The 144,179-nt window shown below is 38.3% G+C and overlaps 7 protein-coding genes and 1 long non-coding RNA gene across 14 annotated transcripts in view; 5 read left to right on the top strand and 3 right to left on the bottom strand.

Moving 5' to 3' along the window:
- The first annotated feature begins 1,538 nt into the window (after nt 1-1,538).
- LOC125780579 (uncharacterized) lies at nt 1,539-2,511 on the top strand. Its single transcript, XR_007423851.1, has 2 exons — nt 1,539-1,705; nt 2,165-2,511. It is a non-coding gene; the product is annotated as an uncharacterized LOC125780579 (long non-coding RNA).
- Nucleotides 2,512-10,929: 8,418 nt separating this feature from the next.
- On the bottom strand, nt 10,930-47,850 carry lmbr1l (limb development membrane protein 1-like). The gene is made up of 17 exons (XM_007246751.4): nt 47,386-47,850; nt 31,767-31,851; nt 27,402-27,435; nt 26,989-27,128; nt 25,522-25,625; nt 25,292-25,415; nt 23,882-23,950; nt 23,611-23,675; nt 23,270-23,342; nt 21,731-21,814; nt 21,522-21,598; nt 21,353-21,430; nt 20,061-20,134; nt 17,371-17,461; nt 17,218-17,284; nt 16,524-16,685; nt 10,930-13,024 (listed from the first exon to the last, which is right to left on the bottom strand). Exons 1-17 carry the CDS (start codon nt 47,446-47,448, stop codon nt 12,939-12,941), a joined length of 1,476 nt encoding a protein of 491 aa, XP_007246813.1. The 5' UTR covers nt 47,449-47,850; the 3' UTR covers nt 10,930-12,938.
- Nucleotides 47,851-49,627: 1,777 nt separating this feature from the next.
- On the top strand, nt 49,628-58,874 carry dnajc22 (DnaJ (Hsp40) homolog, subfamily C, member 22). 4 transcript variants are annotated; one of them, XM_022676893.2, is made up of 5 exons: nt 49,628-49,651; nt 49,739-49,840; nt 51,239-51,817; nt 53,610-53,902; nt 58,298-58,874. In XM_022676893.2, exons 3-5 carry the CDS (start codon nt 51,274-51,276, stop codon nt 58,478-58,480), a joined length of 1,020 nt encoding a protein of 339 aa, XP_022532614.2. In that variant the 5' UTR covers nt 49,628-49,651; nt 49,739-49,840; nt 51,239-51,273; the 3' UTR covers nt 58,481-58,874. The 4 variants fall into 4 exon arrangements, with proteins under 4 accessions (XP_022532614.2, XP_049342357.1, XP_007246812.3 ...); XM_007246750.3 differs by having other exon boundaries at nt 49,633-49,651; nt 49,783-49,840; XM_049486400.1 differs by lacking the exon at nt 49,739-49,840.
- Nucleotides 58,875-60,652: 1,778 nt separating this feature from the next.
- ikzf4 (IKAROS family zinc finger 4) lies at nt 60,653-74,350 on the top strand. 4 transcript variants are annotated; one of them, XM_022676887.2, is made up of 8 exons: nt 60,653-60,899; nt 63,932-63,986; nt 64,086-64,190; nt 64,395-64,700; nt 64,773-64,967; nt 68,064-68,216; nt 68,489-68,620; nt 70,226-74,350. In XM_022676887.2, exons 2-8 carry the CDS (start codon nt 63,947-63,949, stop codon nt 71,035-71,037), a joined length of 1,743 nt encoding a protein of 580 aa, XP_022532608.2. In that variant the 5' UTR covers nt 60,653-60,899; nt 63,932-63,946; the 3' UTR covers nt 71,038-74,350. The 4 variants fall into 4 exon arrangements, with proteins under 4 accessions (XP_022532608.2, XP_022532612.2, XP_007246810.3 ...); XM_022676891.2 differs by having other exon boundaries at nt 60,735-60,818; XM_007246748.4 differs by having other exon boundaries at nt 60,753-60,899; nt 64,800-64,967.
- Nucleotides 74,351-75,709: 1,359 nt separating this feature from the next.
- On the bottom strand, nt 75,710-78,089 carry rps26 (ribosomal protein S26). The gene is made up of 4 exons (XM_007246746.4): nt 78,010-78,089; nt 76,306-76,483; nt 75,976-76,106; nt 75,710-75,792 (listed from the first exon to the last, which is right to left on the bottom strand). Exons 1-4 carry the CDS (start codon nt 78,010-78,012, stop codon nt 75,757-75,759), a joined length of 348 nt encoding a protein of 115 aa, XP_007246808.1. The 5' UTR covers nt 78,013-78,089; the 3' UTR covers nt 75,710-75,756.
- A 20,674-nt stretch (nt 78,090-98,763) lies between these two features.
- Nucleotides 98,764-117,326, bottom strand: wnt1 (wingless-type MMTV integration site family, member 1). The gene is made up of 5 exons (XM_022676739.2): nt 116,621-117,326; nt 114,494-114,599; nt 109,871-110,124; nt 102,533-102,798; nt 98,764-100,327 (listed from the first exon to the last, which is right to left on the bottom strand). Exons 1-5 carry the CDS (start codon nt 116,628-116,630, stop codon nt 99,836-99,838), a joined length of 1,128 nt encoding a protein of 375 aa, XP_022532460.2. The 5' UTR covers nt 116,631-117,326; the 3' UTR covers nt 98,764-99,835.
- A 6,348-nt stretch (nt 117,327-123,674) lies between these two features.
- Nucleotides 123,675-135,911, top strand: wnt10b (wingless-type MMTV integration site family, member 10b). The gene is made up of 4 exons (XM_007246745.4): nt 123,675-123,865; nt 129,213-129,475; nt 131,515-131,966; nt 132,797-135,911. The coding sequence occupies exons 1-4, from the start codon at nt 123,792-123,794 to the stop codon at nt 133,289-133,291; spliced, it is 1,284 nt and encodes a 427-aa protein (XP_007246807.3). The 5' UTR covers nt 123,675-123,791; the 3' UTR covers nt 133,292-135,911.
- A 2,959-nt stretch (nt 135,912-138,870) lies between these two features.
- Nucleotides 138,871-144,179, top strand: part of arf3a (ADP-ribosylation factor 3a) — an 11,027-nt gene continuing 5,718 nt past the window's right edge. The window contains exons 1-3 of the mRNA XM_022676886.2: nt 138,871-138,930; nt 142,677-142,842; nt 142,998-143,108. Of these exons, the coding sequence (XP_022532607.1) occupies nt 142,695-142,842; nt 142,998-143,108 (259 nt within the window). The 5' untranslated portion in view covers nt 138,871-138,930; nt 142,677-142,694. The remainder of the gene's footprint in view (nt 138,931-142,676; nt 142,843-142,997; nt 143,109-144,179) is intronic.

Raw genomic sequence — 144,179 nt, forward strand, 5'->3', positions numbered from 1 at the left:
CCTAAAAGAAAACTCCGGTGTAAAATGGACTTTTGGTGTAGTAAAAAATGATAAAACAATACTTACCTTTGATAAATAGTGCACCTCCGTTCTCCCAGCATTCCGAGATCCAGAAATGGGGACAGTTTGGCCAAACACTCTTCAGACTGGGTGACACGGGGCATAATTTGCCCCGATAAATCGCTTTTTCCACCGTTATCCAGGCTCAACATTTAAAACGAGGCATTAATAACTTAAAAACTGCACAAGAAGCTTAATAAAAAACACTGTTTACATCCCATAACGCTAGCTTCAGCTCCGAGCGCCGCCATTACTGTACTGATAATAACATAGACATGCCTCCTGGCGCCGGCTGCTACGCTATGCGTAATGTCATAACGGTGAAAAAAAGCGATTTATCTTGACAAATTATGCCCCGTGTCACCCAGTCTAATCTCGGATCTGGATCTCGGAATGCGTGGGAGAAGAGAGGTGTGTTATTCCTCAAAGATAAGTACTTTTTATCATGGTTTACTACACCAAAAGTCCATTTTACACCCGAGTTCTCCTTTGAAAATGTTAAATAAACCAAAATACTCTGTGAATCATTTAGGTGTTCTTATCTGAGGTGCTGTTAACTTGCGTTTTCTGAGACTGGTAACACTGATGAACTCTTGCTCTTCCTCTCCTGATGAGAGCCAGTTTCATCATAATGTTTTTGATGGTCTTTCCAATTGCACTTAAGGATACATTCAGTTCTTTCAAGTTCTTGAAATGTTTTGGATTGATTGACCTTCTTAAATTGTTGTCTTTACATAGTTTATGACATGTCTTGACTCTCAAACACAGTAAGAGGTACTTATGAGGTAGAGTCACTTGGAATGGCTTTCAGTTATAACAGCTGTTAATAACTTAAAATTCTTGCCTCTTAATGTGTTTGAGAGCTTCAGTTGTAAAGTTGTGAAGAGGTAAAGTTGGTATACAGTGAATAGCTCTATTTGAGTAATGGTCTAATCCATATTATGGCAAGAACTACTCAAATAAATAAATACTTTAAGAAGTGAAGATCAGTCAATTCAAAACATTTCAAAAACTTTAAAAGTATCCTCAAGTGCAGTCTCAAAGACCATCAAAAACGTTATGGTGAAACTGTCTCTCTTTAGGAACACCCCAGAATAGAAAGAGCAAGAGTTCTCTCTGTTGCATAGGATAAGTTTATCAGAGTTACCAGCCTCAGAAACTGCAAGTTAACAAACAGCATCCCAGATAAGAGCACCTAAATGCTTCACAGAGTATTTAGGTGTTTTTAACACTTTTAAGTTACTACATGATTCATTATATATTTCTTCATAGTCTGGATAACTTTAATATTAATTTACAATGTAGGGAAAAAAGGAAAACTTTGAATGAGAAGGTGTTTTAAGTAGCACTGTATTTTCATCATGCGACTGCATGTGTTAAAAAGATACAGCATGTGTCACACCTTTACAAACTCCAGCTCCCAGAATGCACCTCTCAGTCATGTGTCTCAGCCAGCCAATCAGCACCTGATTGTTAGATCAGCCTCACCTGTGTTCTGAGTAATTACTGGTGTTTTCCGGTGTATAAATTCTAGTCTGTTTGTCCAGTTTTTTCAGCTGCATACCGAGCGTTATTTCTTTGTTTATATATTTTCGTGTATGACGTCTTTTTTGGCTTTTGTCTCTGATTTTGTCTTGCCCTTTTGGTGAGTTCTCTTGGCTGTGTTTGATCTGGTTTTGACCCTTATTTCTCATTTGTTGTTTATCCCTTTTGGCTCTATTGTTTTGGTCAATCTTTTTTCATGAGTGTACTGTTGTTACTACTTAGGTCAAGTTTGTAGGTTTAGCTCTTATTATTAAAGCTACCCCTAATTTTTACTGCAGGCGTCTCACTTCTGTTTGTGGCGTCACAGCATGAAGCTTTGGTTGCATTTAATTCTGAGAGTTTCTTGATTATAATTATTTATTTATCTGATTGTAACTTAATTCATGTAAACTCTGAGTTTTTACATTACCTGATTACCCACATGCATTTATCGGATTACTGACACACTCTGATCTGATGTTCTTCAGTAATGTGATTATAAATGCATGTAAACGCACTTACTCTCAGTCTATCTCTAACGTACTGATTTCTCCCCTTTTGTTTCATTCTGACCCAAAAGACGCTGACGGACCCGTGGACCCATGGCCCCTGTGCACTTAAGACCTCCATGTGGGGGAACACCCACTCACTCTGAAAACATCTTGTATATTTTTATCCACCTCAGAACAATGGCTGAGATTTAGAGGACAGTAAAAAATCACAGCTGGTGTCACAGAATGAAGAAGAGAGGGAAGAAAAATACAGAGCAGCGAAATATCGCTGTGATTTCCGCTGACCTACAGAGTGCATCCTTGACCACTTGACCATCCTTGAGATAATTCATTTAGGCACAAAATGACAGGCAGAGCAAAGGTCACAACAGGCCTCGAATGTAATTAGGAAACTCAGTAAATATCTTCTACTGTACATCCAGTGTCTGTCTGCACTATTCTGAAGCAATGTAACCTGAGACTTTAAAAACATACATATATTAAAACACAATGAGAAGACTATATAAACAGAAAATAGCATAGTAGTGCTTAGTTTATATATTTTTTAAAGCAGGTTTTTCTATGGTTCTTAGTAAAGGCAACTATTAAACAAATTAAACAAATATAAATTTTTGTGTTATTTTGTTTAATTTTTCTTGCAATTTTTTTTTTAAGATTTAAGGTGTATAGGGTCCTCTTTCTCACATTTTGGGTTAAAAATTCCCCACACATTCAAGACAGGATTGCAGGCGGGCAAGTCCAATATCCATTAACCTCTTCTTCCACAGCCATTCCTTTGTAATGTGTGTTTTTATTTTTTCCCACATTGTAAATGAATGCTGAAGTCATCCAGATTATGAAAAAACACATAAGAAATAATGTTGTAACTTAAAATTGTTAAACAAACCAAAATACTCTGTGAAGCATTTAGGTGATTTTATCTGGGTTGCTGTTTGTTAACTTGCGGTTTCTGAGGCTGGTAACGCTTGCTCTTCCTATCCTGGGGTGGTCCTGATGAGAGCCAGTTTCATCATTACGTTTTTTATGGTCTTTGCGACTGCACTTGAGGGTACTTTCAAAGTTCTCGATTTTTTTTTAATTGACTGACAAAATTGAACTCCAACAACAGATATACATCTCCTTTTAATCTCTTTTCTAGCTTTTTGGACAACAAATTTACAAACATCATGTAGTATATTAGTTTAGTCAGGGCTCTTACGGTCAGGAAAAACCTGGAAAAGTCGTGGAATCTGAATATTGCAATTTCCAGGCCTGTATAAGTTTAAAAATAATTAAAAATACCCAAAAGGTTTTGGAAAAGTCATGGAAAATTGCTCTACAAAACTTTGTGTTTCTCTTTATTGACTGAGAAAATCTATTTTGAGCTAACAAATACATCATCTCAGAGTTAATTCAGTAATTTAGCCCTACACAATGAAGCTCTCAGGATCGGAAAAGTTTTTGTGTCAGATTCATTTTAGGCCTACTATAACCAATTTCGATTATAGTTTTAGGTCATTTTTGGTTGTATCGTCTGTCCATGTCTGCACTGATGTTTTAAAAATCGTATGGTCATGAAAATTTCCCTTGAGGCATGGAAAACTATTGAAAAAAAAATCATGGATTTTTTTTGGGTTAAAAGGCTGTGAACTCTGTTTAGTAGTTCTTGCCATAATATTGATTAGAACATTATTTAAATAGGGTAATGTTCTAATAGTCAGTAAACCTTGTTTTAGAACCATTCAGACCATTCTGTACTGTTCCTTTCTCAAATTCAAAAGAGAAAGGCATTACGTGGAGAGAGGAAAGAGAGAAATAGCTGCTATTGAATATCAAAGGGAGGGGGGTTACAATAAAAACAAACATCTGCGTGGTCTGAAATGGAGATACCGTAATTTGTTATTAGTTTGTATTTCTGTGTCTCCCGGCCCCCGCCTTCTTGGCTCTAAACTGGCCTTGCTCCGCTCTGTCAGGATGGGAGTATATAGTGGCTGTGAATGGCTGAGTTTCCTGAGCAGCCACAGCACAGAAAACGAGATTTTTCCTGTCCGATTACTCTGGCCCCCCGTCGCAGTGGGCCCAGCGCTGCACCTGGGCTCAGAATAGTACAGTGGTGTTAAGCTCATGCCTCTGTAGTCAGCGTCAGTAAAATTAGATGCTGAGTCACTTTTAAAGCTCCTGGTTCCAGCGGTCTGTCATGAGATGTCCAGCAGATAACCCTGGACGAGTAAATCACAGTCATAACATAGGCCTGTGTTTAGGTAACTAATACAAATAAATGCTCTGAAACAAGCTAGGTTTAGAGGATGTATGTTAGACTGAAAAAAAAAGCTGAATAGACACTCTGCTTCCTGAAAAATAGGCCTGTTAGCAAGGGCGGTCAAGGAGCTGACACCCTGCAGGCCGTCCCGGGGTCTCTCACCCCGTTATCAGTGCAGGAAAGGGTGGGAGAGGGGTGTCCTAGTTCCCTTTACTGAACCAGAGTTTGAACCAAGGTTTGTGTCTTTGTTATTTTTTTTCTACAGTATTTGGTTTAGTTTAGTGAGCAGACTAACAAACTTTACTACATTCTGTCGTCATCAGCTTTGTGGGCGGAGTCTCTCTATACTTCATATTAATTGATTTGTAAAATGTTAGTTATCTTAGAGTTCGTCGAATTTCTTTGTTGTAATAAATTCTAGCTCTCTGTCAGAATCCGACTTCCCTTTCGCCTCCCAGCAGAATGAATGTAAAAGATTCTCATCAAATTCCTTTTATTTCTGTTTATAATAAATGTTAATCTACTGTTACAGTAAATAAGAGTGTTTTTGTGTTTATACTGCTGTGTGATGCATCTGCACACCAAAGGGAATCAGAGTTCAGCACAACACCAGTTCTTTTATTCTCTGGTTTGTTTAAAGACTCCCTCAACAATCCTGTATAAAAATTAAAGATTAACCAGACCATGGTTCAATAAATCCAGACTGAGAACACCTCTTTTGTTCGAAGCAAACTCTCGTCCTTTGGTCCAGATGAAGGTTCACAGCCCGTTTCACACATGCTACTTTGGTTCGGACCCAAACTGAAATATCGGAAAGTCCTGACCAAACAATGTAGGAGTGAAAAAACTTTAGGTGCCTACCAAAGTGGACGCTGTAAAGGGTAAAGGGCTAAAAGCTAATGCTGGATACATTGGCTCCAATTCTTTTTAGATAACCACATTCCCTTGTTACACTGCTATGCTATGCTAGGACATTCTATGTTGTGCTTTGCTATGAGGACTATATACAGTAAGCCCTTGAGTCAAGTATTCTGTGCTTATCTTTGTAGCAGACTGTTTAATAAAGAAAAGAACGAAAAACACATAAATGAAGATCAAATTACTGTTTAAAAACACATTTCTGCTAAATCTTAATAGTTTAAACGTTTGGATCAATGAACAAAGAAAACATGATTTTTTAGCCATCTCTGGCTATTGCACCACATTGATAAACTAAAGGGGGGGGGGTTGTTTGCTCACACTGCCAGCAAGCTAATTGGCTCTTTTTGTTGAAGGGTGGGACTGCACCTGTAAACAGATCCGTTCATATATGAACCAATGGTTGGTCTCCTTGGTTTGTGCAGCTCATGTAAGCACCATGCTGGAACAAAAAGCAACAAAAGCCAAAGCATTCAATGAAAATCATCAGATTTAATGATGAGGCTAGATAACAGGGTGGTAAATATACTTGTAACACACGGTCTACATCAAAGAAGAATTACTGCTGAAATACTCTGCAAATTAATTATGTGACACCTTAAAGGTTTCTATTTATGATACCACAGATTAATCTATAAAAGCCCAGTTACATCCTCCCATCCCCTTTTTAACAATTTGCCCACTGCTAACAGCACACCAGTTCTGGCTCTGAGATCAGACCTCATTGGCACCCAACCACTGATGCTACCCTTGACCTTAAATAACGAGCTGCCACTCACCCAGCCTGAAGCAGCGCAGTGAGGGATCACCCGACAGGACAATCTGTCATAGGTGTACTTAGACCTGCTATGAGAAATGTTGTTCTGCAATCACCGCCGGTTTTAGCCCTCACGTCATGCGTCTACTATATAGAGCCGCTTTTCAACACGAGATTTAGATTTACCAGAGTGTGACAGCCGGGATGCTACACGGCACCGGACAATAGCTAACCAGGGTGGAACTTCCTGGCCGCAAAGCAAGCAGGTCAGAGGTCACGAGAAGAAAATATACCTCATACCTGCTATCACATTCACCACATATCTAACAGTGATTGTTTTCTTTCCAAACAATACACTGTTTTTTTTCTAGCGGTGATGCAATGTGATCCCAAGATTATGACTTCTTCAATAGCCCTGGATGAGACTTTCCAAACTAAATTTTACCATGATCAGTAGTTTACAGGTTCTATAGAATGGAAACTTTTGTGTATCTTTGTCTAGCTAAACAAAGTCTAATGTTTGATCTTGGCCTTGTCTCAGACTTGACTAATTAAATTATTGGTCTTGTCTCAGACTCAAATATTTAAATTATTGGTCCTGAATACTGATTTGAATTCCTGATCGTGACTTGGACTTTACTACCTAAGCTTCTGGCCTTGTTTCAGACTTGACTACTTAAAGCTTTGGTCTTGACTCAGACTCGACTACTTATACTCTTGGTCTTAATTCAGACTCTACTACTTAAAGTCTTGGTCTTGACTTTGACTCACCTACTTAAATTCTTGGTCTTATCTCAGACTCGACTTCTTAAAGTCTTGGTTTTGACTCGGACTCAACTACCTAAATTCTTGGTCTTGATTCAGACTTGACTACCTAAGCTTCTGGCCTTGTTTCAGACTCTAATGCTTAATCTCTTGGCCTTGATTCACACTTGACTACATAATATCTTGGTCTTAATTCAGACTCACCTACTTAAATTCTTGGACTTGTCTCAGACTCGACTTCTTAAAGTCTTGGTCTTGACTCGGACTCAACTACCTAAATTCTTGGTCTTGTCTGGGACTTGAATACTTAAATTGTAGCTCTTGATTCAGACTTGACTACCTAAGCTTCTGGCCTTGTTTCAGACTCTAATGCTTAAACTCTTGGCATTGATTCAGACTTGACTACTTAAAGTTTTGTTCTTGATTCAGACTCGGCTACTTAAACTCTTGGCCTTGACTCAGACTCGACTACTTGAACTCTTGGTCTTAATTCAGACTCTACTACTTAATCTCTTGGTCTTAATTCAGACTCTACTACTTAATCTCTTGGTCTTAATTCAGACTCTACTACTTAATCTCTTGGTCTTAATTCAGACTCTACTACTTAATCTCTTGATCTTGACTCAGACTTGAATATGTAAATTATTAGTCTTGACTCAGATTCGACTACTTAAAGTTTTGGTCTTGACTCTTGACTACAGCTCTGTAAGAGAGACTGGGCACTGGTGGAGTGTGTGAAGCTGAGTGTGAGGTGAGTGTGCCGTGAGTGTGTAAGCAGGGCGTGGGTACGCAGTGGCAGGCGGGCAGTATGTCCCATTATCAGCTGATTAGCGAGAAGTCTCGCCTTTTCCTGCCACCAGTTTTCTATTTGCCCGCAGGAATAATAGCTCCTAATGGACTTTGGCTCACACTTCAAACAGCCAAGTGTCAGGAAAGCTAATCTGAGCCTTTTCCCCTCCTTCAATCTTCTGTTTTGACAATAAAGATAGCCTATCGCATCCCATGAAAGCTGGCTGTCTCCCGCATTGTGTCTGATATGCTAAAATAATTTGGACTGGTCAAACGGTCTCGGCTGCTCAAAAAGGGGAGAGATGGTTGTGTCCACCCTCTACACCACGTACAGGAAGAGAAATACAATGACTTTGGGACATCCATTTCTGTCGCCTGTGTGAGACAAACTTGTGATGAAGGGAAAAGCATTAAAGGCCAATTTTACAGATTTAGCCAAATTACTGCATAATTATCAATATACAAACAAATAATATATAGCAGTTTGGTGAAATGCAGTTTGCAACAAATCAACTATTCAAGAACAATTTAAATAGTTTAACCCATTTAAATCTTAACAAGTGCTTTCTCCAAATTCAACACAAATTCAACTCAAAATACCACAATAACAACAGCTGCAGTTTCACAATATTCAGAGCCTCATGACAAGTATTTTTAATAACTAGTATCCCACACTTTTGGTGTTTTGACCTGCTGCAATCATGATGCACAGCCAGACACCAGCTTCTCTCAGAGTTCCTGAGAAATCTCAGCCTAGAATATCATTAAAAAGTTACTTTTTTTAGTTCAAAATATGAAACTTATATACTATATAGATGTATTGTTACACACAGAGTGATCTATTTTATTTATTTTTGTTGATGTTAATGGCTTACAGCCAATGAAAACCCAAAATGTCAGTATCTCAGAAACTATTAATATTATATAAGCCCAATTGGTACTTTTGGCAGTGTGGGCAGTGTGCCAGAGTCCTGCTGGAAAATGAAATCTGCATCTCTATAAAAGTTGTGAGCAGAAGGAAGCATGAAGTGCTGTAAGATTTTGCGGGAAAACAGAACTGCACTGACTTTGGACTTGATAATAAAACACAGTGGATCAACACCAGCAGATGACATGTCTCTCCAAACCATCACTTATTGGTGGAAACTTCACACTAGACCTCAAGCAGCTTGGACTGTGTGTCTCTCCACTCTTCCTCCAGAATCTGCTCCCTTGATTTACAAATGAAATGTAAAATTTACTGATGATCAGAGATGGTTTGGAGAGACATGTCATCTGCTGGTGTTGATCCACTGTGTTTTATTATCAAGTCTAAAGTCAGTGCAGTTTTGTTTTCCCAGAAAATCTTACAGCACTTCATGCTTTCCTCTGCTGCTGACAACTTTTATAGAAATGCAGATTTCATTTTCCAGCAGGACTTGGTACACTGCCCACATTGCCAAAAGTACCAATTGGTCTTATATAATATAAACATTTTCTGAGACACTGATTTTTGGATTTTAATTGGTTATAAGCCATAATCATCAACAATAAAAGAAATAAACACTTCAAATAGATCACTCTGTGTGTTAAGTACATCTATATAATATGTGAATTTCAAAATTTAAACCGAATTACTGAAATGAAGTAACTTTTAAATGATTTAGCTCATCAAAGCTGTAGGTACAAACTTCCAAGATGGACTTAAAGACACCATTAAAATGTTATATTTTAGGTAACCAGCATAATGCTAAAAGGAACAAGTACGTCTACGGCCGAGACACAATGACAAGATGATGTTGTTGATGACTTGTTTTTCTGGGGCGTTACACTGCAACCTTAATCTGTACAGAGGAAATGTAGCAGGAAAACAACCACACAATCAAAACTAACCTCAATTAACAGATCCAACAAAGGAAAACAAGAAACACCAATCAAGCCTTCCAGAACGTCTCCCTGTGTTCAGAGACACTGGAGAGAAAGAAGAGGAAATGAACACTAGACAAGGAAAGCAGATGGAGGCTGGGGAGGTGGGGGTGAAGGAGAGAGTGGCTGGAGCTGCTGCTGCTGATGATGATGTAGGGGTGTTATCTGGCTGCGGCATCCGTGTGGAGGACAGGGAGGCTGGGTGAGCGGTGGCGGCGGCATCCCTCCTGCAGGCCTGCTGACAGACCAGGGGCAAAATAAAGGCCCTGATTAAAGCAGCTCTGTGATGGGTGGAGGGGCAGCTGTACGGAAACACACAAGCCCACCACAAACGGCAAACAAGACAAAGACACAATTAGAACACTTTATGATATTTCTGGGAAGATGGGCTGAGGAGAAGTCTGCTTTTATTAATGGCTTTAAAAATCAGGTCCAGTTACTGTAACTATGTCTCCAGAAAGTCCGGAGTTGATCCAGTAACTTGGGATCAGGGTTAATTTAGGGTTATCTTATGCTAACCATGGAGTATATGAATTCGAAAAGACTCTAAAAAAAAGACTTTTAGCAGACTAAAATCTGACCCCCTCTCACATCTAAAAGCCAAGTCACAGATTTTTTACTCACAGACTAAGATTTTGCAAAGAATGGGGATCTTGCAGGGTCACTATTTGCAAGATTGCAACTAGATTCATTCAGAGATTCTTTTATATATTTTTTTTATTATTATAAATGGGAAGACACGTGAAAGAGACACTTTTATTCACACAATCATAATTTTATTCTATTTTTTTTTTCCACATTTTCACTCCCATTTTACAAGGCCAATTACCCAACCCACTCATTAGGACTCCCCCTATCACTAGTCATGCCCCATCACCAGGAGGGTAAAGACTAGATCATGCCTTCTCCGATACATGTGAAGTCACCAGACACCACCTCTTTTTGAACTGTTGCTGATGCAGCATTGCCAAGTAGCATCACAGTGCACTCGGAGGAAAGCTGTTCTGATACATCAGCTTGCAGATGCCTTGTGCTGCAGACATCACCCTTTGGAGTTATGTGGGGAAAGAGAAATGCCAGTTGTGCTCTCTCAGGGCTCCAGCAGCTGATGGCAAGCTACATGAACAGGATTTAAACCAGCAATCTCCAGATTATAGTGGCAGCGCTTAGCCTGCTGGACCACTCGGATCCCCTGCCTTTATATGTTTTAACCAACTACCTTTTGAACTTGACTGTGTTTACATTACTAAATATTAATTACATGTGTTAACATCACTAATATTTTTGTTTTAAGTCTCTATATAAACTGTTACTAAAAATAAAGAGATTTTTATATTAAATCAGTGTTAGTATCAGTGTTCAGCATTAAGAGGCTCAGATCAGAATCAAGGGGGAAAAGCAGCCTGATCTGGACATGCCTAACTGTAATAAGCTTACACAGAGGAAAAAAAAAGACAGCATTTAGAAAAACAGGTGGAAATACATTTATTTGTTCTTTTCTGCTCAAAGTACATTAAACAGGAAGTGTAAACAGTGTTTAAAAAAAAAAAAAAACATTTCACTGTTGAGATTTACCAGTCTGTTACCATATTTTCACATTCCTCCTTGTTTGTCTTTAAAAAGAACAAAAAAAATGAAAATTAAACACTTTTCACATCATCAGATAGAGATTTCAGATCTCAGAGCATCTCTTAACTCACATTACAAAAGACCTGCTCACACTCTCTTTCTCTCTTTCAACAACTCCAACTACTACAATCACACCTAAAACATGTGGTCCAACTGCCTAGTGTGGACACATGTGATCCTCATAATCCTCTTAAAGTTCCTCATAAGCCAATGGGTTTTTTAAGAGAGGTGAGAGAGAGAATGCATTATAAAAAAAAAAAGAATGCATATATTAAAAAAAAAGAACAAATGAATATGAATATTATAACGGAAGATCAGGCATGAGGCACGGGCCTCACCGTGAGACTGGGATACGCTGTCCCCTTCTGGCCACTGCACAAAGGACATCATCAGTTTAAAACATGCTGATACAGCAAATGAAGTAAAACAAGTGAATGGATATAAATATTAATAAAAAAGAAAGAAAAGAAAGTATTAAATAGTCGTCATTTGATAAAATCAAAAGCAGAGAAAGTGGCGCAACTGCCCTTATATAAAACAAACTGACCGTCACTATGATCACTCTGTGTGTGTGTGTGTGTGTGTATTGTGCGTATGTTATAAAGATGCACAGAATACTATTATTGGTATTATTGGTGATATTGCAATTGTTGTGCACTTTCTGTAAATCCAACTAGACTCCACTTAAAATGATTTAAAATTCTATTTAAAAAAAGCACTCAAAATGAATTGGATGTATTTAAGATAGGCATCATATATGTGTGTGTGTGTGTGTGTGTGTTATACTGTTCATTTATACCCAACACTCCACTATACAGTATAATATTGCACTTGGTTGAATTGCATATGAAAAAAAAAAAGAAGAAAATATTAATAATAAAAAAAAAAGCAAACAGGAAATTTATATATCTCTATATATTAAAAACACAAAAGACTACATTCACAGTTACCTTGGTCCAGGACAGTTTCTTTTTACAAAAAAAAAATGTATTTGTGTCATAAAGGCATCGAGTTTTATTTTCGCTGAACACAAAACTCCAAAAAGCCGTAAGAGGCAAACAAGCCGCTTGTGTGATCAGAGAATCCTGATTGTCTCTTAGTGTATGTAGACAGTGCATCCTGTCCTGCTGTACCCTGTAGCTCTCCTCCCTCATCAGACTGGAAATCCTGTGACTGCTTTCCTCCAGAAGTGAAGTTTAGGACCCACTGTAAAGACAGCAGTGGGACTTTTTTGGTGGACGAAGGCTAAAAATAGTGGTGCAGGAGGGGAAAGCGCCTCAGGCTTACCGGTCGGTGCAGAATTGAACCCCCTCAGTCTGCTGACAGGGAAAGGAAACACACAGTCATCCTCTGAAATAGCTTTAGTGGATGGACGTGTGTGTGGAGAGCCCCACTCCTTCAGCCACTGTGCTCTGTGCTTCATTTTTCACTAAGGTGTTCCTGTTCAGTGAGAGACTGAACCTGAAGACTGAAGCCTCAATCCCTTTTTTTAGTAGAAGAACGTCTCTCACACACACACATATCTGTGTGGAACTCAACACAACCACATGCAGTCTTCACAATAAAACTGTATATTAAAAAAAAAACAAAAAAACAATCTGTAATGGCCCTTTCGGAAGCACTCCCATGGACCTCCTCCTCCAGACAGCAAGCCAAGCAGCTTGGATCCTCAATCCTCAACGTTCTGGCGATCCAGCTCGCCCATATTAGCAGGTGAACCGACCAAAACCAGGCCTCTGCTCCAAAAGGAGACACTCTGAGACTCTAAGAGGTTCCGCCTGAGGGAAAGACGGCTTTAACAGCCAAAAACAACTGAGAAAGGTCAACCAGCATCACTGGATCACTGGATTTTTGATAGTCCGCTTGCCATCAGAAGCCTGAAGGGGATTGCAGATCGGGTCACAGTGAAAGGCAGCCGATGGAGACCTGTGGAGGAAGACAGACAGAAAGAGTATAGGAGATGTTAACATGGTACTTTAGACATAGAAAGGATATAGTATAGAACTTTTATCCTTTTATCAAGGCTGTTATCCTTATCCTTTTATCAAGGCTGTTACTAGTGTTTCTAGTGTTAAATAAGGCATTAGAAGGAAGTAGAAATGTTGGTTATCTATACTTTACTTGTGTAATTAATTTTCAGACGACTTTTACTTCTACTCCTTACATTTTCCCACAATTATCTGAACTTTCTAATCCTTACATTCATAAAAAAAATCACTCCATCCAGAGTGAATCTGATTGATAATTGGATGTAGAAAAGTATAAACATTTACATTTAAACATTTATTTAAACGTTCCGACTCCCTATTGGTTTATACTGTGATCCATCACACCTGCACACGTCACGCCCCCCACACACACACTCCAGCATGAACATAGCAGATGTATGTAGCCTAGTATGAAGATGATCCATGCAGAGACTCAAGAGAACTGCAGACAAACTTCAGTCCATCTAAGCTTTAACTTTAATATATTTACATTCTACTAAAATACACTCATTTACAATGAGCAAATATGCAGCTGAAACAAGGAGCAGCCTAGTGCATCCCAAATTATATTATCAACATTTACATTTACATTTTAATAGAAGATTATAGTCATTATGGTTTTTAGAAAAATATGTTTTGGGATGATGGGGGGTAGTGCACTATAGACTTTTGTTTCTAATGCCATTTTCCCCCCTATTTAATATTACTTTTACTTTTATACTTAGAAGTAGTTTTGAACCCAGTACCAGGCTGCAATGCTGCTACTGCACTACGGAACTTTGGTGGAGCCCCCACAAGCTGCTCCTGTATCTCTCAGCTTGTCAACAAACGCACCTTTTGTAAAATTCACAAATCCACAAAGAGGAAGATCAGATTAAGTTTAATTCATGGCTCCAGGAGAATCCAACAACATATTTTTTTAAAACACTCTGGGGTCTAATAACTTTAATGTTGGCTAATGTTTTTATTAATATCGATTGATACAGCTCAGAGCTATTTGCAGAGTCTAACTGATGGATTTGTGTGTCCATTATCTGAAGCCATGAAAACATGCATTTTAGTCTTATAACTTCAGATGTGAGTCATGTACAATGTTGATAAGGTCCAATTAAAATGGCTTAATCGAAATTATTGAATCTTGATTTTGTGGTTTATTGTCACAAACATATTAATAGACATATCTAATTTGATGCACTGTCACATTAAATGATTAAATCGTCAAAGGGCAGATTAATTCATTACAAATATACAATTAGGCCAGTGTACTGGGAATCTTGTTAAAGTTAAGAGTCACATGGATTTCAGTCAATATAAGTTGCGCCGGGGCTGGATACTTTTACAAGACAACGACCCTGAACACTGCTTAAAATCTATTTAAGCATTCATGCAGAGGAGCAAGTACAACGTTCTGGAATGATCATCTCAGTCTCCAGACCTGAATATTATTAAAAATCTGTGGTGTGATTTAAAGCAGGCTGTTCATGCTCAAAACCATCACACATGACTGAACTGGAGATGATTGTAAAGAAGAATGATCCAAAATACCTTCAACCAGAAGCCAGACTCTCCAAATATTAAAGCACCTGCTTAATTTTGTTTAAAGAATTATTGCACACTTTCTATAAATCCTATAAACTTAATTTTACCGCTCACATTTTACTGTTTTCATCTGCTGTATGATATAGTTAACTGAAACTGCTGATCTGAACAATCAGTGATTTATAAAGGAAAATCATTAGAAAACAATCAGGGGTGCCTAAACTTTTTCATACTACTGTAACTGAATTGAATTGACAGCTCCAGTGATTTTGGCAGGCAGTATTTCGGTGGGGAAACACACACACAAACAAATCAATCAAGCAAAAGCCAGAATTACGTCAGGGAAGTAAACTGAAGGAGATACTATCGGCCCTGCGAGCGGGGCTGGTGCGTGTGTGCACAGTGTTTGTACAGGGTGGAGGGCCGGGGGTGTGTGTGCTGCAGTAGGGGCCTGACGGCTCAGTCTTCAGGCCCCAGGGGGGACCCTACTCCCCTTCGGTCCCCTTTCGCTTTCCTGAGAGAATTGTGCTCTTTCTATCTGAGGAAAGAGACCAGCCCATAGGGAAACATGGCCTGCTCTGGGAACACCTAACCCCAGGCCTGTCCGAAAACACTGGCAAGCTCCAGCACAACACGCCCCTTTTCACAGAGCTGTCAGACCAGCACAATGCCCAGTCCCCCTGCGGCTACTGATAGCAGGCCTTCTTTCACAGGGCTTTCACACTTCTGTTAAACTGCTACAAAATGAACGGTTAACTAAGGATGACTACTGACATAAAGCCATTTCTATATAGTGTGGCTGTTCACAGATCATGACCCCTAAGAGCTTTTTTTGTATGTGTTTTTCTAAATAAAGTCTAGAAAATTGCAGTCCTGCAAAATAAAAAAATGAAAAAATGGTGTCATCTTGTCTGGTTATCCCCAATCACACCATGTTATACATCTGTAATGCTGGGACTATTTTTCCAGTAAACTTTAATATATTTTAAATTCTAAGCTTTGACTCAATGATTATCTTTTCATGTTCTGGGATTTCTCAAATCCAAATTTTATCTAAGTCATGCTGTGGTAAATGTTTTTTTTTTTTTTTTAACACAATGCGAGTCTAACAGCCATTCTTTACATTGTGTTAAAATTATGCCCTAATGAATGGACCAATGAAAAATGCACCAAAACTAGTTTTTACATTTATTTTCACTGGAAAAATGATTCCATTGTTCTTTTTCCTTCTGGGAGTGTCTGACAGTAACAATAATGCTGGTAGATTAAGGCCAATACCAATTCGAAAAAAAAAAATGTTTACACAATTGTAAAATTAAAGCAGCTTTGTGAAAAAAATTGGTATTTTCTTGCTCAAGGGCTCCAAAGTGACTTAAAAGGTTTTTCCTATTACAGATGTCAGGGCCAATATAGTGTTTGGAGTCTTGCCAAAGGAAAATTTCTCACCCAGACTGAGAAATAAAACCCCAGTGTCCCACATGATGTGGTAGCTTACTGGCAGATGGTGGTGTTATCCACTGCTCCACACTAACCACAAACCAGCACAAGCCTTACACATGCTTTTCTGGACAAGCTGAGAAATACAGAACAGTCTCTTAAAGTAAAAGAATCATATGGACTGAGGTGGTAGAGCAATCTTACAGGATTTTACACAACTATGACTCAAGTTATGCAGCATTACACAGTTGTTGTGAACAGTCTTGCTTTTTGCTTAACCAAAATTGTATAGTGCAGTAGCCATGATAGAAACACTTTTCTTACTACATCTTACTATTACAAGTTTACAAGTCAGTGGTTTTAAAGCTGCTATTCTGAGGTAAAAATGCTACATAATGTAGAATATCTGCATCCAGATGATGACAGGCATGTGCTTAAAAGTGAATGAAAATGGTACAAACCAAAGGCACGGATGAGTTCCCGCTGCACAGCCCAGGTGACTGTGTTGATGAGGCAGGCTGAGGTGAGCCCAACAAAGAGCATGTTGTACAGGAAAACGATGTGGAAGTTCCCCAGCCAGTTATACCGTCCAAAGTCCCCCAACAGATCAAACCTTGTGATACCTTAAAAAAAAAAAAAAAAATCATAAATATTCAATTTTATCATAACAATGGAACATAAAAGAGGATAACACTTTATTAGTATACAGTACAAGTCAACAGTTTGGAAACACCTCATTAAATGTTTCATGCTTTATTCCTTGAATTTAATTTATTTTCTACATAGATTAACATTAAAGACATTAAAATAACTAAGGGACACATATGGAGTTACATAATAAACAGTAAAACAAATGTAAAATGCGATGATGCTTTGAGTTGATTTAGGATGAGATGAAACTTCACAGCATGAAGAAAAAGCAGCAACTACTGTTCAGCACCTCCAGGAACTCCTTCAAGACACTGAGAAAACTCTCTTAGGAACTACTTCTCTAAGAATCTAAAGTTTAAAACATATTCTGGTTGTTTAACTACTCCTGTATATTCTAATGTCTTTAATATTAAATTTACTATGTAAAAAATCTTAAAAAGAAAGAAAACACATTGACTGAGAAGAGTTGAACAGACAAGGCAAAACTGTTCTACAGAAGCTCACCCAGAGTGCGGGAGAAGACGGGCAGAGCTGAGCTTAGCACCAGCAGACACACACAGTTCCCTATGATCTGTGGAAAGAAACAGGGTGAGAATGTGCTTTTAAAAATAAATGTGAGAGCTTTTGAGGAAGTGTGAGTGTGTGAAGTCTCTGTACCTGTGTGAGGGTGGTGTCCTGTGTGCGAGGCAGCATGCTGCTGAAGAGCGGAGAGCTGTAGAAGCCCACCACGGATGATACCATCAGATACCTAACATTCTGCATTAAGGACACAAATACTTTCAATACTTAAAAACTCTACCATGTAGATAGTACACGACCAAGACTTTAAAATGTCTTTGTTCTGATCACATTCTGGGTCCAGCTTCCTGACAGCATGTTAGGCCATGTTCAGACTGCAGGTAAATCTGATTTGTTTCTCTAATTATGGTATATTTGCTGAGATGACTGTCCACACTATTATCCACTAGTGATGATGTAGGATTTGAGTCTGATATCTGCATGGGTTGCTGTGATATTCACATCTGGCATCTGTAATTCATAGCCATGCTGGTGATGTGGATTTAACACACAATAGATTTTTGCTGTTTTGCTGTTTCCGATGAATCATCAGAGTCTCTCTCCCCTCCATCTCAGAGATCGACAACCCCACCCACCCCTCACACGGACTCTTCGCTCTGATGCCGTCCAGCAGAAGATACAGGAGCATCCGAGCCTCCACTACTAGACTCTGCAACAGCTTCATCCACCAGGCAGTCAGACTCCTCAACACAGCTCAGAGACAGAGCTTAACCCCACCCCACCATCTCACACCCTACACACTCACACAAAACTAAACTGACCCCCCCGCCACCACCTCACACCCAACTGAACCCCCCCTCCACCACCCTTTACACACACAAAGACTGAACTTCACCCACACACACAGACACCCACTCAGCACACAGAGACTGACATGTCTTTATTCCTATCAGCAATATTTGCTGCTACTCCCAAAAACTCTAAACTCTCTACCTCAGTAACTGCTGTGATTATATGTATGTTCTATATGTTACAGTATGTTACACACCTCTGCACCTTATCCTCACTATGCACATTAATATACCGTATCGGTACTGCACTGTCCTGTCCTGTCTTTTAAATTGTCTCATCTCTTGTATGTATTGTAATTTAGTGTTATAGTTTTATCGTCACTCTTGCACTTTATGTTAGTCTATTGCTTGTTGTCCCATGTTGCACCATGGTTCCGGAAGAACGTAGTTTCACTACACTGTGTACCTGTACTCAGATGTAATGACAATAAAAGCCTCTTTACTTGACTTGATCAAAACTATCCACCCCATGCAGCGTTCAAAACATTTTCCAACGTATATAAAGTCCTTCAAAAATATTCCTAGACAGTCAGATGGACAGAGAGAGGAAAATAAGGCAACTGAACACTGTTGACCAACTAAGCTATGATTTTCTGTCTGCACATGAATAACGTCGCAATCTGAACATCCAGCCTCCTAACTCCTGAATCTGACACCTGATTAGAGTATAGATCCTCTGCCCAAACCAAACTAAGAGGCCGAGACCTCGAGCCACATTGTAAAGAATGGTATTGTTCTTGGTGTATTTCGGTTTAATGATTGTGCAGTGCATAGCCATATGGCCATTTTTTTGCTTTTGCACTTACAGTATAAATACAGTTGCATGAAAAAGTATGTGAAACCTTTGGATTTACTTGGATTTATGCACAAATTGGTCATTAAATTTGTTCAGATCTTCATCTACGTCACAACAATAGACAAACACAGTGTGCTTAAACTAAAACCACACAAAAATTATATATTTGCATGGTTTTATTGAACACAACATGTTAACATTCACAGTGAGGGGGGAAAGAGAATGTGAACTCCTAGGCCAATGACTTTTCTAAGAGCTAATTGGAGCCAGGAGTCAGCAAACCAATCAATCAATGTGATATTGAGATTGGATGTGTTAGTTAAAGCTGTTTTTAGTTTGCTGTTCTCAAGAAGCTTCTCAGAAGACCTACGTTTGAGAATTGTTGACTTGCATGAAACTGAAAAGGGTTAGAAAAGTATCTCTTTAATTTATGCTTATTAAATGTATTCTACAGGCCCAATTTGGCTCAAGGAAAAGTCCTCATTTTAAAATGTGGCCACATGATGGCAGTGTATAGCTGTCAAATATGTAAAAAAAAAAAAAGCGGTCCCACTTTATAATAAGTGGGATGAAGTAGTTCTGTTACAGAACTACTGTAACACATTGTTACAGATTAACTACAGAGGTACAGGTTATGTAATTACACATGTACTAAGGTACTAATGTACGTGTATTAAGGTTAATTTGACTTGTGTAAGTACACATGTGAACCAGGGTGAGTGTACTTACACATGTAATAGAGCAAGTGTACTTACACATGTGTAACAACGTGTGTGTACTCAATCAGCCCTAATTACATGCTAAACAATAGCTGTTAGATAAGTTCATACTGAACTTATCACACACACTATTACACCCTGGTACACGTGTACTTACACAAGTCAAAATTAACCTTAATACACATGTGTAATTACATAACCTGCACCTTTTACTTAATCCGTAACAATGTGTACTTAATCAGTAGTTACACTATAGTTACATGCATTGTTACCATGTAACTACATAGTACTTAGGGACACTTATTATAAAGTGGGACCAAAAAAGCTTTTTTATCTATCACTCTATCTATTCATGTTCTTGATTTTTGCTGTATCCATCACACTAAGCAGGCTGGAACAGGACTTTTGCTTTGCTGATTTGCTACTGTACATAAGACCCACAAACAGAAATAAGAAGGATACAGGATGAGGACCACCTGCACTGCAGCACCCAAAGAGCCAAACACAGAGAACGAAGCCAGTCCCAGATGAGGGTCCTGTGAATAAAAGAAAATAAATAAAGAAAGAAAGTAATAATTAATACAGGTAGAAGGCCCTGTGTTCTAGAATGTTTTAGTATCATAGTGTGTACAGTATTTCTGTACTGTTGAGCATTAAGCAGCGGCAGAGATGGCATTTGTTTATAGCTGTAGTAATTATTTGGATCATATACCAGTTTAAACTGGCATGTTTTAGCACAAATCAGACGTCATAAGTGTTTAATATCCCAATAAGCATTTGGCATCAGCTTAATAAATGAATGTCTATACTTCCCTATACTTATCTTGGTGCAACATTGAATATTTTTTTTCTGTATTAATATTAATTAACTATTTAATTGTATGTATTAATAATACTAATATTTGTCAGTAGTAGTCATTAATGTATTTTCATGCTAAAAATAAATGTAAACTATACTATATAAAAAAAACATTTCACAAAAACTTATTACTTAAAATAATATTACTTAAAAGTATACACACAGACACCTAAAACTACTTCTAATTTTTTTTTCTTTTTTAACTGGTTGTTTAAGATAAAGTATCTGGAAAAGAATTAAGAGACCACTTCAGTTTCTGAATCAGTTTTTCAGATTTTGCTATTTATAGGTATATATTTGAGTAAAAACATTATTATTTTATTCTATAATCTACAGACAACATTTCTCCCAAATTTCAAGTAAAAATATTGTCATTTTGAGCATTTATTTGCAGAAAATGAGAAATGGCTGAAATAACAAAAAAAGATGCAGAGCTTTCAGACCTCAAATAATGCAAAGAAAACAAGTTCATATTCATAAAAAAATTAAAAGTTCAGAAATCAATATTTGGTGGAATAACCCTGGTTTTTAATCACAGTTTTCATGCATTTTTTTACACACTGCTTTTGAATAACTTTATGTCACTCCTGGTGCAACAAATCAAGCAGTTCAGCTTGTTTTGGTGTGGTGGCTTGTGATCATCCATCTTCCTCTTGATTATATTCCAGAGTTTTTTTTTTAAGTGGTCTCTTATTTTTTTTCCAGAGCTGTAAATAAATTGCACACATTGCAACCTCAATCACCAGTACCCTTTTTTTTTACCGTAAACAGTTTCTCATTAGGCCACTCTGAATGACTTTGCTTACTTTGCCCTTTTTAAATTAGAGAAGTTTTTAAATTTAAACTTAAATGTAAAGTAAAAAGTCTGCACTGCACTGTTTTCTCTAAATCTCACCTCCATTCCTCTGGGCATGGCCGACTCATCAAAGAGCAGCTCCAGCACATGGAAACACACCATCAGCACACACACCACCTGAGCAGCAACAGCAAGAGCAGTCACTACAACCGAACAGGGACACAACACTGGCATCATCTGTTCACAAACAATAAAGACTCATCCTTACAGTTAATGCCAACAGCAGCAGCATGACCAGCGGGTAGCCCAGGTTACGCTGCCAGGCCGACGCCTTCCTCCTCGTCTCTGTGAGAGAGAGAGAGAGAGAGAGAGAGAGAGAGAGAGAGAGAGGGAGAGAGAGAGAGAGAGACTGAGTGTGAGGGACAGCTGGTATCTGATGTGAAAGGACAGTTGTACTTGTGAGGACAGTGTTCTCACCCAGAGCCATGCGCTTAGCCTGTATGCTCACAAACTGCCTCTTCATCGCCTCCATGTTCAGGTTCAGCCAGCAGGAGGTGTTACCTGAGAAACAGTCAAAGAACAGTCACGTTATTGAAGTGAATCAGATTTTAAAATATCATAAACTGTTAAATCATTTATTACAAACAACATTTACAGCTCTGGAAAAAAATAAGAGACCACTTAAAAGATGGTGAATTTCTTTGATTTTACCAAATTGAAAACCTCTGGAATATAATCTAGAGGAAGATGGATGATCACAAGCCGTCAATCCAAGTTTAACTGCTTGAATTTGTGCATTAGGAGTGGCATAAAGTTATCCAAAAGCAGTGTGAAAGACTGGTGGAGCAAAACATGCCAAGAAGCCTGATTTAAACTGTGATTAAAAACCAGGGTTATTCCACCAAATATTGATTTCTGAACACTTAAAACTTTATGAATATGAACTTGTTTTCTTTGCATTATTTGAGGTCTAAAAGCTCTGCATCTTTTTTTTATTTTAGCCATTTCTCATTTTCTGCACATAAATTCTCTAAATGACAATTTATCTTATTTGGAATTTGGGAGAAATGTGGTCTGTAGTTTATAGAATAAAATAACAATGTTCATTTTACTCAAAAATATACCTTTTTTTTACAGGGCTGTATTTATTGAAACCAGGCAGCATATGATGATTTAATTAAATTATATGTCAAGTCAGAGTAATGTAAAAATATAGACTCTTTAAATTATTATTATTATTATTATTATTATTATAAAAAAAATCTCTATATTAAGTCAAAATTTCATAATGAATAGATATGCTCTAAAATGACCTGAAATAACCTTTTTACTAACTTAACTAGCTTTTTTCCTTTGACAGCAACAATATATACATTTTTAAATTACCTGCTGACCCATTGAAAAGCAGGTCAGAATTAAACTGTAAAATATGGACATTTTTGTTTGAAATACACTGTAATAGTTATATGGTAATATCTTTGGTTTAAAACCATTACTGCATGAATTAAGCATATTTAGCCTGTATAAAGCATTAAATATACTATTTTCTAGATAGGTTATGAAATAGCTAAATGTACTGACATATAATGTTATATATTTGTGATTTTGTGAATTAAAGATACTTAAATTTACCTATTATTATATAAAAAAAACTATTTTACACATATTATATATACTTTTAAATGTATATTTTTATTTGCTCAGCTACCACCTACAACTCACATCATCATCTGCTTGTGTCTAGACATTCTCTGCAGTTCTACATCACAATTATAAAGTATAAGAAATGAAGAGGCTGGGAAATAGTGATGATTAAAAAAAAATAAGAACACTAATTTAAACATTCTGGATTAAGAAAAAAGAAAAATAAGATATTGGCTTTTTATCATCATAAGAAAATGCACAATTTCCTTCAGCTTGTTTGGAAATGTATTATTTGAATATTTGAAAGGTAATATAAACAAATATACATTCTAACAGGTTTATTGTTATAAAGGTTGTGTTATGAACACTCACTGTTGAGCTTCCTGGAGAGCGAGGCCTCCTCAAACACAGCACAGTTCATCGTCTCCTCCACATTCTCCAACAGCTGAACACGCACCACAACACAGTCATATACTGAGTCAGTGAACACCAAGCTTCCTATTTTCAGTTTCAGCACAGTAAGCAAGATAACTACACCCAAATCAGTCATAACGAGGTCAAAAGGTGACTCTTAGTTATATTTTCCATAAATCCTACTACTGTCAGCACTTAAATAACAGTCTCAGAAAAGGCTGGATTCATTATTACGTAGGTAAGCAGGTCAGAACATTTCTCAATACATATCAAAACCCACTTAAACGTCACATGCTTACCCGCGGTTTAACCAATAAGCTCCCAGTGACGCTGAACATACGTGACATTCCAAATGGGGTGCACACTGTTAAGACAGAAAAAGAAAATAATTAATGCTTAAACAAACAATACACACACACATTTAGCACAATTACATGAACTACTGAATTACTGAACTACGCCTAGCCTACAATTAACCACATTAACCACAACTTATAACCTGCTCCACATGTCAAAAAAAAAAAAACCATTAAAAGGTTTTCAGGTATAATCAGACAGACATGCACTTACGCAACAGCAGCAGCACTCCAAACAGAGAGATACAGGAGTAGAGGTAGGGCAGGTAGTACTCCCACAGGTCTGAAACACAGCAAAATAGACAGGAGAGTGAGCTCACGCCCTCTATACACACACTGGATACATGCTTTATTTAGCATCTGACACAACAACTCTGACAAAACTGTGACGTTAAGCCCAGTATCACCAAATTAGCAGCTTTACATGAGATAGAAAAACCTACTTAACTTTCAATGGAAGTCAATGAAAATATATTTTTGGGGCATTCCTATTGATCATCATGGAATTGTTATATAATGAGATTCAAGGTCTTTCATAATTTATTCAAATTAAACCAAAATGTAATGTTTCTTGATGTTTCTATTAATATTTTTGTAATAATACCACACAGAAATATGGTTCTTTAGAGTTTGCTTCGCAGCACTTTGACTTAAGGCCGCTGACTGTTGATTTAAGGCTGTTGAAGTAAGGCCGCTGACCGCTGACTTAATGCCGCTGTCCTTTGACTTAAGGCAGCTGACCTTAGGCCATTGTTCTTTGACTTAATGCCATTGTTCTTTGACTTAAGGCCACTGGCCGCTGTCTAAAGGCAGCTGTATTTTGACTTAATGCCACTGACCACTGTCTTAAGGCCACTGTCTTAAGCCCACTGACCGTTGAATTAAGGCCACTGTCTTAAGGCCACTGTCTTAAGGCCACTGTCTTAAGGCCACTGTCTTAAGGCCGCTGTGCTAAGGCCGTTGTATTTTGACTTAAAGCCACTGACCACTGTCCTAAAGCCACTGTCTGTTGACTTAAGGCCAATGTCTTAAGGCCAATGTCTTAAGGCCGCTTACCGCCGTCTTAAGGCTGCTATCTTGAGGCCACCTGCCCTTAGACTTCTGCTAAAGTGGCTCTTTGGTGACTTTCTTTCAGTTCTTTACAAAGTACTAGGAAACGAAATCAAGTCAGATGACTACCCTTTAAGGTTGGGCACTACATAATGTTTTGTATAATATATAATATATTGTAAATATCAATATATTAAATACTATTTACTACAATATATAAAAATGATCATAGTAGCACCTCTGTGTGATTTACTTCCTAAAAAAACTTTTCTTGGTCTATTAGAACGTTATCATTTTGTTTTTACATGTAGACACAGTATTAAATTAGGGTTCAGGGATATAAATGCAGAAGAGGATAGGGAGAAAAATACAGCAAGAAAACAAACCAAAGAATTTTAATGACTCATCCATTCAATGTTCTTCTTGTATAGCCTTGTGTTTTTTTGTGTGAATATGCAACAATATTTAAAAAATATTAAATTATTAATGAATGTACCAAGAAGTTCTTTAAAAAAATAAAATAATAATAAAATGAAGGGTGAACTGTGTCAGCCAGGTTTAGTTTCACACACACCGTAGAGACTCTCTCTGGCCGTGTTGTCGTGGAGGAGAGCTGAGGCCACCCACACAATGCCAAGCACCAGCAGACTGAGGAGAAGCAGCATCACTGCAGTCTCATAAACCCGAGACATGACTCCCTGCAGCAAAAGCACTCCAACAGATTAGTATATACAGTCATTTATACAGTAATATACAGACAGACAACTCCAGTCTTTTATTGAAAATATCAGAACAAATATTTACCCTTTTGGACCCTGTGAAGCCTTCTGCCTCAGTAAAGAAGTAGGCGAAAGGCATGAGGAAGACCAGGGACAGGTTGGAGAAGAGGAAGACTAAGTTCCATAGACCTAAATGAAGAAAGTAAATAAATTACATAAAATTAATTAAATCTTAATAATACATTACAATCAATAATAATGCATATCTTTATATTCATATTCACATATAAATAAATATATATATTTTTTTTAACTAAGGATTAGGCTATAGTGTTTTATCATGTACTAACATTTATAATCGAATAAACATCAGCTGTTTTCAGGAATATCAGTGTAGTTTCTGCAGTCACCACGAGAGGGTGGTAAAAGTTCAACACGCTCCCTGCTCTGGTCTGGAGATCTACAGAACAGGTGTTAAAGCTGTCTGTCTGTCTGTCATTCTGTCTGTCATTGTAGTTTCCGTTGCCTAAGTACATTATGTAAAGTGTATTACATAAAACATTTTTTGTCTAAATGATAGCACCTTTATTAACCTTGAAAACAGAGCTGGATTCGTCTTGTTTTTCTAACATCCAGCATGTGTCTCCTCTTAGCCAACGTTGGGTATCGCATATCACTTAACACATGCTGTCTGAATTCCTCACATAACACTCAACTACAGCTATATTACTGACACCTTGGCCAGGGCCTCCGAGTCCAGCGCTAATAATCATCAGTCAATCATCAGAAACAAGCCCAGCCTTTTACTACAGTGTAGTGCAGCAGTCTGACCAAATATGTATATCATGGTATTTTTCAAGATTCTCACAGATTTACATTTATTTTAATTCAATTTTTATTTTTAATATAGGTTTGTGACTTACTGTACTGTTAGGAGTACATATTATAAAAAACCCTAAGGCTTTAAACTTTGGCTTTGATTACTATTGGGTCTACTTTGTCCCACAAGACTACATAATATATTAAGATTTCAGAGTTAATTAGCCAAAAAAACAAAACAGACAAACAAACAAACAAAAAAAACAGTTAAAGAATGCAAACAATAGATCATACAATAAGGTACGCTAACAACTTTAACACAGCTTCCTTTACAAAACTAATTATTTTAAATAGTTCCATAAACACTATAATGGACCTGAATTACTAAATGTTAAAGTATTCAAATTATATTTCTCAACAGCTCTATTGCACAAGTAAGACACAAATTCAATATCAATTTACAATATGTTGTTCCTGAAGCAAAAGCAATACAGTAATAAAATCAGGCACAATTCCTATCTGTCTCCAGCTAACAAATAAATTCAGTGCACACGATTAATCTGATTAAATTTTTTTTTAATCGATTGACATAAATAGAGAAAACTGTACACAGCAAATGTAGAAATGCAGTATATTCCCATTTCCAGATGTATGCATTAATACAGTCAGAGAACGATGTTAGGTTTGGTGTGTGTGTGTGTGTGTGTGTGTGTGTGTGTGTGTGTATATATACCATGTATAAGTGAGCCGTTGAGCCACTGCATGTAGTAGCTCTGTGGGAATGTGAGCAAAACTTCGTTGGAGAGGATTGAGATGGGTAGAAGCAGCACTGCACACACTGCCACTGAGAGCGTAAACGTACACAGCCACAGCCTGCAGACAGACAGACAGAGATAAAGAGAGAAGAGAAAGAGAAGAGAGAAAGAGAGTGTTTAGTGTAAGATCTTTGCATTGACAGTCTAGCTGTAAAAGGTAGTGTTCAGTGCCACGGTGGAGGCTAAAGGTCAAACCAGGCTCAATACTAACACTCAGAACAAACTGATAAACAGGGTAAGCACACACTGCTCTATTTTTTTATGAATTACTACTTCCTGTAGATTTAAAACAAACTAATTTACACTCTAATTACAGCTTTTTACTACTTACACAATTTTGTTGACAGTGGCATCTTCTATATCATCTGGAGGAAGACAGAGAGAGAAAAACACACACAAGTTTATTTGCAAACAGACAAATACAAACACGACACAAGGTCAAACTGTCTTGACATGACAGTTTGTCATGTCAAGACAATATGTTACTATTTCAATAGTAACATTCATATGTTACTATTTCAAGCCTCACTAATCAACTCTTAGATTTGGCTATCGTGATTTAGTTCTATAGATATATAGTTCACATTTATAAATGTATATCAGTCTATATCTGCAATGTATTCAAAAACTGCATGCATGCAAAAAATGATGATGATTTTATGCGTATGGTTGTTGCTGTTTTGCTGTGTGCCAGTGTTGTGCATAAATTCAACCCCCTGCCAGAATCCGATTCCCCTTAAATGACATTCTTTTGTTCATTGTGAGAGAAGAAACTCAACAGTAATACGTATTTAAAACAGAAACAACAGGAATCATGAGCATAATCTGTTGTGCTCTACTGCTGCATGCGCTGCATGCACACCAAGGGGAGTCAGATTCAGTTTTTGGCACAACACTGGTGTCGGCTGATATCACCATACTGCATTTCTGAAAACATCACCAGACAATCCTCTATGATACTTTACAGGATCTGTGTTACTGAAGAGGATAAAATATTTCTAAATAAGTTAATACCAGGAATTATGGAATTATTGGTGTCAGTTTCACAGAATTTAACAACCAATATAATGTTATTCTCCGCAGGTTTACCTTATTTATTTGACTATGTGGAGTAATGAAGCACTTACTTTAGTAAGCCAAATTGTCTTAGGAAGTTTAGAGAGCATATGTTTCAATAAAAATATTAATGTTTGACACCACACATCTATAATGCATTACAAACCATAATGATGGAATGTATATTATTGATATTGACATTGATATTTTATCCCACCCCTATGAATACAGTCACTTTACTTGCATTGGGACACTTTATCACTTTCATGTTACTGATATCCATTCATTATTATCATGCTGCTATAGCAGTTTGCACTTGGACTTCATGTTGCTCATGTTGTGTGTGTACATATCTATCTTATTTTGTCTTTATATTTATCTATTTTAAAACGCTCTTTGAGTGTAAACTGAACATTGGAAATACAATTTCGTTCCACCTCATATACCACACCTGATGTGAAATGACAATAAAATCTCCTTGAATCCCTCAAAAGTAAAATAAACAATACTGTGCAGATATTATCTATATTTGGTATATACACTGCCTGGCCAAAAAAAAGTCTCCACCTGGATTTAACTAAGCTAATGATCTGGTGTATTTCTGCAGTAGGTTCAGCAACAGTATGTGCTGAAAGAATGAGGTCAGCTGACTACCTGAATATACAGAATATAGACCAGGTTATTCCATCAATTTTCTATGGGCATATTCCAAGATGACAAAGTCAGAATTCATAGGGCTGAAATTGTGAACGAGTGATTCAGGGAGCATGAGATCATCATTTTTACACATGGATTGAGAGAGAGTTCACCACAGAGTCCAGACCTTAACCTCATTGAGAATCTTTGGGATGTGCTGGATGGAGAAGTGCTGCTTTGTGCAGTGGTCAGACTCTACCATCATCAATGCTGCTGCAAGATCTTGGTGAAAAATTAATCCAGCAACACTGGATTCAAATATATCTGGTGACTTATTGAGCTTATTGAAACAATGCGAAAAATAAGAGTATGTGACCTTTTTTTTGGCCAGGAAAATTAGAACAGTATTAAAGTTGATTAATTGGTTTCACTTGCCTTTTGTCTCATTGCAAATCATACAATGTGAGTACTGCACATGCCCACATTGTGATGGCGATGCTAAAACGTTACATTGTGCAGCCCTAATTCTGAGGTCATGTGCGTGTGGGTTATGGCTGGCACAGCTAATCATGTGTGACACACAGTGACAAACGACTGCCTACTGTATCTATAGAAGCTTCTCTGGTATGGCATAAGATCATAAATCAGCGTCAGAATGACATATAGAAAGAGAAATAACTGGCTTCAAAATAATAACGCTGGAACAAACAGTTCTATTCTGAGAGCGAGCTGCATGCACAGTAAATTAAAAATGTCAACATGGCCCCTCCAGGAGGAAATCAGAAGTGCCTCCTTCGCACATGTTAAGAAAAACAGAACTTGCGCAACTCTGAGATGAGCCGCAAGGCAGAAACGCATGAGAACTCACGCAGTGAAAAAGAAAGGGCAAAGCAGGTTTTTGCACACTTCCTGCCAAAAGGCCAGTAAGAATCTTGAAACCCCTCCAGCCAATCCACCACAAGCCCAGAATCCATTTAAGTTTCCCAGTCCTTACAGCTGCTTCCAATAAGGACAGAATTCTGGAGGCGCTGACGCATGTTTGTGGCCAGCAGAGTGATTAATGCTTTAAACAGTTTTAAGCAGTCAAATTTACCATTCTACAGTGTGCGTCTTGTATAATGTAAAAAAAAACTTTCATAAAAACAAATAATATAATAAAACGTAAAGATTTTCATATAAACTTAACATTTTTCCAAAATACGGACACTCCCAAAGAGCCATATGAAAAATAAATTAATATTAGCCAAAAAAAGCTCTGCTTTGTAGTTCATGAAAGAGGAAGAAGAACACAGACAGCTTTTGTCTAGAATAGATTGAAAAAAAGCTGAGACCCACAGGGGTGTTGACTAAAAGCAGAAGAGAGGCCTCAGGCACTGCCAGGTAAAGGAGGCCGTGTTTATCTCCAGAACATTCCTCACGTCCTCCCCCTGTTGACAGGACCATTGCGTAACACGATTCCCCGCAGTCAGGGGGACTGATCCCGCGTGTCACTCTAGTGCCCAGTTCAACAGCCAGACGCTTGCACACAGACAGAGCTCTCTGAGGTACAGACGGCCGGGGGAAACAGGTGTGCAAAACAAGGTGCAAATGAAGTGTGTGCTACACCGCCTGTCAAACGTCCAGCAGCACCAAGCTTTTCAAAATGGCATTAATAAAATGCATCTCTAAAATGGAAATAAATCTTTAGTATAATATACACTACACATATTTGTTTCTGTTTAGTAGTTCTTATTATTCCTATATTTGAATTTTATTCATATTTATAGTTATTTTCTTACGTACACATTCTATAGTATTATTATTATTATTATTAGATTTTATCCTAGCCTGAGGTAGCTTTTTTGGGCCCTATTTTTTTTGCGATCTATAGCGCACCAGTCAATTGTGAATCATGCAGCTGGATTAAGAACGTGTCAGTGTGAGGGGGGCAAAAAATACACCTTGCATGGCTCGAAGCGCATAAAAGGCATTTACTAATTTTCTTACTTAATTATGGGTGTGTTTTGGGTATAATGTGAAATAAATCAATCATTGCCAGTGCCAGTTGTCATTTCCTTTAAGAAGCAGGTGCACTCTGACTTTGGCGCATTCGTATCTTAACAGCGCAGTAGTGTGTGCTTCTCAGCAGAGGATACTGTCCTGCTCATTCACGCTGTGAGGGAAGGGAACAGGGGAGAACTGGGTTTCATAACAAGGTTTTTGATGGTCTTTTTGACTGCATTTGAGGATACTTTGAAAGTTCTTGAAATGTTTTAGATTGACTGACCTTCTGTTTTTTACTTAGTTAAGTAGTTCTTGCTGCAAACTTACAGACAAATACTGTACATGTATATAGATATGATTATATGTATGATTTATATATTTCTTACTTACTGTACCACCTGTCATGGTTACTGCAGCGCTTTATGTAAATCATACTGTACAGTGAATGTCTGATTAGATGCTAAATGCATTTAATTGGCTCTGTAAATTTACTGTGCACAATGACAATCTAATTTAATCTAATTCTAATTAACTATTTTAAAGAGAACATGCTAAAAAAATTTCAAAACATTATAAAATGACAAAACAGGAAAACTGACACAATTATAGTTAAATAATCAAACATATTTAATATTAAATGGAAACAGAAAATGATGCTTGCAACCCTTTTCCCAAACATCAAGATCAGCTGATCTCAGATATGATTTATTTTGTTTAAAAACTACTTAATACTCTCTCTATGCATTAAAATAAATGCATGATGTTCAAACACTATAACCACCACTAAGCAATGCTTCTATGCTTCCTATCTGTTAATACCCATAATATTACTTTGACAGTCAGTGTACAGAATTAAACAGGTGAAAGTTTTATTGGAACTTCTGAAAATGTTCTCTCTGAAGATTTACAGGTATTTAATTACACATCCCCCGTCGAGGTGATGAGGTACAAATATGGCAGAAATGATATTTATGTGAGAACGCAGGTCGCTCTGATTCACCCGAGGCGGTTTTATGCTTACCTGTAACAAACTCTGCATTCTTCCTGAAGTGAGTCAGTATGAGGTAGGACAGAATGTAAAGGCAGATGAAGAGCTGCACGCAAATCTGTAACAAACAAAAAAAAAGAGAAAAATATACTTAAATCTCAAGTATCTAACATAAAAAATTGCGATTAATAGAAAAATGTATATTTATTTTAATAATAACATTGAGAAATACACATGTAACATATATTTAATGACTCTAGACTTGTTGTTTGAGATTTTGCTTCTTTTTTACCTGCTGTTGTGTGCCATCCCTTTACAAACCAAACCATTTTCACACAAACATCCAAACACACTTGGGGGAATTTAATCAAGGTCTTTTTTAATGTTGTATAAAAAAAAATCTATATATTTATACATCTGGAAATATTACATTTATTTATATTTAAGATGTATTGACTGTCCAGCACTAACTTAAGTGTATCCACATTTGAGAGAAAACACTTCATGTTTCCCTCTGCTGACAACTTTTATGAAGATGCGGATTTCATTTTCCAGCAGGACTTGGCACACTGCCCACACTGCCAAAAGTACCAATTAGTGTTATATAATATTCTAATTTTCTAAGACACTGACTTTTGGGTTTTCATTGGCTGTAAACCATAATCAACAATAAAAAAATAAACTGTTAAAATAGATCACTCTGTGTGTAATACAACTATATATAATATAAGAGTTTCACATTTTTACTAAATTACTAAAATAAAGTAACTTTTCAGTGTTATTCTAATTTTTTGAGATGCACTTGTACAGTCTGTAAAAATAACTAAAAGCACAGTTCACTACTGGTAATTACTGCTGGTAATAACCCCACCTGTGCTTGTAAAGCTAATCCAGCCTTGTTTGTGCTAAAGATAGAGACGTCACTCACACATTTTTCTTCTTTTTTAAATACATAACTTAAATTTTACTAACAGACTTTACAGAGAGAAGCAAAAGGTCACCTGACAAAACATTATGTTAATGACATTAGAGGAATTCCTGGCCTTTTACAGGCTAATCCCTGTGAGCCACAGATTAATTTTCACGTATGTCATCGTACGTTGTGAAAGAACACAGATTTGAAGCAAACGCCCTTCACTTTTATTATAACTGAGGTTAGATTAAAGAGGGTATGGAGTTTTTTCATGTACAGAGAAATGTTGATACAGATAGACATGGGCTGAAAAAGGCAGGAGTATTCTTTCACCAAACTCACCAGTCAGACTAACAAGGGTTTAAATGAACTGAAGCTCTTCTATTACACCATACTGATAACTGAACTGATACCTCACTAACTCATACAGTTTTTTATATAGAGAGAAATGCCTCAGTCACTGTCACTGTACAGACATTACACTGAACAAATTCAACAATCAAAAGTAGTAGTTTTTACCCTATCGACAATATGCTTTAATAAGAAGATTGAGGATATCATAAATGCTTAAAGAACACCAACCCAACTACACATTTTATTTTAGAGAGTGTAAGAAACTCTGTTAAACTTAATGATGTGCAGCAAAATTGAAATAAAAAATTACTGTACTATGGATGAGAGACTGTATAAATAGCAGTTTTAAGAATCTGCTAAGCTCTGGGAAAAAATAAGAGACCACTTAAAAATAATGAGTTTCTTTGATTTTACCAAATTGAAAACCTCTGGAATATAATCTAGAGGAAGATGGATGATCACAAGCCATCAAACCAAACTGAAACTTTTTTGTTATTTCAATTTTCCCAAAAATGCTCTAAATTGCAATATTTTTATTTGGAATTTGGGAGAAATGCTGTCTGTAGTTTATAGAATAAAACAACAACAAACAACAAACAAAAGTTAATTTTACTTAAACATATACCTATACATAGCAAAATCAGAGAAACTGATTCAGAAACTGAAGTGGTCTTTTTACATTTTGTACAGCTCTGGAAAAAATTCAATGCCTTTAAATATCATGATATAGCACTTTTATCATATCGCCCAGCTCTATACATTTATGCAACCCTAGTGTTTGATCATGTATTATGTGTGATTATTTTATACTGTTCATACTGATATCGGAATTATATTGTATCAGCCAAATATACCGATAGAAAAAAATATAACATAGATTTAGGCCATATCGTCCAGCCCTTGTTCAAAGGACCTGCAGCTCTTCTAATAGACCTTACTGATAACTGAACTGGTAGATGAAGTTCACAAGTTAAAGTGGGTGAGGCTGTGGAACATCCACACTAAAGGGAGTTAACCTATCAGTCCTTGTTATCAGAACGTGCTGGAAAATGAGCTCCAGTACCATCCAGAGCACAGTGTAGCCTCTCCCAAACACACACACACACACACTTACTTTCACTCATAGGCTTATCACTCCCATACAATGCTGCGCTCCTTCACAGCTGCTGGCCCTACAGCCCTGTGACATAAGTCCAGCTTATCTGAGTGCGTAGAGGGGGTATTGGGTGGCTATGAAAATACATTGTGCAGATCAGCAGATGCAGATGGGCGTACTGCGCTAAGAGGAACAGGACAGCAGGACAAAGACAGAGCTGTAGGAGACACGGCATAAAAACCCAGGTTAAATACCCACGGCATAATACATGAGGTTAAACCGGGAGTGGGGGGGTGGGCATGAGAGATAGAAATAGAGGACATTGTGTAACCCACTCCCCACTGCTGTTGTACTAAATTCATACCAATACACAGTGACGCATGTACTGCTCTTTATGGCATCACATTTCATTTCTTTAACAGACTGCAGGTGTATTTACTCTTCTTTGTTTCATATATAGATGACAATAACGGTTGACCTCGAACAATAGGATCTTTATACCTTCATACCTTATACCTATTGTCTCAGACCATTGTAATAAACATTACTATTTTTATAAGGGGTGGGCGATATGGCCCTAAAATAATATACAGTATTTCATGGTATTTTTGTGATAACGATACTCCTGGTGATTTGATAAATCACAGAATTACAAAAAAAATAAAATAATAAATTCAAGAATACATTACTGCAACAAAATGAAAATTAAATTGTATTATCGCATACGATATTATATGGCACACCCCTAACTGAGATATTTAGAGAGAAAAAAAAAATTTGTTTTAAAATAATAATGTTTTGTAACAGAAGTCAATGATCCAGAATATTATGATACTAATAATAATGCACTCCAAATATCTCCATATATGCAGGATTAAAGTAAAATAAATGACACTGAACAGATATAATCTGTCTCTAGTAAATATATAATGGGGAATGAGAACAGTGTGATTTTTTTTGCTAAAAACAGCAAAAAAAAAAAAAGTAGTACCCTGATGTGATAATTAGGGGTGGGTGATATGATAACATCATATTTCAGGGTATAATATCGTTCACGATATTCAAATATGTTGGTGATATTTTTGTGTACGATACAATATGGCACACCGCTAGTTGTCATTTTAAGACATACACTTTATGCCACTGATATACTGATAATATAATATAATATAATAATGCAATTAAATATTTTTTTATAGAGCAGAAAATCTTATCTTATGTTTCGGGGACCTCTCCAGTTGCAATGCGTAACTGAAGTAAGCAGGTGGAAAAGTACTTTTAAAACGTGCATTATGATGAGGTATTCTTCAAGAGCAGATGAACCTGGTGATTTTATTGAGGGATATCTTTCAGCTTGCGAGCTCACTTCATTTCTATTTTTGTGTTTTAGTTTATTGATCCGCAATGCTGTTTTGATATCTCCATGTTTGCAGTAGCTCTTGTATCAGAGCCACTAGCAGTACTGCGGTTATGTTTTTTGTATAAATATATTCAGTTTTGCAGGGGATGGTCACAAAAGCACATTTTTGCCAAATATTAGATTATTATATATTTAATAATACTGATTTCATGTTTTTTAAAAGAAGCTGATATACTGTCTTTTCACATTAATAGGCTCCTTTTTGCTATAAAAAAAAACAAAAACAACAACTAATGGACAGTATCAAGTGCAGCAAAAATAATTGAGGCTATGTCTATTTATATAGTTTATGATAAATCTATACCATAATTATCGTGACCGGCCTATGTAAACACCTATTAAATCATTGCTATATGATTAATGTTTTACTCCTATATAATTTCCCCTCACCCCATTTAATTAAGAGGAATGCATGTTTATTTATATAAATATTTCTGTACTAAATAGAACACAAACGGACATAATTTAAGTTTTAATCTAACATTAAAATCACTAATCTTTGTACTTTACTGTGCATCACGCGTTACAGTCTAAGTGCCAATAGATAGCCCTAGGTTACATGGTCAAAACCCACACTGTGCCATAGTGGAAGAGATAATTATTGATGACAAGTCAAATTCTACACGGTTGAGTAATCAGTATCTGCTACAGCTGGATCATTGATTATTACATACGCACCAACAAGAACAATAAATCACACCAGCACACCATGATACACGCCATGGACAAAAGTATTGGGAGACCTGCTGAATCATGGTTTCTTCTTTGTTCAAAAAGTATTCAAAAATTATCCTGCTTTTTTATTAAAAGATTTTTTTTATTTTTATAATTGAAAAGTTACTTTATTTCAGTAATTCAATTCAAAATGTGAAACTCATATATTATATAGATGTATTACACACAGAGTGATCTATTTTAAGTGTTTATTCCTTTTATTGTTGATGATTATAGCTTACAGCCAATAAAACCCCCAAAAAACAGAATATTATATAAGACCAATTGGTACTTTTGGCAGTGTGTGCCAAAAGTCCTGCTGGAAAATGAAATCCACATCTCCATAAAGGTTGTCAGCAGAGGGAAGCATGAAGTGCTGTAAGATTTTGTGGGAAAACAGAACTGCACTGACTTTAGACTTGATAATAAAACACAGTGGATCAACACCAGCAGATGACATGTCTCTCCAAACCATCACTGATTGGTGGAAACTTCACACTAGACCTCAAGCAGCTTGGACTGTGTGTCTCTCCACTCTTCCTCCAGACTCTGCTCCCTTGATTTACAAATGAAATGTAAAATTTACTGATGATCAGTGAAGGTTTATAATAATAATAATAATAATAACAATAATAATAATAATAATAATAATAATAATAATAATAATAATAAACAAGCCTATTATTATTATCTAAAAATATTCACGTAAATCAGGCCCTAATAATTGCTGTATTCATTTTTTCCGATTGACAACTAGTTGAGGAAATGAGAGGCAGACACAGCGACAGATGGAGGCAGAAGATTATGGCCCAAATCCCAAAGGAGAGCAAAACCAGATGAAAGTAGCTGACCAGGATTAGAGGACAAACCGATAGCCTACAAGAGATGGAATTAATGCAACCAGACCAAACGTCTGCTTGTCTGGGTGCCTTTAACATTTAATCTCTTGTTTTCTAACAAACTGCTGACATTAGCCCAGTAAGTGTTGAATACACTCTGCAGTACATAGCTTACTTCATCAGCAGTATATCAGCTGTCTTCTCTCAATAGTGCTGCTATTGTTCTCCATCCAAGTATCAGACCTGCAGGTTTCAACACATTCATCCGCAGTGGATGACAGAAGAGGATCTACCTGCTGTAAAATCCTCCTGAACTTTATTAACTCTTTCAGCACACAGTGGAACAACACCATTAACCTTCTGTCCAAACATGGAAATTATGCAAAAGGGCAAAAGTTTAGACTGTCCCCACATGCCTTGTTTTTTTTTACTTTTTCTATGATTGACTTTAAATAAAATATTTTTACATTGACTTCCATTTAAAGTTAAGAAGTTTTCCCAGGTATTTACAATTTTACAATCAACACTGACAAGCCACAAATCATGGCATAGCAGTATGCAATTTGATCATAAAGTGCTACCACAGAGTGCAACTTGGGAACTTGTAAGTGAAATGGATAGCAGGTGGGACATTCTCTTTATGAAGCTTTTAAGGCACTTATATAATACTTATATCATTTTTTATTTCTATTTTTTCCCCATTTTCTCACTAATTAACATGGCCAATTACGCAACCCACTTAAAATTCCCCCATCACTAGTGATGCCCCAACACCAGGAGGGTGAAGACGAACACATGCCTCCTCCGATACATGTGAATTCTGACTCTGCCTCTTTTTGAACTAATGATCGTGACCGGCTGCATCTGCCTAGAACTGTCCATACAAACAGACAAGCGAGCGACTCATGCCAAAAGATACTGGATTAAAAATGATACTAGTTCCTTCCCATTCATAAGATTATGTCAGTATATACAAACTGTATGCATTTGCATGTATATTATATAACACATATTACTGTTATGTAATCCTAAACACACATATGCACTTATGTACATAGGTTTGCTCATATACTATGTGCCAGAAAACACATTAGCATGTATGTATTTGGGATTACATAAACATGAATGTATTTGATGCATTTGACCCATTTTTAAGCATGTGTGATGATTTAAGAATGTGGTGTGCACCATGCCGACTGGTGAAGTATAAGTTTCCATTATCTGTTTCTCACATTAGCCTCCTGTCTCCAGTCCAAAACTGATCCAAACATGTCTTGGGCTGACTAAGTACATACAGCACAGAGAGGTAAGGGGAGAGTATTGCTTTACAGAAGTAATAAGACTTCTGGATGAACATAACATCTGGTGGACATACACTTAGTTTGCAGAAACTTTCTTTGGAAACATATCAAACCAGAGACAGAACTGAAGCGAGGTGAAGCCTCATATCCTCCCACCCTTCCAGGGAACAAAGAGAGAGAACTCATAGGAAGAAGGAAGGAAAGAGGAATTTCAACACCAATGTACAAACATCAGCAGAAAAGAGCAGGGCTGCAGGATATCTCTGGGTAGTTAAAGCACATGTGTTCGCACACAAACACACACCCATATTGCTGAGTGTTCAGGGTAAAGATCCATTCCTCTTAAGTTTAGCTCAAAACACACACACACTGACTTCTGTAATCAATACAGACACTTTTGTATCATCCAAAAACAGCAGATGAGGCCTGTTGAGGCACAATGGACCAGCGCTCTACTGTTGTTAGCATAACAAAGCCCTAAAGAAACAGTGGGCAGTCCATACTGTAAGCAGCACAAAGCACTGGGGGAGAATTAAACCAAATCCCTGACAAAACAGACCCACCCTAGTAAGAGGAGGGGCCAGCTACAATTTCTGACCCAATTTCTGGCTTCTTTCACCAAATGGCTTTGCAGTGAAACAATCACTGGTCATCCCAGATCCATCTGTCTGTACTCAACAGCAGTCTAGACAGGAACAGATCTGGGAAGTGTAAAATACTAGCAAGCATTTTTGCTACAACCAAAATCAGCAAAGATCAACAAATTGCATGGGTATTACATATTTCACATGACCATTTTATATCCTTTCTATAAGATGGTTACATATAAATGACTTCTTTTATATAGGCTGTCCTGTAATTTGCTTTGTTTGACACCACCCCCACCCCAAATTAAAAAACATTACCAAATAATGTATGTATTTGCATGTATATTACATATTATACCACAGTTAATTCCGACGCTGCAATGTGATTGGCTGAGAGGCCTTTTATAAGTGCCATTATCAGCAGGTAATGCACTGTACCTAAAGCTCTCAATGTATTACTTCACCACATACAGGTAACCTAGCAACGATGCAGCGCTTACAAGCCAAACAGCGCAGCTACAAGCAGAGCAGCAATAGAACTATTTTAACTCGCAGAGATTTATTATCCAGACACATCATATTTTCTTGTCTTCTTTAACTCAAAATCTTTTAATAAACAGCGATAATAGAACTGTGGTATAATTGCAACAATACACTCGAGTGTATTCAGATTCAGATAAGTATTGGATAAATCTATATAGTAAGTAAATTCTAAATTAATTGAAATTCAAAATGGCATTTATGATCCTCTCTGCCATGTTTAGCACTACACTGTTAAAAAGGGATAGGAATCACAGGGCATCTCACGATACAATATCATGGGTAGCGTATAATGATAATATCACATTATAAAATGTATTACAAGACCATTCTCTATGATACTTCACAGCATCTGTGTTACTGAGGAGGATAAAATACTCCTAAATAAGCAAATACCAGAAATGATGGATTTAACACATATTTAGAGAATATAGCAACCAATATTCTTTACCTCAGGTTTACACGATTTCTTTGATTACTGCCACCACATGGAGTAATAAAGTAGTAACTCAAATTGTTGGGAGTTTTAATGTTTTATATATATTTTTTAACCACTTATAAATTATTTATCGCAAAGAAAAACAATGATATATCGCTTTGTCAATATTTTGTCCAACCCCTACTACTGTTGAGGATAGGAATACAATGCAGGTAAGAACAAAAAGTTTGGAGAGCAGAAGCTGAGGGTCCTAGAACACTGTGTCTAAAACTGGTCTGAAAATGTTGTTGAGCTGAATATAGAGGTCATTTGTCACCTTGTTTTGTAACTTGTCATCGTACCATCGGTACAAACCACATAGTTTCATAGCAAATGACTGACCTGTTGCTCTAAAGCCAGTAGGTGTGAATGCACAGTAAATATTTTCTTTACTATTAATGTTTTCCACAATGTAAGAGATTTAATTTGCAATTTTAAAGAATTTCAGTCCATGCGTAAAAATGTTCGCAGGCAGTCAACCATTATTGAAATGATGTCAAAATTTAAACAAAGCAGTTATGGTTAAGTTAAGTAAGCCAATCAAGATCAACACTGTTCACCAGGCTTCCTGCCAAACAGAAGTGCTGGTTAAACACTTGAACTGCTTCAGAAAGCAGCTTCTCATGTTCTATTCAGGGTTTAATCATTCACACTCAGAAATCTTCACTACACGAGCCAACCTGGAATGAATGTTCGCTGGCTAATATGGTCACAATGGGATTACAGCAGTGGAGCGGCTCATTGAGAAAGCTCTGCACTGCAGCGTGAACACGTGTTGGGCTAGATTAGCCATTCACACAGGCAAGCTCTGGGCAAAGGTAGCATCATTACCAGATTGTTGGCCCAGGCTAGTGAGGAGGATGTAGTTTAAAATGTTTTCCGAGGCAGTGGAAACAGTCTAAAAGCAATAATCTGCACTCCAGTGTTAATGTTTGCTGGGTATGTGTACATTTATAGGAAGTGGCCTATTAACATTATTGTGTGTTTGTTCTGTAGATGCAACTTCCATGTTCCATGTGCCAAATTCTTATCATTTTCCTATGATAAGAAAAAAAAATCCATTTTAGAACAACTTAATGTTGGATCTTGACAGCCCAATTATAGATATCTGCCTTTTAAAAATGATTTGAAGTCCATTAATTTAGTCTAACTTTTAACATAGCTGCCTTATGCGAATGCAGTCAGTCATTAGAATGTTGTTGTGACAATACCATTGCAAAAAAAAAATCATCATTTCACAACAATGTGTATTAATGTATTGTCCCTTTAAAACATACTACAGTCTTTGTAGTCAATCTAGTAGTCAAATCTTTGTTACGTCCAATCTGCAAAATGAAGGGACCTAACTAACACCCTGCCAACAGTATATTATCACGCCTTGCGTCTGTGTTGTTGTGAATACATCTACACCGATAGGCATGGCAATCCAGAAATGAGGTGTGTTCAGGTACATTTCTGGTGTATTGCTATCTTGGCAATAGAAAACACAGGTGCTCCACTGACTGAAAACAACCTAGACAGATGTCAACCGTCAGACGTTCATTGCCATCTTGGCAACACTTTGTGACACACAAGCCCAACATGCTCACACCCCCACTTGTTACACCCACAATGATAAGCAGCAGTGCACAAACCCAACTTTTACATCAACAGAATAGTAAATAAAATAAACACAGCTGTTCCTGTAAATGAGCTGCTCATGCACCTTCACAGCATCAGCTTTCTCTGAGAAGCACAGAAGCACTGTGCTGTTAAAATAGAAATACACCAAAGTCAGAGTGCACCACACTCTTTAAAGAAATGTTTTTTTTTTCATGTTACACACAAAACACACACATGCTTAGTGCAAGAATTAGTACATGCATTTTGCACATTCTGAGCCACAAATGGTGTACTTTTCCGGTTGTTATGATAGCAAAGACACACTGACACATTCTAAAATGAAGTTGCCTATAGATCATTAAAATAGGGCCAAAAGAACTCAATCATTGACCCTGAGCAAAAATCATTAATCATAAACAAGGAAAGCAACATGAGATATACAGTATATTGTGATATTGAGTTATTAAGTTATTTTACCCTACCTTCCTCTGGGGTTATTTCTAATGTAGTTTTTTTAAAGTAGATTATAGAGTCTTAAAAACAATTTAAAGGACTGCAATTAGGTGAACTTGGAGGACTTTTTTTCTACTTTTAAACTGATAACTTTAAGAGCCCTAATATTTTACAGTATCTTTACTAATTGACTATAAAGTAGATCCCATTACAATACAGAGAACAGAATCCACAGATCCACATCACTGAGCTACACTACTCTACATAGAACAAGTTGTTCTGTATTCGGAGCAGAGTATACCAGGGCACACTATTCAGAGTGAAGTACCACGTGTCAGTCTGACCCTGTGGAAAGTCATGAAGCTCTTTCCATGCACAGTTGATCAAAGAGCCTCGTACCTGATTATCCTCTGTATCTTCCTGTATTACTTTATTAAAACTACAAAAATCAATCACAGTCATTTTACTGAGATGTTTAGAAGTGGAGTAATAGAACTGATAGAAAGTTTCGTCTGGAGGCAAAAACATCCGCACATGAATTAGACGTGTCTGAACAGCGTTTCGGCCTGTTTTACCACACAGCCAGTCAGAGTTATTGATTTCACCAGCTGCCCTGTGAACTTTAGAATCTGGTCAAGTTTTCTGTGGTCAGTCAGCTCAGGGATTAGGTTTTAAAATGAATGTAAACGTAGGAATCTCAGGAGTGCAGATTAGGTACGAGTGTATGATTGAGTGAAAGTGTGAAAGTGTGTTGTTATGACTATGGATGTGCCATATTGTATTGTACACAGTAATATTGTTATAATTAAAAAATAATAATATTTAAAAAATCCAAATCACTATGATAATAGCGGAGTTTTTTTCTTTTTGGCAATTTACTGTTATATTGCGTATATTTAAAAACTAATATTTTTGTATAGTTGTTTATGTTTGCAGTTAATACGCATGTACTTCATATTCTAAAATCTATTGTTTTGTGACCAATTTGTTTGTTACATTCATTTTTGGCCCAAAAAAGCTTACAAAATAAGACAAGTTTAATCTTATAACGTACAATACCATAAAATCCATAAATCAGACTTCAGAAGTTTACCTTTACATTGTGAAATCCGCTTCTGCAACGAGCATCCGACTGAAAACATTGCTGTCTACCATAATAAAATGTAGATGTTGAAACATTAGTTCTGTATTATTGTTTTTATATTGTAACTATGTTTATATGTTTAATGTGGAGGATTGACATATCTCTTTCTCATGTTTATTCTAAAGCCCATAACTAATCAGGGTGATCTTCTTTAGGCCCTGCCAAAAATGTTTTTTGCCTTAAAATTCTATGTCCTCTATTGCTAAATGTACATCATTATTACCAAGTTGCTTTGGATAAAAGTGTCCACCAAATGTAATGTAATGTAAAAAAATATATTTTGCATTATTTATAAGACTTTACAGTGACTCTTCCAACTAGCCACTCAGTAAGTCACAAATAGCCATGTCTATGGGATGAGTTAGACATCACCTTCAGCTCAACTGTGTACAACAAAGTTTATGCACTGCAAAAAAAAACTGAGATATATAGGCTTATGTTTAGGAAAAAAATGCCACTGAGGTGAGAAAACTTTTCTTAGTAATATTTCTTAAAATAAGAAATCTCAAAATCCTTGATGTAATCCCTGATTTTATTTATTTTCAATTTGGATACAAGAAGCAGAATAACATGACTGGTGACTTTTTGTGCTTATTTTGACTTCAAATAACTTAAAATAAAGTGAAAATTCTAAGCGAGACTGATTAAAATCATTTTTCTTAAAATAAGCAAAATAATCCAACACTTACAATGCTTGGTAAGAGAAAATTGTTATCAGAGAATATTATATTATTTTATTACCTTGAAATTAGATCATTTCACTTGCTAAGTTTTTTTTTTGTAGTGTGCATTAATTTCCAGTACAGATCTGCATGTTGATGAGTAATACATATTATAAGATGTTTCTAAATGCCTGTAAAAGTATGTAGGAAAAACAGAAATGTTCCAGGCTGTGCGTCAGTTTGCCCGGCGGCAGGGGCTCTGAAATCTGTGCAGAGTTATGTTGCTGCATGCTCTGGGGCCTAATCAAAACAAACAGTTTCATCCAGCTTTACATAACCACACAAGCCAGGTCAGGGTTTAGCTCTGACAGCTGGCCTAAAGGCAACAGGTTATCATCTGTGGAGCTGATCAGGCACCTACACTGTGCTGCTGCAGACAATGATAGCCAATATTAATAATATTTCAAGCTGTTTCCCCCCATAATCCATGAATATCTGTCCTATAATATTATTACACTGCTTACACTCCTCATTTGTGATTCTCATTAGAGGTGCTGGTTAGTTCCTGATGGGCAGTAACAGGTTATACAGTCTGCAGTGCAGTAAAAGCTGCTGAGTGTGAGAATCCAGCGCAGCCGGTGTAAAGGTCGGCATAAGTGCCTCGTTGTAAGGTTCACTGAGGCTGAAGTTCAGTTTGCGTTGTACAATGATAAATCTAAAAGAGGCATTACAATACTAGCAGGTGCCAAACTGGCAGCTATATTTGCATATTTATATTCATACAAGCCTCAGATATTCAAATTCCAATCACCTTTTAAGATCTCACTAGAGTGTCCATCCTGTACAAAAGATGAGGAAAAAGAATTGTCCATGCACAATCTTTGCAAATGTTTAAACTACAGGTGGGCAATCTGACAATATTTTGTTTTATGGTGATATTTTGTTATTGTTATATTTGACAGTTCATGCAATGAGCAATGGTGTATTCAAATATTAAAATTATTTTCCAGACCAGATTGAGATACAATATTTTTACCACACTGCCATAGAAGAACCTTGTCTGTAATAGCGATATGAGAGTGTAAAGTAAAGTATGGAGAAGAGTAGATAGATATAGTAGATAGAGAATGGAGAGACAGATACACAAGATAGATGGAGAGACACAAGATAGATACAGTAGATAGACAACAGACAGAGAGGAGAGAGAGTAGATAGATACAGTAGATAGATACAGTGGATAGATAGACAAAGAGACCGTGGACAGACACAGTAGATAGATACAGTTGATGGATGGACAAATAGACAGTAGATAGATACAGTGTATAGATACAAAGATACAGTAGACAGATATGAAAGATATATATAGTAGATAAATAGACAAAGAGACAGTGGATAGATACAGTGGATAGATAGACAAAGATACAGTAGATAAGTAGACAAAGAGACAGTGGATAGATAGACAAAGATACAGTAGATACAAAAGATAAATACAGTAGATAGATAGACAAAGAGATAGATAGATAGATAGACACAGTAGATAGATAAAATAGAAAAATAAACAAAGACATGGTAGATAGACACAGTAGAGAACAGGAGAACAGACAGACACTACATAGACAGCGACAGTAGATAGACAGTGTGGATATTGGCATGATGTTTGGATGGATGGTATTTCATAAAGAAGAAACTGGTAATTGGTTGTTTATACCATATTAATTCTCCCACAACATGAATTCTTTATATTTTAGCACTCAAGCCAACTAAACAGAACTAATTACTAATTTGAAGAATTATAAATAATTCTTCAAAATAAAATGCAAGGTGGTCACTGTCCAATTATATCTAGGATACAATCAGAAAAAAACGTGTATCCAGATAAAAAGCATCACAATATGATAAAACATTATAATGTTCACCATTCCTACCCCTACCATGACCCCTACCCCCCAAACCCCATTTCATCACTAAGATTATTTACAACCAGCAGGCAAAAATCAATAATCAATCTATGTACAGCAGATGTGTCATGTGAAGTAGCTATCTAATCCAATCTCCTCAGTGTGATGCAGGCTATGCTAGTTTTATTTTGAAGCATTTTCATCACATTTTCATATTAGGCCTACTTCTCTGATGGGTTAATTTCCTTCTGCTCTGTTTGTCCTTCCTGTAGACTGCTTTGCTGCTCAAACCTTTCTGTCTGAAGCTTCAGCCTTTTATATTAGAACAAAAAGATCCTCAAAAAGAGAAGGGCCTAACAATTCAGTTTCTACACCAGTAGACGCCTATGTTACTTCTGCTCTTATAGGGTTTCTGCTGGTTTTACTTCTGCCTTAGTCATTTATATCTGAACTATTAATATTGTGACTTTAACTGAGGAAGCCTTACCCTTTAAATCTCCTCTGCCCACTTCACAAATATTGTCAAACAATTAGGCATCCTCCTGGCATCATGGTAAATGTTACACCTCTGAGCCTGGCTGGTATACAAATCGATTATATATGTTAATTTGATTAATCAAATATCTGTTTTAATGTGATATTTAAAATGGGATACTGGAGACTCTACATTTTACTTTACATATAGAATGTACCAGAGGGAAGAAACCTGTAAAGAACTATTTATGCGGCAGTGATTTTCATATTTTACAATACAATTCTCTAAATACAAACTCTAAATGCAGGGCTGTGTATTGCAAGACCTTGGTGACAAGAAACTTTCACAATACAGGGTTACGATTCAACACAACGTAATATATTGCAATACTGTAAGCAAGGTGATATTAGCAAATTGACAAAGAAAAAAAATGAAGGTTTGTAAAACTGAATAAAAAAAGCCAGGGATTCAAGGAGTGAGTACAACACTGATATCTAGTGAACCACTTTTGACACCAATTCTTAAAGAGAAAACTAGTAGTTATGTAAGACCATTGTCAGACTTATCATACAATAAACGGACATGATATAACATTTGAATGTTTGATACTTAATACATGACCGGCTAAAATACATGATTTAGCTAAAATACTGTACACTGTTTTATTTACATACATATATATATATATATATATATATATATATATATATATATATATATATATATATATATATATATATATATATATATATATATTTACTTGGATACAAATGTGTGTGTGTGAACTTGAGATTGGTTTATTTGAACATACAAATAAACACAATAGACAACAAATATTATTATATAATCCTATATATTATAACATTTTTTTTTTCTATTAAATTGTATAGGTATACATTTCTATTCAGAAAGTTTTAAGAGTTCAGAAATCAATATCTGGTGGAATAACCCTGTTTTTTAATCAAAGTTCTCATATATCTTGGCATGTTCTCCTCCACCAGTCTTACACAATGCTTTTGGATAACTTTATGCCTTTACTCCTGGTGCGAAAATTCAAGCAGTTCAGCTTGGTTTAATAGCTTGTGATCAACCATCGTTTTCAATTTGATTAAAACAAAGAAACTCATCATAACAGGGTAAACATCACCTTGAAAAAAAGAATAACAGCCAACTTACCAGGATCTCTCGGACCTTGTCGTGGAAGAGCTGCTCTCTAAGCGACACGTCGTCTGTTTCCATCCTTCAGAACCATCGCTCGAGGCACGGCTGTGTGAGTTCTCTGTAGTTACAGCCGGTTATAATCACTAACTCGAGTAAAAAACACGAGTAAAGGAAACTTGTGCTGTTTGCAGCTCCAGCAGAGAAAGTCTCTCTCCAGCGTTATAAACCAACAACCCCCCCAGCTCCAGCTCCAGCTCTGCTTCTGCTCCAGCCCAAAAAAACAGCGTGAAAAGTACAGTATCTCCTCACCCAGCCAGGCTACAATACCTCCAAACAAACGCCTGTAATATCTATAATACCCTCCACACCAGCACTAACTCACTAAACTACACTAAACCCGGCTAAACCCGAGCCTGCAGGAGACCAGCGCTCACTAACTCACTGTTAACATGTTTATGTTCGCTCCCATACTCCGCCGTGTGTGGGGGAGGGTTGGGATTGGTTGGGGGTGGGGGCGTGGCCAAACATTTAAAAACGGAGGTGGGCGGGGACTTTGCAAACACGAGGTGCCCATGCTGTTTGAGCATGCAGCTGATATGATGGTAGTAGTATTAATAGTATTCAAATATTAAGCAAAATAGTTTCATTAGTTATTTGAATATAATATAATATAATATAATATAAACACTGTGCCTTTACTATTTAAAACTTATTTTTTTAGATTTCAAATCATTTCCAATAACTACTATTTTTGTTATGACTAAATAAATGATTTATGACTAATTAAAAAATAATAATATTGAATAAAATGAACTACTAGGTTCAGCTGAGGGAACAGTGGATTAATAAAACAAAAGGTTTGTTATATGTATTTAACAAAAGAATAAATAGAAAACTAATGGAGTGCCATGCAGATGTTAAGAAAGTGTTTAAAAAGGTGAAATAAATAAATATTGACACCTTTCTATAAATAAATTAATAACTTGAGTCATTTTTTGCCAAATTATTTTAGGAAGATTATATAAAAAAATAGATTTTAAATTACAGAATTACAGATGCATTCCTGCCTTGCTTTTATTTAAACCCAGGAAGGCTCTGGACCCATCATGATCCTATAAAGAAAGACACAGATGGATATGAAGATGCCTAGCTGGCACACAATCGACCTTCAACATTGAAATGTGGTTTAAATATAATTGAAAATATGTCTGTTAAAACAACATTTATTGTTAAATGGTTGTGCAAACGTTGAAATTTTAACTTTGAAACAATGTTGAAACAACATTTAATGTTATATATTCTTGGAATTTTAGGCCCAGTCGTTAAATTCCACCTTTACTACAAAGCTACATTTATCAAAAGAATTCTATTTAAAAATGGACATCTTCCCATATCTTTTTCCATTTTTCACTAATATTGGCTTTGCATACTCTATGTTCATATAATGTTTTACCATATTTCATTAAAATGATCAGGCACGCACACAATCACAACATAAAAATCAGAGGTACTGGAAACAAAGATATTTTTCTTATGCTAAATAAGATTGTTATTTGTTTTTTAAAGATTTTTCTAAAGTTACATAAAGTGTTTCTTTGTGTTTGTATTCTTATCCCTTGCAATTGATTTGGGTTATTGACAGGTGCTATACAAATACAGCATTAGTGATAGTGATACAGCAGAGAGAAATACACGCTGAGAGCAATCCAGCGCACAGTTCTTTCAGTTCTTGTGATGTTCTTTTCAAACAGCCTCAGAAAGCATGAGATGCTGTTGAACTTCTGCCTCAGGTTGTTATAGTGAGCTGCTCTTTTTTTTTTTTTTTTGCTCTTCACTGAGAACATGGTGCACTGTTGGGATCCTCTGAGACCATGGAAGGCAGACAGCCTCAGGGAGTCTTGGGGAGTTATCGACAGGGTCAGTGGGGCCACTGCCCAAAGGCTTCTGACTACCAGGGGGCTTGGATCCAGGCTTGAGGTGGCACAGAACCAGGGAAGAGTACACCCCCCCAAAAAAATCTATGTAGTGATGTACATGATGCTATAAAATAATTAACACATTGATTTAAACCTGGAGTTTAATCCTGCATGTAGGCTAAATATACTGTATGACCTGTTTTAAAGGTCAGATGTTCTTCCTCAGCAGCCTTTGCATGTTTGATCAGGCAGGGTCAGGTAAGTTAACATTATAATGAGTCCAACAATGTCACTATCACTGTCATCTTCCAAAGTTCAGAGTCCAAAGTCCACAGTGACGTTAATACGGAAGAGCTCCACTGCATGTGAGTTAATGGTTGTGATTCCTGGAGGAAATTCAGCATACTTTTCTCTGTATTTTGTGCTTTTTTATTGGAATATGTCTCATACAGGTTTGATAGCGTGATGTGTGCTTCACTGCACTGTTAATTTCCAGGTACAGGTAAAGTACTACTGATTGTGGTGCTAGTCGTCAATCACTGCTCCGGTCATAGGTAAGACGTGTCTTCATTATCAGAATTTATTGTCTCGACTTATTTGGACGTAATCTCACCTAAAAGAAGCTAGTTTTATGGCAGTGTGGCTGATATCAAGGTTATATAGGCCTTATTAGATAGGCCTGAGGCTTAGCGTGCAGTTCTACTTAGTGTTCTCTTATGTTACTTTTGGCCTGATATGCATTTAATTTCAAATATGCATTTAAGTTCAAATATTTTTCCTTAGGCAATGTAGGGAAAAAAGTGACTGGCTGATTGACAGTATGTGATTAATTTCAACTATGACACTAAAGCTGATCTTTAAAAACATATTTTAACAAAGTTTATTTTTATTGTATATTTCTATTTTTCTCTTTATTGTAATTTGTTTTGAGACCTGCATCTAATTAAGATGCAGCGTAACCCTATGGTTGATGTAGAATCTTTTGATTTGTTTTTAGACCATTTTGCCTTAGGCATAAGTGGGTAAATGTGGTGTTTATGGAGTAAATATGACATGTTTTAACCACTCAGCTGTATAGTGCTAAACATATAGGGAGCTATATAGGGGTACTTTTACTCATAACAATAGTGGAATCCTTTGTGGCACTATACTATGAATTGACATGCCAAATGTCATGGGACATAGGCTTACTGTCATATCTCATGACTTTTGCCATCTCACATAAAAAAGCTACTAAACATTTTGGAGATGCTTTGGGCAAATTAAACTCAAAATGAATGAGTGAATAAACATGACAAATTGATAAATGGAGCTCAGTTAGCTACAGTACACTGAGGGAGAACATGAAATTTTTGGACAGTTTAAAAGTTTTCTGGATGTTTTCTGGAACATTTCTATATAATATTTTTAAATGTTCCTATAATGACACTGCAATATCAATTGTATCAGTTTTCATTTTTAGTTTTGGGAATGTTACTTTTAATGCTTTGATATTGATATATTAGATATATTTGATATTGTTAACAACATTGTGATTGAAACCATTATTATGTTACATGCTTTCAGAATGTTTCTGGAACACTATTTCTGTAATATTACAGTCTAACCTTCACTTAACCTTTTAAAAACATTTCTAAACGTTCTTATAATGTTTTGTGTTAGCTCGGATTGAACAGAAGCAACAAGGGAAGAAGAGAAATATCAGACAAATAGCAAATTGGGATGAATTAGATGAAATGGGGATGGGGATTAAAAAAACTGAGATAGTATATCTAAAACAGTTTGTATTGGTCAAGTTAAGTACAGTAGATGGGCTCATGTACAAAAAAATGAATGGGTCTTTTATAGGAGAAAAACATAATAAAACCTGATTATCCACCAAATATAACAGAATATAGTTTTATATGACATTGTTTCGTTTTCTTACATCATGTTATTTTGTTTGCCTGCAGATATATTTTCCTCACTTGAAACACATCATGTTCCCATGGCCAAACTAATAGTAGCCTATGCCCTGTGGGCAGTAGGAGGCCCTATGGGTCTTCATCACCTGTACCTCAGAAGAGATAGCCATGCTCTCCTGTGGATGCTCACTCTGGGAGGCTTTGGGGTCGGCTGGATGCGAGAGTTCTTCCGTCTCCCGGCCTACGTCAGTGAAGCCAAGAAGAAGCCTGAAGAAGTCAAACGTTCCTCCACCACTGCCCCACCGGTGGGCTTATTTCGCTTTGCTGGTCAGATCTGTGTGGGTATCTACTTTGGCTCAGTGGCTCTGATCAGTCTCCAATCTCTGAGCTTCTTCTATCTGATTGTGCTCCCGCTGAGCGTGGGGGCGGGCATCCATCTGGTGTCCTGCGTCGGCCAGCAGACATCTGACCTCCAGAAGACCCTCACTACCTGCATCATAACATCATCCATATTCTACGGCAGCACGCTCTCCCCTCTGCCCATCAGTATAGCAGCCAGTGTGACAGCAGCCAAGAACAGAAGATTCAAGGCTAAGCAACGTTCTGGAGGCCAGCCTGAGCCTATGGGTCAGTTGCACACATATATACATATATATAACAATATAACTAAAGGGGTAGGGGGTAAGCCTATAGTCTTGGACAGTAAGGAGAATTCCCATTTAAAGAAAAGGTTAAGGACTAGGCTTGATCGTTTTCTAGGAATCTAACACCAAAAGTCAAAAGCTGAATTATGATATCAGGTAGATGTCATAAAATTATAATTTACATGAGTTTTTTTTTTACTTCCTTTTATATTTCATTAAGTTTGGGCACCTCTGGTCAAAATGTTTGTTTCTGTAAAACTTTTTTGCCAACTTTTTGAGCTATATTTCAATAATACACAAGCAGCACAGCAGTGCCAATATTACACGTTTTAGCACGAACCTCGAGTGTATTTTTTGCGATTATTCCACAGTTCCATTATCACTGTTTATTAAAAGATTAAAATAGTTAAGAGGACAAGATAATACAATCTGTTTGGTTATTAAATCTCTGCGAGATAAAATAGTTCCATTGCTGCTCTGTTTGTAGCTCTGCTGTTTGGCTTGTAAGCGCTGCATCGTTGCTAGGTTACCTGTATGTGGCAGAGTAATACATGTAGAGATTCGGTTACAGTGCATTACCAGCTGATAGCGGCACTCATAAAGCGCCACGCAGCCAATTACATTGCAGGGTCGGAATTAACTAAGGTATAATATTGCATTATTTGTGTTCAGTACAGTTGTAGAGTGAAAGAGAGAAGCAGGGTGGATGCGGGGGAATTTGTTTATCCCTGGAGATTTCAGCTCTAAGCCTCTGTCCACATATTTTTGAAGAGTTTTAAATTTGTCTGTGTCTGTTCGGCCTTCTATCCACAAAAAAACAGCATTTTTGAAATCATTCTCCAAAGCGGAATTGCACAATGCAAGTATATTTTAAATATGGCTCTATTTTAAATACATCCTTACTCACTATATAGTGAACTCAATATTTCATATCATAAAATGACATAATCTACATGCATATATGTGACTTGTACTGTACACTACTTGGAGAAAAGTATAGAGTAGTAATTTTATATTAAACCTCTGTGTTCTCTTCTTTAACATGCTCATGCAAGCGTTTCATCCCGCTATAGACAGTACTGTTTTTTAAAACAGAGAGAATAAAATCTACATTTTTCTATCTGGATATGTGTTTAAGGGCGTCAGACTTGAATTAGCTTGTTAGGGATATAAAATGCTCACAATTATGATTAGGAAAGGCAAAGGGGTTCAGATTACAAAGCTTTATAAAAACTTTATAATTAACAGGAACAGGAGGGCTGGGAGACCCGTTCTATGAGAATTGCTTATAGAACAGCTAGAAATACTATTAAAACCTGGTAGCAACACCTACAGATGTATGACCTTAATGCTTCCTGCATCTTAAACATGAAAGCTTTCAAAGGAATGTGAAATCAAGCCACACAATTCACAAATCTCTTCTTAAGTCAATATTTAACTTGACGTTTTAAGATTTTTAAGAATTTTATTTCACTAATATATGCAAATAGTAGCATAATGATGCAATGACCCCCTTTTAAGAAGGGTGTACAAAGAAGACTGTAATTACTGAACTTTTAATATTTAAAAAATCTACATCGACAAACAAAGCGGACGTACCAGCTCATTCACAATAATGGGCTATTTGTGCTGTTTTCTCTGTTTTGGCATATCTAATGCAAATGACTTCCCTAGAAACGTATGGATCAGAGTAATTATGCCCTACTTAAAGTGAGTAATGATATTATGTCATTGTTGATGCTTCTGCCAATATGTTTCACTCCTCTGTTCTCTAGGGCCTCGTCTTTTTCGCCTGAGCCTGGCCGTGTTGGCGTTCTCAGCTCCTCTGGGATACGCCGTCTTTCACAACACCACGGCTACACTTTACTACATTTCAGATTGCTTGGCAGCGATCCTCGAGATGTTTTGGTTCTTCCCCTGGCTCAGGGGGGCCCTGGAGTATGTCCTGTTGCTGCCGTATCAGATCCTGTGCGCTCTGACAGGTGGGAGTTACTACGAGGAGAGCTGGAGGAAGGTGCTGGAAATACTTCTGAATGAGTACAGCAAAAGAGAGATGGATGCCCTGAAGGTGAGCAATGACAGCAGAAACACTGAACAAATCTGTAGTTTATGCACAATGGATGCTAGATTTTTTTTTTTTTTTTGTAGATTTAAAACCCTCAGTAAGTTTTTTTCCACTGAATTGACAAACGTATTGGGTCACCAATACAAGTGGAGTTGGATCTGTACACACTTTTAGACACTTTTTTTTTTAGCAATTAACCCCTTAAAATGCCTTGTTCCATATACAGGCTACAGGTGTAGGTGATACAAAACCCTTTTTTCTGCAGTAAAATAACTTATTTACACTCTGAAAAATTGAGGGCTTTGAAATCTCCTACAGGACACTTGGAGAAGCTGCCTGTTTTCTCTCTACTTCACTTAATAATTCCAGATCAGTAACAGGAATCAACCCAAATTCTGCATGTTTGAAAATAGATATATAGATATAGAAACTAGACAAACATAACGAAACTAAAGGTTTGGATGACATGACCTGTTTGATTTGTATTCAGAAAAAAATACTGATTTAAAAATAAAGATCAGGAAAAAGCCAGTTTTATGACTTTTTTTCATTATATTTTGACATGAGCAGATTTACCTAAATGTTTTTTCACATTTTCTATACCATTCTGGTAATTCTGGTAATGTTTTAAAATCAAAACCCTTATTCCAGATTCCAGTCCTGGGTTTTGTTCTTTCTGGATGTTGAAGGAGCAGTTAATGTATTTGATTAACCAAATAGCATAAAACCTTCCAGATATCACAGAGTCCAGCACTGTATCCTGGAGTTAAGGTCCAGATGTAAAACGCGTTGTTCGACTAATGTAAACATAAATTAACACAGTACAGTTAAATTAATTCCCTTAATAAGTTGTACTTAGTTTGAAGTATCTGATGGAATCTGTCATTATTAACTTTAACATGATACATTTCCAGTCTTTATTTATCCCCAAGAATACGTATGCTTAATCAGTTTCTGTGGCTTTAAAATGAATATACTGAAAATAAACTCTGCTCTGATTGGCTCTCCTAATTTATAAAGGATTCAGTCTGGATTAAATCTCAATATTGTCAGTGTTCAACAGTGTTCTCAGACCCTTAAATGCTAAATGCTTTGGGCCCTTAAATGCTAAAACCAATGCAGTAAAAAGATTGCATTCCAAAACTAAAAGATAGGCCACATTTCTTAGCAGCTACATCATAGAAGGCTGTTCCAAAATAAAGGACCATTTGAGAGCAGCCAAGAAATGCAGCCAACACTTGGAGAAATTTCAAGGACACGACGTATGTTTGCTTTTAGGTCCTTGTTTACCCACAGTTCTCTGCACATGCGCAATGTGAATAGGACGCATTTTGCATTAAGAAAGTGGTGGAAAACGCATCATCTGGAGTAGAGTTCAGTTTAAAATGTTTTTTTAGGCTCATTAGAGTGTTTAATTTGATTAACCAATAGGTCACTAACAAAGAGTCCTGTTTATGTCTGCTCTGCTTGCGTTTATGTTCCTGTTTGTACCAGTGTTCTTGTTTATGGTTTACTGTTTGTTTGTTTTCTGTTTTAAATAAATGTTACTTGCGTTAGCGTCCGCTCTCTACTGCTGTGGCAGCCGTGACACAAGCAACGTGCTTTATATCTGGACCTTGGCTTTGTAACAAAGCTATGAATTACACAAAGTACCTAAAAATGACCTTAACCCTTATGTGGTGTTCATATTTTTGTTACTTGTTTACTTTGTTTCAAATTAAGCAATTTTACATTAAAATGCTTTACACATGCTTGCTTCACCTAAATTGCAAGCAATATAAACAGCTTACATGGTTAATATTTGCCCTTTACCTTTCTTATGTTACATTTCTTTCAAAAAGTGCTACTCTTTTTTTTATTACTTTTTTAATAAAATGTAAAAGAAAATGAATTAAACTCAAGATATGAGTAGAAAATTTGTTTAGTTTTAAATTTACAAATGAAGCAATGTTTATTAACCCTTGGCCAAACATACTGTATGTAATATAAATGTGTAGGGGGGGGGGGGGGGGGGATGTTGTACAGTGTGTGTTTATCGAAAATGTGTTTTGATATATGTTTTTCACAAAAAATGAGCCAATGCCAATGAGTTTGAGTTAGAAAAATATTTTTTTAGTATCATTTGATGAAAAATAAAACGGGGCCCACAGACCTGAACACCACACAAGGGTTAAAACATATTCACAAAAATAACTTTACTGAAACTTACCTGGCCTATTTTTGGCTTAAACTACAGTATACAGTGTAACTTGATATAACTGATAGTAACATGCTTCACATTCCAAAACCACTTCTAAGTAAAAAAAAAAAACTGGAGGCTTAGTTTGGATGCTCTTGAGCCAGTTCTCTAACCCTGTCTGATCCTTGATCTTTAAAATCTTTAAAACACTGAGATACCATCCGCCATTCCATTCAGAAACAAGAGTACTGAGGAAATCTGACTACCTACTGGCTTCCTCAGTGATGTGAAGTAAATAACACTGATTATATTCATCTACAGTGGCATCTGTCATATATTAGGCAGCAAGGGAACAGTCATTTATTGATGTTCTTGAAGTTGATGTGTTAAGAGCAGTTAAAAAATGGGCAAGCATAAGAATCTGAGCCACTTTAATGAGGATTGAAGTGTAATGGCTAGATCGGGCTAGATGAATGGATTAGAACAACTCCAAAACTTCCAACAGGTCCTGTGAGCTGTTCCTGATATGCAGTAGCTACCAAAAGAGTTCCAAAAAGAGACAATCAGTCAACCAGTGATGGGGAAATAGGTGCTTAAGGTTTGTTGATGTTTGCGACACAGTAGGATAATGCAGCACAAATTACTGGAAAAAATAATAATATTGCTGGTCTTGTCTTTGGAAATCCACGTTAGAGCCATTATGGAAATCATTAAATAATAAATAAGATGTTGTAATGTTTAATGTTTATTTGAATATTTAATAAGAATGATTGTTGATTTTTTAGTAATGGTAATTTATGCGTAACATCAATCTGCTGAGGCATGCAGTTGCATTAGCCACTAGAGGGTCATAATACAACAGTCTTTGACTGTGACTACATGGAACTAAAATGGACAGAACCTCCCGGTACTTTGTAATCTGAGCATTTTGGTTTAGTAAACAGTTAAAACCTGAAAAAAAGTCTTGGGTCATTGACTTTATCTCATGGAACTAGTTACAAATCGAATTATGAAGAAACTGCACCTACAGTTCATATCTTAACAAGTCAGACCTATTTTTGTCTCAGTACCATTTTCTTTTATCATTTTACCAACAGCAAATACGAATTTACAGAAAAGACACACAACTGCCCATACCAGGTGCTGGAGTTTGGAATGTATGGAATGTTAATGCTGGACAGATTATTTTCAAGTCAATTACACCAGAAGAATACTGAGCCTTCAGGTTCAATGGAATTCCAAAAATGTGTATATTGCCCATTTCCACCGGTCCATAGTTCCAGAAGAGTTCAAACACCATATAAGACCATTTTCATAAGATAAAAAAATATAAGAGACAAAAGCTTATGTCTAGACACCAGAAATAGATATGGGTCATTCCATACCTCACCATAACTGACATACAACCTGTACTGAACATGATTTATTTAATTTATGTAATTAATTCAGCTATGCAAACTTTTAAAGCTGTGCTTCAGCTTTTTAGTAACAAATGTATGAATATGTTTAAAGTTTTTTTTTTCCATCAGAATCTAAACTGCATCATACATATTTTAACTTTATCTTTTTAGAGAATCAGCTGTCTGAACTGAGCTGAAATATTAACAGTGTTCAAAAAGTTAAAAAATAAGAATAATATTTTATATAAAACAGTATTATAGGACAGGATTATAACTACTTTCATGCTTCTCAAAAATATTTTATTTGTGTATTTTTTCGTTACATTTTTAAATTAAAGTGAAGTAAATTAAACTGATTTTGCTTATATGTAGTGATCACACAAGCCATAACTGAGTTGGTGTGGAATGACACAGATATATTTAAGATTACACTGACATGCCACATGTCATGGGACAGGAACCACTATCATGTCCCATGATTTTATCGATTCGATTCCAGGTTATGTTCAGTCAGAGATAGAGTGCGTGGTGTGGAATGACACAGATATATTTAAGATTACACTGACATGCCACATGTCATGAGACAGGAACCACTATCACGTCCCATGACTTTATCCCTGTCTCATGGAGGGATATGTGGAATATGTGTGAGCACTGAGAATTCTAGCCAGATAGCACCAGACCTGAGCCATACTTTCATAATGATCATACTGCTATTCCATGACTTCCATCATGTCAGCGTTGGGTATGTTCAGTTGGTTCATCACACTCTAATAAAATACTGGAGTGCTGAACACTTTGTTCTCTGCATTGTTCCAGGTGCTGTCAGTCTCTGAGGGGGCCACACTCGAGGAAATAACCACCAGCTACAGGGATCTGGTTAAATTATGGCACCCAGACCACAACCCCAAGCAGCAGGACGAGGCACAACAGATGTTCATTCAAATCCAGGAGGCATATGAGACACTTATGAACAGACATAGGCCACGAAAAAGGAAGTGATTTTATTATTATTATTGAAGCACTATATGTATTGGGTCAGAATACATGTTGGCTAACATGCCTTTGATTAAAAAAAAAAAAACTAAAGGGGGATTCCAGCTGCAGTGAAAAATAAAAGCCTTAAGCATGTCTGTGGTTTACAAAGAGGGAGACTTGTAGGTTTAAAAAAGAATTAGTAAAAAAATCCCTCTGATTATGTGTCTTGAAGGTGGGGGAAAACTAGCACTTTGGGGGCAGTGGGGAAACTTGTGAGCTTCTAAAGCTGTGCATTACAAATACAGATTACATATACAGAGTGTATGTTGTATTTTCATAATGGATGTGAGTTTCATAGTGAAAGAACACTAATAGATGAAAACACAATAAATAATAAATTCTTTAAAAAACTGTTGAAGCTGAGGGTTTCTATGCTAAACTGCATAATTTTACACAACATGACTAAAAACAAATCACCAATGCTATGCAAAAATACATTAAATAAGCTAAAGAACACTACACTGACTTGTGGGATATATGTGTGGGGTCTCCTGCACTTAATATAGATGTTATTTTTTGCAGATACCCACAGTTATAGAGTGTTCCATTCATCTGGCACCCATTCTTAAACCTTGCTCCAACTCCAATTCACATTGTCTTGCCATGAGCATGCTGGCCAAGGTTTAACCTAACTTCCAAGGCATCACCTCACAACTTATATAGGTGTGGGCATTCCCAAGCAGTCCCCCGAGAAAACACTTCATGACATGATAAACTTACCTTATGCTATCCCATGACCTTTGGCATGTCAGTATAAGGGACAGCTGTTAATTTAGAATTATTACAAAAGCTAAAAAATTGGTAAAACTGAGATACAAGGCGTTTGACTGACAGCAAAAACAGAAGAGCTCCCCCTGTCATTTCTACAGCTGCATGCTTGAAGGTCTGCTGCCACCCAGGGGCTACAAACAGTACCTGCTTTAAAAAAGTGTACAAAGATACAAAAAGATACAAAATTCTGCCCTTCAGAATGTTCCAGCATATGATTTTGAATTGGACTGCATGAATTAGACTGGATGAAGATACTGGCTGGATGATCTCGAAGAGCAGCAGGTGTCTTCAAACTTTTGACCACCTTGATCCCACCCTTTACATACCACCCCATTCCATTTTGGGATTGTTTAAGTAGGTTACTGTTTTTGCCAATAAATGCTACCAAATCCTCACAGCAATGTTCCAGCATCTAATCTTAAATTGGACTGGACAGATCTGAAAGAACAACAGACGTGTATAAATATTTGGCCACCTTGATCCCAATTTTTACATCAATCCCATCCCGTTTTAGGCATTATTACATTGCCTCTGAATGCTACCAAATCCCCTCATAGCAATGTTTCAGCATATGCTGTTGGATTGGACTGGATGGATTTTACAGGATGAAATAGGTGTCTACAAACTTTTGACCATCTTCTAAATGCTACCAAATCCTCACAGCAACGTTCCAGCATCTAATCTTAGATTGGACTGGACAGATCTCAAAGAGCAGCATGTGTTTAAAATCTGTTGGCCATCTTGACTCAGCCTTCCCATCACATTCAATCTTTAAGATTATTTAGGTACTGTTCTTGCCACTGAATGCTACCAAACCCTCACAACAGTGTTCCAGTATCTAATCTTAGATTGGACTGGATGGATCTTAAAGAGCAAAAGGTGTCTTTAAACTTTTGTCCATCTTGATCCCACCCTTTATATACCACCTCATCCCATTTTTGGATGATTTAAGTTACTGTGTTTGCCATGGTATGTTACCAAATTCTCACAGCAATGTTCCAGAATATTGTCTTAGATTGGACTGATCTCAACAAAGAGCAGCAAGTGTCCACAAACCTTTGTCCACCTTGTTCCCACTCTTTACATCCATTCCCATCTCATCTCATGCTACTTATATAGTTTGTATTAATTGCTACCAACTTCTTACAGCAATGTATCAGTATCTAATGTTTGATTAGACTAAGCTAACTATACTGGATGGATCTCAAAGATCAGCCAGCATGTGTCTACAAACTTTTGATCCCACCTGTTACATCCCACCTCGCCCCATCACATTTTAAGGATTATTTAAGGACTTTTCTTGCCACTGAATGCTACCAAATCCTCACAGCAAAGTTCCAGTATCTAATATTAAATTAGACTGGATGAATCTAAAAGAGCAGCACGTGTCTACAAACTTCTGTCCATTTTGATCCCACCCTCCCCTCCAGTTCAGTCCGCGCTCGATGCTCTCGGTTCTCGGGCTGATCGAGGGCTCCGCGGGTGGGTTACTCGGGCCTGCTGGATCCCGGAACTTGTTCGGGATTTTCAGGTAAAGGATCCCGGAGATGCGCGAGAAAACAGACCGCGCTCGAGCCACATAAACAACACGGCGGAGAGGGTCGCTCGCCAGGTGGGGAGAACAGCCGGTCCGGCGGTGTGCGGTGCCCGGGTTGCCGGTGTGTGGCAGCGCGTCGCGCGGGCGGAGAGCCGCGCTCGGTCCGGCCGAGTTTTACAGAGGCGGCTAACGCTAGCCAGCTAGCCGCGCGGCATCTGCCGAGTATCGGGTGCCATAGCAACGCCGACGGGCTCTCGGGCAACATTACCGCGGTTTAGTTCAGCACGGCCCAAACACGGAGCGGCTCGGGCCCGGCGGACCGGCCGAGCCGATACCGAGGGTCAGGCGGGCGGTGAGCACTGTTTGTGGGTCAGTTCGGCCGTGTTTACACGCCTTATTCCCCCAGCTGTCGCCTGCCGTTAGCTCGTTAGCCGCTGCCGCTAGCTGGCTCGCCTCAGCCGCGCAGGGGGAGACGGACAGCCGGGCGCTGAGAGCAGCGGAGCCTGGAGACTGACAGCACTGACAGCCCCGTCTGTACTGTTTATCCACCCGCAGCGGGCTTTAATCCACTTAAACACGCCTAAAACACGATATTCGGGCAAAGTTACTGACCGGGCTGCCTGTTGCTTGAAGTCGTTTTAAGTGTAGCTGGAATATTTAACAGGGCTGAGTCCGTCTCTGTCTGAAGCTCCAGAGTTAACTTTTCTGTTTTAAGACAAACAAATGCAACCTGACAACCAGTTTTAGCTTAAAATAACACCAGATATTTAAGTCCTAACTCAGCTTTAACTGGTAAAATCTCAAATTAAAGCTTTTTACATAATTTCAGATCAGCTGTGAAATGTTTACTAGGAATTAGTTACAGCTCTAGCTAGTACTCTATGTAAAGCCATACTGAATTGCCGTATACATACAGCTCTGGAAAAAAATGAGAGCACTTCAGTTTCTGAATCAGTTTCACTTATTTTGCTATTTATAGGTATATATTTGAATAAAATGAGCATTGTTGTTTTGTTTTATAAACTATGAACATTAATCCCAAATACCAAATAAAAATATTGTTATTTAGATCATTTAATCACAAAAAATGAGATATTGCTGAAATAACAAAAAGATGCAGAGCTTTCAGACCTCAAATAATGCAAAGAAAACAAGTTCATATTCATAAAGTTTTAAGAGTTCAGAAATCAATATTTGGTGCAATAACCCTGGTTTTTAATCACAGTTTTTAATCATGGTTTTTAACCACTCCTGTTGCAAGAATTCAAGCAGTTTAACTTGGTTGGTTTGGTGGCTTGTGATCATCCATCTCCCTCTGGATTATATTCCAAAGGTTTTCAATTTGGTAAAATATTTAGGTATAATAAATATTTTTTCAGAGCTGTATGTCTTTACTGTAGTTTAAACATAGCACAAAAAGTAAGAAAAGTGAGGAAATTTGTGTTTGAATTATTTGGTATTTCTTTGTAGCAACAATGCTTCTTAATTTCCCTTTTAAACTGTTTTGTGAGATGAGCAGTGGAGCTGAGTATATGGGCTGCGCCCATGAAAAATGAGCCAAATTGTCTCTCTTTTTGCCCAGCAAGGGTGGTGGCTTTTATACTGTTCATATCAATATCAGAATTATATTGCATCAACCTAAATTAAGAAATATATTGTGATAAATTTGCCATATCATCCGTAATACTGAATATCTGCAGTGACCGAGTATTCCCACAACGGTGCGCCCTTATTGTAAATGTAAATAATATTATTATTACTAGGTTAAACTCATCTTATATGTATCTGAAATTATATTTACGATCTAAACGTGCACATACTCCAAAAGCACACTTCAACTAATAAAAATCTTTACTACTGATATCTTAAATTTACATATGTAGCTACTTGTATGTGTGGACCTGGACTTATTGTGTTTCATATAACTAAATGGTAACAAATGACTAGTCAAAATTATATTAAGGAATGAGAGTTTCTGTTATTTCTGTGAATTGTAATTTTAATTAAGTTAGGACTATATCATTGCTGTCACACAAAAAACTTGCATCTCAAATATAGCAATTTATTAGGACAACACCTTCTTTCAGTGGCAATCCATTTAAAAAGTAACTTTAAAGCATTTCTATTGATCCATTCATCATATAATTTGGACGCATTATAAAGAACAACTTATGTTTATATATAACATGTTAGAATGTCAAAATACATCATGTAAATACAAATTGCACACTGTTGATTATTATTAGTATTAATGCCCTGAATGCTATTAATTAAGGTCACTTAAGGTTGCTCTTGAAATGTGTTGAACCAATGTAACCTATGTACACTATTTGATTTGGCGAATTTGAGCAGGCTATAATTTCTTGTGTGATCTGGTGGTAAAAATAATACAAAGTGGTATGCAAAAGTTTAGGCAGCCCTGGTCAATGTGAACAAGTCAGTAACAAACCTAAATATAAAGAGGCTCTGCTCTTCAATTGGAGTATGTGATTTATTTTACTATTAATGTTCAAATTTAAGTAAAACAACACTAAAATACTGAAACCAATAATACAAGCATAATGTGCCATTATTTTTGCACATATCATATTTGAGTTATTTAGTTTGCGCTGGTTTAAATTAAGACAATACACAGTTCTAATGCTTTAATATGTTTTATGTATTGAATAACTACTTTAAGTTGACCAGGTGTCATTGTTTTTAATATAATGCCACATCTGCAGTTCTTTGCATGTGATAATAACTGTCATTCCTCCTTGATATTTTCCCCCCTGCACTCTGATAGGTTAGATGTAAAGGGGAGGGCATCTTCTTGACTTATACGCTGCTTTTTTTTTTTTTTAACCAAAGCATTGTTGAAGACAGAGACTTGGAACCGGTACAAACGCTAGAAGATATTAACTTGTGGTATTGTTCTTGATGCCATATTAATTGATATAAAACATTTTGATCTTTTGCGAGAGTATGGGAGCAATGCTGCAAAAAACAGAAGTGCTGAGTTAGAAGGAGCAGATTATAAGTCTGTTTATAAGTGTGCCTTGCAGCATTTCATTAAATTTTCTCTCACAGTTTTCTCTTTTCTGTTTTTTTGTTGCTGTTGTCTTAAGGCATCTGGTCTGAGAATGAATGCTGACGATTGCAATGGCCGTTCTTACATGTCAGGTATTGGGAGGTCTTATTGATTTTATCTAACACAATTACTTACCTTTGAACCTCTGTAGGAGCTTAATCGTGTCTGTATGTGCGTGTGTGTGTTTGCAGGCAATGGAGATTCTTCGACAGAGCGGGAGTTTTTTGCAGGGCTAAGGGGACCTAGTGTGAGCACTCCTAACAGTCAGCACTCTTCGCCCAGTCGCTCCCTCAGTGGTCAGTACCTTATCTGTACATTTTTTCTCTTAATCTTTGAAAAAGACAAAAAAAAAAACTGCATGTGAAACTTAGCATTTGGCCGGTGTTGAATTCTCTAATTCTGTTACTATTGCTGTATTCTGCTTTCTTCTGCTGTTTTCTGTTTCCTGCTCATAAACCCATTCATAAGTGTCCACTCTGCTCGTTTTCCCATCTGTCTAGCTAATTCCATCAAGGTAGAGCTCTACAGTGATGAAGAAGCAGGTGCTGCTACGCTTGCAGAGAGAAGAGGAGGAGAGAGGGATGAAGGATGGAAAGATGATAAAGGGGACATCCCAGAGGAGGGGGTTGTGGAGGTGGGTGGAGGGGTTCGAGGCCAAGGAGGAACCGGCTGTGGCGAGATGGGCAGCCCCGGACCTGCTTCGCCCGGACCCATACGGCTACCCAATGGAAAACTGAAGTGTGACATATGTGGAATGATCTGCATCGGTCCTAATGTTCTGATGGTACACAAACGCAGCCATACGGGTGAGTCTCATGTGGTTCTTTGAATGATTTGTTCATTTTACAGTTCAAGATGTCTCAAATAATGATATATAGGTGCTTTTGCTGCAAAAAAATGGACAGGTGAGCGACCATTCCAGTGCAACCAGTGTGGAGCGTCCTTCACACAGAAGGGCAACCTGCTGCGTCACATTAAGCTCCATTCTGGTGAAAAACCCTTCAAATGCCCATTCTGTAACTATGCCTGTCGTCGCAGAGACGCGCTCACTGGTCACCTCCGCACCCACTCTGGTAAGTCTACCAGAAAAAATATATGTACAAATAATAATAACAGAATAATATGTGGTTGTATAACTTGCGGTAATGGCATGTGTGTGGAAAGAAAATAAAATTATGGGTATCACTTTATTTTGATGGTATATTTGTAAATGCCTCGTAGATGCTTACCCAACATTAGGTTGTATGTAAATGTTTCTCTAAAGAAGTTAAACCTAAGCCTAACCTCAGACTTGAATTAATCCTTAAACCATACCTTAACCCAAACCATAATTTAAACCTTAAATCTAACCCTAAACCTAACCCTAAAATGTTGAGATTAGAGTTTTGGTTGAAGTAAGGTGTAGACATTAAACAGAGAATAATTTACTTTCACTGTAGGGTTTAGCTACATTTGACAAAATTGAAAACCTCTGGAATATAATTAAGAGGAAGATGGATGATCACAAGCCATCAAACCAAGCTGAACTGCGTAAATATTTGCACCAGGAGTGACATAAAGTTATCCAAAAGCATAGTGTAAGACTGCTGGAGGACAACATGCCAAAAACTGTGATTAAAAAACAGGGCTTTTCCACCAAATATTGATTTCTGAACTCTTAAAACTTTATGAATATGAACTTGTTTCCTTTGCATTATTTGAGCTCTGCATCAGTTTTTGTTAATTCAGCCATTTCTCATTTTCTTCAAATAAATGATCTAAATGACAATACTTTTATTTGGAATTTGAGAAAAATGTTTATTTTACTGAAGCATATACATATAAATGGCAAAGTCAAAGAAACTGATTCAGACTTCAACTGAAGTGGTCTCAATTTTTTTCAAGAGCTGTATGTTTAGTTGAATGTCAGCTAAATGTTAGTTAAGCATATATTAGGCAACACATGCTACATGATACATGCTATAGTGTTTGCCAAAACAAACTATCTGCACTAAAAAGAAATACTGGCAAGCTTCATAGACTGGAAGTTCTTATTATGACTACACAGTTTTGATGGTCTTAGACTGCAGGTCCAAAAGTATCCTGGCACCCTTCTAATGATTTCTTGTTAAAATAACCTATTGCTGACATGCATTTTCAGTTACATACACAGCTGGTGTTATCTCCGTAGAAAACCATTGGCAAAAGAATAGGATGTTCTGCAAAGACTATAGTCACCATACTGCATGCCAAACATCGGCTAAACTGATATAAAGCCCCAGTAATGGACTGTAGAGCATTGGAACTGCAGTTACTAGAGCGATAGGTGATTTGGAGTGGCACTTCTGATCCAAAGTTAATCACCCAACATTTATTCCTAACCTCACTAATGCTTTCTCTCCTGGCTGAACACGATCAGATCCTCAAAGCCATGTTCCAACATCTGGTGTATCCGTTAATACCTGCTAATACCCTCGATTTGAAAAGAAACATTGGATGATCAGGTGTCTACAAACTTTTGGACATATTGTGAGTTACTGCATGAGATACTGAGAACTATTTTAAAACAAAGCCTCAAAAAACAAAACGTCAGCTGACCTTAGCGCCGTCCCCCCCCATGCTCTTGTCATGACATTTAGAAATATTATGAAAACAGGATATCCTGCTTATGCTTTCAAAATGTTGATGTGCATTTACCTGTAATAATGTGAAGCAGGCAGGGTGCGGTGGCTTTCTTACCATTCCTCTGAATACGGGCACAAAGGTTCGGAGAAATGACTGCCAAGAGTCGCGGAGTTCTCCGAAATGACGTACATTTGCCCGTGCGGTTCATTTGTTTTCCTCTTTTCAAACGTCATTGATGAGAAATATTTTCTTTTATTCAGATAATTTTTCGAAAATGATGAGAGGAGAAATGATGAGTGTTAGTTTCACCCTGGAAAAGGCTGTGTGATCAGTCTATATCTGCTTTTCAATCAATGGAACATAAAAAAAATCCTGAGCGATTTCATTGGAAAAAATGTGCAGGCGCCAAATGTCTGGTAAAATTCAAATAAATTTGGTGATTAAAACAAATTTATTCCACCTACACTCAGACCAAGCCATTACACGTAATTTAGGGGTTAACATGACCTACAGAAATGACATGTTTTGTTGGTTTACTACAGGTTTTTCTCGTTTTTAGTCACAGGCAGATGTATACACACAGTCTGAATAAAAATGTTTATATAAATTGTATGGACAAAAGTATTGGGACATCTGCTAATTCATTGTTTCTTCTGAAAACAAGGGTATATAAAACAAATTGTTGGAGTAAATGTCTCTACTGTCCAGGGAGGACTTTCTACTAGATTTCTACTAAATTTCTATTATTAGAGCTTTATTCTTCTTTAGCCCACACTTGGCATTAGGCATGGTGCCAACAGGTTAATGTTTTCAGAAAGTCCTGATCTATTAACAGTACAGGGACTAGACATGCTATGTGTGTGCATGCATTTGCACATCTATGTTAGTAATGGGTCGTTTTACGTCTACAGTTTTTGGTACCTAAAACTGTTCTGGACTGAAAAAACAAAATTTGATCTGACCAAAAATGGTACACTCAGTGTAGATCAGCTAAAGCATGATTTGGAAATGTTGTACCAAAATTGGACTCCCATTGGTGGCACAACAGATTACACTGATGATTCCTGTATCTACTGTAACTGTAGAATACCCATTATTTATTAGCAGGAATAAGAGGAGTCCAAGACTCATTCTGCTGTGTGACACTCGTGCACTTGCACTGAGTCAGAGTCTGGCAGAGAGGCACAACACCCATACAGTCAATGATGTCAGGACAGGAAAGTTTTGTAGTTTGCTCAACTGCAGTAATTAAACTGCCGTGTGAAACCAAAACTAACTAGACCTAATATGTACAATGTAACAAAGACTTTGGTCCTGACTTTGGTTTTCTGCAACTGCTGCTGGCTGCTAAATTTCCTTCGGGATCAATAAAGTATCTATCTAATCTAATATGTCATCTAAATGCACTTAAAATTGCTGATTGCTGTTATAAAAAGGGTGTCCACATACATTGGGATGTATAGTGTACATTTGAATTAGTTATAAGGCCCTCTGACTCTCTTCTTTAATATAGTTGACTAAAGTCTCCTTGTTTTCCTAACAATTATCATTCTTTGCTGTTTCAGTTTCCTCACCAACTGTGGGAAAGCCCTATAAGTGCAGTTACTGTGGTCGTAGCTACAAGCAGCAGAGCACACTGGAGGAACATCGAGAGCGCTGCCACAGCTACCTTCAGAGTCTGGACCATCAGCCTGCTCACAGCACCCAATCTGCACAGGGTAACTCAATCACACATCAGCAGAACTTAAATGAGGCAGTGTCTGTGTCTGTGTCTGAATTGTGATGCGTATCGCAATTCAGGGGTTAAAATTTCTCTAACAAAACAAGTACAGCCCTGTTATCTAGTGTTTGGGATTTAAACACAACACTAAAATTAACCACTTTGCCTCACACCAATCTTTACATGTAAACTAATCGTTAAAAAAATATCTATACTGTGTTTTTGCAAAACAAAAAATCTCAATACTCAAATGCACCACTATTTGTACAGGTGAGGAGTCTCGTAACATGGATGTGATTCCGGAGGGCCTAGTCCAGCCCTCATCAGAAAAGATGACCTTCATTGAACGGGTGGCTAACAGCATCACTAAAAGGAAACGGTCGACACCTCAGAAGTTTCTGGGTAGGTTCCTTCAAAATTGTTGCTGGAAGCCTTTAGATTAGGCTCAGTTTATTAAAAAAACACAGGGCTGCTTCATATATTATTATAACATTAAATCAGAAAGACTCTGGGGGGAAGGCTATAATAATTCAATTAAAATGTGCAGTGTTTCTGCTCAACTTCATTTTATTTGTTAATATACATCCATTTCAGCATTTCAGGCCCACATCACTTTCTAATAAATGCTGGAGCAGTAAAGCATTTGCCTTTTTGTAATGCTGCCATTCCTTCACACAACGTTTAAAACATGTTTAGGCACTGAGGATACCAAGTAATTAAGTGTTTTAGGTGTTATGTTGTCCCATTCTTCCTACACACAAAAATAAATACACATTTTAAGTGTTGCAACAGTACAGGTTGTTGTCTTTGCATTTTCCATGTCAAAAATTCTCCACGCATTCTCTACTGGAGACAGGTCAGAGCTGCAGGCAAGCCAGCCCAGTACCCATTCCCTATTCTTCTGCAGCCATGCCTTTGTAATATGAGCAACTTGTGGTTTTGCATTATCTTGTTGAAAAATGCATGGACGTCTCTGGAAAAGATGTGGTCTTGAAGGCAGCATATCTTACTCCAAGATCTCAGTGTGCGTTTCTGCATTAAGGCTGCCATCAGAGAAGTGTACTGACACAACCCCACATCATGACCCAACCTGGCTTTGGTGTAGACGTGGTTATCTTAAGGCTTTTGTGTCACACATATTCTTCCACATTTCTTTATTTTTTTAAATTATATTATTCTTTGTATGCAGGGAGAAATGCTTTCCCGTTTTCCTTTAAGGAACATTATTTGGAAATTGTTGGTTTAGAAAGTGTTGCAGGCCTGAAAGGCAGGTTTAGATGTATATTAAAAATTTTAAAGAAGTTGACCGGATAAAATGAGAGAGCTTGGGTTTATAATGCAATAAATTAATAAAGTAAATGCAAGAAACACTGCATTATTTATTTATTTACTTATTTATTTTTTATTTGCATTTTCCATACAATCTCAACATTTTCTGTTTGGGGAATGTCATTGCTCTATATAACACTGTGCAAACAGGCACTCTAGTATGCCACATTTTTTATTGTGTTCTGTGGAAATCCTGACCAATCTCAAGTGCTCCCACTGAGTGTTATGTGGGTGTTCTGACAAACTAAGGCAGTCATGTTGTGTGAATGTTTTCTAGTCAGGAAAACGCAGGCCATTCTTTATTCATGTTACATTAGTAGTATGTAATACCTGTGTCTGTATTAGCAGTACAAGAATGTACAGAATAGAGTACATTGAGTCTTCAATTAACAGCTAAACTGAACTGACAGCAGCCATTAAGAAGTAGGACAAATACTAGTACATACATATACAGACCTTTAGTACTAAAGTACACTATTGACAAAGTACTTTTTCTTTACTACACATCTCTGAATACTACATATATATGTATATTATTATAATTCCTGTCTATATATAGAGGACACTTTACTGTAGTGTTTCATTTACTGTTCAGAAACTTGTGATTTCACCTGTATTTTGCTGCTGTAGTCTGACCTATGACATACGGGTGTGTGGTATTTTCCCCTGTCCATGTAGGGGACAAGCACATGCGAATGAACATCTCAGAGGCAACTTATGAACTCAGCTCCAGCCCTGAGAAAGAGCGGGACATGCTGGGTTTGCACGGCGGCAGCGACCCTGCATCTTTAGTGGGTGTAGGAGGTCGTTATTTCCGAGGACCTCGAGGAACAAGTGAAGACATGGATTCTCCGCAAGGCATGCGCCTCCCTCCGCCTCACCCGGTCTGCATGTCCGAGTTCACTCCCGTCATCAGCTCCGTCTACCCCCACATCACTCCCCTGGGCCAGAGGCTAAACTGCGGCGGGGGCGTGTCCATGAGTCTGGCCGGACGTGAGGCGGGCGAGGGCCACGAGGACGTGCCCTCGGGCCGCAGTCACACCGCCTCACCCAGCAACGGATGCCAGGACTCCACAGACAACGAGAGCATGGCGGAGGAGCCGTGCATTGTGGCCAGCGTCCCACCTGCCGGCTCCAACCACCACGGGCGGGAGAGGCATAGCCCTAGTCACGCCAAAGAAACAGACCTGGAATTAAAGAGGGAAAGGGAAGTCCCGGGGGCCGTGCAGACGGCCCCTGCTAAAGGGAGCCCGCGGTCACCGCACGCCTCCAGGGAGGCCATGCAGGTGGTGGACGGCGAGGGGCAGCCGGTGCGCACCTTCCGCTGCGAGCACTGCCGCATCTTCTTCCTGGACCATGTCATGTTCACCATCCACATGGGCTGCCACGGCTTCCGCCAGCCCTTCGAGTGCAACATCTGCGGCCACCGCAGCCAGGACCGCTACGAGTTCTCCTCGCACATCGTCCGCGGGGAGCACCAGGTGGGCTGAGCTGAGCCGAGTCGGCTGGAAGGGCTGGTTCGTATGCGGGTGGGTGGGACGGGGTTTTGTTTGTTTGTTTGTATGTCTGTTTTCTTCGTTTTTGTTTGTTTGAAAGGGGAGGAGGGTACTGGCAGAGAGGCGTATGCTGCTTTGAGATGACACGGAGTCCAGTTTGGTCTGCACCAGATTTGGGGAGGGGGGGGGCGGGCGGGGTCAGAACACATGAGCACTTGCTTTTACTGTTAAGTGAACGCCAGGCTGGCGTCTTTTCCTGTTGAGGAAAAAGATAGGCACAAAAGGAGGAGATTGGCCTGGTGCTGAGCGAGATCTGATGGCGAGAGATCAGATTAGAACAGAGGGAACGAATCCCACCATCCGATTGCACTCCCAAATCAGTTCTTTTGGCAAGACGCAGCTGTTTTGCTTTAGAAGTGCCTTTCTTCAGTGGGGTTTACCTTTTCTTGGTTAGTTAGAGAAACTTGGTGCTTGGAGGAGGCAGGGCCGTTGAAGTCTTGCCAGCAGCATTTCCACACAGTCTGTGTTAGAGGTTGTGAATGAGCGTGTGTGTGGAAATGTGTGTGAGAGAGAGAGATTGCGAGTGACTGAAAAACAGAGAAGCATAAAAGCTGAATGCTGCTGCGTGAGACCCACAGTTGTAGACTAGTTATAGCCTATTTTGCAGTAGCTCTGAGGGGCTGTGGAGTTTAGAGGACTCAGGGAGGAAGCAGGGGACTAAACGGGGAAACGTGGAGTAGCAGCGTGGGCTGCAGGCCTCTTTAGGGCTAGGAGAACGAGGAGATCAGTATGTTAGCCATACAAACGGAGCACACACACACACGTATTGCCTTAATTAGTTGCTTTATATCAACCCTATATTAGCTAGTTATTGAATTGCATGGCGTTTTATGCTGGCGGTTACCGAAGGCACAACTCAATTCAATTGCCTGAGGCAAGTGGCGGTGTGGATAATTAAGAATTTGGTTAAGCCTTGGATAGTTGTTTATTATTACCTTCTTCAAAAAAAAAAATCAGTGTATGCTACATGTCTTATTTAAGTGGAAATTAACTTGAAATATTTTGCCTTAGTTTGCGAGTGTACAGCAGCGGATAACCTTTGTCCAGGTCAAATTCTAGGACTTGGACTTGGTGGTTTCCTTGTGCCTCAGATCTTGATTGTTGTTTTTATCTAGGTAGACCTCACCTCAGTGGCGATGATGAAGTTTATTGAGAAAAAATACAAAAAAACACAAAAAACTACAAATCTTCAGGAATAGAGAGGGGTTTTTGTATCGTTTTTTTTGCAGTATGAAGTCCCCCCCCCCCCTTATATCCAGCCTGTGCAATGAAATTGAAGTGGAAGTGGAAGATAAAGCGAAGATCAACTGGCTTCAGTTAACATAAGGTACGTTGACTCTACAGTTGAACTGTAGAGTTTATTCAAACTGGGCTAGAAAATGTAATATATATGTACTTGGCAGTTGAAAACTGGTGTAGTAGTGAAGCACTGAGCAGTGAATGGAGCCTTAATAATGTGCTGGTGCAGATCAAACAAAGACCCATATCGCTTTCTGTGACTCTGACCGAGGACGGTGATGGTGACGGGGAGGGAGGGAGGGAGGGAGGTGGGGGTTGTTACCTCAGAGGAGGTTTGCACTTTTCTAACTCTCTGCTTAAATATGAGTGTTTTGCTGGGGCTGTCGGGTGGGCTCGCGGGCTCTGGGGCGGGTGGGTGGTTAGGCGGGGCTGATACTAAAAGGCTTTAGGGGATTCTACAGTACTCACTGGTGACTGAGCTTTGGAACATATTCTTTTGTTTTCTGAAATTGCTCTATTGCACTGATTTCTGATAAAGAAAATTGCTATTTAGGGAAAATGAGTAACAATTTGATACAAGAATATGTAGGTTATACAGACCAGATAAACAGTGTGTTGTTTTTAAAGTTCTATAAATACTATTTTCCTAATGAAAGGGGGTCATTGTCACAAAGGTTTCAGAACAGAAAAATTCTCCTTGTGTTGTAAAATTGGTGCTTGGTTGTTTGTGTGGCTTCAGCCCTTGATATTGGACTTGTATCCTGTACGCTTGTCCTGTGTGAACATGTCCCATATGAGTTAATGTATCAAGGTACACTTAAACCCCCAACAACTATGGATTGCTGCTTTTTTTTGAGTTGAGGGAAAAGAGTGGAACTGTTGTCGCAGAGTTTTGTACCGTCCTGCCAAGGTATCGTGGCCTGTTTTAGTCCTCTCTTGCACAATTTGAGCGAAACAAGTACGAGACTACGTGAGAAACTAAAGCACCAATGAGCGAAGTTTGAAAAATATCAAAGATTTTTTCAGAGGTTTGTTTGTTACCACCTTTTCTAAAGTGGACAGTTAAGCTTAAGGATACTTCGATATTGTAGCACGTTGTTTGTCACTCAGCCTTCGTGAAGGTGGTCAGCTATTTCCCAAACCTGCTTACTGACGTACATGTGATGAACCACTGATCAAGTGTTATACACCTCCCGCTAGCTAAAAAACGCACCCAGAAACCTCTTTAAGACGTGTGTGTGTGTTTGGATTCAAGCCAGCGAAGGCCTACAGTGTGAATGATTTCAGAAGTCAGACGATAAACGAGACCAAAACCAGTATTTCTTTCAATAGCTTTGCACCCTTCATAGCTGAAGAGAACTCTTCACACCTCTTCTTCTACCGTAGACATTTAAAATTTTACTTGAAGTTATTTAAGAAAAGAAATCAAATATATAATACTTTAATGATGCACTTATTAATGGTTGAGATGAAATTCTGTAAATAACTCTATGGTATGTATGAGTGAGAAGGTAGCATGTGTGCTTATTTGTTTGCTGGAAACCTGGAACTGTTGAGCTTGTAAAATATTTAGCTGCAAATTTTACCAGTTTCCTCCAGCCCTGACCTCACTGTTTTCTCCCCAAACTTTTCTTTCCCTGAACCCAAACGTGTGATCATGAACTTAAATGAATATTTTTAAATGAACTGTGAAGTGACCATAACATGCAGCGAGAGAGAAAGAGAGCGCGAGCGTTTTGGTGAGGCAGGGATCGAGCTCCCTTTCATACTTACAGGCTTTCTCCTGGGTTCAATGTTTTTAAAGGCTTTGTGAGAAAAAAAATATGTATATGACAAAGAAAAAACTCTTTACCTCAAATTTGTTAAAATATAAAAAACTGCCTCATGTTCTTTAAAAACGGTGTGTTGGTTTCAAGAGGTGTTGTTTATTTGAGTTTGTTTTTAAGGAGTGTAACCCAACATTCAGTTGAAGTAATTTTTCATGTCCAATAAAGTAATATTTGTTGTATCTCCTGTTCACGTAAAACTCTCAACTGTCGTTTCCAACTCTGCCTGGTTTCATCAGTCAGATTCATTTTGTTTAACTTCTTTTTATATGGTGGGAGTAGAAGTATTTAGTGAAGTTTACTCCAAACACAAGAATAAATCAATATCGTCTGATGCCAAATATCATGGGAGTCATAGGACATCAGTATGTAAATTAATCAGGAAGTCATCCCCACCTATATAAAACTATGGTGTTTTCTTGTGAATAAGTTTAAACCCCAAGGTCGAACAGGGCAAGATATCAAATCATGGGTGTTGGAGTAAATTTGTGTGAGCATTTAATCCTCCTTAATTCACAGTGTCACATGAATACATCATAAAAGGTATTGTATGACCACCCCCAGTAGGAGCTAATGACTGTAACTGGCCCCATCTGGCTAGAATTGTCTTTATGAGTAGATAGGACACTGGCAGAAATCACATCCATATTCAGTGCAGAAGACACCACATACAGGTCCCACAGGTCAGTGCAGTCTTCGTTAGGTTCTACAGGACATAACACTAGATCTTGTTCCATGTTACTTGGAACAGAAGCATGTTAAGTCCCAATTCATTTGTTCCCAAGTATACATTTGTGAGGCTTGCTTTCTGTGGCACCCAATGATTTTCATATGAAGTTCATATTTAAGCATTTCAAACTTAGTTTATGTTTATACCTTAAAAAACCAAGTTACACACACCCAACCCAGATATGGCATGCATTAAATGTCCATTTTATTCATAGTGGTTTATCCTGACCACAGGACCTCTCCTAGCTAATTTTTTTCTGAACTTACTCACTGTGACCCATTCTTAGTCTCACTTTGCAGTTATAAATTAAAAAAAAAAAAAAAAAAAAAAAAAAAAAAAAAAACTACACAACACATTGAGGGTTAGTACCCAGACAAGATTCAACATACAGTGTAGTCCAGGACTAGGATTATTCCATATCTGAGAAACTGCCCAACTGATTAACAAGCTTTAGATAATTTTGGTCCTGCACAAATCTGAACAATCCAAGAAGCTCATGCAAAGAAGGCATCATAGTCAAACAAGCAGTTACCAGGTCTAAACTGTATTGGTTCTGCTCTAAGGTTTTGTAAAAGATCAACAAGCACAAGGAATTCTTAACATATCCAATGTCCTGGCACAGCTAACAATGAAATTTCCACCACATGCCAGTTAAACCGTCAACTGACTTTGAGGTGAAAAATTCATGAATGACCATTGAGCTCAGGTCACTTTTCTTCCTGGCTCATCTTACAAAGCCTACCCTCAGATTTTCTGTGGAGGTGGGATGAAAAAGGCTACTTAAACTCAAATGAATCACATACAAATGATGTAATAAACAAAAAATGTTTATTATTTAAGTTACAGAACTTTTCCAAATCACATGGGTTTAGGAGGAGCTCTTGGGGCAGCACCCTGTAGAGAAAAAAACATACAAAAATCATTAAAATAAAACATCCATTTCACACATGCTGCACACAGTATGTGTTTGTTTGCCTTAATCAAAAATATATAATTCAAGATATTCAACCAGTTATCAAAAATAGTATAGAGCAGGAACAGTTATTAAAAAAAAAAAAAAAAAAAGGTCAAACTTACACTGGGCCTAAATCGAGGAGGTGGGGTGCGGTCCTTCCTTGCCTCTCGTGACCTGTTCCTCACCACCTTGCTGTGAATGGCACAGCTCACGCAGTAATGAAGCTTAACGTACAGCTTTGGCAGAACGTAAGCTGTTAAGAAAAGGTGAGATCAGTTAAAATATTGTACTACAGCAGCTACATTTGCCAGTGGTCCATGCAGAGCACTGATTTTAATAAATACAAGTTTACAGTCACACTAAACTAGGAAAATTCAGATTTTTAAAAAAATTAAATTGAAGATAGCAGTTTAAACCATCACTATTTAGGAATTTCTGGCTACAGTCCTCACCATCAAACACGCTGGCCTCAGAGATGTCCCTCACAGCTGCAGCCTCCACAATATTCCTGATAACGAACTTCTTGATGGCCTTGTCCTTGGGCACACAGCGGGCACAGTTGGTGCAGCGGATGGGCTGGACATGTCCACGTCCCTTCTTGGCGCGTCCACCGTTCCTCCTTTTCTTAGTCTAAGGAAGAATTGTGCAATAAAATTAGTCAAGGCTTTTTTGCCCCTTTAGGAGATATACAAAAAGCAAAACATGCAGTAGACATTGTGGTTATAAGTAAAATTGTTTAAAAACTTTAAAACTTTTATCCCGCTAGTTTAAAATACAATAAAAACTATATTTTTCTTGGCCAATTAACATTTAGCACAAGTTCTTTGCTTGGTTGTTTTGCTTTACATATTTGCACTGAAAATAATTTTAAACAGAATTTAAAGCAATATTTTACCTCTGATACAAAACCCAAAGTTTGTGTCTGAAGTAAAATATTGCTTTAAAATCTGTTTAAAATTATTTTCAGTGCAAATATGTAAAGCAAAATAACCAACAAACAACCTTAGTGCTAAACGTTAATTGGTCATTCATATGTAAAGACTGATGCTTGATGCAAAACAAAAAGCAACTGTACAATAAAATAACTTAAGAACCCAATGTTAGTATCAATTGTTAATGTACTCACATGGTGCAAAGGTTTAACAGGTTAATACAAGTTAAAGTAAATTTGGCTTAGACGGAAAATCTGCCTTCGCGAATAAGACTAGGCAAATAAAAAAAATCTTCCAAAATGACCAATTTCAATTCCAATTTTGTTTACACATTTTTTTATTTAACAGACATAACTATTTAGTGATGCACAAAATACCATTTCCTTTATATGTAATAGAAATTTTCATTTATCATTTTACAAATAATAAGCATCCCCCTTCAAACGTAGATGTATTTTATATTACATAGCACAAACAAAGTAATACAATATTTATTGTATCAGTATCATAAAGTATAAACTAAAGAAATCATTGCCACAACAGTTCTTTACAGGTTTCTGACAGAAGCAAATGTATGGGCGATTCCCTCTGGCAGCTTCTATATGTACGTAATGTACAATCTAAATTATCCTATTTTGAAAACTGCATTAAAATAGTGATACGATCAATCAAATTTATTTGATTAACCTCCTAACATTAGTTTCATGTAAGAAGGTTTATGTACATATACCAAATCTGACGGCTTTTGAAAGCATTATCAAATAGTTTAAAGCTGAAAGCTACCTTTATATATAAGTTACAACGCGTAAAAATTTTCTCCAGTGTTCCTTAGTGTTAACACCCTTTAACATGTTTAATCCAGTTCAGAACAAAGCGTTGGTTCGTACAGGCAGTAAAATCGGAATAAAATCACGTTTTACACTGAACAGAATCAGGAGGGACTATTTTATCTGTTAAACGAAGGTCCGCGGGAGCAGCACATGCAGGCGGCCCGGCGGAAGGAGCGCGCCGAAGCACCGCTCTCTACGAGCAGCAGCGAGGCGTCGACTACTAACTCTAATTTTATACCATTTTGACGCCCAACTCGGTCTAACTCCACAGATTCTGGCACACTAACACAACAGAGACTCATTTATAACAGCAGGACCCGGTTATAAGCGCTAAAACGATGCGAAAATGAAGCTGAAAAGATTTAGTCTGCGCGGAGAACAAACACGCACTCACCATCTTCACGCGAGTGGCAAGCAAGAGGATCGGAAACGGGCTGACGTAGTTTATATAATCAGAGAATACTGCTTCCGGTAGAGAAAATAATAGTCCCAGGCCTTGCCATAAAATAAAAAATATATATAGGTATGTTTTCTTTGCTTTTTGTTTTTATAAAAATACATCATTCTACTTTCTAAAATGAATAGAAAATTCTGGCCAAGTTGATATTTACTATTATTCATTAGATTCATAAAAATATTATTAATGAATTCATCTATTCAGTGTTGAATTCCTTATGAACGACAAGTAAATGAGTTGAGGCAAACCAACTTGTGGTTATTACACCATTCTGTATACTATATATATATATATATATATATATATATATATATATATATATATATATATATATATATATATATATTATTTATTTATTTATTTATTTGTTTGTTTGTTTGTTTGTTTGTTTGTTTGTCACAAAATTTCTGTTTTTTTCCATTTGTTGTCCAGTGCAACACAATGCAGTTTTTATACAACCTTTTTAGAGGGAATAATGATAAAGCAGAGGTGGTTATTATTTTTCTTTCAAAAAAGTAAAAATAAAAACTCCATGCCATGGAGGGCTAATTAAATCATATTGACATGTTCCTGTACAAGATATGCAATTTAAGAAATATAATTTAAGTAATATCATTTAAAAAATAGTAAATACATTCTTGGTCACAGAGGGAATGGTATGTAATATAATATAATTAAAAATTAATAATTAATTAATAAATAAATAATAAATCATATCAAAATGTATACCATAAAACAAAATTGACTTTAACACTTGTTATATTAAAATTAGAGTGTGTTATAGGTTGTATAAAAAAATAAATAAATAAACAATTTAACCAAATTATTTGGTTAATATTTATTTTTTTTACAAAGTGAATATATAGCTGTAATATTCTTTACACCTTTCCAATTTTTATTTTGTTTATTTGTTAATTGGAATTTCTAATTTGCACAATACTGACATTGTGATGGAAATGTTTTATTGCGTTCCATTTTTTAAGTTCTGAAGCTCTATTAACACAAATGTAAATATAAAAAAAAACTGTATTCCACTACAGTGAATTAATCTTAATGATTTAGGGATCATCTCCAATTGGTAAGTGATGAGAGTTTTACAATAACATAAAGGCTATAGGCTATAAATATTGCATAGTAGCTTATTCTTATTATTGATCTGTGTTGACTTTTTTAGTCAGCAAAATAGCTTCATAAAGCTAGCTAGAAATTCTATATAAAAAAAACTATAGGTTGTGTCTGTCTTTTATATCAGTATTTACTACGTTTCTGTTTGGTTTTACTGCTTGAATGTATGAAAACTATCCTCTTAAACCGCTGCTTATTGTTAAATAGCCAGAACAACTGTTACATGTTTTTATTTTCCCTGTATTTCTTTTAGGGAGGAGGACATGTTCCCGAAACAAACGTTACTGACAGAGGACGACCACTAGATGTCAGCAGGTGCCTGGCTTTTATCTACCTGAGGTAGGCACTTCATCAGCATGCAGGTAAAGAGTCATGCTGGGTTATTATGGAGGATTCAGACGACTCCTTTAGACCTCAGGTCATATAAACACACTCTCTGTTTCAGCAGCTAGTTTGAGTCTGTGCTGAGTGCTAAATAGGAGGTTGGGAAATTATGCCTTATTAGCTGACAGAGCTGTGAAATGAGCACAGTGTTAGCTCTGGAAGCCATTACTGAGCTATTTTAGTTTTTTTTTTTAATTTGCTGGACCAAAATGTTCTGACTTTCTAAGGCTGCGTTCACATTACCAGGCTTTGCACTATTATATACAGAACTGATTGTTTAATGGCTGTGTGAACATGCCAAAACCTTTTTTTTTTTTTTTTTAATCAGATTTAAGTCATTTTCATATGTGGTCCTAAATTGGATACATATCCGAGCCATTTACATGCAACATGAATGTGAACAGTCAAATCTGAATGAATGCATCTTTTTGCTTTTACGCATGAACGGCGTGCTTCTCTCTTGTACCCACACATCTCTTGGTGCAGCTGTGCAGCTATAGCTGCAAAAACAGCAAAAGCAAGCGGCCTGGCCTTTTTTCACCTCCTCAACCTGAGCATATACTTAAGACCAGCTGTTTATTCTCCACTCCAGCAAAAGATGCTCCACGTATAAGCTGCTAACAAATGCATCCATTGCCCTTTATAAAGCTACGAGTCGTCTCTCAAATATGAGTTTTTTTGTTGTGGTTGAAGAAGGCGATGTTTATACATGTATCAGTTTACACATGTGAGGCGTTTCAGGGACAGATTTGTTCACATTACACACAGATACAGATCACTTACATTTAATAATGTGAGCCGTCTAGATAGCCAAATCTGATTTGAGCAAAATAATCTATTTGAGAAATGTGGCTTGTAATATGAAGGTAGCCTAATATAACCAGATGGAAATTAGGTCTGACCTGCATTATTTCATACCCACTGCTGCTCTGATTAAAGTCACTTTTTATACGAGCACTTTTGCTATTTTAATTATAATAAACATGTCTATAACTGATTTTCACAATTTTATACAATGCTAGTTTACTAGAAATGTTGGTACCACTTTAAAATAAGACTACCTTTATAAAGGGTTTATAAATGGTTTACAATTAGTTTATTAATGGTTATTAATTAGGTTGTAAATGCCTTAAAAATCATTAATAATCAGTTATAACACATACGTAGAAAGGGCAACAATATAGACGACTGTGGGTTCACTATTTGGCAAACAACAGGTCATTGTTTCTACATATGTGTTATAACTGATTATTAATGATTTTTAAGGCATTTACAACCTTATTAGTAACCCTTAATAAACTAATTGTAAACCATGTATGAACCCTTTATAAAGTTAGTCTTATTTTAGTCTTATTTATTTTTCTATGTAGACATTTCTATCCAATCCAAATCTACTTTTTTGTCATTTTTATTAACTTATTTGGAAAAAGGCATATTCCATGTATTCCTTTCTGTCCTCAACTCCAGTGGTTATCAAACTTTTTTTAATTTAAGGCCCCATTTACAGCCTTCCAATCCTCACTCTCTCCACCATAATTCAAACACACTGTTCTAGAATGTTCCTTTATTTAAACTGTTTCCCCATTACAGTGTTCTAGAATGTTGTACCTTATCCACACTGCCCCTACAACCTATCCTAAAATGTTTCTTTCTTTCACACTGTTCTAGAATATTTTCCCAATTCACACTTTTCTGGAATGTTCTCTACATACACACTGTTCTAGATTGTTCTCCCTCATCACTCTGCTCTAAAATTCCTTTCTGTCCTCTACTGCAGTAGTTCTTAAACTTTTTAAGTTAAAGGCCTTTTTATTATTAGCAACTTTTAAGTAATTGTCAAATTGGATAAAAATAATAAGACATGCCTGAAAATTATAGTAGTATCTAGTATATGTCTCTAGTATATGTCTGTGGCCCTCTGTTGCCCCACTGCGCCCCCCAGTTTGAGACCCGCTGTTCTTTACATAAAAGTATTATACAGTGTTATATGGAGCCATTTTCATTCAAATTAACACATCTTTGTCTTCTCAGTCTAATCACATCCTCACAGCTCGGCATACACATGGGACATATGTGTGACCTCACAACCTGATACTGTATAAAAATCAGCCTGTGAGTAAGTGTGTGTGTAAGTGTGTTGCTGGAGGAGAGTGAGGTTATGCAGGCTGCTCTCAGCGTGCAGGAAGAGGGAATGTAGGGCTCCTGTGGTTGGCTGTCCTCTGTGTCACTGCAGTCAGTGAGCAGTTGCCAAAAGAAACGTGTGCTTTACTGAGATTGGCTACCAGATGCTGAGGGGATAATGGGTGGGACAGCAGCTCCCCCTCAGGGCTGCAGTACTGGACTCACTCCTCTGCCATTCAGGGAAGTCGCTTAAGGCCAGAGAACCCTGGCCCCACCAACACCATCAGACTCACCAGACCCACAGTCTAGCTGTTGTTCTCTACCTGCTTGGGAGATGTATAGTAATGAAGTAGAACTTTATACTTTTACTCTGATTCATTGTTCACACGCTGCATCGTTACTCGTTACAGTTTTAAAAATGTTAGAAATCATTCCAAAACCACACTATCACTAAACCCAGAGCGGTAGATGATCTGTACAGTTTCACCGGGTTTGATGAAGCTGCTCATCACTGAGCGAATCAAGAGATTAAGCTGCTCCTATTCTGCTTTTCACTCTGAGAACTTTACACTGCTTTCTGTAATAACTACACTAATTACACAGTACTGTACTTTTACTTCCAGTACTTCAGTTCTACATTTTACAATAAACTACCTGCAATACTTAAGTACAAAATATATAAAAAAAAATTAGTACTTCAGCGTAAGTGTGGTGCTTAAAGAACACTTCTTGAACGTCCCCCTGTTTTCTATGGTTCTAGAATGTCCTCTAGAATGACACCTTTTTCAGATTGTTCCAAAATGTCTAAAACATTTCAACCTCAGCCACACTGCTCCTTCATACTGTTCTAGTATCTTCCTTTTCATCACATTGACTTTGTCCATGTTTTGTCCATTTCTACTGTTCCAGAGTTTTTTTCCCTGTTATCACTGTTCTAGAATGTTCTCTAATTCACACTGTTCTAGAATCCTTACATCATTCACACAGAAATCAATATACACACTTTTCTAGAATCCTCTCACTATTCACACTATTCTCGAATCCTCTTATTATTCACACTGTTCTAAAATCCTCTCCCCATTCATGAAGTCTTCTATTTTCATAGTGTTCTACAATCTTCTTACCATTCACAATGATCTAGAATCCTTTCATCATTCACACTGTTCTAGAGTCTCCTCACCATTCACACAGTTCTCTAATTTCACAGCGTTCTTGAATCTTCTTACCATTCACAATGATCTAGAATCCTCTCACTATTCACACTATTCTCAAATCTTCTCATCATTCACACTATTCTCAAATCTTCTCATCATTCACACTGTTCTAGAGTCTCCTCACCATTCACACAGTTCTCTATATTCACACTGTTCTAGAATCCTCTCACTATTTACACTGTTCTCGAATCTTCTCATTATTCACACTGTTCTAAAATCCTCTCCCCATTCACAAAGTCCTCTATTTTCACAGTGTTCTAGAATCTTCTTACCATTCACAATGATCTAGAATCCTTTCATCATTCACACTGTTCTAGAGTCTCCTCACCATTCACACAGTTCTCTAATTTCACAGCGTTCTTGAATCTTCTTACCATTCACAACGATCTAGAACCCTCTCACTATTCACACTGTTCTCGAATCTTCTCATCATTCACACTGTTCTAAAATCTTCTCATCATTCACACTGTTCTAGAGTCTCCTCACCATTCACACAGTTCTCTATATTCACACTGTTCTAGAATCCTCTCACTATTTACACTGTTCTCGAATCTTCTCATTATTCACACTGTTCTAAAATCCTCTCCCCATTCACAAAGTCCTCTATTTTCACAGTGTTCTAGAATCTTCTTACCATTCACAATGATCTAGAATCCTTTCATCATTCACATTGTTCTAGAGTCTCCTCACCATTCACACAGTCCTCTAATTTCACAGCGTTCTAGAATCTTCTTACCATTCACAATGATCTAGAATCCTCTCACTATTCACACTATTCTCAAATCTTCTCATCATTCACACTGTTCTAGAGTCTCCTCACCATTCACACAGTTCTCTATATTCACACTGTTCTAGAATCCTCTCACTATTTACACTGTTCTCGAATCTTCTCATTATAAACACTGTTCTAAAATCCTCTCCCCATTCACAAAGTCCTCTATTTTCACAGTGTTCTAGAATCTTCTTACCATTCACAATGATCTAGAATCCTTTCATCATTCACATTGTTCTAGAGTCTTCTCACCATTCACACAGTCCTCTAATTTCACAGCATTCTGGAATCTTCTTACCATTCACAACGATCTAGAACCCTCTCACTATTCACACTGTTCTTGAATCTTCTCATCATTCACACTGTTCTAAAATCCTCTCCACATTCACAAAGTCTTTTTTTTCACAGTGTTCTAGAATCTTCTTACCATTCACACTGTTCTAGAATCTTTTCACCATTCACATTGTTCTAGAATATTCCTTTATTCACAATATGTTCCTCTCCACGACTCTGCTCTAGAATGTTCAACCTCATTCACACTGCCCATTTTCACTGTTCTAGAATGTTCCTTTATTCACAGTGTGTTTTCCCCTTGCCACACTGCACTAGAATGCAGTATCTTATCCACACTGTCCTTACAAACTATTGTAGAATGTTTCTTTTGTTCAATCTGTTTAAGAATGCCCTATTTTTCACACTGTTCTAAAATATTCTCTAGAATGGTCTCCACTCTTTAGCCTGGCCTACTTGGTGTATCATTCTGAAACACACTGATGTCCATGTAAGATGAACTGAGTGTGGGTTAAGGTAAGGGTTAATGTGACATACACATGAGAGAAAGAGAGAGAGATGGTGACACAGGAATGTGTCAGTGTTCCTGTAAGCCACTGCGCTCCTAAACTGCAGCAAATAAACATTCCTGCGTTCGTGTGTCAGAGTTGAGTACTTGCCGACTGTTGCTGTAAAACACAGCCAATAATTAAAACCAAAAACCCAGAGCTCTTTCCCTTTGTCTTAAACCTTTTTCCGTGGATTGCATTTTAGACAGTGTATCATTCATATGTGTTCCTGCTCTCTGTCTCACCAGTCTGCAGACTGCTGGTGATACAGTGACTCAGGATTGCATTTGAGGTCTTCGTAGCAGTACAATTCATCAAGTGTCTGAACATGCAAAATGCAGTATAGACAAAAACAACTGCTGCCTTAGACTGCGCTAGTGTGTGCTCACCATTTCAACTTCTCTATTAGCTTTTCACCATTGCACTTCACAGTACAATGTTCCCTTCCCATTTCTTTCACTTCTAGAAGTGGCACTATGTATCTCACCCTGTTCTAGAAGACCTTATTATCAATGCCCTGTTTATCAATCAACCTTGAATGTTTCACTTTTAGAAAGTCTCACTTTTAATTTAATTGTTCATTTAATTGAGTAAAGTTCAATGTTGTCTCCATTCGTACTGTTTTAGAGTGGTCTCTCAGTGTACTCCACTGTAGCATGGTCTCCTGAATTCACTCTGTTCTAGAATGTCCCCTAATCTGCTCTGCTCTAGAACTCCCTCTCTTTCATATTCCTTAAAAATGTTCTCCATTAAAAACAGTGTTCTAGAATATTTTCTTGTTGCATAGTTCTGAAATGGCAGTTCTGTGACATCTCTCTAGAATTTCCTCCTTCATTGATGCTCTAAAATGTTTTTCACTATTAACCCTGATTCAGAATGTTTCCTCATCTCAGCACTGGTCTAGAATGTATTCTCATTCACACTATTAAAAAACTGTCTTTTTTCCACATTGTTCTAGAATGTTTCATGAGACTGTTACACACCCACACCCAAATATAGAATGCCACACTGTTCTACAGTGCTCTCAAACGCTGTTCTAGAATGCCATCTCACTCATGCTGGTCTAGAATGTTTCCTTATTTGCACTTTATTCAATGTTTTTCCCTCTTTTGCATTGCTCTTTCATCACTGACACTATGCTAGAAGCATTACATACTGTTGTAGTCTAGTTTAGTTTTATGTTGACAATGTTCTAGAATGTTTCCAACATTTCCAACTGCAGAATGTTCAATCATCTGCACTGGTCTAGAATGAATTCTCATTCAAACTATTCCCTTTTTTTTTACATTGTTCTAGAATGTTTCATCAGACTGTTCTAGAATGCCCTTTTTCTCACACTGCTCTAGAATGCCATCTTACACACACACACACACACAGAATGGACTTTTATTCTTACTTACACTGTCTCACAGTGCTCTCACAAACACTGTTCTAGAATGCCATTTCACTCATGCTGGTCTAGAATGTTTCCTTATTTGCACTTTATTCAATGTTTTTTCCCTCTTTTACATTGCTCTAGAAGGTCTTTCATCACTGACACTATGCTAGAAGCATTACATACTGTTGTAGTCTAGTTTTATGTTGGCAATGTTCTAGAATGTTTCCAACGTTTACACCTGCAAAATGTTCAATCATCTGCACTGGTCTAGAATGAATTCTCATTCAAATTATTCCCTTTCTTTTACATTGTTCTAGAATGTTTAATCAGGCTGTTCTAGAATGCCCTTTTTCGAAGACTGCTCTAGAATGCCCTCTTAAACACACACACACACACACACACAGAATGGACTTTTATTCTTACTTACACTGTCTCACAGTGCTCTCACAAACACTGTTCTAGAATGCCATCTCACTCATGCTGGTCTAGAATGTTTCCTTATTTGCACTTTATTCCATGTTTTTTTCTTCTTTTACATTGCTGTACAATGTTTTTTCACACTGACACTATTCTAGAATACTCGGACATTGTTATATTCTAGGGCCAGTTGTTCAAAAAATGTAATCCGGATCAAAATTATCAAGATCTGGTAATCCCATTTTTTGCTATCCAGGATCAGGTGATCTGTCTTTCTTTTAAGACGGCTTTTCAGAGCAACATTGGATTGGATCACCCTGATCCAGATACACAGTTTTCAGGATTTCCTTATCCGGATTATCAGATATATAAAGAACAGGTAGAAGAACCAACATGGGGTCACTTTAAGTGTTTAAACATCCACTTCTATTTATAATTTCTTTTCTGACCCTCATCTGAGCCACTACAAATAAAAAAATATATACATTAACAAATACATTGTGGATATATTAAAAGCATCTTAAATAAAAAATGTCCAATAGTTAACAAGATATTCAGGGTTCTTCATATGAGCAAGAGAGACCTGCATTTTTTAAGCCCTGCTTTTAGGAGGCGGATTTGAAGTTGCACCCTGAAGTTTGCTGCAGTTTGGTCAGCTTTATCTGTACTTCTTCCAGGAGAACCTGTGCTTCTGCTCTTTGAGTTTCTCGTTTAATAGTCATAGTCATCACCATTATTATTTCATAAAGGATGCTTCAAGCCTCTTTTCTGAGCTTCTGTGACTGCAGGATACTGGTTGCTCTATAATAAGGCAGAGATTTAGAATAATTAATTGTACAAATGTATTTTTTTTACTTTAAAACTTTAATTTTAAAGTTTTACTACATTTTCTTCCTGAAATCCACCTTGAAATCCTACCCCTTTTTTGGGATCAGGGTAATCCTGTTTTTTGGATCAAAGGTATCCAAATCCTACTGAAAAATTTTGAACAACAGAAACTGAGGGTTTGATCCATTTACAAACTAGGATTGGATTACATGATCTGATCCGATTTCAGAATGCTTCTTTCCCTTTTGAACAACCCGTTTTCCAGATTTGATCCAGTCCGATAACCAAAATCCGATTAGATTACATTTGAACAACTGGCCCCTTGTTCTAGTGTTCTAGCACTCTAGAATGTCCTCTCTTACTGATGTTGTTTTTGAATGTTCCCTTATTAGACTGCTCTAGAATGTAATTTGTTTCAAATTAATACTTTGTAATAATGTTTCTTCATTTGCACTGTTATACATTTTTCTTTCACGTTTATTAGAATGTTCTCCTTTATTGCTACTGATCTAGAATTTTCTCTTTTTCACACAATTCTAGAATGCTTTCTTTATCATTTCGCTCTAGTGTGTCCTGCCTATTGGACACTGTTCTAGAGTGTCCAATGTTTACACTGATTTAGAATGGCCTCTGTTTTACGCTGTTCTAGATGTTCCCTTATTCTAGAATTCTCTATTACTTTGCTCGGTAATGTTGTAAAATGCTCTGTCATGTACACTGTTCTAGAATGCTCTCACTGTTAGTGATTGCAGATTGTTCCAACACTAGATCTAGTCAAAACAGTTCTAAGAATGTAATATTCCACACAGTCGCACCGAACGGGTTCCCATGAAGATGGAGCCATCTGTAAAGCTGTGGAACGCAACAGCAGTGAGGAGCAGCAGAGCTGAGGTCGTCTGAAGACGGGATACAGTATAAATAACTGAGGAGTTTCAGTGGGGATCTTAATGTGTTGGGTTGTGCGGTTGCAGAAAATGATTTAGTCTGGGTGAAACGCGGGCCAAATGGAAACAGCCTGTCACACTAATAGAGAAATCAGGAGGTCGTGGTCCTTCAGCGTGCGGGGAGGGGACTGATATTGCGGTGTAAATTATACCACCACCCACAAGTTCACACACATACACATACACCCACACCCACACACACCTTCTTCACACACACTCACACAAGAAAACAGCTCTCCTCACACACAGTTTAGCCAGGGAACCGGCATGGCAGAGTACTGCTGAGGTGGGGAGTCGGGGGGAAGCCACAGACATCAGCCTGATTGCTCTGTGTGGTCCAGCGGTCGGTCCACATTCCTCATGCACAGCAAACACATCCACAGGAAAGCAGTGGTTTCAGAGTGTCTGGACCCCTGAGTGTTTGGACTCTTAGACTCATACACCTCGTCCAGTCGCGTCCGTCAGGGTGGTGTAGTAGAACAGACGGAGATGTTTTTCATCTCTGCAGTCGTGTGGTCGCAGAAGATGATTTATAGTCAGGGTGCTTTTTAGTTCGGCTGAAGTCTTCTCAGGCCCACCGTAATCAGGTGGTGATGATGGCTTTAGCTGGGATTATTCACAGTGATTGTTTTTTGAGATCATTCCCATGGTTAAGTACGGTACCTGTGTCCTGTTCTCATCACCAGTTTTCCACAGGATTCCTTGTATTCCCAACATATCAACATGACAGAGTCAGAAAAAAAACATGCTTAACCTTCAACAGAAATTCTTTATTTTTTTAGAAGCTTTTCTATTTTTTACTTGTTGTTTATTGAGGATCACGTAATATTCACCATTTTACAGTTATTTTACAATCAGGCCTTATAAATGTTTACATATAATTAAGCACAATGTTTACTATCAGTCAAATACACTTCAAGTAGATTTAAAAGGGGTATATATACACAATTACAGTTGGTCTCAAAGCATTATTAACATTGCTGGACACAGTGGTTTTGAGCCAGTTCACAGTTATACCCTTAATTGCTGCTGCAAATAAAACTTATAGGACATAGATTTGGTTCCTATTGTAAAAACCCTGAGGGACAACTCCCAACAACGATGCCAATTGCTCTTTGGGAACTTTAGGAGCATTTATATTGGTTTATTCACTGTTACATTTGGACATGGTGGTTGTTATGGTATTGCTAGATGGATGATATGATGTGTGATCAATATTATGACCAAGGTGTGTGCTGTGGTGTCGCTAAATGACTGCTGGAGAGCTTTTAGGTGGTTGCGATGGCATCCCAGGTGGTTGCAGTGGTGTTACTCTGTGGCTGCTTTGATAGAGGAACTATTGCTAGATTAAAATAATGTAAAAAGTTTGAGATTTTGATCTTGGCAAAGTTGAAACAATATGTTAATTTGAGAATGGTTTTGTAGCTGAAGTGGCTTCCATTTCAAGGCAGTTACTGTGTTGTTGCTGTGGTATTTCTTTGCATTTTCTATGGTGTTAATAGTTTGTTGGTTTTATTGGTGTTGCTAAGTGGTTGCTATGGTGTTGGTGTAATGTTGCAAAATGGTTAAGATTCTGTTTGCTGTGGTTGCTAAATGGTTGCCATGATGTTGCTAAGGGGTCACTATAGTATCCCAAGTGGTTTTGGAGGTGTTGCTAAATTACTTCTATGGTGTTGCTGTGATGTTGCTAGGTGGTTGATATGGTGTTGCTGGGATGTTGCCAGGTGGTTGATATGGTGTTGACATGTGTCACTATAATATTCCAGGTGGTTTCTGTGGTGTTGTTCTCTGACTGCTATGATGTTCCTGTAATGTTGCCAGGTGTTTGTTATGATGCTAGGTGTTTTGATGCTAGGTGAGTGCTGTGGTGTTGTTAAGTGGTCACTATGGCACCCCAGGTGGTTCTTGAGGTGTTGCTAAATTACTGGTATGGTGTTGCTGTTATATTGCTAGGTGGTTAATATGGTGTTGCTGTACTGTACCCAAAGATGACATGCGTGCAGATGCTATTTTCTTAGCACATTGAATAAGTTAATTGTAACAGATGAAGTGGTTTGTTACAAGCCCAGTTAATTCACTATAGTTTTATGTTGCTTGAACCAGGCAAGCTTATCAACCTAAATACATAAACAGTCCTGTATCAGGAATAGGGCTTCATGATATTGAGAAGAAATATACAGCTCTAAAAAAAGTTAGAGACCACTTAAACATGATAAGTTTCTTTTAAGTTACCAAGTTGAATATCTCTGGAATATAATCAAGATGAAGGTTGATTTTTGCACCAGGAGTGGCAAAAAACTATCCAAAAGCAGTGTGTAAGACTGGTGGCGAAAAAATGCCAAGAACAAATCATATTAGGGTGATATGGTGTGCCTCTGGTCGATATATCATGTAAAATTAAAGTGTGTGAATTTTCCTTTTGCATCAAGCAGCAAACTTTTGTTTTTTATTAATTTGATGTTGAAATGGTGCACATATTATATTCTGTGTTGAGCAGCACTAATCGGAATTGCATAAAAAGAGTCTGCTTTCAACACAGCAAAATTGATCTCAACAGACTATCACAGAGACTATCAGCACAATGCAACTAAAATATAACTTCCCTTAAATAATCTGAGGAAAACACACGCACAATCCCATCCCTTGATTTATGAATTTTCACCAGCCGAAATAAGAATAGGCATTTATCCTTTGACCCGTCACTTATTGTTGAGTGCCATTATTTGAGGGCATTGTCATGCCTGCCACGGGTGTTGCATGTTCCTCTGTTACATGGCTGGAGTTGGAGAGAATGATGGAGATGTTAGAAGGGCGAAGCCATTGTGATGAGAAGCGGCAGTTCCTCTGGAGCCACCATCTGCTGGGAGGGTCAGGCAGCCTTTAGGGTTCAACTCTGCCGGACCCGGCCTATTGCCCAGCTGCTGTGCCTGGGCACTCCCTGCAGCCCACGCGAAAGCACCGCACTCGCACACCTCCCAATTATCCCTCACTCACAGATACACACTGAACATAATCCAGAGCACACCATGCCACCGAAATGGCTCTCGCTGGAGGGGCGAAACCACAGAATGTCAGGCTTTGCGTCTCGCCTCGTCCAGGGTTTTCCTTTCTACCGCGGGTCTCAGGAGGATCAGCTAGCTTCGCTAAACCCAAGTACCCCCACACTTCTGCTCGCAGCCTCTGCGACCGCCGAGCAGTGTGTGCGCTACTCAATGTGGCGACCGAAAGTGTGTTCGCATTCCACACACCCTCTTTGGCCCGTGCTCCGCTGCGGCCCCTGCCCCTCGACTCCTCCGCAGGCCCAGCGCCTCACCAGGGAAAACAATCTTCCACAATTTTATAGGAATTTTAATAAGAAGCCCTGACCATGTTGTGATGAGGAGGAGGGTGAGGGTCAGTATATCATCTCCTCCGCAAAAAGACCCACCGTAATTGACCTGTTTACTCTACCGTTCCCCCTCGAGGCCTTTCCTGAGGAGCCGGGAGAGGTTCTTTAGGCTGCCTGCAATGAGCCGCAATGCCTCCAGAAGCTGCAGTAGAGGTAGTGAGGAAAAGAGGGAATATATGCACTTCTGCAGCAGGATTTGAAAAAAAAAAAACACTTTTCGACCCTCTCGCTCAGTCAACGTCTCACTGAACGCCAGCCTGGTGTGGTTTCATCTTGGACAAGTATCAAGAGGCTTAATTTGTGCAATTATTCAATTAGCTTCAAACCACTGCTGGCCCTTAATTTGTGGGTTAAGTTGCTTCTCAAGTTAAAGACTCTTTAGAGACCTTCTAAGGCACTTATTAAATTAGAGCTTTTATTGTTAGAAATGGAAAAAAAGATCCATTCCTCCAGTGGAGGCGACTGGCAGCAAGTTCTTCTAAGGTCTTGTTCTTTTCAGTCACTTTAAAACTCTTTAGCACTATCATTTTTCAGGTGCCCTTTTTGACCGTATCAAGTATGTTCTCCTGTTGTGTCTTGTCTTAATCTCTGGACCTGTCCACAAAGTGCTCCATTCTCTCACTCTTCATCCCTCTCCTCTTGTCTCGTGACTCTTTGGAAGGTGAGAGATGATGAATTTCTGCTTTTTTGAGGTCTTGTGCTCGCATTTGTTGTGTTGCCGTTCACCACATTCCCAGCCTCCCTCCCTGCTTGCCGCCTGGCAGGCCTGTGTGTCAAAGGTGGCTTCAGGAGAACAGACTGTGGGAACAGCCGGTTAGCCTCCCTCGCTCCCCTGCTCCCCAAGCAGAGGGGCAGCCATCAATCCCAGCCTGCGTGAACCCCTCCCTTCCTTTCCATCCTCTTACACATATACACACACACACACACACACACACACCCATACACACACACACAACCCCTCAACCCACACACTCGCTCCCCAATAATCCGCGGAAGCAATTTCATCTCGACTCGGGTGGCGGCCCATTGTCGCCAGCCCCTTCAATCTTTCCTAATTAACTCTCGCTTTGTCCCGTATCCGAGCTTCTGGACTCATCTCTCTGACATTCCGATCAGGGCCGCTCCCCGCACTCCCAGGCAACCCTCGGACCCTAATCCCACCAAGAACCCACCCCCCTAAAAACCTCCCTCCAAGAAACTCTTTCCATTTTTTCCCCCCCTTCCAAAACCTGCCGATCACCTACTTACGGAGTTAGGTAGGGGCATTAACTCCTCGGGTTTTTGTGAAAGGAGAGACCGAAGGAGGGGGTAAGGAGAAGAGGGCCAGAAAGCGACTCCAACCCAGACAATTAGAACAATGGGCGAGGCCAGTAGGGGGCTAACTCGCAGCGTCACGCCTGGACGGTGGGGTATTTTGTCGGTTTAATGAATTGTCCATCAGTCCCTGGCTGCATCGCAAGCCGTGCAGGGAGAGGACAGCAGGGACCCAGACACTAAGTCGGTATTTATTACACTGCCTTTGTCACTAATTGAGCTAATTATCACTGACTCCTCAGCACTCCCACAATGACAGTACCCCCTCCACCACCGCCCTCAATCCTCCAGTGCCTGGGAATGCTGCCGCCTTATTTTACTCTCTTATACCTTTCCACCCCCTGTCCCAGTCATCTCTTTCCCTCACACTCACCGTTAATGCTCCACGTTTGTGCACTTCCAGCCTTCCAAAGCATATCTGTGTACCCATCAACCTCTTTGGTGAACCCACTCAGGCCCAGATGCCGCTTTGGCCCTCGCCGCTTTGATTCTTGCGAGCTCGCAGTTCATTTCTCCCCTTTCAATTAGGGCTGTTAGGATGTACTTAATGATAAGTCTGGGGTTAAATGAATAATAAATTTCGGTTTTGGCCAGCTTGTGAAAATATATAAATTTAATTGTAGAGACAGATGATATATCTATTTTTAGTGTCATGTCTCCGTGGCTTTTCGCTTCTCCGTTGCCCTCTTTCCCGCCCTCTTTCCTCTTATCCAAGAGGAATATGAACCAATCCATGAATCCCCTTTTGGTCTTTTTTAAACTATTTTTCTGTCTGAATTTTCTTGTATTTTTCCATTATTCAGGTTCACATTTTCTTGTGAATATTTGTTGAAAGCCTGTGTACTTGTCTGGTCTGTTTTAGTACGTTACACCTTTGCCAAGATAAAGTCTTTGCATGACTCATAATCTTGGTGAAATAAAAAATGACTGCTTCTCACTCTCTGGATACGCCTTGTCAATAGTCCTCAGTCTGACATCCAGCTTTCTGGCTCTTTGTTTCATGTATTAGAGGCTTGTTATCATAAATTCTCTCTGCACTATGACTTTGCCTCTCTTTTCCTTGCTTTTATAATGTTGATGATATGGTGCCCTAATCAGTGTTCCTTACTTTGGACAATCAAGTGTACTGTATAAAACACTTCTGCTGGGAACACTTTGTGATCCAAGTGAACAGTTTTGTACACACAGAGGTTCTGGAGGCTTTGTTTTTCATCATTTTTATGATGCTGTTATTTCGAACCTTCATGTTGTGTGTGAGCTGAGAAAGCAAGAGGGTAATTGAGGCTAATCGAATACCAGGAAGGATACATCAGCTGCGTCCTGTAGTTCTAAAATCTCTTTAAACATAGGCTGCATTTCTTAGCTGTATACAAAGAGCATACAATGACAAATAACATTGGGACACTTACTCATTCTTTATGTCTTCCACAATCAACTGTTATTAAAAAATATATATCCTGCCTTTGCTGGTGTAACTGTCTCTAAAGTCCTAAAAAGATGTTCTCCTCGATTTTGGAGCATTGCTGTGAGAATTTGACTGCATTCAGCAATCACCCAACCTTTACTTTAAGTCCTATTCTATTGAGAATACTCGTCTACAGGTACAAAACAAGCTGTGTGAATGTGTGCATCTGCAGATCTGTGTCAGTGTTGGTGTGGTTTTGAGGAGAAAACTGTGCACCCTACTGTAATTGGGCTGTCATGCTTAGTTGATTATGCTGCAAATTAAAATTGGCCTATTAATTAACAGTGTACACAACCTTTTTTACTACCAGTCTCTCACTTACAGGAAGAGACAGCTTATTTAACCCCTTATAAGCCCGTATGTTATTATTCAGGCAGCTCAGTGGTGCTGCAGGGGCATGGGTTTGAGGGTTGGTCCCCTCTCTGATGATTGTCTGTTAGGATCCTGGTGTGTTCCCCCGTGTCAGCACGGCCTCCTCTGGGCACTCTGCTCTCCTTCCGCCTACGAAAAGTACACATGGTTGTTGAATTGGCCATGATAAATAGCCCCCTGGTGTGAGTGTGTGAGTAAATAGCTGTATGTGGTACCCTGTAATGGACTGGTTCACTGTGCAGGGGGTATTCTAGCCTCACACTAAAGATAGATGGAAGAAGCGTTTTAAGGCTAGAGATACACTTGCTGTTTGGCCATGAAAAGTCTAATATGATCTTTCTCTTTATAGTAGACTGAGATACTGATACACCTACTGGAGAGTCTTCTTCACTTGGGTGGATGTTGTGAGGGGGAATTTTCTTCTTTACAACTGAAAAGATTCACTGATCATCCACCACTCTTATCTTCTGTAGATGCCCAGGTCTTTTTGAGTGCCCAAGCTCACCACTGCACTCTTTTTTCTCAGAATGTACCAAACTTGTAAAATACATTATTATAAGTCCTGGAGACTTCTACAAGACACTAGGAGAAGCGGTCTATTCCACTTAATAATTTTAGATCAGTAAGATGTCTCAAGCCTAATTTTTACATTTGAAATAAGACATAGAAACTAGTCAACAGTAACTAAACAAAAGGTTCGAAGGACATAAACCTTTTTTTTTTAAATAAAAAGAATTTACTTTAAAATATATAAAAATGCACACGTAGTATGATTGGTATCGTTTCCATTATATTTTTTTATTTCTGTTTTGACAGTAAAATATTCCCTGGATTTTCAGTAATGTTTCTTATCAAACATAAAACCTGTTTATCTAATACATCTAATAAATAGAAATCCTCAAGATGTAGGCATGCAATATCAAGAAATAAATGGACAAAAATGCTGGCCTGTTAAGGAGTTAATATGCATTGTTTGCTGTGAAGCATTCTTATGCATTTTAATGAAGTGTCCTGTTTTCCACTGCAGTATTTTGGAGTTTTTGGAAAGCTGTCCTTGGATTGTTATTGTCAACCAATGTCCATTTTTCATTTTTTATTGTTTGGCTTTTTTTAAAACGATCTCTGCCAAAACTGTCAGTAGATTCCTCCAATATTAATGTAATCAGTGGTGACAGTCCTGCTATATAGTGTAGTGAATAGGGCATAGTTTTCTACATAGTCTCTCTCTCTCTCTCTCTCTCTCTCTCTCTCTCTCTCTCTCTCTCTGTCGCTCTTATGCTCTCTCTCAGTGTGGCTTTGCTGTGCTCTGGCTGGCTGACCCTTGGTAGCCCACCACTGCGCTTTCCCCGGCCTGAGATAGAGAACCGGAACGGGTCCAAACTCCTGTGGTCAGCTTGGCCTTCCAGTCGGATGGAGGGGAAAAAAACAGCCTGTCATTATTTCTTTTACTATTTCTTTATTTTTTTCCGACATTAAGTAAATGAAGCAAAACCTTTGGTGTTGTAAAAACATATAGACTGGACGCTGTGTTATGGCACTGCTCGGCCTGCCTCTGCGGTTGCTGTGGATTCTGGATCGGCCGGGCGGGGCCAGCCTGCTTTCAGCAGCAGCGACTGATAGACTGGCGCGCTCACAGTGTTGACTTATAGCTTAATGAGAGCACTTGTGTCATGTTTTGCCATGTTTTTGTTACAGGATGTGAGTGACAGATGGTCAGTGAAGCGGAGCTGATGAGGATATATTGTGGGATCTGAGTGCACTGTGATTAATAGAACGAGGCATTTCATTTAGAATCGTGTTTTTTGTGAAGAAAAAAATAAGACATGATGGTACTTGATGGGAAAATAGAAACTTTATTTTTCTATCACACTATTTAAACACAACAAGAATGCGACTCTATATAATAATAAAAGTCCTAATACTGAAAATACTCTCTCACAGCCCCTCTATCAAGTCCGTCATACAGCAATAAATATTTCTATTCACACAAAAAACAAAACCAAAAAAAAAGACATGATGTTCAGTGCATGTAAAAGATTTTTTTTTTCAGAGACGAGCGAACAAAGCATCTATCAGGGTCTCCGCCGTCGCCCCACCATGTCTCTAAGCTATATTTGGTCCCATCCTGGATGAAGTGATGACAACTGAACTGAAACATACAGGCCATTTTCATCCATGATTTTTTTTTTACACAACAGCGCACACCTGAATGAGTAAAAAACAACAAGAACAACAACAACAAAGAATCCCCACTTTTGCAGAACGACGACAGCTTTGTTTCACTCTACGTTTCGATGACTGACGTCGTTTGCAGGTTTTGACAGCATAAATATATATTTATCTATGTATAGTATTTACATCATTTTGGTTACATCAGCTGATATACAGAACAGTTTCAGTATGGATTACATTTATGTGTCCATTGTAAACTAGGTAGTAGGGAATTTACAGGATTATCTTTTAACACACACACTCACACACCATCATCTCATCACTGTTGCGCAGAAACCTTGTATCTTACTTTTTGCCATTTTTACTTTTTGACATTTATTCTTTATATTGTATCAATGGTAAAAATCTCAGGATAAATGTACCAATAGAAATGACTTAGAACACTGGATTATTATCATGTCCCATGACTTTTGCCATATCCCATGGAACATAAAAAAGCTGGACTGACTTGCAGGATGTTTCTGCCAAAATTACTGTTTTTTTTATGTTGTTGCAAATCAAAGTTTTGTTGTGAGAGAAACAATAAATATATATTGTTACATTGGAAAAACAACAATGTAACAATACATTGTGAAATATTGTTCAGGCAGTTCCCTTGTTTCATGCTAGAATCACAGTAAGAAGAAAGTCTTTGAGCTGACTTGCATTAAAATTTAGGCCTCAATTTCACACAAACTAAATATTATTGCTGATATGCAAAACTCTTGTATCTCCATTATGGCAACTTTGGGCATTTCTATTGGTCCATTTTTTACAAAATTTAGAAGCATTGTACAAAACAACTGCTAGATTTAAAGCACATTATGACAAAAAGTCAACAAATTGAAAAACAATATGCATATCACATCAACACAGAGTTAATGTGCTAATGTGTTCTGTTCTAATCATGGGGAAATTGTGCACACATTTAAATTAGCATCTCTTTTCTCGTGTGACAGATATTTTGTGCTTTTTCACACACAAACAAGAAGCAAATTAGTGAGCAAATGTCTCTCGTCAGTGTTTCAGCACTACATTCATTGATTCTGAGAGGAAATGTTGCTGTAGTCTCATCTTTAGTGCTTGTTTCCAATCACTGTCTATCAGTACTGTGGTGTGGTAGACCACACATTAGTGAATGGTGGTGGAGACAGACAGGAGAGAGTAAGCAACGCCGGGAAGTAGGATGAGTTTGAGTGGGAAATGGTACGAGCTTTTGGGCTTTGGGCCAGAATTCCACTTCACAGAATTGGGGAATTCAGGGATTCGGGAAATTGAGGAAAATATGGCATAACCCGTTTTTTTGGAGATGTACTGTACATCATGCTGCGTTTTGTTTTTTACCCCTGCCTGGTGAGAAAAGTAGAACTGCAGCTAAAGAAAACAACACACTGATATTTTAAATAACCCTACTCTTGTAGGACTTTTTTTTCTTCATTCAGTTTATGAGAGAACATGCTTGTGGTTCCCTGGCCGCAGGAACATCTGTCAGACTTTGCGTCCAGTTCCTGCTCTCCAGTTTCCTGCTCCGCGGAGAATCGGACACCAGGAGAGGGAGGAGATGGCAGGACCTTCGGATTGGTGGTTCTGGCCTCAAAATCCATAAGTATTTTTGGACTGGTTCCCTCTCAGCAATTGCCTATATACTGCGCTACAGTGTAGCACAGTGGATAACAGCGCTAGTGGTCTCCATATCATCTAATTGAATTTGATGAGAGCAGCGCTGCGTCCATCTCTAGTGGTATAATGGCTTGAGTAAACCCGCAGAGCTTCTGTTTTACACACACAAGCAGGAATCTTAAAGGAGTATTCATTCCACCAGTTTTCAACCTGAAGTCTATCTGCTGTAACTCATATTTTATATAAACCTCAGCTGGAGGAAAATAGTTAGAAATTTGTAATGGATATTAATGTAGAACCATCACAGTTGGTCCATTCCTCATTAAAATTTCTCACAATGGAAAGAGCAATAAGCACTTTCACTTAGCATTGTGATTAAAACAGTGATTGAAAATGTAATAGTTAATCAATAATAATTATTAAAGCTTGGCATGCTATGACAAAACAAAAAAAATATTTTGTTCTGTGATAAATAATGCAATATTTAAAAAAACACATGAATATTAACCAAAAGATAATGATCCAGCGTGTTAAAATATTACAGATATCACCATCCAATGATCTATATTATATTGTAGCATGATATAATATGTCCATTTTTAAGTATACGTGGAAACATATTAAAAAATACACTGACATGCCACATATCATGGGATAAAATATTGACTTTTTCCATGTCCCATGGAAGCAAGCTAAAAAATACTGCGCTGAACTGTAAGATATGCGCTTGGGGACTCCTGCATTGACTGTTCTGTTTGCACGGACAATTCCTGCCAGAAGCCGCCGGTCACGATCATTACCATCCACTGCGCTGTCCACTGTGGGTCGTAATAGGCCTTGCTCGAACTCACAAGATAACACCTCACAAATTATACATACAGGTGTGGTCATTCGCTAGCAGTCCAATAAGTTAACACTTCATGATTAACAAGATCAACAGGTTATCTTACGAAAAAGATCTTAGCTTTAGCCATTCTAGTGTTATTACTGCTATCCCATGACTTTTGGCATGTCAGTGGCGTGTCAGTGTATTGTCTGTGATAATCAGCTGTGCGCTATTGAAGCAGCAGGTAGATATTAAGTTGAAAACTTGTGTAATTCCTTCAGATTTAATAACATTAACAGAATTATCAGACATTTCTTGGCATATGCACCGTCACTCATACACTCACTTACTTTGCTTGATTCTGATCATCGTGTTTTCTGCCAGTTTCTCGCTCCTGTTTTGACAAAAATCCTAAAAAAATATTTCTCTCCAGTATATACACACACTGTAACCTGGAAAAACCCCAGTGACCCATTGGCCAGATGTCCAGTTCCAGTTTATGCCCGTTTTGATAATGGCAGGAACCCTGCCCTCGGTTCTGTCTCTCATAAACACTGGTGTAGAGTCTGCGTGCTGGTGCAGTTGAGGCAGCTGACGTGGCAGCACCAGTGGAAAGTACAGTGGCATCTCTCCGTCACCTTCTCGACATGAGTTTTATAGCCCCGCCCACAGCACAGCAGCTCGCAGCCGTCCAGCGCCGGAGACGAGCTGTTGCAGGTGCGTCCCGATGTGCCCTGTGTGCCCGTTTTGCCATTATAGGAGCAGAAATTGGGCGACTTTTCAAAGTAGACCAGGTCTCGGGAGGATGGCAGCTTGTGTGCCGGGTTCTCCGGCTGCAGGTGCCGGGGGTCGGCCCGGTGGGATGCCCGGTTGCTGCCTTTGTTGGCATACACCACTCTGGAGGCTCCGTCGAAGCGGTCCTTCAGAATGTCCCCGACCGCCCTGAAGCTGGGGAGCCGCATCCAGCAGGTGCGCACAGTGCAGGAGCCCGACATGCCGTGACACTTACACTCCTGACGCATCTCTGCGGCCACAGTCTGGAGGAAACACAGACAAAATACACAGTCAGATCAGAGAGCTCAAACTTTAAACATCTTCTAGTTAAAACTCAGGACTCAGGAAAATTATTAGTTTCTTTGATTTTACCAAATTGAAAACTTCTGGAATATAATCAAGAGGAAGATGGATGATCACAAGCCATCAAACCAAACTGAACTGCTTGAATTTTTGCACCAGGAGTAAAGGCATAAAGTTATCCAAAAGCAGTGTGTAAGACTGGTGGAGGAGAACATGCCAAGATGCATGAAGACTATGATTAAAAAACAGGGCTATTCCACCAAACATTGATTTCTGAACTCTTAAAATTTGAATATGAATATGAACTTGTTTTCTTTGCATTATTTGAGGTCTGAAAGCTCTGCATCTTTTTTGTTATTTCAGCCATTTCTTATTTTCTGCAAATAATTTGGGAAAAATGTTGTCTGTACAACATGGTCATTTTACTCAAACATATACCTATAAATAGCAAAATCAGAGAAACTCAGATTCAGAAATTCAGAAAGTGAAGTGGTCTCTTAATCTTTTTAAGAGCTGTATATATGCTGGTCAATACTATAAGCATAATGATATATAGTGCAATAGTTACAATATTGATACATTTAATATGCTTATATATTATACTATACCCTTAAAATGAACGGACCAATAGAAATGCTCCTTTTTGAGGAATATATGAGGTCTGCATGACCCACCTTTCATATTATTTACATGTTAAAAAGATTTAAATCCTTTAATGAAGTATCATCTTAAACATAGTTTGTAATTCTGCATTATGACTCTAACTATTATAAGTTGATTCAAATCTATTTTTATTTATATGGGTCTTTCATTTTTTACAAGGGATTACAACACAGTTTTACAGATATTCACATCCACAACCACTAATGAGCAAACTGATGAGTCACAAGCAGGAAACGCTTCCCAACAAACAGCATGAGGAAGAAACTCTGGAGGAACCCACACAAAATGTGAACCCACAAAATGAGAGTTATTATGAATTATTACCTTATTATGGAGTTATTAACACTAATTACACAGTGAATTCTGTGTATTATTCAGTATGTAACATAAAACAGATTGTGTATTTATAAGTGTTTAAAATTGTGTGTGGAAAAAGTGTTGGACTGGCATACTTAAAGGAACTTTTTGGTTTTAAAAAAATGAATCGACATAATGTATGGCTTATTATAGACTCAGTCAATCGACCAAAACATGTTTGGTATCTGATGTGTGCTTCTTTAGTTTACACCAGGAGATACTAGGCTGATGTTACTAACAAATACTGGACTTAGACCCTCAATAATCTTACACCAATCAGTCAGAACATGCTGAGTGTTGTGTAGGCCACTAAACTCATGGACTTCACAAGAGGTGGCACGTGCATTTCCCTGTTTTGGAGAACATTTGGTAATTACTGACCACAGCATACCAGAAACACCTCATAATTATATTAGTGTATATTGGTAAATAAAGGTAAAAATCATGATGTATACTTGTACTTTTTCCTAAAATGTTGGGTATATAAGTCAACAAAACAAAAAAACAGGCCTTATTTCAATATTTAATCTAAAACTGTGACTTTCTTTTATTTATAGACTAAAGTATGTCATAGACTACATTGATTTAACTGTGAAAATTAAACATCCAGTGTTTGTTAGGAAAAGTAGCATAAAAATTCCTTTTCTGAGGTTAAAAAAGCACAATTGTTAATTAAACATGTTGTTCCTGATTTGGAATGGGCCTGTTGGCAGGTCTGGAATTAATCCCCATTTCTCAAACTCATATCTAATAATACTATGTTTAATAGCCATTATTAACAAAATCACAGTAGTTACTAAACAGTAGGTTATAAGAGTATTAACCTTATAATAAGCCTAAAGCTCTCGTAATTCAAAAGACAAATGTGGGTCTTAAATATCCTCCAACTCCTGACCAAATAAATCACATGTTAATTTAATTAATTTAATAAGTGTTGCCAAATAATTCACAGTAGTTACTGAATAATAACTACATCTTAAGATTGATGACTTAAGTAATATGCATAGACTTGAATGGGTTGGGAAATACTTCCTTTATGAACAGCTAACCCTAAACGCAGCCTGCAGGTCTGATTTAGTGGCCGTTTATCAGTTTTAATGAGTGAATATCAGTCACCGATTGTGTCAGGTGATGGTGTCTCTTACTATTCTCCCCGCCTCGTTGTTGTGTAGGTTAGTGAGGTATCGCAGGTCTCGGCCTCTCTCGCTGGAGTCCACGAAGTCTCGTCCGAACACCCTGCCGAAGTCCACGTTATCACTGCAGCCCCCCCAGTGCCAATCAGGCCCGCCGGGTCCCCGCCGCCTGTAGTCGCAGGTGCAGGTCTCGATGGAGCCTTCAGAGCAGGACCGGGCCACGGCGTGGGTCACCCCGGCACTCGTGATGGCGAACACGAACGCTGTCTCTCGGCAACCTGGCAAAACAATAGCCACAATGTTCTTCAGGAATTCCCACCCATGTCTGCTTTAAAGAGGATAAATCGGTTCTCAAAAGCCTGACTTGCAGTTGGGTTTTATTATTTTATTCCACTGGCTAAAACCATAGCCTCTCAAATACATGGTAGGCTTGTGTTAACCTCTTGACCTTCATTCCTTGAATTCTTCACCTTTAAATTGATATCATAATACATAATAAATAAAATACTTACTGTATATAAGTATATTGAACTCTCACATATGGAAGATATTTGTCGATTGTCACTTGATTTGTGTAAGAAAATATCGATATTGAATAGTATTGTGATATTTTGCAATACTGTATCAATTCGCAAAAACATTTTGATTAAAGATAAGTGACCTTATCTAGACCAGGGTTTTAAGAAGAGACTTCAAACATTTACAGAAATTATATACAATCATACCATCTATTCAGTGGTCCTCGAAAAAAAAATTATATTTCTAGAAGTATTTTGTATTTGTGTAACAAAATCCTCTCAAGAAATCTGACAATTCAACTGTCAAGTCAATGAGTTAAGTACAAATAATTGTAAAGCTTTTCTTGTGAAACATATTTCTATATCAAAGTGGACATAGTGTAAGGAACAGCTTCAGTTTATGTATATCAGGGCTGTTCAATAAAAAAACAGTATCTCTATTTTTTTTGTTTTTTAGTTTACTATTAAAAACAAACATTTACTGATGAAGGTACCAATAGAAATTCTCATAAATGGCCTGAAATAAACTCTTTTTACATTGACGTCCATTAAAAGGTACACCATATTGCCAAAAGTGTTGCATTAGTGGAAGAATGGGTCTCAGGCTCTCAGGAGCTCAGTGAACTCCAGCACTGTCGTATCGTGATAGGATGCAGCACCTGTGCAACAAGTCCAGTCGTAAAATTTCACTACTCACTACTAAATATTCCACAGCCAACTGTCAGTGATATTATAACACAGTGGAAGAGACTGGGAACAACAGAAACTCACTATGTCAGTGTACAACAACAGAGCAGGTGTCACGTCTGGTGCTGTTAGCTCCTCTGTCCCTTCCACACCCAGCTCTAACAGAGGGTCTCAGGTTAACAACTACACTACCCAGAATGCACCACCCGCTGACATCACGCACTCACCTGATCACGTGACACCTCACCTGCTTCCACCAGGAAGCCCCGAATACTGATTACTGGCACTATAAAGGTGCACGCCAAACAGACTTCATCGCCGCGTATTGTAGGTTATCCTCGTACAAAGCGTTACTTATCTCTTGTCTCAGTTTACTTTGTGTATGACCTTGCTTTTTGTTTCTCGACGCCGATTTTGCCTCTGCCTTTGATATTGGATTGTTTGTGTATGACCTGGACTGTGCTTTCACCACCGCCTCTTGGATTATCTCTGATACTGGATTGCTTGTGTATGAACTCTGGACTGTCTCTCGTTTATGGTATGGTTTTGTCTGCATTGCTCTGTCTACTGGTAATTACCCCTGTTTCTGTATCGACCCTGATTATATCTGTTTATTATCATAATAAACATACTTTGTTTTTATCAGTATCTGCGCTTGTCTGCTATTCTGTTCTGACCATGACAGAATACGCGGCCGAACTAAATCAGATAGCAGATACTGAGGCTATTAGATCTGGTTTAGCCAACCAGGGGAGGCTACTCGGTCAGCACCAGCAAACGCTCGCTGGTGTGACCCAAGCTGTTTCTGAGCTAGCCCGCCAGCAAACCACGCAGCAGCAACAACTAGCTGAGCTGCTAGCTCACCTCAGAGGCGTAACTGAGCCTAGCCCTAGCCCGTTAGCTGCCCCCAGTATGCCTAACGCTAACTCTTCTGTGTCTGGATTTTCTGTCTCTAAACCGGAGTTGTTTGATGGGGATCCGGAAAAATGCTGCGGTTTTCTTTTACAATGCTCCGTGTTTTTCAGTAATTCACCGCCTACAACCGATAAAGCTAAGATCGGTTTTATTATCTCACGGCTTTCTGGTAAGGCACTCGAGTGGGCTACAGCTATTTGGGAAGACCTTTCTGGGGCTAGTTACACTGACTTTTTGGCTACTTTCCGCTCAGTTTTTGATCATTCGCGTTATGGACAGTCTAATGGAGAACTTTTGCTGGCTCTCAAGCAAGGTCAGAAGCCGGTGGCTTCCTACGCTTTGGAGTTTCGCACTCTCGCAGCTGGTAGTGGGTGGAATAACGCTGCTTTAATCAACGTGTTTAGATGCGGACTTAACCCAGATGTACAGAGGGAATTAGCCTGCAGAGATGATTCACTGACCCTGGATCAGCTCATCTCACTGTCGATCCGGTTGGATCAACTTCTCTCGCGCCGACCCAAGACCAGTCCTCGCACTCAACACACTCCTGTGTCTCTGCCCCGCGCTCCCACTCCAGAGAAAGCTGCGCTGCCTGCCCCAGAGCCCATGGATATCCAGAAAACCCGGCTAACTCCAGAGGAGCGGCAGCGTCGAATCCGGCTTCGCCTATGCCTTTATTGTGGAGAGGCCGGGCATTTCAAGGCTGAGTGTGGTCTCCTGACCCGACCTGTGAAAGCTCCAGCCCTGGGACAGCGCGTGGAGTGCTCTCCACGCGCTAACGTGGTACGTAAGCACAACACAATACTTCGCTCTAAATGTTTTTCTTTGCCTGTAAATATTATGTTACCTACTGGTATGCTCTCTGTCCCAGCGCTTGTAGATTCCGGGTCGGAGGGGAACTTCATCAGCCAGGACCTAGTTAAGGAGCATGGAGTGCCCACCAGAGAACTTCTACGTCCATTAGCCATCCATGCTGTTGATGGAAAGACTGTCCGCTCCAAGCCGGTTACCCTGCAGACTCTGCCCATCACTCTACAAGCCAGCGCTCTCCATTTTGAGGAACTACCGCTTTTCGTGCTTCCCTGCACCGAGCATCCAGTTATCCTGGGCATGCCATGGCTGAAGACCCACGATCCCACTGTCTCCTGGCGCGATGGGGATATCACGGTTTGGTCTGCTCATTGTCATGAACATTGTCTAGCTTTGGATAGTTTAATCATTCAGTCTACTTCAGTAGAAAGTCCTGATGTTTCTGATCACGTTGTTGTACCCGCTGAGTATTCAGATTTTTTGGAAGTGTTTAGCAAAGATAACGCTACTAAATTGCCTCCGCATCGTCCCTATGACTGTGCTATTGACCTAGTGGAGGGTGCCACCTTACCCAAAGCTAGAGTCTACCCCCTTACGCTCGATGAGGAAAAGGCTATGCGTGATTATGTTACTGAAGCTTTGGCGCAAGGTTTCATTCGGCCGTCAAAGTCCCCCGTCGGTTCTGGATTCTTCTTTGTAAAGAAAAAGGACGGGGGACTGAGACCATGTATTGATTATAGAGGTTTGAATGCCATTACCAAGAAATTCGCTTACCCATTACCCCTCATTCCATGTGCCCTTGAACAACTGCGTTCAGCTACCTACTTTACTAAGCTTGATTTGCGTAGCGCTTACAATTTGATCCGCATTAGGGAGGGGGACGAATGGAAAACCGCGTTCACCACTACTAATGGCCACTACGAGTACCTAGTCATGAGTTATGGTCTCGCTAACGCACCCGCAGTATTTCAGTCGTTTATGAACGATGTTTTTAGAGACATGATTGGCAAATATGTGACACTTTTTATAGACGACATTTTGATCTATTCCTCAGACTTAGATTCCCACGTGCAGCACGTGCGCTCAGTTCTCCAGAGACTGTTAGAAAACAATCTTTACGCTAAAGCCGAGAAATGCGAGTTCCACCTTCAAAGAGTCGCATTTCTCGGCTATGTCATCAGCTCCCAGGGAGTTCTTATGGATGACTCTAAAGTAGATGCCGTAACTAGCTGGCCCGTTCCCCAGTCTATCAAAGATCTTCAACGTTTCTTAGGATTCGCAAACTTTTACAGACGTTTCATACGTAACTTTAGTAGCATAGCTGCCCCCCTTACGGCGCTCACTAAAAATGCCACCAAAATTCTGAAGTGGTCCCCTGAAGCTGACCAAGCTTTTCAGAAATTGAAAGCCGCTTTTGTCTCTGCCCCCATCCTGACACATCCTAATCCAGACTTACCCTTTGTTGTAGAAGTCGATGCTTCTAATACCGGCATCGGAGCAGTTCTCTCCCAACGCAGTGGTTCACCGCCTAAGCTTCATCCTGTAGCCTTTTTCTCAAAGAAAATGTCACCAGCGGAGCGTAATTATGGGATAGGGGATAGAGAGCTGCTGGCTGTAAAACTAGCTCTAGAGGAGTGGCGTCACTGGCTGGAAGGTGCTGCACATCCATTCACCGTACTTACCGATCACAAGAACCTAGAGTATCTCCGTACTGCTAAACGTCTAAACCCCCGTCAAGCTCGTTGGTCACTGTTTTTCTCCCGATTCAATTTTTCGATCTCGTTTCGTCCAGGCAACCGTAATACTAAGGCTGATGCCTTATCTCGTGTTTTCAGTTCCCCAGACGACACATGCCATGCTTCCGAACCCGAACACATTCTGCCACCCACTGTCAAAGTAGCAGCTATTAGATGGGAACTCGATGACCTTATTCAGCAGAGTCAAATTAACACACAATCTCCGGAGGGTTGCCCTCCTCACAAGACTTATGTACCTGAACAATTTCGTGATCAACTTATTGGCTGGGCACATGCTGCTCTTACTTCCGGTCATCCAGGCGTTACACGTACATTGCAACTCATCTCAGCTCGGTATTGGTGGGAAACCATGCGAGCTGACGTTCAAACGTTCGTAGTTTCATGTTCAGTCTGCGCACAATGCAAAACACCAAAAACCCTTCCAGCCGGTAAGCTATGTCCCCTGCCTGTGCCTGAACGACCATGGTCACATATTGCTGTAGACTTTGTTACTGATTTGCCTGAATCTGAAGGTTACACAACTGTCCTTACAGTGGTAGACAGATTTTCTAGGGGAGTTAAGTTTATCCCTTTTCCTGCACTTCCTACTGCTCTTCAGACCGCCCAAGCTATATACACACACATTTTCAGACATTATGGGGTTCCGGAGGACATTTTGTCAGATAGAGGTCCTCAATTTACTTCTCGGGTATGGAAATCATTTTTTGAACATTTGGGAGTACACGTGAGTCTCACTTCTGGGTTTCACCCCACTAGTAATGGTCAGTGTGAGAGAGTTAACCAGGAGTTGGGAAAGTTTCTAAGGCTATACTGTTTCAAGCATGCTTCTGAGTGGTCACAATATTTGATTTGGGCTGAAATAGCTCAAAACTCCTTAACTAACTCCACGTCTGGTCTCACTCCCTTTCAGTGCATTCTGGGTTATCAGCCTCCGTTAGCTCCGTGGACAGCGTCGTCCACTGAGATTCCCGCTGTTGACGACTGGATGAAGCGGAGTGAGCAGGTGTGGGAGGAGACGCATCAGCAGATCTCGGAGGTCTTACGGAAATATAAGGAGCAGTCCGACAGACACCGTGGTACCACCCCCCAATACCAACCCGGAGACAGGGTGTGGTTGTCGACCCGGGACTTGAGGTTTGAGGGGGCCTGTAGGAAACTGCTGCCTAAGTATATTGGCCCATTTAAGGTGTTGTCTCAGGTTAACGAGGTGACTTATAAGATTGAGTTGCCTGCTCAGTACAGGGTGCATAACTCGTTCCATGTTTCTCTGCTCAAGCCTCTTGTCCCAGGTCCGCTTGCTGAGGGTGTTCCAGATGACGTGCCGCCCGCGGCAGTGGAGGGGGAGGATTCGTCTACCTATGCGGTTCGAGAGGTGTTGGATTCACGCAGGCGTGGCGGTGTGCTCCAGTACCTCATAGACTGGGAGGGTTACGGCCCTGAGGAGCGTTGCTGGGTTGCCGCCGGTGACGTGCTGGATCCTGCTCTACTGGCCGAATTTCATGCCCGTCATCCTGGTAAGCCTGCTCCTAGACCCCGTGGGCGTCCCAAGCGCTCACTCTCTTCTTCGGCTCCGGTGCGTAGGGGTTCCCAGTCTCGCAACCCCCGCCTGCCCGTCACCTCTGAGGCTACGCCTGGTCCTCCCGCCGGTACTCCCTGCCCGTCGGGTGGACGTCGTCGTGGTCGTCCCCGTTCCGGCTCCGTTCCGACTCCCTTGGGGGGAGGTACTGTCACGTCTGGTGCTGTTAGCTCCTCTGTCCCTTCCACACCCAGCTCTAACGGAGGGTCTCAGGTTAACAACTACACTACCCAGAATGCACCACCCGCTGACATCACGCACTCACCTGATCACGTGACACCTCACCTGCTTCCACCAGGAAGCCCCGAATACTGATTACTGGCACTATAAAGGTGCACGCCAAACAGACTTCATCGCCGCGTATTGTAGGTTATCCTCGTACAAAGCGTTACTTATCTCTTGTCTCAGTTTACTTTGTGTATGACCTTGCTTTTTGTTTCTCGACGCCGATTTTGCCTCTGCCTTTGATATTGGATTGTTTGTGTATGACCTGGACTGTGCTTTCACCACCGCCTCTTGGATTATCTCTGATACTGGATTGCTTGTGTATGAACTCTGGACTGTCTCTCGTTTATGGTATGGTTTTGTCTGCATTGCTCTGTCTACTGGTAATTACCCCTGTTTCTGTATCGACCCTGATTATATCTGTTTATTATCATAATAAACATACTTTGTTTTTATCAGTATCTGCGCTTGTCTGCTATTCTGTTCTGACCATGACAGCAGGATCACTACACACCTCCAAATTTCATGTAGCTTCAGATTAGATCAAGAACAGAAGAGTGTAGAGAGACTCATGGCAGAGCAGCTGCATCCACAGTGCAGGCAAGCAGATACTTTTGGTTATATAGTGAAAAGTTGATGTTTTGAGGATACATGTGTTTTTTTATTGGACTGCAATGATATGAAGTTTTAAAAATATGTGAAAAAGTGAAAAACTGCTAGGTTTTTGTGTTACAGTAATGATATATAACTAACATATTAAGGCATAATACTAATATCTGAATAATCCCACAGTTTAAGGGGTTAAGCGGAGGTTACCCTTCTATTAGAGCGAAATGCTGACAGATGGACATTGCAAGCTCACCTCTGTTGACGATCTTGCCGAAGACGGTGGGAGTGTGTGAGGTGGGGCAGTTCCAGCGGCGGTTGCGGAACTGCCACTTGCACTCCTTTATGGCGGTGTGCAGGCCGGCCGCAATGGCGTGCAGAATGCCGGGGTTCTGCCGGATCAGCCTCCTCTGGCGGCGGCTCAGCAGAGACAGGCTGGGGTCCAGTGCCAACTGCACGTTTTTGGTGTTGGTGAGGAGGTTGGCAGAAGATGCAACATTCACTATGCCCCTGGAGGAGGAGGAGAAGAGAGGGCGGTGAGGAGGGTGAGCTTTTGAGACCTTTATCTTACTCACTGAATTTTATGTTGATTGTAAAGGATACAATACAATGGCATGCCACAAAGTCATGGGATAGCGATATGTAAATTCATCCTAAAGTACCTAAAGTAACCTCAGGCAATGACTTGGAAACTCCCATGCAGGTGTAATCTGTGAGGTGTTATTGTGTTAGTAAGATAAAACACTGGCCAGAGTGCTCATGGCAAGGTAATATGAATTATGGGAGTTGGAGTGAGGCCTGATAGTGGGGGTAAATGAATGTGAAATTCAATTTCTGAAGTTGTGCAGATATTTAAAACTGATGTCTGTAAGTTTTGGGATTTAGGGTCCTCTCTGATAAAAATGGGTAATTGCACCGAGCGTGCAGAAGAATCGTTTTAAACTGGGCGAGTGTGATGCGGTCTCCTTTAGAGTGGATGAATCCAATTCCAGGTTATGCTCAGTCAGAAACTTTCTTTGGTTAATAAACTTTCTATGGGTGAATAAGCTACTGAGGCCTGAGTTCTCCTTCTGAAGTCTCCATTGCTCCACCTCCGCCTCTCGTGTTCAGTAAAACTGAGCCAGATCCTCTTTTAGAGGCTGTAAGTGTGACGTAAGTATGTAAAGACGTGTGACGTGGCCGGAAGAACCCCTGCGAAAAGCGACCCGACACCCCAGTTTTTAGAATGAATATATTACGCTTAGCAAAGATGGTCGTTCCAGCACACTGCTACCATTAAACACAATAATGTATTACTTCTCCACTCAGAAATGCTCTCCTTTCAGTTTAGAAACAAAATAATACGGAATGCCACTTTAACATTCCTCGATCCACAGTGTCACTTTTGTTCAGGGAATACATCATAGAAGGCATTACCACCTACAGTATACAAAGTAGTGCGTGGTAATGATAGTGACCGGTGTTGTCTGGCTAGAATTGACGAATACTCAATCCTAAATACTATATACACTTTTAAAACCAAAAAGCACCAAAATATGTTATTAAAAGACTCAAAATAAGCAAAAGTAACTCAACTTAAAGGTCTGATAAGGAGCCAAAAATGTTTCTTGTACATCATCGCTCTAAAAAGTGTCTTTTTACAGTTACTTTTAAGAGATTTTTGTTCATCTGCTCACATTTCCACTCCTTCAATTAACTCAGGCATACTCTGAACCAGTGCAATGTCAGGGTGTAAATGAGGTGATTTGTTGTTGCTAATGTTCAGCTCACAGTTCACCACCAGACTGACCAAGAACAGCAGAAGAAACGTTTCCTAATTTCACCTAAAGCAGGAAGCTTCTTATTAACCCTGATGTTAGAGCTCATGTTGTTTTAACAGTAGGCCGTAATTATGTAGAGTAGAGTCTATGAAGTCAGATGTGGCTGGAGATGAGCCAGTGTTGGACTCTGCCTATCAGTCATATCAAGGGAAACCGAAGGTTATTCACAGAAGTAGCTTATTAAAGGCCTTCGACTGTGTTTCACGTCATCTTCAACGTCTCATTTTGTTACACTGCTCGATTTTTAAAACAAACTCATGTGGACTGACAACGCCTTTAATGTGTATGTGGTGAAGGACCATTATTAAGACAAATACTGTATTTAATAATGCATTTAAAATGTATTTTTGTATTTTTCCACTATAAACTGCCCAACATGGAGTGATTGATTCAGTCTTACAGTTTAATTAAAGCCTGGAAGCACTTAACACATTGAACCCTATGAGGGAGTTCCTATATCTTTTTTTTGGACTTCACAGCATTTTGAATGAAGATTCTCCATTGAAAGAAAAACATAGTCTATGACTAAGCTTAATCCCTGTCTGATAAACTGCCGCTATAGATTTGTTGATATTTACTTAAGGCAAAGCTATTATTTTGTTAATTATAATTTTAGCAATTTTGTGGCGTCCCTCTGGGTTCAGTGTAAGGGTTTGTATATCTTTGCTACAATGTTACGTCTGTCTTACAGCTTTGTCCAAAGTTTGTCCAAATGTTTTCACGTTTAATTACTTATTTAATTCACTTTATAATATGGTCACAACATTGTCACAACCTTATTATTAAGTAACATTAAGTCTTTTAGTCATAAAGCTACCTTTTGACTTACTTTTCACATCTTAAATCATGTTTAATTGTCCATTTTCTGACAATAATGCACATATTACATTTTAGAATAGTTTGACACAATGCTGTCACAACATAAAGTTAGCTGGGAACAATTGTTCTACAAACAACCATTTTCGATTGAGATGTGAAGAATCTTCAAATTTCCCCTTTAAAATGTTCTTTATTCTCACATCGCTTTTAAAAATGTTTTAATGTTTTTAAAGTTTTTTCTTCTTGGAAAATGTGGTTCTTCTTAAAGTAACCCTTTGTGGCACCTTTAATTATGTAGAGTGTACCATGAAACTGAAATATGGGACCACATATAGATCCTCAGACCTGAAGGGGTTAATAATCCTCTCCAAATGATTAGTCAGATGTTACAGATGATGCAGACGTTTGCAGAGTTTGCGCATTTTGGAGAATCGTGAACACACATCGCCTTACGAGAACGCAGCTCTGAACGAAGCCAATGAAATAAATCCAGATTTAATTTATCCCACATTATTGGACCGAGGAAAATGTTGTCTGGGGTTCAAGCCACACTGTCAAAACCAAGGGGGAGAGAGGTGGTGGTGGTGGTGTGGGGGTGTTTTATTGTAAAACTGAGTGGATTTGCTTTTTTTTTTTGCTTATTCTCTTCTGTTCACACATGTATAAGACAAAGCATGAAAGTTATAAAAGGTAGCTGAACATATATATTTTTTAAAGCATCAGTCCCAAAGATGATGAAACACAAAGTTGTTACAATGTTATCTACTTTCTTATAGCACTCATACAATGTAGTATGAAGTTTGCCCTACTTACCATTTATCAACATCATTGTCACAACCTCATTATTAAGTAACACACACTGCCTCTTTCTATAAGATTTAACAACTTTCCAAAAACTCAAACCGTTTTCTATTAGCCGTTAGATGACAATATCATATATATAACATATAACATATCATATATATTAGAACTACTAGGGGTGGGAAAATATATCGATATTGCGGTATATTTTATAGTTTTGATCGTATCATATCAAAATCTGGCATCAAATATTGATAGTTTTATCGAAATATAGATCTCTAAATTCCCTAAGACTCGCCCCCTCAATTTGCTTCATTAGTCAATGTAGTGGTGCTAATCAAATAAGATAAACCTTATACTCCTTATTTAGTAGTTGATCTTCTTCAGTAACACAGGTGCTGTAAAGTATAATAGACAATTGTCTTGCGATATATTGAGTATCCCAAAATCACAGTATCGTGATTTTATCACTATGGGCAACGTATCTTGAGATGCCCTGTGATTATCATTCCCATTTTGTAAAAAAAAATAAAAAATAAATAAAAGGAGGGGGTAGCTTCTAGCTGGTAAATAACAACAGAAATAAACTGAGCTTTGGAAATGGATTAAAAAAAATCAATTTACAAAGCCTGTGTCTGTAGAAAAGCAGTGCTAGAACATATTGTTACACACTTACACACAGCACATCCACACTTTCATCATAATAACTGGAAAAAGACACAGAAACAAAGATAACTCTGTAATTACTAAAAGTATACTGTTTCCTACATCTTCAAAAAACTGGATAAAACCGCTACTGGAAGAGTCACGTTTGGCTGACCCACATGGCAACAGCTTTAGCCTTTAGCTCAGCTTAACACTGGACTAAGTCTTAGTTTTAGCAGTGTAGGTCTCATGATTTTGGGATTTCTAAATATTTAAATTGTAAATTTTAAAGTTTGTATTATTGACAAAGAGGCAGTGTTACCTATAGTAATGAGGTTGTTATTGACAGTGGTATTGATAAAACATAAGGTATGACAACGTTGTGGGCACTAAAACAATAGATGTCACAACACAACTGTTTCTCCATCAGCTAGCTCTAAATCTAAACTGGCTTGCATATTGTATATATACATATATATATATATATATATATATATATATATATATATATATATATATATATATATATATATATATATATATATATATAATAAATAAAAATCACATACTGTCATTCACAATAATGGTACTTCACCCCCTGCTTACCCTTTCGTTTTAGAGCTAACTGCATGTATTAATATTGATTAATATTGATTAATTCGAGGGATCTGCCTCCTCACGTGACCTTGGTTAGTTTTGAGACGCCACTTACTAATACAACAGCAGGTGTGGGCACGTGTGCGTGTGCGTGTGTGTGTGTGTGGTAGACCCCCGGGACCCCGGCCTGGACTCACCACCAGCGGCCGCTGCTGTTCGCCGCGCTCGCTCCCGACAGCGCGGAGGCGAGCAGCACGCACGCGCCTTTCAGTCCTAGCAGCAGCGCGAGCACGCGCCAGGCAGCTGCAAGAGGAGGCCACGATTGAATAATAATATTTATAATAATAATTACCACAATAAAACAACTGTAACGACAACAAAAACAACAACAATAATACTAATACTAATAATAATACTAATAATAATACTAATAATAATACTAATAATAATAATGATAATAATAATAATAATAATAATAATAATAATAATAATAATAGTAATAATAATAATCCTTGGTATTATAATAATGTTATTTAATTGAACACGTTGAATACAGCCTATTTGATCACAGATTCATTTATTTTATTTAATTGGCTCATGAATTATACATGGTAGCATGCATGATAGCATCCTGCTTTATTATTGTTGACTTTACCATTCAGTACATGTCTCAAATCTGCTGTAATAACATATAACAATTTAGGAGTAACTTAACATTAAAACATCCTAGGCACTGTGCTAAAGTCAATATTACTATAATATACTTATCTATACTGTTCCATATTACAGTATTGCAGTGAGTGCAATATTAAAAGTGACTATTAACCTATTTGTGGTAGTAGTTGACAACATAGCAGGTGTAATAACTGCCATTCTGGCAAAGCTATCTCTATTATACATTTTCCCATAGACTACGCTATGAGGCTTAAACATGCATAATAAATATAAAATCTATAATCTATAAAAACATACAATCCACATAGAATATAAGATTCTATATGTATAAAATACCTAAATAATTGATCCAACAGCCTAGGTTTGTGTCCTAAATAATATGTCTATTTTATGCTATTATTTACTACACACAGAGCTACACGCACATCTTATCTGATAGTAATGCATTATTGTTGATGTTCTTATTTAATAGTTAACTAAACAGTGTAGGTATTAAATCACTTACAAAAAATTGTTATATAAACATTCATTGATAATGTAAGGTTATACATTTAACACTTTAAGTGTGAATCCAACACCCTAGGGCTGCATTCTAAACCAGGCATTACTATACTATACTATACTATACTATACTATACTATATAATAGCATGTTTAGGATCCCTATAATCCTGTAGAAACCGCAACCCCAAGTGATTATATAAGGTTATACATCCAATACTTTACTGTGAATCCCACAGCCAAGGCTGCGTTCTAAATCACATACTATACTATACCAAATTATACCAAATATACCAAACTATAACAAACTGTACTATATGATGGCATGCTTAGGGCCCCTATATTATTTATCTGTGAATTTAGCACCCAATGGCTGTTTCCTAAACCACAAATTATAATACTATACTATACTATATTATACTATACTATACCTTTCTCAGAACCCCTATCATTTACATAGAAGTGATAATAAAGTATTTTACATCCAACATGCTAAGTGTGAATTCAGCACCCCATGACTGCAACCTAAACCACATATATACTATACTATACTATATTATACTATGCTATACTATACTATATAAAACTATACTATATGATGGCATGCTCAGAGCCCCAAAATTTCAGTTAGACTCCTCAACCTCAAGTGATAATAAAAGGTTATATAATATAATATCTAAGACGTTAAGTGTAAATTCCACATCCTAGGATCATAAACCACATATTATTATACTAAAATACACTACACTACACAAATTGACTTCCTCAAAGCCCCTATAATATAACGTATATAAGGCTATACCTCCAACACTATAAGTGTAACTTCAACACCCAATTAAATCGTTGTAAAGCACATTATATTATATTATACTATACTATTTTACATTAAACTATTAAACTACACTAAGAGTGCATTTATAATATTGATATATTGCTGTTGACTTAATTGAACACTGCAGGTATTAATTAATTGCCATTCAGGCTGAGGCTGAGTCTGAATCTGAATCTAAATCAAACTAAAGTGACCCTGCTCTGGCATTGCATGCACAACAACATGCATGCACGTGCTCGTTATAATCACATTATATAATCACATACATATACATACATATTAATATATATATGCATGCTGTAGCCTATAGTACTCACCAGTCCACATGTTCCAGCGATGATGCACAGCACCAGTTAGCAGCGTGTGTACGAGTGTGTGTGTGTATGCGCGTGTGTGTGTGTGTTATTTATGTGTGTGTGAGGAAGCCTGAAGTTGACGGCAGTGCTGCTGCTGCTGCTGCTCTCGCGCTCTCGTGCGTCTGCGCCTCACTGATGCTGCTGTGCACGGCGCTCGCGCTCCTCATCCCCTTGGTGACTGATAGGCGACACATTCTTCACTTATTGAGCTACAAGATGAATAAAAAAGGGATTTGCTGCTCTCATCTCCCTCTCTCTCCCCTTCTCTCTCTCTCTCCCTCTTTTTCCTCCCTCCTTTTGTAAAGCTCTGAAAAGACGGATAGGTTAATTCTCCTCATAGGGGCTCACAGAAGAAAGAAAAGACAACAGCAGAGAAAGAGAGAGAGAAAAAGAGAGGAGGGGTGAAGGAAAGAGGAGAGAAAACACATACACGCCGCGGCGTCTCTCTCTCTCTTTTTTTTCAGAGTATCATTCTGACAAATCCAGACTGAATCCAAAGGTTCCGATCAGGCGCGTGAAGAGAGGGAGCAATGGACTGTCTCTCCTCCACCAGCCCACCACATCCTCTTCCATTACTCCCATTAAACACACACACACACACACTTTACTCATACACCAGCACCAGCAAGCAGAGCTCACACACACACTGTCTCCCTGCAGTACAGTTAGAACTGAAGGATATGAAGAGTCTGAAATGGCCTTTTTTTTTACCCCGGAGTGTTTGGATTTACTCCCTTAACCGCGTCTCCTCCCTCCCTCTCTTTCTCTCCTTTCCTCTCTCTCTCTCTCCCTCTCCCTCCCTCTCTCTCTCTCTCTCTCTCTCCCACAATTAAAGATCTCCGTCTTCCAGTTCCCAGCTAATGTCCATCAGCCCCAGCATCCCTCAGCTATCATTATAAACCTTTAACACCAGCACTCCATTCCCTCCACCCATGATTCCAGTTCAAACGCCCACAAACAAATCATCTTCCAAACAAATAAAAAAACTAAGGAGATTTAAAGCTCAAAACAATCACACAAGACCTACTCTTCTGCTCTTAAGCAAAACGAGTTCATTGTACCTAAAAAAAGACTGCAGAACAATCTTTGAATTAAGTTTGTTTAATATTGCTCTTGTTGCTTTTGTATAGAATCATTGCTTCTTTTATAAAAGAACATGTGAAGAATTGTTTTTACAGCAAAATAGTTCTAAACGTTCTAAAAAAATAGCATTTTGCACCATAATTGTCCACCATAGAGAACAGATGAAAACTAGTATTTTGCGCCATAATTGTCTATCATAGAGAACAGATGAAAACTAGCATTTTGCACCATAATTTTCTGCCATAAAGAACAGATGAAATCTAGTATTTTGCACCATCATGTTTTATCATAGAGAACAGATGAAAACTAGCATTTTGCACCATATTTTTTATCATAGAGAAGAGATGTAAACTAGCATTTTGCACCATTTTTTGGTATCGTCTTTTGCACCATTTTTTTATGGAGAAAAGATGAAAACTAGCATTTTGCATCATAATTATTATTATAGAAAACAGATGAAAGCTAGCAAAATACATGTTTTGCAAAGTATCCTCTAGCAAGTTGTTCAAGTGGTTTTTAAGTAGTGTAAGTAAAAGAAGTCCTAAAAAGTTATACGACTCATGAGAACATTGTGTGATATATAAAATATAAAATTTTATTTAAACGTTTTAACACATTCAAATAGTTCCTTAATTTACATGGTTTTGTATAGAACCACTGCTATAAGTGTAATGGTTCTATATGGAACTGAAAATGCATTCTTTGCCTAATAGACCCATTTTTGGTGCTATAAAGAACATCTATATATTTTAATCATCATTTTACATCATAAAGTGCATGCAAAGAACTAGCATTAAAAAAAATCTTTAGGTCTGTATGTTTTTCTATAATGGTCCCACTGCTTTCAATAAAGAACTTTTGAAGAACCCTCTTTTAAAGAATGTAAGCAAAAAAATTTAGTTTTGGGCTAGAAATAAATATTAGTAAAAAATATTTCTGTGCAGAACCATTACTATACTAAAAACCCTATGAAGAACCTTTTTAAGGGTGTCGGATATCTGAGAGAAAAGCTCTAACCAGTCTCACTTTATCAGCTCCAGAGTTCTGTATTCGAGACATTAATCGAAGAGTCTGGGAGAACGTTTTCCTCCTGCTCTCTGGTCGATTCCAGAGCACGGATGAAAGGGAAGTTATTTTAGTAGATGAATAACTCTTTGGATGAGAGGTTTAAGGGGTGACACCACATAGGGAAGGGAACTAAGTCGAGATATAGCTTCCAACATCTGGACTGCAGACCTTCTTCGAGGCACATGTGGCCAGAGCTGTGGCACAGAGTACAGTACACACTCCACTCCATTTCTACACTGTAAAAAAGACGTGTTGTTTTAACTTCAAAAACCGCAGTGGCTTAAAATGCTGGGTTCAGTAGTGAGCTAACAAAGTCATCACCTACTTCAGCTGATCTGACCAAAGAAATCCAGTTACTGTATACTGGGTTACTGGGTACTGTTTAAAATAAAGTTTGTACAAAACGGTCCTTAAATACAGAATAACCATTTTGGTTTCCCGTAGAACTGTGTTTCTACAGATAAGTGTGAACAGATTTTATTCCAAGTCAATTTGAAGCATTTCTATAATATGATATGTAAAGAACAACTGCCAAATTCACATTATTTAAAAAAATATTGAGCTAAAATAAAATCACAATGAACGAAAAATGAACTTGACACTAAAGATCACTGCTACACTGCTAAAACATATTTATCATATTTCATCATAAAGTAAATGTCCTATGAATGTGAACATTTAAAAACCCAGAGGAAAATACAATTAAAAACCCAAAGACTGACTTCTGTACAATAATTCACTTTTTAATGTTTCATTCAACGTTTAATTCTGTTTCTCCTGTGTGACCCATCACATTTCACATCACATATAAGTACTTTCTTGTTCTCTAAGGTACACTTTTCAGAATTGTACCCTAAAGGTATAATATTGGTCTTTACAATGTCTGGTCTGTTTCCTTCTGAAGTACAAAGTCTTTCCTGTAACAGCAGGAAGTACATATTTGTACCATTTAACCAACCAAAAGGTACATTCATTTTAAGGTTAAATCAACATAATGTCCACAACCTTCTGCCTTTTGAATTAGCATTTTACATTTCATCACCATATAATTTCAAAAAACGGTTGGATGGAGGGATGAAAAGGCGTTTAACTTCTATTTGCAGGAACTGCTTTTGTGGTGGGTATCTTTCTTTATACTCAGATTTGCTGCAGTGTTGTAAGTTTATTGTAAACACTCTGGTAACCATAGGTTTTTCTCTTTTTAGTGAGCTATGGTTTATTAAAGGTTGAACGTATGATGCTGAAACAATGTTGCAATATCAAAGTTGATTCACTTTTCAAAATCAACACCAAATCCAACGTTGATTCAACCAAAACATTCATTGATCAACGTTGATTCAACGTTGAAATGCCAGATGGGAAGTGTTTTTCACATTTGATGCACCTTTCCTATTTTTGAGAGTGTAAAGTGCTACCAAAGGATGGACTGATGTTCTGATGTTCCCCACATTCTTTTCCACTGCACAGTGAGAGAGAGAGAGAGAGAGAGAGAGAGAGAGAGAGATTGGCCTATAAGCCCTCGTTTTCTCTGAAGGTCTGCAGCAAATGGCTAACTGAAGGAAGTGCTTTTGTTGTTGGTGTTTAATGATAGCCGCTCTCCTGCCCTTCACTCTTTCACTCTTTCACTCCCTCGCTCTCACTTCTCCAAGGTGCTTAGCGCGCGGCTCTGAGGCACTCAGGCGCTGCGGAGCAGATTAAGTGGCAATCCGGTTAAAGGCAGGGCCTTTTTATACACAAATCAACTTCAAATCACTTTTTAAGCCACTTAGACTTACACACCGCGGCAAAATGCTAATGCACTTTTCATTGGCAGAGATTAGGAGACGGAATAGAGGAGATTAAATGAAGAATCGTCACTATCTCTTGTTGATAGTAGTTATGGGTGGGTTTTAACTCAATTTTATTAAATGAATCCGACTACTTTTACACCGCGTTCACATTAAGAAAATAAGCCGATTCTGTGTCACGACCCAAACACGGAACAGAGTGCATCCAGACTTTAGTTCTAATCACAGAGCTGGAGGAGTTTACTCAGTGATGATGATACAATTGATGATAATGATAAATGAAAAACTACTGTCTATAGTTTTTTTAAATTTTGTAACAAAAAAATAAAGAAATGCTATTCATTAATCGTATCGACTATCGCTTGAACGCGTGGCTTCCTCTCAGTTACAATACAAAAAGAAAAACATTCCTGAATCAGTTGTTTAATTAAAATCAGATTACTGAAGCCTATAACCTGCACAGAGACAACGCGTCTGTCGGGTCATCACAGTTATCATCATCATTATCATAATTATTATTACTGTAATAAGGGCTGAATCGTTTCTGAATATTTAGCAGGTCAAAGCAAAATGACGCATTCCTATTTCCCTTCTCAAATGTTTAAGTTCCGTTTATTTTTAATTAGATATACAATAATACTTATATATCATATCATTATGATAAATATGTATAATCTAATAAAATTATTTGAAAGCAGTATATAGCATAGAAATACAATAATTTGTATTCTTTACAATAGATCATAATGCATTTTTGAAATGATTTTTTTTCACCTGAAATCAAAACGAAATGCTTTTGGGACCCCTTGTGGCTCGAGGGCTCTGTACGCGATTATTTATAATAATAATAATAATAATAATAATAATAATAATAATAATAATAATAATAATAATAATAATCGGTAAGAACAAAAATCAATATAGCAACAATCATTGTTATGGTGTTGTATTATTTGTTTCTAATCACGATATTATTATTTGTATTAGAAGTAGTTTTATTTCTTCTAGGGGGGTTCCTGACTGTCATCATCATTAATAACACCATACTTACCATGAACTACAATAATAATAATAATAATAATAATAATAATAATAATAATAATAATAATAATAATAATTCTTTAATATTCTCAAAGTGGTCTCTCAGTGGGAGTTCTCCCTCTTTCTCTATCTGGCTCTCTGTCTGTCTCTCTGTCTGTCTGTCTGTGGGTGGGTTGGTTGTTGAGCGCGTGACGTTGCCCCCCAGCTCCGCTCGCCTGCCTGCTGTTCCTGCCCCTCACTTCTCCCTGCAGCTCAAAGCGGAGACCAGCCAGCCCGGACCGCCACAGTACAAATAAACACACACTCCAGATCTGCTTCACACTCAGTATATGCCCCTGCTTTTTACTTCAACTTAAACCCATTAGTGAAAATAAATAAAAAATACTTCTTTACTTCATAGCATTTTTATTTAAGACTTCAGTTTACACATACATCTTATTTCCCAACTTTAACAGTATATATTTTCTTTGGAATTGTTGTTTTCTGTCATGCATGCATCGACATATGGCGAGCTGTAAGACAGGGTGGGCAGTTTTATCGAAAATTGGCGTTTGATCTGTAGTTGCAGATATTTTAAATTGATGTTAGATGTTTTCAAGAAACATTCATTTTTTTTATAATGTTTTAAAGCAGTGTGTTATTTAACCACGACAGTCTTACCTCACCTAAGTATGGAGTTGTGATGTCACTGATATCAAGGATTACTTTCCTAAAAGTCGGGTTATCCCAAAATGACAGGGTGGACAATTTTATCGAAAATCGGCTTTTTGAATTGTCTGGAGTTGCATACGTTTACGTTTTAAATTGTTCATTTACATCATCAATTGTAAATTGTGCCTCGTTTTTTTATATACATAAAAATGGTTTTAATTAGCGTGATATTTAGAAATGCTGATTATTAATTGCTAAACATGCAGTCTGCAGTCTTCAAGTGTCTTCAGTCCCTTGAAAATAAGGTTACTTTCGTAAAGGGGAGGGGTTATCCCAAGATGAGAGGATGGAAAGGAAATCTTGGATACGTTAAAACACCTTGATATGTTTATGAATATACCCAGCTGGCTTGAATCAACGTTGAATTAACATTGATGGTATCAGTGAATCAACGTTGGACTGATTTTGAAAAGTGAATCAACGTTAATATGGCAACGTTGTTTCAAGGTTGTACCTTCAACCTTTAATAAACCATAGCTCGCTAAAATTAGAAACTCCTTTGGTTAACAGAGTGTTAAAACACTAAAACAAATTGAATATGAACATGGTGTTAAATTAAAAATCAGTTACTGCAAGTAGAAATAAACCCCTTTTTATTCCCTCCATCCAACTTTTTTTGAACGTCTAATTTAAAAGGCAGAAGGTTGAGGACATTATGTTGATTCAGCTTTAACATTTTAACGTTTGCACAACCGTTTAACAGTAAATGTTGTTTCAACGTTGAAACAACAACAGTAGTCATTACATCAATCATAATTCAAACACATTTCAACGTTAAAGGTCGGTTGTGTGCCAGTTGGGTAGTTAGCTCACTGAGTAATTGAAATGGCCAAATTATAAAAAAAAAACTTTATCAAAATTTGAGGATAACTGTATAACTGTATTGATAATTGTGTTATTTAACCTCTTTAAAGGAGTATTTACCTCTTTTTATGTATTGCCAGATAGCAAAAAAAGAAGAGAACTGTACAGAAAACTGTAAAAAATATACAAAAAGCTCTTTGAAGTTTAATTAAAAGTTTAAAGTTTTTAATTAAATATATGTAATAATGTGTTAATTTTGAGCACGTCTTGAAAATGTATTGCTACTCAGTGTTTTGTATGAAATTCAAGTAATTAAAACGCATGCTAACTGATATACTGATTTTGACCCATACCTGCTTTACGCGCGCACCTTCTGCGTAAGTTCTGCGTATAGTGGTTTGAATACAGGCGCCCGGGCTGCTGCGTTCGGCCCTCCTCCTCTTCCTCCTCCTCTTCTTCTTCCTCCTCCTCCTCCTCTTCCTCCTCCTCTCCCCCAGCCTCCTCCGAGCGCTCCCCTTACTCCTCTCTCTCCTCCGAGCCGCGAGCGCCGTGCACTCGGTCCGTCCTCATCCAGCGCGCGCGCACAAAATCCAAAAACACCCAGTTTTAATGTCGAGTCGCGCAAAACGCTTTTCGAGATGGAAACGTCGCGCAAACGTCGCCCGGGACGAGTCCTGATTCTAGCAGCAGCACTTCTGTCACCTGCCCTCACGTGAGTACACAGACTTCTGCTGAGTGCTGAGACTCCTTTCATTTTTCCTGCGCATTAAAAGACTAATCTGTTTAAATGCCTGTTTGAGGTCACGAGCCTTCTTTGATGATTGACAGCTGACAGAACAGGTTTTCCCATCCTGACCTGTGAGAATGACAGTCTGCAGGCCTGCAGTGAACACTAGGCTCTAAATAAGTCCTTCTAAGAGCTTAAAAAGGCTTGTCTTTGCACCAGAATGCATGCATTTTTTTGTGCATTGAGCATTGTTTCAGACACGCAAGCCATATTTCCAATTACACACACAGTCCCACACAGGCGCACACACACACACTAATCAGAACCAGTTATGCATGTGCCAGGGAAAATGGCAAGCTCACAAATTTCCTCTGTGTCTCCTCCATTCTCCTCAAACATCTGTGGATGTTACCCAGCTGACCACCAACATCAATAAATGTAATGTAATGTTGAAATCTGGTTGAATATACAGGTAGTTTTATGTTGTTATGTGACCAAAATTAATTTACTTAAAATACTGCAAAATATTGCATTGGGATATCTATCCGATGTTGCAGTCTCAACATCTTTCTAACATTTAGTGGTGTCTGCTAAAGTTTATAATGTCAATGTACACACATCACAAACATCTACCTAATGCAACATGCTAACATTAATGTACATCCCCATAACACAAAATTCTAATGTTGTCAGACGTTTTACGTTGTTGGTGGTTAAAATCATAGTGTTAAGTTACCAAAATTCAACGTCTGTCCAACATTGGAGATTGACGTCAACCCAATACTGCTTTTTGATGTCTATGTGACTTTGAGTCCCAACGTCTTTCTGACATTTGGTTGTAATATGGTGACCAAAATACATTGTCTGCTAAACATTGTAATGTTCACATCACAACAATTCTAACAAATTCAAACATTGTTAAATGTTGATATGTTCATTGTTTTAAGACCTTGTGTTAAATAACCAAAATTCAAATTCAGCGTCTAAAGTTTGAACTTGTCAACAAAATGTTAGTTTTTGATGGATAGCAAATAAAATTTGATGTCTGTACAATGTTGGGTTTGGAAATCAATCCAAATGTCTTTCTGACATCATATCAGAGCATTCAAAGAACTTTTCTTCATGAACAGAAAAGATGGACCCTTTATGGTGACGTCATCACACAGCCTCTTTAGACTGTTCCATTTGTGTGACCAATAGGCTGCTGAGAATAAGTCTTTATAGGACAGTTCTTCCAAGGACCCATCCCATATCTAACGTTTTTTTTACCTGCAGAACTATTAATAAGCCTGTTGATAAAAAGTTGGACAATGAAATTATACTCTTCATGCAGTTTTCACTCTGAAGACCTTGAGTGAACTTAAATGATTAGAAACCAAAGAGAAGTTGAAGTTCTTTAAAATGGTCTTTTTGCGAAGTACAATAGAGTAACCAATGTATCATAATTGTATTTTTAGTTCCACCCCCTTAACCCTTTCAGACTGGGAAAAATGGTAAGAATGCTGTTTTTTGTCAGCAATGCACAAAAAAGAAAACACGTATATTCTAATATAAAATCTATATAGCACATAAATCTAATTAAAACTAAAATATTTTTTTTTTATTTCGGAAGTCTTTTTTTTTCATAAATCATCCCTAAACATAAAAAAGAGTAAAATCTGTTCTTAATCACATAAAATATTAAAATAAGTGAAAATTAGTTGCCTCAATGCATCTAGTACTACTCTATTTCCAATGCAGTGGGCGGGGCCAAGCTACTGTTTAATTAACTTGTTCATTGGCTGGTTTGTGGTCTATTCAGATGAAAAACAGCTCTCAAATAGTGTTATGTGCAACAAAACATTCAAAAATAAAATAAAGAAAATCCATGATGTCCATTGTAATGGATGCAGGGTCTGAAAGGGTTAAACACTCTATAAAACAATTGCATCTTATTTACCCTAACATGTTAAACATGCAGCACAGTATCAACAAGAACATGGTGAGAAAGCACACATTTGTTGGATTCCAACCGTATTGTAGTGTGAAAAATGGTTATTGGTACAGAAAAATGGCAATGAAAGGAGTAGCTAATGCCTCAAAGCTCAGTTACTACATCACTACCTTTCCTGTGACATCTGCAGCATGTTGTCTCCTCCACAGCTTGAAATGAGAAACAGCTATTTTGACCATATCTCAGATAATATCACAGCAGTGCAGGCATGCATTTAGTACTTACTTGAGCTTTTCGCTCCAAATGAGGCAAATCGAAACAAAAGTGCTACCAGTTCTCCAACAGGACATATGGGTAGAGGTTATTATCTGTGTAGACGTAATGTTGGGTGACCAAAATTCATGGTCACTAGGACTAGGGGCAAGCGATATGGCTCTAAAGTAATATCACAATATTTTAGGATATTTCTTTAATATTATTATCATATTGTTACCGATATGACTGAAAGAATGCTGAAATGAATTTAATTACTGTCAAGGATATACTACTGCAACAAATCAAAAGTTTTGTGTGGTATAACAATTTTAAACATTTACTAGAAACAAAAAGGGCTGCAAACCTACAAAAATTTACCACATTACTATAGCGCAGAATATTTAGTGCAGGCGTATAAACTGCAAACAAAGAAAAAAAAATCCCTAAAAATCTACAGTAAACAGCAAAAGAAATACAAAACACAATACAAATACAATCAATAAATAATACTGCTGTTATCACAATATGGATATGGTGTCAGAAATTATTAATACATTATATCATGTACTATATGATGTCCTGTACTACATATGTCTGCACCTTTTTCTCACTATGCACATTGCATTTTAAATTTAAATTTTAAAATAAAAGCCACTTGACTCTTGACTCGACTTGATGTGGTGCACCCCTAGTCAGGATGTCTAATGCCAATGTTCTATTGATGCTTAACAAGAACATTTACCTGTGAGATATGGTGTATTGTATTGTATTGTATGTTGACCAAAACCCAACTTTTGCAAAACTGTTATCATCCATCCATTCTTTCATCAAGCAGCCTACTTATTTGATCTGTTCCCACCAAATGAACCAAATGGTGTAAAAGTGCTACCAGTACTGCTATAGGACATATGGGCTTCATTAAATTAGACCATTTGGTGATAACAAGAGTTTTATGCAAAATACCTCACACCTCTAAACTGTACAGATATGCTAGATTTTAAAGTGGAAAATCGGTGTAGTGAAACTAGGCCCTATTCACTATTTAGTGCTCCATTTCTGGGCACTTTGCCATTGTATGATGGCGTCCAAAATCATAGCAGAGAACACTCTGTCAAAGTCTTTATAGAAGACGTCTGTTTAGCACACTGCTGAGATGGCATGATGTCATATTTTTAATTGAAGAGATTTCTGAAAACCCAATATTTTTTAAGTCATATTGTGAATTAAGCACTTTGGGTTCTAAATAGAACCATGCATGTATTAGAGAACTAAATTCAATCATTAAATAACTTTTATATCATCTTATCATCAACCAGAAGTTCCTCCTTTGTTGCATTGGAAGTACTTTTATTTTTATACCCAAGCCCTAAATGATGCCTTTAACCTTAATTCAGGTAAGCAACAGGGACATCCTATAGTGCACGTTTCCCTGAGAGCACCAGTTTATGTATGTATAGTGCCAGCCAAAATTTGGACACATTGTAATGCAGTGGTTAATACTAAAAACATCCAAACTATGATAAGAAACATATGGAGTTATTTTGTACACAAAAAGGTGTTTAAGTAGCACCTCTTGCTTAGATGACAGCTTTGCACATTGTGGCATTTTCTCACTCTGGCTCTCATCAGGACCACGCCACAAGTTAACAGCTCCCCAGATAAGAGCACCTAAATAATTCACAGAGTATTTTAGTTTGTTTAACATGTTTAACAAGTTACTACATGATTCCTTATGTGTGGCATTGGTCTGGATGAATTTAGTATTAATTTGCAATGTAGGAAACAAAATAAAAACAATTAATGAGAAGGAGTGTCCAAACTTTTGACTGATACTGTATGTTGAAGTGGAACAAATTCTATTATTATTAAAATGTATCTTTACCATGATACACAGCTCGGAAAGAAAGAGCCAACATTTTTGGATTGGTCACAGCTGCTGTTAAAAAGGAATTGTGGGTAACAGGGTGCTTCTGTGTCCGCTTTATGTTGGTTCTTGACAAAAGATTAACAAAGGCACTTTAGATCGACATAATGAGAAATGACACAGCCCACAGTCTTGTGGCGCCAGTGGGTATATGCACATGAAGACTATACGCAAGCAAGTGTGGCATTTGGGACTGGGCTGATCCTTCAGAGAGGAAAAACCTGTAAACCCAAATCAGAAATCATCTTCATGTTTCTAACACATATTATCTAGTCATCACTAGTATTCAGAAAAGTTTGGCACACAATTTGCATCATTTAACCATCAAATTGTGCTTAAATTTGATTTTTGCATTATGCAAAGCAAATGCTATAAACACACTATAACCACCATCTTTACTGAAATGTTATATTGTTGTTTGACCAAGAAATAGAACGCACTCAGAGTTCAGACAGAGTGCAGCTACAAACACATAAAAAACATATACAACTCAGTTTAGCTAAATAAGCTTAAGATAAGTAAGGACTTGTAAAGTTTTTTCCAATATAATCAAATATAAAATATTTAGGTTGAGGTCTTGGTGTGTTGTTTCCATGGTTTGAAAGTGAAACTAATGTCAATTAATCAGTAGCTTTAGCCATTCTAGTGTTAAAGTGAACAGCTGGTGTGCAGGGATACTGCTGAACATGTTCCAGTCTGGTTATATGCTACTGTCAGCTAGTAGAGGGAGGGTTCCATTGGGGATGATTCTTAGAACAGTGTTGTTGTTCTTTCAAGCATTGATCATTACAGAATTTAAATGGCCTCTCATACAGTTTATTGCTTAGTTTGCCTGTACTGTTGCAACAAGCCTGAATGCATTATTTTATAGGGAGCTATTGAAGACTTTAAAGGAGAGGTGAACCATCTGAAGTTTGTGTAAATAGGAGGAGTTTGTGCCAGCAAGTAAAGAATCACAGTAGTCCAACAGGCTACACCTCTATCAGTACGCTGATTGGCTGTTTTTATTGAAGTCCAGGGCCTTCCAGGTTGAGGGTACACACTGTCCCTTTAGTTTTTCCACCAGTCTCCTATTAAATTGCCACTTGTCCAATGCAATCTTGCAGTCCCATAAATAACAGGTGACATGCACTAGCAATTACAGTGTGATGAGTAAACTCTCTCTCTCTCTCTCTGTCTATCTTTATTTCTCTCTGTCTCTTTCTCTCTCTTTCTCCCAGGGTGTTGTGTAATGACATCCTCGGTCTAAAGGTGGCAGGAGAGCCAGTTCTGACCCCCAACGCTGTGTGTTTAAAGCTTGCAGGCCTTTCTAAAAGGCAAATGCGGCTATGTGTGCGCAGCCCCGATGTCACAGCATCAGCCCTGCAGGGCATTCAAGTGGCCATTCATGAATGCCAGCACCAGCTCAGAGACCAGCGCTGGAACTGCTCCACACTGGAGAACCATGGCAAAGTGCCGCACCAGAGCGCCATACTCAACAGGGGTGAGTGACAACACAAGATAGCTGAAGAATTGTAGATATTCTTTTTAATGAATGCATTCAGCTAAGTTTAAAAGAGAACTCTGGTGTAAAATGGACTTTTGCTGTAGTAAAACACGATAAAAAATACTTACCTTTGATGAATAGCATGCCTTCATTTACCCACAGCTTTCCGAGATCCAGAAATTTTTACAGTTTAACAGTTTTTAACACCCTTCAGACTGGGTGACACGGTGCATAAACCGCTTTTTCCACTGTTATCCAGGTTCAAAGTAGCTCCACACATCCTTGCTAGAATCCAGAGAGCCCTGACATTTAAAACGAGGCATTAATAACTTAAAAAGTGCACAAGAAGCTAATTAAAAAACACTGTTTACGTCCTATAAAGCTAGCTTCAGCTCAGTGCGCCGCCATCACTGTACTGATAATGACTGACATAGATTCCGCATAGCCTGCCTCCTAGCGCTGGCTACTATGGAAAGAGTGTTTTTTGATAGAACAGAAGTGGGCAATTCATCAAAGGTAAGTACTTTTTATCATGTAAGTCCAATTTACACCGGAGTTCTCCTTTAAATTTAAATAACTTTGAGCACCAACAGCTGACTGCCACTCGTCCGTTTTTTGTCTCTCTCTGATCTGTCCCTATGTTTATTTACTCTTCTCTGCACATGCCCTGTGTTCATCTCTTGTCTACGCCCCTGTTGCTCACCTGTTCGTTTGTAGCTCCACCCCCTTGTTACCTGTCCCAGGTGTTTCCTGTTTCCTGTCCCCTTCTGTGTGTATAAATAGTTCTCCTTGTTCCAGTGTTTCTCATTCGTGGTTGTACATCTTACGTCAGTCAGGTTACGTGTTCCATGTTATCTGTTATCTATGTTTCTTTTTGTTTCAGTTCTGTTTCTTTGTCTGTTTCTTTGTCCGCTCTCTTCGTCTTCTTCCTGCTCATATCTGACACTGACAAAAATATGCAAATTCACAAACACAGCTTGTCTAGTCCCTTAATAAAAGTACTGCCAATAGAATATAAATCTCCAAAGATGATAAAAACGATGCAATTGGCACCATGACTAATGCCACGTGTGGACTAAAGGAGTATAAATCCCCGGTATTTATCTGTAGAACAGTGGAACTGTGCTCTCTTTTTGGTGCTCCATGCAAAAGAGATGAGTTGATGATGGTATGTTTGTGATTCTACAATATCTTGATCTCACTAACATTTAGTTGAACATTAAATTCAATCATATCCTTAGAGCAATTTTCCAAGATCTAGTAGGAAGCCTTACCTGAACAACAGAGATAGTTACTCCAATAAAATCAGGATAAACTCTTTTTAACACCCTTTATTTCAGACAGAAACTATGAAAGAGCAAATATCCAAATACTTCTCACACACTAGGTGTTTGGGCATGTTTGAATACTGTAATTTCTGTTGGATGCATGGTTTAAGAGATGGTGGTCTCAGTCTGGTCCCAGGCAAACTCTTAAGGAGATCATTTGGGTTAAGAACCTTGGTTCAAACAAAATGTCTGCTGTAATCTGCAGGTTTGAGTGAATCTGCATTCTACTGTTTCTTATTTTAACCTGGTAACCAGCTGAGAAAAAAAGCCATCTCTGCCATTGGACCAAACCAAACAGAGAGGAAAACACTCCAAGATGAATTGTTAAGCCTAGTTTTGTACTTAATTGTCCTTTCAATGGGAAATCTTCATTCACAATACTGTGTATTTAAGACTAGGCTAATTCCCTGTTTAGGAAACTGCTCTGAAATGTAAAATCTCATTAACTGATTTGGATAAAAAGTAAGCTTTTCTTTTACTTAGATTTTCTAAATATGTTAGTTTGTTTGACATTGATTTAAGCAATTGCAATACATCGCCTTGCTTACATTGAAGTATATTGTGATAGATAAAATTTGACCCCTATTGTGATATGTAACGTTTCGGCAATTCATGCCAATACACAGCCCTAGCTGGTATAACATTCAAAACAGTCAAAGATCAAAAGCAGGTGTTTAACAGACGGGTGTTTGTCCCTCTCTGTTACAGGTTTCAGAGAAAGTGCCTTCTCCCTGGCTCTGCTGGCTGCTGGTGTGGCTCACTCTGTGGCCTCCGCCTGCAGCATGGGCAAGCTGCGAGGCTGTGGCTGCGAAGCTAAACGTCGTTTGGATGACGACAAAATCCGAGTGAAGCTCGGCCAGCTGCAGCTGCAGACTCTGCAGAAGAGCGGGGTGAGCATTGTGGGAGCCGGCGGGCGCATGCCTGAGATCAGCCCAAACCACAGTGGCCTGCCCGCTTACCTACGCTCTGCTCACCCTGCCACCCTCCTCAAACCCCTGCCTGAGGGCGTGACCTCCCTGCAGGAGACGTGGGAGTGGGGAGGGTGTAATCACGATGCCCGCTTTGGAGTCCGCTTCTCCAGAGACTGGCTGGACTCCAGAGGATCTTCCCGGGACATACACGCCCGAATGAAGATGCACAACAACAGAGTTGGCAGGCAGGTAGGCTGATATGAATCATATCGATATTGGATGTCATGCATATTTTTTTTAGTGTATCAATAGCATTGCACTTTTGGGGCAACACTAGTGTAACATTTGTGAAATTGTGTGAAAACTTTGACACTTTAACTGTAACACTGTGGTTTAAAATGTCTTATGTAATACTGTAGTGTAACATTGCTACTTTCAAAATTACATTGTGCAAAACATTTTAGTGTAACACTTCATGAGTGTAACACCACATGCATTACTTTAATAATGTATATATAGTTCATTGTAACATTATACATTTTAATATGGATTTCAGGATCTATTTACAGGGATTAAGGCTAGTTTTACACTCATTTTTTCTTTAATTAAAAAAAAATCCATTCAACATTCTGTGTATTCCAAGACTATGCCTAATCCCTGTATGGGAAACTGACCCTATGTGTATCATTTGGAGCATAACACGAGCACTTGATAAGGATTTCTTTTGTATCGTTAAAATACATTTTTACAATAATACATTTACTCTGTATTTGGCTTTTTAGTAACACTTTTACTGGAGATTTAGAATCACTTTTACTAAAGGCTTTTATTATCAGTTTCTCAGACAAGAATTGAGCCTAGTCTTAGAGTATATTTTCCATTCAGTGGAAAAACTGAAAAAAAAAATGCTGTGTAGTCCAAGACTAGACATAATCTCTGTCCAGGAAACCATTAGCACCCTTAGCATCTAGTTTGGCAACACTGTCTTACTTGTCTAGCTATATCTGGGACAATAATTATTAGATTGTTACAGTTATAAATACTGACATATATCTAATTATATCTATTACTTTACTCAGATAGTGACTGACAACATGAAGCGGAAGTGCAAGTGCCACGGCACCTCCGGCAGCTGCCAGTTTAAGACGTGCTGGTACGTTTCCCCTGAGTTCCGGCTGGTGGGCTCCCTGCTGCGGCAGAAGTTCCTGTCCGCTGTCTTCATCAACTCCCAGAACAAGAACAGCGGCGTGTTTAACCCGCGGGTACTGTCTGGGCAGGAGGGGGCGGAGCCTGCCAGGGCCCGGCGCCGCAGCCTCTCCAGGGAGCTGGTTTACTTTGAGAAATCGCCGGACTTCTGCGAACGCGAGCCGTCCGTGGACTCACCGGGGACTCAGGGCCGCATTTGCAACAAGAGCAGCCCGGCCATGGACGGCTGTGGCTCGCTGTGCTGCGGCCGCGGACACAACATCCTAAAGCAGACCAGAAGCGAGCGCTGCCACTGCCGCTTCCACTGGTGCTGCTATGTGCTGTGTGATGAGTGCAGGGTCACCGAGTGGGTCAACGTGTGCAAGTGAGCGGCCCAAGACTTTTCTCGGGCCAGAAACTCTTCAGGGGATAATCAGGGGGCAAGAGACATTAGCCAGAACCTCTCACGCCAAGAGTGCGAGTGTTAGGCTTCCAGTCTTACTCTTCCGCAGCTTCGGCCCAGCCACTTCTCCAATCGGCCCCCTCATCTGGGACGCATTTGCTTTGTGTGGCGGTTGTTATTCTCCCAATGCCAAGTCAGAGATTGAGGAGAGGAGTGACTCATGTCATTTGTCTTTGTTTCCCCTGTTTGGACTCTTCAGCCATGAAAATGCCCCGAACGCCATCTGTGTTCTTCACAATAACAAGGCGCAACAGCAGGAACGTATTATTGTCGAAAAAGCAAAGGCACTGCCACCACATACAGTTCTGTGTGTACATTTGAAAATGTGCGCTTAATGAAGCCGTGGCAAATCTTTTGCGAGTTTTTCTCTACTCTTTTAGATGTCAAAACCGATGCCATAAGCCGGGCCGTTTTGTAGGGAATGGAGGGAAACTGAAACAGAGGACAGAGGATGTGCCTTTGCCCGTTGGTTGGAGTTAATGTAAACCAGACCGTTTGTGAATGTGAATATAGTGCGCTGGCTTTTCGAACCTGTACAGACGAGGACCACAGCGGAGGAAAGAAAAAAAAACAAAGACTGGAGAAAGACTGGAGAATACTTCTGCCTCCCTCAAGTCCTTTCACCAATCTGATTCGAAGCAGTCACGTTTGATCTCACTTGGAATCCACTGTACTGCATTTTAAGACGAAACTGTTAAAAAAAAACTGTTCAAAAAACAGCAATGAAGGAATGACGTGGACTCACTCATGGACCTTTTAAAATCTGAATGAAACTGTTTTTACATTTAGTAAATTGAAGTAATGATAATCAATTTACATGACACTGAGACTGAGATATGTATTTTTTTTTTCATTTTTATTTGTATAAATGTATGTTGTTTAGTGAAACAAATGAAATATAATGTTATAGAAATTCTCTTTTCGAGAGATTTGTTTGTGCCAGACCGTCCATGAAATCAGTCTGCAGGACACCCTTTTTCCAGAAGCTTTGCTAGTCTGTTTACAGTGGCTTTAGAACAAAGCAAGTGTCTGGAGTGGTAAGATGAGGGATAAACTGGGGAATGAATGTAAGTACCCTGCGGAAAGTGCCTGGAAGAGAGGCAGGCTGGATGCAGTTTCCTATGAGACAGATTTTACAAGAGAGGATGGAATTGCGGAAAGGAGTGATACCAGTCTTAGTGGGATCAGCTGTACAAAGTTGACAGCCAGTTTGAGACGACCCCGCGCGCTGCCGAGGACAGTTTGTCCTTGTCTGCGCATCTGCCACTGAAGAAGGCTCGACTGATGTGTGCTAACTCGACACAGACGCGGCTAATGTTGACTGTGCCGGGGAGATTACTGAAGAAATGTAATCTGTTACTGATGAAAAATTACTAGACTAAAAGTGCAGCCAGTAAAGCAATCTTCTAAATTACATAAAGTGTGTAAAATTACTGATCCTAGACATATTTTATATATATTTTTTTATTATTACATAAAAATATATTTCTTTCTCACAATTAAGTCATCATTACAGATACCATCATTGTTCACAGCTATTGTGCACCACAAATAATAGAAACATTCAGTAAATTAAGGTTTGGTAGGCTGTGTCCAGCCAAAATCTGGATTTCTAGATTGTTGGAATATCTAGATTGTATCCAGATTCAGTTTATAGTCTGAACAGCAAAAAAAACACAAGAAATCAGATTTCTTTTGCAAAAATCTGATCCAAACCACATTTGCATGTGGTTTGAAATGCAATTACAATTGGATTTGTACAGTTTAATCTTAGTCTAGACACACTGGCTGCTCAAATCGGTTTTAGAAATGTCTTCTCTTTGACCTACAATGGGATAAATACACCAATAATATGAAATCCAAAGTGTTGGAAATGCAGCAATCCAACAGTGTGAATACATGGATCCAGATACAATCTATTTGACAGATACAGTCAAATACAGTCTATATTTTTACAGCAGGAATCCATGTACTGTAGATAGCTTTGTGAAATCTGATCTAATATCTAATATCTTTATCACAGTGTAAACAGTCATTCCGACAGATGTGATTTGAGAAGCAAAGCTGATTTCCCTGCAGTCTGAACACAGACATAGACCTTTTAAAAAGTCTAAATAAAAGACAAAAACAAATCTACTTTTAATCTACATACTCAGGAATATGAAAATCAAAAACTAAGCATTTTAACAGATGGTTAGAGTGTGATATGGTGGTACAGGTACTAAAAACAGAAGAGAGGTCCCAGCACAAAGATAAAGATTTATTATTGCAGTAATAAGCAGTTTAATATTGCACTGCAATAGATTTTGATTTGGCTTTTATAACAAAAGCAAAAATGAAAATGTGTTTAAATTTGATTGATTGGCAGGGGAAATGCAAATGCCCTGCCTTAAAAGTATTATGTGTAGGGGGTTCTGTACTTTTTAAAATAAACTTTAAATACTCAGGTTAAGTACAAACCTTGCAGATTAATCCCAAAAATCACAGGTACTTAAAGATGATCTTTTATCTCTGTCTAAAAAAATATAATAAACATATAAATTGGATTTCATTTGTAGACCATCAGTGCTAATTTAACTTCTAAATAGAGTAATTCATTAAAAAAAATATTCTCAAATGTGCCTGTCTTATATTTTTTAAAGATTTTATTCTTTGTCAAAAAGAACTGTAAATAATCATGATATAATATTATTTTGACTTAATTAATGTACTACAATATACTGGAAACTTTGATTTAGGTTGATGCCTAAATGAGATTTTGTGATTTTGAGAAGTGTGAGCCTCAGAAAACCATAAACAAACCATAAATTTGACTCTTTAATGAATAAAATTACTATGCAATATTTAAATAATCAGATTGATGATATGTGCTGTGCTACTGTGTGTACTGATCCAACAACCCAACTACTTGGGAGTTGAGAGCTAGCCTCGCCCCGGTATTTAGTGTAACAGTGAAGGAGACGGGGGAGAAGGAGAGTGGTGTGGAATGATAAAGCGCTGGATCTCTGGTTTGCATTTCTTCATTCCTTTATCATTTCACCCTGGAGCTGCTGCTGCGAAAGGGAATTTCCTGTCGCTGTTTCTCCCCATGTGTGAGACAGAGAGGCTGAATAGCTTTGGAGCTCGCCTCTCCTCCCATCAATGCAGTACGGCCACTTACACATCCAAGCAACACACTGACAGCATCTAGAGTAATGACAACCAGACTCTCCAAAAATTTGAGTTGAGGGGGGGGGGGGGTGGGTGGGTGGGGGGGGGGGGGTGGAGTGCACTGGTCTGATGCTGGATAAGAACATCGTTCAGTTTGCCACCACTGAGGCAGAGCAGTGGTATACAGACGTACGGATGGATGGATAGACCACCAGACAGGTAGATGGGGGGATAGATAGGCCGACATTTGCCTACTCTGCTTCTCACATCAAAAGGGAGAGGGACACGGGCGAAGCAGCTGCAAACATCTGCTTCTGGGCTCTATGTCCAGCCTACCCTTTCCATTTTTGATGTGGGACAAGGAGAAAGAGAGGAAAACGGCGGAGGAAAAAAACAAGGAGCCAGCTACCCAGAACATCAAAGGCCTCGCCTCGACGTGCAAGCCCTCATTAGTTCTGCAAGCCTAACCAACCCGACTTGTGATTGTGTTTGCTGGGGTGCGCTTTGGCAAACACTTCAGAGGAAAGGTTCCTTTAAATTATAACTCCCACCCCCACCCTGCTTCTCCTACCACCACTGTACATAACCCCCTCCTCCCCTCAGCCTCGCTGCCATAACCCACCCATCACCCCCCCTTCAAAAACTCCCAGTGCACAGAATCACGGCGTGCTCCCCCACTCACCACTCCACCCCGTAATCTGGTGTGCAGCTGCAAACATCTGCTATGGTCCCTCTCTCCTCTCGGAAAACCACCGAATTGATAAACACATCCATCACGAAGCCACTGACAGACGGTGGGGCATGCAAAGCGACACAGAAAAAGACACTCATGATTTCACCAGAGCAATGTTTGAGCAAGCACTGATGATTCTCATTGACTGAAATGCCACTGTCACATTAAGCAGACTGGTTTACAGCACAAACACTAAACTAAACTGGGGAAAATGATGTAATAAAATATAAAAAATGTTACTGAATGAGCACGCTCAGGCTCTCCTCATGCTCAAATTCCAAATGTCGGATGGAATGTTGTCGTTTCGCTTAACAGTTGTTGTTTGGAAAAGCGAAATATAAAAGGCGGTTTGGACCTTGGTAGAGAGCATGAATCTCGACTCAGCATATTGCATCAATTAATAAAGTTTAACTGCACATCTACACTTAAAAAAAACCTCTAAAAAAACTACTTTTAGAGGCCTTTTTGGCTCTTTCTCTCCAGCTCCTGACACCTCAACACACTCAACACTCCCGGCTGCCAAATCTTGTCTTGTCTTGGCAGCCCCTGGCAGGTTATTTATTAATTCAATTGAGTCTTCGGTTGAATAATTTAATAACTTTGGATGTGTCAGATACTCTGTGCTTTGCTAGTGACCTACTGATTTTTTTTTTACATAAATGCTTAAAGATGCAGCAACACACATATCCAAAAGCTGTCCCCCTCTTGGAATTTTTAAATTGAATAAAGATTTGTCTTGGCTACCAGTGGATTAAGTCTGTGAGCTGTGAATATACACCTTGTACAAAATTTCAATATATGTCATAGAATTTACCCATGCAATAAATATCTTAAGAAATTTCAAATGAATGTGTCATCACAATGTACTGAACTGGAAACAACTGCACACTTGCTGATGTGTAGATTTTCAAAGCTTTTCACAATTTAATACACATTAATAAGGCAAAGGTAGGCCTGTCACCAACAGTACAATATCTGTATTAACTTTACTCAGGCACAACAATGCTGAGTCCTTTTTTTTGGGCCAGGTAGTGTATTATGAAATGTACAGTGCCTGAAAAAAATAAGCGACCACTTAAAAATTATGAGTTTCTTTGATTTTACCAAACTGAAAACCTCTGGAAAATGTTTGAATTTGTGCACCAGGAGCCAGGAGTGGCACAAAGTTTATAGAATAAAACAACATTGTTCATTTTACTCAAACATAAACCTATAAATAGCAAAATCAGAGAAACTGATTAACAAACTGAAGTGATCTCTTATTTTTGTCCAGAGATGTATGATAACCTAAAAGGTAAATAAAATAGAAAAAGAGCATGTCTAAATGCTATCCTAGCTTACTTACTCCAAAGAGGCTAGATAATAATGTAACATTATTATGTAAAATGATGAATTTTTGAATTTGTGTTGCTTTAACATTCAGATAAAATGATCCATTACATATACATTTTCTCTTTTTCTGATTCATCAATGTTACTCTGCGCACAGCAGAGCACAAGCATGTGACATGTTGAGCACTTCACACCGGTGATGCTGCTGCAAACGCAGCATCGTGGTCCATGGATGAGGGGAAGTTCTCGCGAGATTATGAGGCTACGACGCATTCAGCCCAGTCGACCGGCAACGGTGTTCTCGCGAGACTTCGCGCGGGGACACTTGTCGGTTGGTGCTGTGTGAGTGAGGTGAGTATGGATGCTGCAAAGGTGAGAAATGACAACGTAAAGCGAGTTTTTACGGAGCGCAGCGCTTATTTACCGACATACTGCAGCTCATACAGCGCGGTAACAGGCTGGGGGTGAAGAAGAAAGTGGGGGGTTTAACGGTTAACGGTTATTTTAACGGTTGCCGGTGTGCTGATAGACAGGCCACCACAGCTGACTGTTAGAGCTGGTCTGAGGAGAGGTGAGAAGTGTGTGTGTGTGTGAAGAGGTTTAAAGCTCTGATTCTGTGTAACGTTATATCTTTGCTAATATGTGGATAAGCAGAAGCTTTCATAGCTCTAGCTCTATTCCATCAGTTCATATTTTATATTATTCAATTAAAAATGTAAAATTCATATATTATATATGTATTGTATTACACACAGGGTGATCTATTTTAAGTGTTTATTTTATTAATTGTTGATTATTTTGGCTTACAGCCAATAAAAACCCAAACATTAGTATCTCAGAAAATTTGAATATTATATAAGACCTATATTGGTACTTTTAGTAGTGTGGGCAGTGTGCCAAGTCCTGCTGGAAAATGAAATCCGCATCTCCATAAAAGTTGTCAGCAGTGGGGAAGCATGAAGTGCTGGAAGATTTTCCGGAAAAAACACTGCACTGACTTTAGACTTGATATAACACAGTGGACCAACACCAGCAGATGACATCTCTCTCCAAACCATCACTGATTGGTGGAAACTTCACACTAGACCTCAAACAGCTTGAACTCTGTGTCTCTCCACTCTTTCTTCAGACTCTGCTCCCTTGATTTACAAATAAAATTTACTGATGATCAGTGATGGTTTGGAGAGACATGTCATCTGCTGGTGTTGATCTACTCTGTTTTATTATCAAGTCTAAAGTCAGTGCAGTATTTTCCAGAAAAATCTTACAGCACTTCATGCTTCCCTCTGCTGACAACTTTTATGAAGATGCGGATTTCATTTTCCAGCAGGACTTGGCACACTGCACATCTTTCGCTATATTCCGTATTGTTGCATATGGAATATCTGATATCGGAATATCAGAATTCCCACATCAATCCATCCATAATACAGGTGTGGAAATTCCCAAGCCAGTTTACACACTGCTGTTCCATGACTTTAGGCATGCCAGTTTATTGACTTATATACAAGCTAAATAAGCTAAATAATATTTTAAAACAAAAAAATCCAATCCAAATCTCACAAACCTTTCCAATTTACTTCTGTCCTGTCCAGACAGTCACTTAATGATCTCTCCACATCTGCGTTTTCCATCAGCTGTCATCAACAGTATGTCATGTTAACCTCTCTAGCTACAGTTTTAGTGAACACCACAGTAATTCCGCTTTGTCAGCTCATAATTCAACACAGACTAACTAATGACAGTTACAAACTGTCTCTGCATGCAGTCTGCCATTGTTTTACTCAGTGTCATCGTGGTGACGCTTCTTTGAGTCATGTGAGGTTTTGCATCGGTGGTCATTTCTTACTGTAAAGGTTAGGATGAGCTGACAATAATGCTGCACTAAATCATTACATATGAGCTCACTGCTGTAGTCTTGCTGGCGCTGTTGCTATGGTATTTAGTCGAGCTACTTGGAAAGGTTGAGGCTTGAAATTGATTGTGGTTTTACTTTATGATTAACAGATATTGGTGTTTGTTTCAGATAATTTGTTTCATCAGGCACTATATGGACAAAGAAAGTGTTTCTGGTGTCTAGGGAAATTTTTATTAGAATTTATTAGATTTTTGTTAGATTTAAGAGCATTGCTGGTAATGTTTGATTGCTTTACGTGACAAGAGCTTTAGTAAGGTCAAGATCTTCATCCTCAACCCCTTAACTCATCTCAGAAGAACTGAATGGAGCAGCATCATTCTTGAATCAGTGGCATTAAATCATCCTCATATGTGGTCTGAACAAAAATAGTTATTACAATATAATTATATTACCAGTGTAATAACAGTGAACACTATTTTAGCCAGTTATGCAATGACCAATGCTTTAATAACTGTGACACAATGTGGACTGCAGTAGGTGAATAAAAAAGTATTTATTTAGTTTATTAAAATGTTATCTTTAAAAAGGATAAATTAAGCTTTTTTATTATCCTTAAAATGAAATGACAAAATAATAATTTATACATTGTTTATCACAATAATATGTAGAACAATTTATAATCCACAAAAAAATGTAATGGTTCAGGCCTAGGATAGGCCTAATTCCTACACAGCTCAGTGCTGAGGGGCTTTATACCACTGTAGCCTATGCCAATAGGTTCATTTTTTATCTACTCCAAGGAGTCCAATTCTATTGCCAGTACTTTCTTTATGACGTCTAAACAAGCTGTGTGGATGCATGAACATGTAACATCTAACTGTAGACTATGTAGACTACGGTGTAGACTAATAATAATAAAATCGGTTTGGAAGCCACTATAGTGTACATCATATTTTTCCAATGGAAAACATGTATCTCCAAAACAGCAACTTTACAGGAGAGAGAAAAACCTTCTTAACCTTCAATGGAAGTCAATGTAAAAATAGTTTATTTCAGGTTATTTTAGGATAATTTTTGTTGGACAATTTGACACAATATAAGGGAAAGTTTGTGTGTTCAAATGATGAACTATACTAAAAATCAATATACCGGTACTTGTTTTTTCCTTGGACAACAACGATATTTAACGTTCACTGTTTGGAGATTTATGCTTAAGCAAGTAACATTGGTCACTTCCAAAGATAAATGCCCAAAGCACACTCCATGTCCCTGCCTACCTTTAGCAAGTTTCTCCGTGTTTATTTCTGTTGCATTGCGTCAGCTTCATGTAGAGTGTAAAGTGGGTTTTATTAGTTTGCTCTTAGATGCAGTGAGAGTGCAGCGGAGTGTTAATGGAGGTAAATAGACGGGCTGATGCATTCTCTGCTCACACTCACGGCCGTGCTGGTGGATGGCTGCTCTTCACACTGCCATTAAATCTGTGTAACTGGAAGTAAGAGGGGGATTTGATAGCAGTGACAGCCGTGATGAGGATCATTGGCGCTTCATAAGCTGTGATTTTCTCTGTTTGGTGGATAAAATGTCCAGCAAATATGAGTTCTTCCGCATTTCCTGATTCCGACGTGCCATAGCCACAGTTCAGAATTATGAACACTATGTGCAGTAAAATGTATCGGATCATTTTAGTTGCTTCAGGGTTTGGAACCCTTTCAGAATGGGAAATGACTTACATTGTAAATTGCGAGAATGATCAGGCAGTTTTCATGATTTGCTGATTTTTGAAATCCCTGTGGTTAAAATAATGTTTTCCTGAGGGCATTGTTGCATGAAGGTCCACAGCAGCTTAAGGATTGTGGTAATTAAGCTCAGCTCAGGCTAAAAGGGTCATTCACTGAATATGTATTATGATTATGCTCTGTTCAACTGATACAGTAGGATTTCAGTGATGCATTGAGAGTTTGGAACGAGAGATCTACCATTAGCATTATTACCTGAAGGCGGATGCATGTATTATTATCCAAATAACCAGAAGGATTTCATTTGCCAAAGGCAAAATAGTATCAGGCTCTGCTGATTTACATGTAGAGTACTGTATGTCAGTATGTGTATCTATGGATAATAGAAATATCTTATTAAATGTCTACGGATATCACTGTGCAGATAAGCATTTATCATTTAAACATGTCATTAAAACAAAACCTTCTCCCTATTTGACCTCCTGTTTGACTCTCTTTGACAGAAAGACCAGCCTGCTACCATGGGGAACATATTTGGCAACCTCCTAAAGAGTCTTATAGGAAAAAAGGAAATGCGGATTTTGATGGTCGGCCTGGACGCAGCTGGGAAGACCACAATCCTGTATAAACTGAAGCTGGGAGAGATAGTAACAACGATTCCCACCATCGGTACCGTTTCTCAGAAATATGCTCTGCTATTAATTACTTCCATTTCATAACTGTATCTCATAATTAGATGATTCAGTAGAAAAAGCTCTCAGTAATAAATCAAGTTGTTTTAAATCTTGTTATCTGAAACAGTGAAACTTGTTTGTAATTTCCAGGGTTTAACGTGGAGACCGTGGAGTACAAGAACATCAGTTTCACAGTGTGGGACGTGGGTGGTCAGGACAAGATCAGGCCTTTATGGCGACACTACTTCCAGAACACACAGGGTAAGTTAGTTATCGTAATACTGATATATTCAAAAATATTTTATAGAAGATATAAACACAGACCGTATCTTATTGTGAGGCCTGCTACAGAATCTACCATCTGTGTGTGATTTAATTCCAAAAAAAGACTTTACATGAATCTGTGTGGAAATGGTTTGGTTTGTGGAGAGATGACACTCAAGAGAATACAATCTTGAGTAAATTATGAGGTAGAAAGAAGCAGCTTGACGACTTTATTTCACCCTCTCAAACAAAACAATCCAGTGAATTTAACTGACTCCAAATACCACCAGGGAGTGCATTTGTTTTCTATTTATTGTTTTAAATGTTACTTAAATACACAGTTATAATTTTTTTTTACAAGTGTATAGCATGCTTTGTTTTTTTAGTGCTGATAATTCCCAATAAATAAGGTTTCAGGGCTCCTGACTAACACTGTCCTGTCATCATCATGGATAGAAAAAATAGCACAAGGGACAAAATAGAAACCCACTCTCATCCCAAATGAGCTTTTATCTTTTATCTTTATCTTTATCAACCCTGGATGATGGAATGATGTTAGTCTGGAGCCCGGGTTTTTTTTATCATGTCACTATATTATATATTGCGATTGTTCTCAAGAATATCATGATATAAATGTTACATACATACGGTGTGTGAATATTAACACTGTCACTGTGACACCTAAATTCGTCATTAAGGATTCCCTTCAGAGTAGCATCTTCACACAGTAATCATGATTACTATTAACATTTTTAACCTGTATTACTTAGGAAGACGTTCCAACTAGACTTAAATGTAAAATGGGTTATTTTACAAATTTCCATATTTTTTAAAGAATTATTTAAAAAATTTCTTCCATTTCCCCCCTCTCCCCAAATTTAGCTAGGACTATTGTCCCACCCATTCAGCTCTTAGTCAGCTGTACATCCTCCATCACTAGTGATGCCTCAACACAAGGAGGGTGAAGACTAGCACATGCCTCCTCCGACACATGTGAAGTCAGCCACCATAGCTTTTCCAAATGTTGCTAATGCAGCATTGCTGAGTAGCATCACAGTGCATTTGGAG

Source organism: Astyanax mexicanus, chromosome 13 (assembly GCF_023375975.1).
Source record: "Astyanax mexicanus isolate ESR-SI-001 chromosome 13, AstMex3_surface, whole genome shotgun sequence".
Classification (NCBI taxonomy): domain Eukaryota; kingdom Metazoa; phylum Chordata; class Actinopteri; order Characiformes; family Acestrorhamphidae; genus Astyanax; species Astyanax mexicanus.

Excerpts from the sequence above, each read along its gene's own strand:
- lmbr1l (XM_007246751.4), bottom strand. The coding sequence starts at position 47,448 with ATGGAAACAGACGACGTGTCGCTTAGAGAGCAGCTCTTCCACGACAAG. Across the intron at positions 25,626-26,988 it reads CAACGGCTCACTTATACATG|GTCTATGGAACTTAGTCTTC; the intron begins GTATATATACAC and ends TTCTTCATTTAG. Across the intron at positions 17,462-20,060 it reads GTGCAGGTGGTCCTCATCCT|GTATCTGATGGTATCATCCG; the intron begins GTATCCTTCTTA and ends GCAGAATGTTAG.
- dnajc22 (XM_022676893.2), top strand. The coding sequence starts at position 51,274 with ATGGCCAAACTAATAGTAGCCTATGCCCTGTGGGCAGTAGGAGGCCCT. Across the intron at positions 51,818-53,609 it reads AGGCCAGCCTGAGCCTATGG|GGCCTCGTCTTTTTCGCCTG; the intron begins GTCAGTTGCACA and ends TCTGTTCTCTAG. Across the intron at positions 53,903-58,297 it reads GAGAGATGGATGCCCTGAAG|GTGCTGTCAGTCTCTGAGGG; the intron begins GTGAGCAATGAC and ends GCATTGTTCCAG.
- ikzf4 (XM_022676887.2), top strand. The coding sequence starts at position 63,947 with ATGAATGCTGACGATTGCAATGGCCGTTCTTACATGTCAG. Across the intron at positions 63,987-64,085 it reads TGGCCGTTCTTACATGTCAG|GCAATGGAGATTCTTCGACA; the intron begins GTATTGGGAGGT and ends GTGTGTTTGCAG. Across the intron at positions 64,701-64,772 it reads ACACAAACGCAGCCATACGG|GTGCTTTTGCTGCAAAAAAA; the intron begins GTGAGTCTCATG and ends AATGATATATAG.
- rps26 (XM_007246746.4), bottom strand. Across the intron at positions 76,107-76,305 it reads TGAGGCCAGCGTGTTTGATG|CTTACGTTCTGCCAAAGCTG; the intron begins GTGAGGACTGTA and ends TTTTCTTAACAG. Across the intron at positions 75,793-75,975 it reads CTCCTCGATTTAGGCCCAGT|GGTGCTGCCCCAAGAGCTCC; the intron begins GTAAGTTTGACC and ends TTTTCTCTACAG.
- wnt1 (XM_022676739.2), bottom strand. Across the intron at positions 110,125-114,493 it reads AACAGCAGCGGCCGCTGGTG|GGGCATAGTGAATGTTGCAT; the intron begins GTGAGTCCAGGC and ends CTCCTCCTCCAG. Across the intron at positions 102,799-109,870 it reads CGGCAAGATCGTCAACAGAG|GTTGCCGAGAGACAGCGTTC; the intron begins GTGAGCTTGCAA and ends TTGTTTTGCCAG.
- wnt10b (XM_007246745.4), top strand. The coding sequence starts at position 123,792 with ATGGAAACGTCGCGCAAACGTCGCCCGGGACGAGTCCTGATTCTAGCA. Across the intron at positions 129,476-131,514 it reads GAGCGCCATACTCAACAGGG|GTTTCAGAGAAAGTGCCTTC; the intron begins GTGAGTGACAAC and ends TCTCTGTTACAG. Across the intron at positions 131,967-132,796 it reads ACAACAGAGTTGGCAGGCAG|ATAGTGACTGACAACATGAA; the intron begins GTAGGCTGATAT and ends TACTTTACTCAG.